Raw genomic sequence first — 144,179 nt, 5'->3', positions numbered from 1 at the left:
TAGCTTAACAGTCCACAGACTGAACCCAAAGCTAATTTCGGTCGACGGGCGTTAGCCGGCTACCCTATTCTCTCTCAGAAGAAGTACCATAGTCAACCTCGCCGAATTCTTCCTCTGGAAGTAAGGTAAGATTTTGACTTGCAAGTTAGCAACACACCAGTTGCTAGCTTGTGCTTTTTTCCCTCACTGCCGACACCACGGTAGCGAGGACGTTTTTTATTCTTTTTTCTTCCCCGGAGGATAAAAGGATTTAAAGAATATTGCCACACCAGGTAATATTCTTTGAGAGGAAAAGACCCACACTACCTTTTTTTCTCCGGATAAAGGACAGTCTGGGACACTTTTTTTCGACATACCTGTTAAGAGCGGGTCCTCTCCATGGACGCCTCTCTCCCTCACACCAGAGGAGTCAGGGACTCGAAGGCTCGGTTCTGCAACTGCGGGTTGAAGATAGCAGGCACAGACTCACACCAGGTCTGCTCGTCCTGCCTCGGGCTGGAACACGCCCAGGAGGCTATCGACGACCCCGGCTCGTGCGGGCATTGTGCCCACCTCACCATAAAGAGCCTTCGCCGACGGTTAGCACGACAAGCTAGCCTGTCGGGACAGGATCCCCTCATGTCCACTGGTTGGCCGGCTGGCAACCAAGACACGGGGGCGTCCGCCGCAGAGACTGAGTCCCTCGCCTTCACGGCCTGGGGCTCATCAACCGCGGCAGCCGCGGAACCGGTTTCCCGTGCCATATCAGGCCGGGTCCCGGTGGCGGCAAAGGACGCGGGAACGGGACCCCACGCTATACCAAGCTGGGGCTCCCGACTGGACCTCACCATGGTTTCACCCGCGGAGGATGTCCTGGAATTAAATTACATGGAGGACGAAGAGGATGCCTCTGAGTTCCTCCTGTCTGATTCGGACGAGCAGGAAGACGACGTCTTCATGTCACCAGCTCAGGCTGCTCTCTCGGGCGATAGCACACCAGCTTCGCCCTGTCTCAGTATGGACCTACAAGCCGTGTGTCAACGTGCTGCGGCCAGACTAGACATCCCATGGCCCGAAGTGGCCAAGGAGACCTCCAGGTCCCGTTACGAGGGAAAACTGTTTTTCCAAACAACGAGGACAAAGAGACAACTCCTCCCGGTCTTCCCGGAGATGTTGGATGAGGTGTCGGTCTTGTGGAGAGACCGGCCCTTTAGCAACAAGGCCCCAATCCAGGGTGCCTCCTCCCTTGACTGTGACGGTATGGAGAGGCTCGGCCTGCTCCGCATACCGCCTATGGAACCGCTGGTGGCAGCCCACCTCCTACCGAGGATGGGCCCGTCACCGAGCAGGAACTCCACACTGCCAGCAAAAACAGACCGATTCCAGTCGACCATGACGGAACGGGCCTACAAAGCTGCAGCGTTGTCCGCCAGAGCTCTGAACGTTTCCTCGATGCTAACCGCGTACCAAGCGGAGCTCTGTGAGGATCTGTCGAGCGATTCTGGACCGGCCACTCTGGACGAGATAGCCGCGGTCACAGACATTTGTCTCCGTGTCCAACGCTGCGCCGTCCAGGCCACGGGCAAAGTGATGGGGATCATGGTGGTGCAGGAAAGAGCTAGATGGCTCAACCTCACCAACCTCCCGGACGGGGATAAAGAAGATGTGCTGGATATGCCCATCGTTCCCGAGGGAATTTTCGGCTCCGCTCTCGCTTCCATGCAGAGGAGGTGCGAGTCGAAAAAGAAGGAAGACGAGGCCCTCCACCTCTGTCTCCCTCGAAGGGTCCAGCCGCTGCCTCCGCAACAGCGACCCTTCGCCCAAGCTGCTCCGAACCCTGCTGGATCTAGAGTACCAGATCAGCAGAGGTCGCAGCCCGCCCCGAGTCCCCAGCCCAGGCAGGAGACGAGGGCGAGTTGGTCTAGAAAATCTCCGGTCCCGGCTGCAGCCCAGGCGCAGCCCAGACGCAGCCAACCCAGAATTTCGGCCAGCAATCAAGGAGGAAGAAGCGAGCGGCATGACAGCCCCTCCTTCTCCCCTCTGTGACAGAGCTGGAAGTTCCTTCTCCGGCTCGAATTGTGTTCCCGCTGCCTCGAGAGATGCCTCAACGCCATCCTCAAGTCCGCACAAAACACATGTCACATCATTATTGTTTGAATAAACCATTTTTCGCTGACGCATCCAGGCTTCGGCCTAGGGCGCAGCTCAAAAAAATGAAAAGAAAAACAATAAACAGTCCGTTAACCATAAATCCCCTTCTGAGAGCAGCTACGGCCTCTCTCAAAAGGCGGATAATAAACGGGTCTGTGAAGGCACCACCGCCACGCGCATGCGCAGTGCCGGTTGGGGCTTTAAGGGCACTACCGCCACGTGCGCACGCAGTGCCGGCTAGAGCTGTAAAGAACGGCCCGTCAATCCTTTCCCTTTCGAGAGCAGCTACGGCATCTCTCAAAGGACGGATTATTGACGGGTCCGTGAAGCCACCGCCACGTGCGTGCGCAGTAACGGTGGGGACTGTTGAAATGGGGTACCACCGTGTTCAGACACTAGAGGGCCCCATGACACAACAAACAGAGTCTCAGAGGGCAGGAGATGTGACATCTCCGCTGGCTCTAAGGAGCACACAGTGGAAGATGCTCACAACATCTGCTTGGGTTTTCAAGACAGTAATACGGGGTTACAGACTCCAATTCGCTGTCACCCCCCCTCGTTCTCGGGCATTTTGTATTCACAAGCCCGAGGAGAGTCAGCCCATATTCTAGAGAGAGAGATCCTCTCACTTCTAGAAAAGAGAGCTATATCTGTTGTACCTGCCGAGCAGAGTCAGAGGGGTTTTTATTCCAAGTACTTCCTCGTCCCCAAACGAGGAGGGAACGGAATCCGGCCAATACTGGATTTGAGGGTTCTGAACAGATATCTAAAAAGATATAAATTCAGAATGCTCACTCACACATCTCTGCTGCGTCTCGTGCGACAAGATGATTGGTTTACATCAGTCGACCTGAAAGATGCATATTTCCACGTCCCAGTATATTATCCACACAGGAAATATCTGAGATTCGCATTTCAGGGGATCTGTTACAAATACAGAGTACTTCCCTTTGGTCTGTGTCTCAGTCCAAGGGTGTTTGTACGATGTACGGAAGCCGCGATAGCCCCGTTAAGACAACAGGGTATTCGCTTGGCGACCTACCTGGACGACTGGCTGCTTCTCGCACAGTCGGAGCACGAGGCTATTACGCAGACAAATGTTCTCGTAAAGCACCTGCTCAACCCAACCTGATCTCACCAGAATGCGTGACTCCACCACGACTCCTTAACACCACAATGCGTGGTGGAGTCACGAACTTTGTTACATTTGCGTGTCGGCACCACGCAAACAACCCCAATGTAAAGTGAATGAGGCTCCTTTGTCGTGGTGCACACACGCATTTCTACAACGTGCATTGTGTGTAATGCAACTGTTATTTTTATTAAATTAGTTAGTTTTTAAGGAAGGCCAGAGCTTCAGCTGTGTCAAATAGATTGTTACCTTCAGTTAACGTTATTTAAAAGATAATGATCATGTCCCCTGTATTGTATTACGAGTGTCCATTCCCATTGGATAACGGAGAATTTTACACCCGGAAGTAAGTAGCCTATTCTCCTTACTGTCGATTGGTTTTACAGTGATATCTGCACTACTCATCGACTAAAAAACACCAAATTGTCCTTGTTAATTACACAACATTGATTGGTTTGAATTGTGTACAATGCTTTTGTATTTTCCCCCTTCGATTCGGAGAAACAAATATATTTTCGGAGTTTTTGGACGGCAGAAGACACTACACTACCCAGAATCCTCAGCTATCGTTTGGGACTACACCATGTGCTTAGCTTGACAAACCCCGTGATCAGTCCTCAACCTCTGTGATTGGATGCGCGACGTTTACACAGAGCGTCCAAAAGGACTTTGAAATGGAATGAAACCCATCGATGGCACACTATTCAAAACAGGAATCGAACGTGTCCTACCCCCTCCCCCCCTTAGGTCACAGGCTCCTCCAACAGTGCTACGCAATAAAACAGATACACAGAAAAAATAGTGAAATAGTGCAATAAGAGTCTATATACAAGTGATTGGAATATGATATATTAGATAAATAATTTCTAAGTAGCTGCCAGATGAATGCTATTTCTAAATTCAGGTGTTTAATAATCGTATAGCCTGTGGGATGAAGCTGTCTCTGAGTCTGGTGGTTTTAGTCCGAATGCTGTGGTACCGCCTGCCAGACTGCAGCAGACAGAACCGTTTGTGGCTGGGGTGATGGGGGTCTTTTATAATCCTGAGGGCTTTCTTTAAGGTTAACCTGGTATTTTTAATCCACTACATTTATTTTAGTTACTTTACAGATTTGGATTAATGATGTGAAATATAAACAACCCTTAAATCAGACTTTAGTTACACCTGAATGAAATTCAGTGAAGGTGATTGTCAAGTGCCAACAATCAGGCGAGATATTTGATAGTTGGTTGCTTGAGAAGACTAAATATTTATCTGCAGATCCGTTTAAAGCATGTTCATTACTCGTTATTCTCTAATAGTTCATTAAAGACTGTATATAATTGCTATTTTGCACATCCCTTTCAAGATTTTCTAAGGTTTATTGACATATCATATACACAACAGTGTAGTTATGCAATGAATGAAAAACTTGGGTCACAGGTTCATCAACAGTGCATTACAAGACATCTATCAATGTGTGTGTATACTTCCACCATTACACTGTCGTATTCTGCACATTTCTTTAATTAAAGCCTTATTAGTTAGCACATCCTCCTATCAGGCACTAAACTGTTTTACTCTAGATATCATTTGAGTATCTTCTTGATATTTTCTATTCTATATTTATATAATTGACCTTCTACTTTCCCACTATTTTGTATGTACTCTTAATATTGGAATGTTTTCATAAAATATAACACATTCAAAAGTGCGTTACAAAAATGAAAGACATTAAGAAAAAGGCATTTTAAACAGTCATTAAAAAGCAACACAATCTTCCTGCATTGCAATTACTCTAAACGTGTAATAACGTGCTTTAACCAGTAGGTGGTTTGGGTTAAAAGGCTGTCAAGTTTACAGTGTTAACAAAATAAAATATACTGCTGTTTCCGGTTTAGTTTACGACGAATATTATTTTGTTATTGTTTTGATATTTGTAACACAAAAGCGATGGAAAAAACCCATAGCAACCAAAAAAAGATGGTCTTAACATGACCCAGTCGTCTAGTAGTTAATAAAAAACAATAATATCAAAACAAAATATTACTACTAACTTTATTGTGAAATTAAAACAGAACGGTAAAAGAATAGTTTCCGGTGTATTCTGATGCCCGATCTCTGTAGATAAAGAAAGAACTAAGACAGATGTGTAATAATTAATGCAGCCAAACCATTTATTACAATGCATTCATGTGATGACTTTCAAAGAGTAAAGCAAGCACTGCTGAATAAAGTATGATTTTCTCTTTTACGAAACCTTTTTTTTCATATGGAATGCAGTTGGAGGTCAACCAATCACAGAGCTTGAGGACTGATCACGGGGTTCATGGTGTAGTCCCAAACGATAGCTGAGGATTCTGGGTAGTGTAGTGTCTTCTGCTGTCCAAAAACTCCGAAAAAATATTTGTTTCTCCGAATTGAAGGGGGAAAATACAAAAGCATTGTACACAATTCAAACCAATCAATGTTGTGTAATTAACAAGGACAATTTGGTGTTTTTTAGTCGATGAGTAGTGCAGATATCACTGTAAAACCAATCGACAGTAAGGAGAATAGGCTACTTACTTCCGGGTGTAAAATTCTCCGTTATCCAATGGGAATGGACGCTCGTAATACAATACAGGGGACATGATCATTAGCTTTTAAATAACGTTAACTAAAGGGAACAATCTATTTGACACAGCTGAAGCTCTGGCCTTCCTTAAAAACAAACTAATTTAATAAAATTAACAGTTGCATTACACACAATGCACGTTGTAGAAATGCGTGTGTGCACCACGACAAAGGAGCCTCATTCACTTTACATTGGGGTTGTTTGCGTGGTGCCGACACGCAAATGTAACAAAGTTCGTGACTCCACCACGCATTGTGGTGTTAAGGAGTCGTGGTGGAGTCACGCATTCTGGTGAGATCAGGTTGGCTCAACCTGGGGTTCATAATAAACACAGAGAAGAGCATGTTGTGCCCCGCGCAGACTATACTCTTCCTAGGGTTACACCTGAACTCGGTGCCCTTTTCAGCTCGCCTGTCAGCGGAAAGAGTGAAAGCTTTCAGAGCTTGTCTCACTTTATTCCAGCGTCGCAAACATGTTCTCTTCAGAACATGCCTGCGGTTGATGGGGCTCATGGCGTCAGCCATCCTGGTCGTACTTACGTAACCCCAGTACTCAGAGTAACATGAAGTGAGATGTCTCACCAGACGGCCCTCCTTGCTATGGTGAAGCGAGAAGAGGTGCTTATTTTGAATGACGCATGCGTCGTGGCGCAGGCTACTTATAGGGGGTGATTTCCCCTGACGTTGACGTCAAGAATCACCGGCCAATCAGGATTGGCGTAATGAGATTGATGCTTCTGTTTGCTCCGCGATGGGGCGCATCCCATAGTGAGACATCTCACTTCATGTTACTCTGAGGCCTGGGGTTACGTAAGTAACCTATAGTTACTTTTGCCTTATCTTTATCCTTCCACCAGCCATTATTTCCTCTACTGGTGTCTGTCTTAACATAGTGTAATAATAATTGCTGACACCACTGGTTAAGGCTTTGGAAATTGTTCCTCTTCTTGTGTATTTTCCTAACCCTAACCCAACATTGATTTTGAGTGATTAGGTCACATGACCTGGAAGGTATTGAAGAAATAGGCTCATTTTTCCTCAAAATATTAATATAAAAATATTTAGAGTGTTAAAATACAATAAGAAGAGGTGTGTCCTATGCAGCCAGTGTAGTTCTTTGACCCAGCATTTATTTTGAGTCATTAGGTCACATGACCTGGAAGGTATTGAAGAAATAGGCTCATTTTTCCATCAAAATATTAATATAAAATATTTACATTTTTAAAATGCAATAAAAAGTGGTGTGTCCTATGCAGCCAGTGTAGTTCTTTGACCCAACATTGATTTTGAGTGAATCGGTCACATGACCTGGAAGGTATTGAAGAAATAAGCTAATTTGTCCATCAAATTATTAATATACAAATATTTAAAGTATTAAAATGCAATACAAAGAGGTGTGTCCTATGCAACCAGTGTAGTTCTTTGACCCAACATTGATTTTGAGGAAATCGGTCACATGACCTGGAAGGTATTGAAGAAATAAGCTCATTTTTCCATACAAATATTAATATAAAATATTTAAAGGAATAAAATGCAATAATAAGATGTGTGTCCTATGCAGCCAGTGTAGTTATTTGACCCAGCATTGATTTTGAGTCATTAGGTCACATGACCTGGAAGGTATTGAAGAAATAAGCAAATTTTTTCATCAAAATATTAATATAAAAATATTTAGAGTATTACAATGCAATAAAAAGAAGTGTTTCCTATGCAGCCAGTGTAGTTCTTTGACCCAGCACTGATGTTGAGTCATTAGGTCACATGACCTGGAACGTATTGAAGAAATAGGCTCATTTTCCCATCAAAATATTAATATAAAATATTTAGAGTGTTAAATTGCAATAAAAAGAGGTGTGTCCTATGCAGCCAGTGTAGTTCTTTGACCCAGCATTGATTTTGAGCGAATCGGTCACATGACCTGGAAGGTATTGAAGAAATAAGCTCATTTTTCCATCAAAAATATTAATATAACAATATTTAGAGTGTTAAAATGCAATAAAAAGAGGTGTGTCCCATTCAGCCAGTGTAGTTATTTGACCCAACATTGATTTTGAGTGAATCGGTAACATGACCTGGAAGGTATTGAAGAAATAAGCAAATTTTTCCATCAAAAATAATAATAAAACGTATTTAAAGTATTACAATGCAATAAAAAGAGGTTTGTTCAACAAATGCATGCTCTAGCGTGATTTATTAAAAAGAAAAATGTTCTTGTGTAATTGAAAAGTCATTTGTTGATGGTCCCTAAGTGAAAGCCTCGTTTCACGGAGAAGATCTCCCCGTCGTAATACAGCCAGCAGCAGGGGGAAATGATGCTGTTGGCGGGTCCGCGAATGTCCGTCGAATATCCAACCTAAAACTAAATTCACCGCGGTCCACACGGGCTGTGGCTGCGTCAACAGCCTTATTCAACGGTGTGAGTGTGGAGGATATACACAGCGGCGTCTTAGTCGACGCCAGGCCCCTTCATAAGGTTTTATCTCTTCGACATGTCGGGCTCTTTCTCCTCGTCTGTACTTGCAGGGGCAACACAGGACTGGTAGGGGGGAGGGGGGTTGTGGGTCAGTTGGCATCTGACCCCCTCCCCGGACGTAATGCGCCTTCGCTGTTCTCGGGCCTTCGGAGGGTCCCGGGAGGGGCGGGGGTGGCGCAGCAGGCGCACTGGGCCCTTACAGGGCTGGAGGGCTGCTCTCCTCCTGCCGAGAGCAGGAGGGGGGGAGCCCTCCACACTTCAGTCCACACACTCGGCACGGGGTCAGTGTTTGAGTGTGGGGCAGGGGCTCTGGCGCTCTCCCTGTTATCCTTAGGGATTCAGGGAGGCAGGCGTGTAGTAAGCCCTTTCGGGGCCGAGGGGGCTCTCCCCATCCAGGGTGGGGGGGTCCCCCGGCACTGTTTTTTGAGCACACTTTTTGCGAGGTAAGCGCAGCAGGGTGTGCCCTGTCAGCCACAGCCCAGATTTCTCCTTGGTTACAACCGGGTTAAAGGAGAAGGTGGGGCAGCAGCTGCTGACCATAATAGCCGGTCAGGGGCAGTAGGGTGGAATATTGTTGGACGACAGTGCGCGTATACATCGCGGCTCCACCCACTGTACCCATAGAGTCCAGTAGAGGGCGGAGCCTGTGAGAGATATAACGTCGGGTTACGTAGTGTAACCCTTGGCATATTAGCACAGGCGGAGCCCTCTACTCGGGGCACTGTCTGTCCTATTCCGCTCGCTGAAGAGAGGTGTAGGATGATAGTCAGGAGGCGAGGCCTCCTTTTATACGGTGTGATGCGCGCGCATTCAGGTAGGCCCGCCCAGGGCCGGCTACGTCTATAGAAGTCTCAGTGGGAGAATGCTTGCGGGGTAAGAGAGTACCCATTGAGTCCAGTAGAGGGCTCCGCCTGTGCTAATATAACAAGGGTTACACTACGTAACCCGACGTTTTTCAACAGCCAGGTGAACAGAGATGAGAACTGTACTTAAGTACAGTACTTGAGTAAATGTACTTAGATACTTCCTGTGTCACATGCGGAGACAGGCTGTGGGCGTGTTTGTGTTGTTTACTGACAAGACTATCATGGCGGCGGCGGAGCTCAAGTCTAGTTTCTCCACCTGGAGATATTCTCACTATTTCACTTTTGTCAAGCACAAAGAAAATAACGTTTTAGTTAAATGTAAGTTGTGTCCTGGCGGGTCAAAGAGCCTATCTACTGCCCAAACCAGTCATTCAAATCTCTTAAAACATCTGCAAAAACAACATGCTGGGACGAAGCTAGTAGCTAAGACCACAGAGACTCAGCCGACGCCACTCCACCTCCACCTAAGCAACAGCGGCTGGATTTTAACCAAGGGACTGCTAGCCAGGGAAAAGTCAATAAAGCCATTGCACGGTATGTTGTAGAACACATGCAGGTATTGCTACAGTGGAGTCACCCGCTTTCAGGGAGCTAGTTAGCATGATAGCATGTCCGGGCGGCACACGGCATATGAAACGGAAAACTTTTTCCAACTACCTGGAGAAAGAATATACAAAAATGTAAAGCCAGCTAATATCGATGCTATCCAGATTGCATATAATGCATGTCAAGTTGATCAACAGATTGTATTATTCTCCAATGCAATAACAGTACTGAAATGAAGGCTATAAGGGCATTAATATAATGGGAGCCCTTTTCACAGTAACGCATTACTTTTTGGTGTAAGTAATCAGTAAAGTAACTGAGTTACTTTTGAAATGAAGTAACTAGTAATGGTAACTAGTTACTGGTTTTCAGTAACTAGAACAACACTGATCATAACGCTCATATTTCTATGATGACGGTATTGGGTGAAAAGTCTGACTACTTCAGGATGCTCCGAGGCCTGAAATATAACATCGTCCAGTATAATCAAATGACTCAGGGTAGGAGGAAATAGGGTTTCGTCTTGAAATGACTCAGGCAGATCTTTGATGAAATTTATATTTTTATTCTTTTCCTGCAGTTCGGCATACATGGGCTGAAGAGAAGTATAAATCCATACAATATTCTGAGGCTGTACATCCATTACATGAATACAATTTTGCAATACATTCTTGACAAAAAAAGTTTTTCCACACCCACTGGGGCCCACTACTAAACAGGAAAAAGGAACTTGTAGTCTGGGCTCAAAATCAATTTGACGGGGTGAAAACATTTTGTCTCTTCTTATTATTTCCCCATACCCAAAAGGCAAAGTATTTCCTCCGTCTAGCAGATGTCTCTTATCAAACACAACTCGGAACTTTTTGGTGAATGACACATTTCTCAAAACGAAACCCTTCTTATTACGTACAATATTGTGTTGTGGAGTCACAATTACCCTCCCCCTCTCAGAGTTTTGGACCTAACCCTCCACCAGATCTGCCAGACTGTCAAAGTTCACTCGTTCACAACATTTGTGCGTTTGTGTGATGCCTTTCACACGCATTACAACCTTTTTTTGATTTTTGGTTTGATAAGCATACCTTTTAGGGCCTGCCGAAACAAACTCTTCAATCGTGTCGCCCCCCAACTCATCTGTCAGATCACCTAGATAAACCCCCATGGGGAGTGGAGTTTCACCCCGCCTAGTTACATAGATGATACTATCTGTGTCGTAGTAGAAGACTCTGTGCTGTAATTTCTCCAATTCACTGTACAGTTTCAGCCTAGCATACGCAGTGGTAAATGCTGCAATGAATATGTTATCTACTTTGTTGGGAGGAGAGTAGCATTTTTTACCGTAGCACCACTGAACAAGAGCCATTCTGGCGTTGAGGAATGAGAAATACTTAACCTTATGTTTAGCTGAAAACAAGAGGTGAAGAAATTCTTCTATTCTCTATATGCACATATAGGCTAAACTTATATGCGCATATATGTGCAACCAGTCCTTTATTAGTATATAAGTGCTTTTTTAGTAATTCTATCGCTCGAAGTGGAGTCGAAAGAGATGAGTTTTCAGTCTGGAAGATGTGTAGGCTTTCTGCTGTCCTGATTTCAATGGGGAGCTCATTCCACCATTTTGGAGCCAGGATAGCAAACCCACATGTTTTTGCTGATGGGAACTTGGGTTGGCCTACCTGCCTGTCAGCCTTCCATCTGTGCACAAACTTATCTCGTGCCCTCATTGGTCATGTGCGCGTTCGTGTGTGTTGGAGGAGGGGCTCTGTAAGGAAGTCTGAAGTTGGTGCATCATGGCATGTGGCTCATTAAAAAATAAGTACAGCTATTATCTCCCTCTTGTATAACTGGTCGGCCCCACCTGCAGCAGGTAAACCAGGGTTGCCAACTCTCACCCATCTGGCGTGTGACATTGTAGTGAAATTATAAGTACTCATATCTTGTACCAGAGTGTAGGAATACTCTGTTACAGTAAAAGTCCTGCATTCAAAATGTTCCTCAAGTGAAAGTAGAAAAGTATTCTCATCAAAATATAGTGAAAGTAGCGACAGTAAAAGTAGTCGTTGTGCAGATTGGTCCATTTCAGAATAATATATATGATATGTTTTATAATGATTGATCATGAAAGTGTTCTCAAAGCTGGTAAAGGTGCAGCTAGTTTGAATGACTTTGTATACTGCAGGGTAGCTTGTGGATTTACTCCAGGTGGAACTAAAGTCTGATTTAACACTTGAATATATTTCACATCATTCATCCAGATCTGTAAAGTAACTAAAGGTATTAAATACATGTAGTGGAGTAAAATTACACCATTTACCTCTGACTTATGTTCACTTCAAACCTAAAAGTACCTCAAAAATAGTAATCAATAATGTATTGAAAAGTTATTTGGCTGATTGTTTTATATTGGCTCAGACAGGTTATATGGGATGCCCAGTCTACGTACAGGTCACTCATTTTGAAATATTAAACTTTCTTTTCTTTTCTTTAATTTTTCATCCTCGTGTAGAATGCTATCACGAAACACACATTTGGTTGTTTATAGCATAAAAAACATCTGATTTAATGTGAGGTAGGGAAATAATCATTTGAGTATGTGTATATAAATATGTAATTTACAACAGCTGTAAGCTGCTTGAAAGCTGGAAAATGCACCTTGAAAATGCTTGAAAAGTGCTTGAATTTGACTTTGGAAAAGGTGGAAGAACCCTGATATATGCTAGCTGACAACACCGTGGACCACGGTAACTTTTTGGAGCTCATCCTTTTATTAGGAAAGTATGATGTCTGCTTAAAAGAGCATCTGGATGATTGCGTAGAGAAGAGCAAGAAATTGCACCAATCCAGTGGAACAAAGGGTAGAGGGTCTCTCATCACCCTACTCTCCAAAACTACTGTGAACTCCATAATAGAAACTGTTGGTAGTCTAATCAAAGAAAGTATCTCCAGTGATGTCCAGAAGGCCGGAATGTTTTCTGTTCAGCTGGACACAACACAAGACATAACTTCTCAGGATCAGTGTTCAGTAATCTTAAAATATGTCAATGAGACTGTGCAAGAGAGGCTTGTGGCTTTAGTGAAGTGCCATGCATCCACCGGACAATACTTTGTGAACTTGCTCTCAGAGGTCTTAGAGCATCTGAAACTGGACAAGGGCATGTGTATAGGTAATGCAACAGATGGAGCATCCAATATGCAAGGCCGGTACAAAGGATTTTCTGCACTGATGACCAGTCACCCACTCGTCATGTGTGGTGCTATGCTCATGTTCTTAATCTTGTCCTGGCTGAAACTACCCAAACTGTCATCGAATGTGGAACACTTTTCAACCTAATCAATGACATAGCAGTGTTTATCAGGGAGTCATATCAGAGGGTCAATCTGTGGGAGAAACAAGCCCAAGAAAAGATGCCATCGACTCATCCTGTAGACTCATCTGGTCCTATCTCTATTGTGTTGTCATAGAAAGGGGAGATAGGGCACTATAGGGTCCCCCCCCCCTAAATTCACTAGAAGTCATCATTTAAGGGGTTATTTTTAAAACTTTTCTTCTGGGGGGGGCATACCCCCCCAGACATAACATTACATTACATTGCATTTAGCTGAGGCTTTTATCCAAAGTGACTTACAATAAGTGCGTTCCACCAGGAAGACACAACCTTGAAGAAAACAGAATCATATAAGTACATCAGGTTTCATAGAGCCACACATTTCAAGTGCTACTCAACTGGCTTTAGATAAGCCAGTCCGTTATTAGTATATAAGTGCTTTGTTAGTAATTCTATCGCTCGAAGTGGAGTCAAAAGAGATGAGTTTTCAGTCTGAAAGATGTGTAGGCTTTCTACTGTCCTGAATTCAATGGGGAGCTCATTCCACCATTTTGGAGCCAGGATAGCAAACCCACGTGTTTTTGCTGATGGGAACTTGGGTTGGCCTACCTGCCTGTCAGCCTTCCATCTGTGCACAAACTTATCTTGTGCCCTCATTGGTCATGTGCGCGTTCGTGTGTGTTGGAGGAGGGGCTCTGTAAGGAAGTCTGAAGTTATTGCATCATGGCATGTGGCTCATTAAAAGATAAGTACAGCTATTATCTCCCTCTTGTATAACTGGTCGGCCCCACCTGCAGCAGGTAAACCAGGGTTGTCAACTCTCACCCATCTGGCGTGTGACACACGCTTTTACTCTCAATCTCACGCTCTCACGCTGCCCAAACTATTCTTACGCTAAAAACAAGATGAACCGGTGATCGGTTTTGGTTGGTTATTTACAATGTTGAGTTGACAGCTGCTCAACCTGTTGATCCGCTCCCTCCCCGCCTCCACCACCATCAGATCCTCCTATTAGTGCTCGGTCACTGTTCGCTTTGTGAGAGGGTTTGAAGGTCTAATTTCTAATGATTGATAGTTACACATACTTGTTGTATGTATTAGTTTAGTTTGCCCCTGGTACGTAAAAAGGATAATAATAGCGTTATATAAAATTATACTGAGTTATTCTTCTTGTCAGGAACCGCTACTATTCGTTTGTTTTATGGATTTGGGCCGGTCTGGTTCTAAATGCCAGGGCCAATTTGCTGTCCCAGTCCAGCCCTGTCTGGGGGAAGCTCGCGAGTGTGTGTGTGTATTTTTGCGTTTGTGTACCGGGGAAACACTCACAAGAAACACCGGCTGTTGTTATGCTTGCTGTGACGTTACATTAGTCCGTTCTCTGCTTGTAATTATGCCGTTACAAGCTTCAAAGTTGTATTTATCATCTGAATTTGCCGAAAAAGTTTAATATTCTGAAAGCCAATACTTTGTTTATTTAAAAATAGATGAAAACAAACTGTCTTTTATATAAAATTGAAGTATTATACAAGTAAAACTACATTTTGCTTTAATCCCATGTGATTGTAGAATGAACACAGTCTTCCTTTGAAGATGTATAAGTCAGGTGTCTTGAGTAGTCAAAATTACCTACAAATCATTGTACACATTTGTAAATATTATTTTCCACTTGTTATCATTGTGAGTCTATTTTTATTCAGCTCTGTGTGATTTTGTGGCTACAATTCAGACTAATACGCTACTAGAGGTGGAATAAGTACTCAGATCTTGTACTTGAGTAAAGGTACAAGTACTCAGATCTTGTAGTGAAATTATAAGTACTCATATCTTGTACCAGAGTGTAGGAATACTCTGTTACAGTAAAAGTCCTGCATTCAAAATGTTCCTCAAGTGAAAGTAGAAAAGTATTCTCATCAAAATATAGTGAAAGTAGCGACAGTAAAAGTAGTCGTTGTGCAGATTGGTCCATTTCAGAATAATATATATGATATGTTTTATAATGATTGATCATGAAAGTGTTCTCAAAGCTGGTAAAGGTGCAGCTAGTTTGAATGACTTTGTATACTGCAGGGTAGCTTGTGGATTTACTCCAGGTGGAACTAAAGTCTGATTTAACACTTGAATATATTTCACATCATTCATCCAGATCTGTAAAGTAACTAAAGGTATTAAATACATGTAGTGGAGTAAAATTACACCATTTACCTCTGACTTATGTTCACTTCAAACCTAAAAGTACCTCAAAAATAGTAATCAATAATGTATTGAAAAGTTATTTGGCTGATTGTTTTATATTGGCTCAGACAGGTTATATGGGATGCCCAGTCTACGTACAGGTCACTCATTTTGAAATATTAAACTTTCTTTTCTTTTCTTTAATTTTTCATCCTCGTGTAGAATGCTATCACGAAACACACATTTGGTTGTTTATAGCATAAAAAACATCTGATTTAATGTGAGGTAGGGAAATAATCATTTGAGTATGTGTATATAAATATGTAATTTACAGCAGCTGTAAGCTGCTTGAAAGCTGGAAAATGCACCTTGAAAATGCTTGAAAAGTGCTTGAATTTGACTTTGGAAAAGGTGGAAGAACCCTGATATATGCTAGCTGACAACACCGTGGACCACGGTAACTTTTTGGAGCTCATCCTTTTATTAGGAAAGTATGATGTCTGCTTAAAAGAGCATCTGGATGATTGCGTAGAGAAGAGCAAGAAATTGCACCAATCCAGCGGAACAAAGGGTAGAGGGTCTCTCATCACCCTACTCTCCAAAACTACTGTGAACTCCATAATAGAAACTGTTGGTAGTCTAATCAAAGAAAGTATCTCCAGTGATGTCCAGAAGGCCGGAATGTTTTCTGTTCAGCTGGACACAACACAAGACATAACTTCTCAGGATCAGTGTTCAGTAATCTTAAAATATGTCAATGAGACTGTGCAAGAGAGGCTTGTGGCTTTAGTGAAGTGCCATGCATCCACTGGACAATACTTTGTAAACTTGCTCTCAGAGGTCTTAGAGCATCTCAAACTGGACAAGGGCATGTGTATAGGTAATGCAACAGATGGAGCATCCAATATGCAAGGCCGGTACAAAGGATTTTCTGCACTGATGACCTCCCAGTCACCCACTCATGTCCATGTGTGGTGCTATGCTCATGTTCTTAATCTTGTCCTGGCTGAAACTACCCAAACTGTCATCGAATGTGGAACACTTTTCAACCTAATCAATGACATAGCAGTGTTTATCAGGGAGTCATATCAGAGGGTCAATCTGTGGGAGAAACAAGCCCAAGAAAAGATGCCATCGACTCATCCTGTAGACTCATCTGGTCCTATCTCTATTGTGTTGTCATAGAAAGGGGAGATAGGGCACTATAGGGTCCCCCCCCCCTAAATTCACTAGAAGTCATCATTTAAGGGGTTATTTTTAAAACTTTTCTTCTGGGGGGGGCATACCCCCCCAGACATAACATTACATTACATTGCATTTAGCTGAGGCTTTTATCCAAAGTGACTTACAATAAGTGCGTTCCACCAGGAAGACACAACCTTGAAGAAAACAGAATCATATAAGTACATCAGGTTTCATAGAGCCACACATTTCAAGTGCTACTCAACTGGCTTTAGATAAGCCAGTCCGTTATTAGTATATAAGTGCTTTGTTAGTAATTCTATCGCTCGAAGTGGAGTCAAAAGAGATGAGTTTTCAGTCTGAAAGATGTGTAGGCTTTCTACTGTCCTGAATTCAATGGGGAGCTCATTCCACCATTTTGGAGCCAGGATAGCAAACCCACGTGTTTTTGCTGATGGGAACTTGGGTTGGCCTACCTGCCTGTCAGCCTTCCATCTGTGCACAAACTTATCTTGTGCCCTCATTGGTCATGTGCGCGTTCGTGTGTGTTGGAGGAGGGGCTCTGTAAGGAAGTCTGAAGTTATTGCATCATGGCATGTGGCTCATTAAAAGATAAGTACAGCTATTATCTCCCTCTTGTATAACTGGTCGGCCCCACCTGCAGCAGGTAAACCAGGGTTGCCAACTCTCACCCATCTGGCGTGTGACACACGCTTTTACTCTCAATCTCACGCTCTCACGCTGCCCAAACTATTCTTACGCTAAAAACAAGATGAACCGGTGATCGGTTTTGGTTGGTTATTTACAATGTTGAGTTGACAGCTGCTCAACCTGTTCATCCGCTCCCTCCCCGCCTCCACCACCATCAGACCCTCCCATTAGTGCTCGGTCACTGTTCGCTTTGTGAGAGGGTTTGAAGGTCTAATTTCTAATGATTGATAGTTACACATACTTGTTGTATGTATTAGTTTAGTTTTCCCCTGGTACGTAAAAAGGATAATAATAGCGTTATATAAAATTATACTGAGTTATTCTTCTTGTCAGGAACCGCTACTATTCGTTTGTTTTATGGATTTGGGCCGGTCTGGTTCTAAATGCCAGGGCCGATTTGCTGTCCCAGTCCAGCCCTGTCTGGGGGAAGCTCGCGAGTGTGTGTGTGTATTTTTGCGTTTGTGTACCGGGGAAACACTCACAAGAAACACCGGCTGTTGTTATGCTTGCTGTGACGTTACATTAGTCCGTTCTCTGCTTGTAATTATGCCGTTACAAGCTTCAAAGTTGTATTTATCATCTGAATTTGCCGAAAAAAGTTTAATATTCTGAAAGCCAATACTTTGTTTATTTAAAAATAGATGAAAACAAACTGTCTTTTATATAAAATTGAAGTATTATACAAGTAAAACTACATTTTGCTTTAATCCCATGTGATTGTAGAATGAACACAGTCTTCCTTTGAAGATGTATAAGTCAGGTGTCTTGAGTAGTCAAAATTACCTACAAATCATTGTACACATTTGTGAATATTATTTTCCACTTGTTATCATTGTGAGTCTATTTTTATGCAGCTCTGTGTGATTTTGTGGCTACAATTCAGACTAATACGCTACTAGAGGTGGAATAAGTACTCAGATCTTGTACTTGAGTAAAAGTACAAGTACTCAGATCTTGTAGTGAAATTATAAGTACTCAGATAGTATCATCCCTCCAGATCTGTTCTCCCTTCACCATGCCTCAGTGGATAATGCAATAAAGATGATCAAGTTCACAGGGCACGGAGCTTGGCTCTCCAAAGCGGACATTACCGATGCCTTCAAAATCATCCCCATTCATCCGTCTCAGTGGAATTTGTTCGGTATTATGTGGGAGTCCAAACTCTATTTCGCCGTTCGCCTGACCTTCGGGTGCAGAAGCAGCCCCTGCATTTTCAATTCCTTCTCGGAAGCGCTCTGCTGGATCCTGCTGAACATCGCCAGAATCCCCTCCGTCCTTCACCTACCGGACGACTTCCTCCTCATAGACCCGCCACACGACAGCTCAGGGATCTCACTGGCCAAGCTTAAACATTGCTTTCAGGAGCAATGTCCCTCTCTCCAAAGAGAAAACGTTAGGTCCCAACACACGCTCAGAGTTCTTAGGCATCATCCTCGACTCCATAGACATGAAAGCGTCTCTCCCCTCCGACAAATTGCAGCGCATCCGGGACATCACCAAGTCATACTGCGAGCAACAAGTTATCACAAAACAACAGTTGCTCTCCCTTCTCGGACACCTCAACCTCGCCATGCACGTCATCCCCCAGGGGCGCTCGTTCATCTCCCGCCTCCTGGACGCAGCATCGGCGGTCGACAACCTCCATGACTGCGTTTTCTCAGACGAAGGCTGCCGCTCAGACCTACGTTCTGGTCCCTCCTGCTCGCCCACTGGAACGGAGTTACTTGCTTTTACGATGACCTCGCGTGTTCCTCTGACTCAATGAGGTTTTTCACGGATGCCGCCCCATCCGTGGGTTTTGGGGGGTTTCTTCCAGGGAGAGTGGTTCGCAGGGTCATGGCCCCCGCCAATTTCTACCTCAAGCAAGTTCTCATTAAATCCGGCCTATCACCTATATCATACTCGGGACATTCCTTCAGGATAGGTGCAGCCACCTCTGCTGCTAATCAAGGTCTCTCTACCTCATCCCTACAACAACTATAGGACGGTGGTCCTCCTCCGCCTTCACAACCTACATTCGCCCGGACATCAGCGCCGTACTGGCTTCCCAAAGATCTCTCAGACCATAACTATGGTATCTATGTATATAACTGGTGGTGGTTCATAACACGTTTACACGTATACATGTCTCATTATGGTATCGGATTTCAAACTGCTTTCCTGTCCTAGTCCGCGGGCCCCCGCCCACAGGGAATAATGTCTCGTCCCACACTGCATCTACATGTCACGGGCTACATTCTCCTGCACGCAGGTATCTAATCCCCGGCCCGTGCTCAAATGTGTCTGTGTAAAATGTATACCCTGCGATGTCAGGTGTGGACCGTGTGTCCCGTAGACTTCGGTCTTGTGGACTGTGGGTCCCCCGTAGACTTCGGTCTCGTGGAATGTGGGCCACCGTAGACTTCGGTCTCTGTTAAAAAACAAGATCCCTGCTTCGGCAGGACGTTCGACCTTTGTGGCGGCGTAGTCAAGCCCTGCTAGCCAGGCAGGCGACCCTCAGGTCGTTTTCAGATAAGACCGGCACTGATTTCGGCCGTCAGAGTCTCAGCATGACCCGTAAGCTCCGGCAGTGATTCCGGCCTCCTGCCGCATACATATGTTAATTTATTATTTCATCCCCAGATCACCAGTCACCCTACAAGGTAAGAAACTCAGTTCATCTCAGTATTCTATACTTCACTGGTTTTGGGGATTTCATCGGAGCGGTTCTTTCCCTCCTGAATGATTATCCTGCAAACCGGGGCCTAATCGCCAAACACCATTCCATTCTCCTGTTGTATTATCATGGCAATCATTTCATTCATATGACGTGTAACAATAAATATGTATTCCATACATCACGTCTCTCCGGGTTGAAATGAAAGCTTTAGCGCAAGTTCAATAAGGAAGACCTAACAATGAGTCACTTACATGTCACTCTATTGCTCTCTCCCCCCTCATTAAATGTGTGGGCGTCACCCCTCAGCAGCCAATTGCTGCACACGTTAAATTCCTTAAATACCTGCTCTTCCTCCCTGTTTAGAGTCGGTGAGGTCCTGATAATTTATTCCGGTAAATTACTCTGACCTACTAATTGACCTGACCGAAGTTATTGAGTCTATGTAAGTTTACTGCTTGGCTCAGATCCACCAAGGTCAGCAAGATCTCACCTCTATTAACTCCTGAAGAACCAGGTTCAATTAACTGCTGTTTCTATTCAGACAACTCTTTTTAATCTGTTTAAGGGATCCCGAAGGATTTTGATATCAGTAATGAGGTGTGTTCCTACCTAAGTGAGTGTGGCAGGGTGCAGTCTTACCTTTGAAGCAGGAGAGGAGAGCACAGATTTTCTTTTTAGTTGTCCCAGTCCAAAAGGTGTGATCAGTTTATTTGAAGGAAAAATAAGACCAAACTAATACAGGGTTTTTACCTTTTAACACATTATAATCATATACAACATATCATATTTCTCATCTTTCCCAGATTCAAATAGAGTTATTAGTTCTAAGATCCCTATACGTACTAATAACGTATTCCAGGTCGATCTAAATAATACTATTAGGTCTAAGATTCCCGTACGTACTAATAACGCCTTCCGGGTAGATCTAAATAATACTATTAGGTCTAAGATTCCCGTACGTACTAATAAGGTATTCCGGGTAGATCTAAATAATACTATTAGGTCTAAGATTCCCGTACGTACTAATAACGCCTTCCGGTTAGATCTAAATAGTACTATTAGGTATAAGATTCCCGCACGTACTAATAACGCCTTCTGGGTAGATCTAAATAATACTATTAGGTCTAAGATTCCCGTACGTACTAATAACGTATTCCGGGTAGATCTAAATAATACTATTAGGTCTAAGATTCCCGTACGTACTTATAACGCCTTCCGGGTATACCTTACCGAGAGCCATCTTACCCAGCTCTGAGGGCCAGAGCTTACCGGGAGAGAGTATACTAGGGGTTTCCCCCTCTCTCCCCCCGAAATCCAAAAAAGCCAGTCTTTTTATGCTCAAAAAACGGGATAGAAAACCCCAAAAACACCTCCTCTATACCCAACCAACATATTCTATTGGCTCTGGCATAAGACACACCTTCCCAAGTTTGTGTAAAAAAAAAAAAAAACATGACTAGACATATTCTATAGCTATGACATAACCACCCTTTTGAGGCCTCAATGTGTTTCTCCTTAAGTCCGGAGCCCCCCTCCCTGCTGTGAGAGGAGAGGAAAGAACCTGCCTACTCTCTTATCAGAGAGTAAGGCATAAATCATTATAGGTCTTACACTCAACTTAACAAACCACTTTGTTTTGTTTATGCTGTAAATATAGAAAAACCTAAAATATGAATCATTTTCATTTTGGGTTATACAAGAATATAATTGATTATAACTAACTTTCGTTTTAAGTATTCACTTCATACTATGAAGATCTCAACACTAGGGTTGGGTATCGTTTGAATTTCCACGATTCCGATTCCGATTCTACTTTTCGATTCCGGTTCTTAACGGTTCTCGATTCCGATTCTTTGAGGGGCATGGTAAAAAAATGATACATGCTTCTTCCACCAAAAAAATTACATTTATTCGAGAAACTTTTACACAGGTAAGGCAAATGTCAGCCTTATGAACGGAGGTACCGTGGGACTTGCCCTTCCCATGTACGGGAGTCCGCTCAATGGAAATGCGATGTCAAGTTCCGATGTCAAGTTCCTGTCAGCGGCTAGACATATGTTACCAGTGTTTACCAGTGTTGCCAGGGGCATGATAACATCCTCCACTGGAGGTTGGGTGTTGCTGCTGTGAATAAGGCCGACTATGGGTGCCGATGGGCGGACGGTAAAGCACCGCAAAGTAGACCCCCTTTAAGTGTAGCCAGGGGCACGAGCAAAATCCTCCATGGAGGTTGGGTGTTGCTGCTGTGAATAAGGCCGACTATGGGTGCCGATGGGCGGACGGTAAAGCACCGCAAAGTAGACCCCCTTTAAGTGTAGCCAGGGGCACGAGCAAAATCCTCCATGGAGGTTGGGTGTTGCTGCTGTGAATAAGGCCGACTATGGGTGCCGATGGGCGGACGGTAAAGCACCGCAAAGTAGACCCCCCTTTAAGTGTAGCCAGGGGCACGAGCAAAATCCTCCATGGAGGTTGGGTGTTGCTGCTGTGAATAAGGCCGACTATGGGTGCCGATGGGCGGACGGTAAAGCACCGCAAAGTAGACCCCCTTTAAGTGTAGCCAGGGGCACGAGCAAAATCCTCCATGGAGGTTGGGTGTTGCTGCTGTGAATAAGGCCGACTATGGGTGCCGATGGGCGGACGGTAAAGCACCGCAAAGTAGACCCCCTTTAAGTGTAGCCAGGGGCACGAGCAAAATCCTCCATGGAGGTTGGGTGTTGCTGCTGTGAATAAGGCCGACTATGAGTGCCGATGGGCGGACGGTAAAGCACCGCAAAGTAGACCCCCTTTACAACAACTTTACCGTGCCCTGAGCAAGCACCTACAGAGGAACCATGGTGTGCGTAACTTGGATGAAAGAAAAATTCTGCTGTTGTTGGCCAACGGACGGACCAACATTAGGCTCCATCCCTGTACCATTCTGGGATGCGAGTACCACGGCACAAGGCTGGATCGCCACTTGGCCAGAGACCATGTTGAGCTGGCCCGGGAGGAACTACATGTGGTTCAAAATCAAATGAAAATGACAGTGGCCAAGAAGGAGCTTTATGAACTCCGAATGACAAACCCCACCATAGAAATGATTACCGCTTGGGCTGTTGACACGGTGGCAGACGACGATATACTGTCACAACCTCCACCCTTGTCCCCGGTGAATGAATGTGACAACCCGGACTGCAAAGAATGGAGGCTGGAGGCTAACGCAGTGAGGGCTCAGCGGGACATATATGCTGCTGAGGTGAAATCCCTGCGCTGCAAGTTGCAGCAGAGGATAAAGGACAAGCGACAGAGGATGGATCAGCGGGCCGGGGACATGCCCGCGTTCGATGGGGAGGAACGAGAGCGGGTCATTCTGAAGAAACGACCCCGACCAGAGTCGACACCAACGAGGCTGTCCAAGTCGAAAGGTCCCTCCTGCAGCAAGTCTCCCATTCCTGCCTGCAGCACGTCTCCCATTCCCGCCTGCAGCACGTCTCCCATTCCCGCCTGCAGCAAGTCCCCCACTGGCTCTCACACCCATTCATCCAGCTCCTCAGAGCCTGCATCCATCCATACCGAGGCCTCGTCAACCTCCCCTCCCATAAATTCCCCCTGGTTCCGGGGCAGGGGCCGGGGAAATATAATGCGGGACATAACATTCCCACGGATCATGGGTAAGTGTTTTGGCTATGTGACACATGCAGTTTCTGTAACACATCATGTGTTGTCATTAAAGTACTGTTTATATTTCACAGAGGAGTATCTGCAAGGATACCGGGAGCATTATGCAGGTATCGACCCACCAGTGAGGCTCCAGGAAAACACAGTCTCCAAACTAAGCAGAGTGAAGTCGTTCCTCAGTTTCATGGCACACGGTTTCAATCGCCTGTCTGACTGGCTCTTTTTGAGGGATCTCAAGAGGATACGCGGGTGGTCCCGGAGCCTGATGAAGTCAAGCCTTCAGGTCACGACCTCCGACTTCTACATCAAGAATATATCACACTTTCTCAAGTACATGGCCGACACACCGTGCAAGGGGAGCAGGCTCAGCCAAACCGACATGATTTTAATCAAACGGGAAGTAGTTGCCATCCTGAAGTCCCTGAAGAGAAAAGTACTTATCCACCAGATGCAAGTGAAGCGTGACAAGATGGAAGGTCTGCCGAGCCACAACGACCTAATGACATGCTTGACTTCGACCACCACTCGCATCCCTCAGCTCCTGGATGTGATGGCCAGCAATCCGACTACCGCGACCCGGACACTGCTCTATGGGTATATGACTCTTCATTGGAGCTGCATTTATGGCCACCGTCCGGGGGTCTACTCCAACATGACCAACGCCGAGGTCCGAAAGGCGGATACAACTGGCACTGCCTTCGGCTACCTGGTTCATGTGAGTGCTATTAATCAATGTATTTATTCTGGCAGTTATATGCATGATTGACATTGTATTGACACTCTCTATCTCTGTCATAACAGGTAAGTAACCACAAGACGGCCAACGCGTTCGGGGAGGCGCAGCTGTACCTCACCGCAGAAGAATTTGGATGGATGAAGAGGTGGCTGGAAATTAAGGGTACGCTGACCTGCACCCAGAGCCGTTACTTTCTGTACACAGAGGGGAAGAACCCGTTCAGGAAGCTTGCCTACTCCCTGAGGTTGGCATGGGCTGATGTGGGGCTCCGCAGTCCCATTAACATTCACCGACCTCCGCACAGTCCACGCCGATAATGCGAAGAGGTTTCAAGACAAAGGCAACCGCCAAAGAGTGAGTGATTTCATGTGTCACAACACTGCAACTGCGGACAAATTTTACGCGAATAATCCTTCTTTGAAGGAGGCTGCGGACATTCGGTTGCTCTTCACAGAGTCACTGCAAGCAGCGGCGGCGGCATCGACAGCAGCAGCAGCGGGAAATGAAGACACTTTTGCGGGTATTGACATCGACAGTGACAACTCTGGAGAGGAGCACAGCCCGGCTCCCTACCAAGACTCCCTACCAAGACATGTCCCGAAGAGGGACCAGTCACTGGCCGAACACAACCCCTCAGACATGGGTGAAGAGAGGGTGCCATACTCTGCCCCAACTTCACCCACTGTTGCCAGTGATCAACTTGTAAATATGCAGTGTGTTGTTGTAATCAGTCCCCTTGTAAATACGTTATATCCTGTTTGAATGTATTTATTACTGTCAATATTACTGTAAATAAAGTTTGTTAAAATTACTAAGTCTTCTGTTTTTAAATCCCACTATGGGTTTTCTTCCTTTAAGATCCCCAGGGGCACGATATTCTGGTTCTGGTGGTAGCATGTAGGTGTTTAGTCCGAGTGAGGAGTGCTCAAGTGTGGGATGATTTGTAAGGTAGAAGAGGGTAAAAAAAGTTAAAGTGTGAACCTCCAGCAGGGCAGGTGGTGCTGTGAAGAAGGCCGACTATGGGTGCCGATGGGCGGACGGCAAAGCACCGCAAAGTAGACCCCCTTTAAGTGTAGCCAGGGGCACGAGCAAAATCCTCCATGGAGGTTGGGTGCTGCTGCTGTGAAGAAGGCCGACTATGGGTGCCGATGGGCGGACGGCAAAGCACCGCAAAGTAGACCCCCTTTAAGTGTAGCCAGGGGCACGAGCAAAATCCTCCATGGAGGTTGGGTGCTGCTGCTGTGAAGAAGGCCGACTATGGGTGCCGATGGGCGGACGGCAAAGCACCGCAAAGTAGACCCCCTTTAAGTGTAGCCAGGGGCACGAGCAAAATCCTCCATGGAGGTTGGGTGCTGCTGCTGTGAAGAAGGCCGACTATGGGTGCCGATGGGCGGACGGCAAAGCACCGCAAAGTAGACCCCCTTTAAGTGTAGCCAGGGGCACGAGCAAAATCCTCCATGGAGGTTGGGTGCTGCTGCTGTGAAGAAGGCCGACTATGGGTGCCGATGGGCGGACGGCAAAGCACCGCAAAGTAGACCCCCTTTAAGTGTAGCCAGGGGCACGAGATTCTTGAGGGTGTGATCATCTTGGTTTAGTCCGTGGGGGAGTGCTTAAGTTCGGGGGCCCGGGGACCCAAGGTGCTCGAGGTTCTGGAGGTACATGGGAGGGATCCTGGAGCTCCTCAGTCCGTGTTTTGGGGGTCTTGGAGCGGCCCCGAAGAGGTGCCTTTGTCGGTGTACCTAATGGGTAAGAAAGCCAGTCTACACAGGTCGTGAAATGTGATTGAAATGTACAGAGTGCTGTACATTTCAATCACTTTGAATGGGAGTCGTGAGGTGTGGATGAAATGGCCATATCTCCCTTAAATTCACAGCAACGTTACCCATCTTTCACACACTAATTCATGGGTAACAGAGCCATGTGCACCATGCATTTAAAGTAATGTTAGCCAGCTTTCAGACACTAATTCGTGGGTAATAAAGGCCTGTACATCTCCCTGTTTGAAAGGGCCATATCTCCCTTAAATTCACATCAAACTCACCCATCTTTCACACACTAATTCATGGGTAACAGAGCCATGTGCACCATGCATTTAAAGTAATGTTAGCCAGCTTTCAGACACTAATTCGTGGGGAAGAAAGTCACCCTGGTCGGGTCGGGAAATGTGATTGAAATGTACAGAGTGCTGTACATTTCAATCACTTTGAATGGGAGTGGTGAGGTGTGGATGAAATGGCCATATCTCCCTTAAATTCACATCAAACTCACCCATCTTTCACACACTAATTCATGGGTAACAGAGCCATGTGCACCATGCATTTAAAGTAATGTTAGCCAGCTTTCAGACACTAATTCGTGGGGAAGAAAGTCACCCTGGTCGGGTCGGGAAATGTGATTGAAATGTACAGAGTGCTGTACATTTCAATCACTTTGAATGGGAGTGGTGAGGTGTGGATGAAATGGCCATATCTCCCTTAAATTCACATCAAACTCACCCAGCTTTCACACACTATTTCATGGGTAACAGAGCCATGTGCACCATGTATTTAAAGTAATGTTAGCCAGCTTTCAGACACTAATTCGTGGGTAATAAAGGCCTGTACATCTCCCTGTTTGAAAGGGCCATATCTCCCTTAAATTCACAGCAAAGTTACCCATCTTTCACACACTATTTCATGGGTAATAAAGCCATGTGCACACTGTATTTAAAGGGCTGCAGGAACACTTTACCCGCCTTGTAAACACCTTCTCCTGGGTAAAACAATCCATGTATTTCCGCCTGCTTTCCATCAGCACCCGCCAGTCATTTCAAACGGTTTCAAATCGTTTTTTCACTTTTAAAAACAGCTTTCTGCCCTGTAAATGATTTCTAATCATTATTACCGTCATGGAGGAGCTGCAGGGACACTTTACCCGCCTTTTAAACACCTTTTCCTGGGTAAACAATCAATTTATTTCCGCCTGCTTTCCATCAGCACCCGCCAGTCATTTCAAACGGTTTCAAATCGTTTTTTCACTTTTAAAAAGAGCTTTCTGCCCTGGCAATTATATCTAATCATTATTACCGTCGTGGAGGAGCTGCAGGAACACTTTACCCGCCTTCTAAACACTTATTCCTGGCTAAAACAATCAATGTATTTCCGCCAGGGTCACAGCCTGCTGCTGCTGCGGCGGCTGCTGCTGCTGCTGCTGCTGCTGCTGCTGCTCTCCCTCCCTAAATTCACATCAAACTCACCCAGCTTTCACACACTATTTCATGGGTAATAAAGCCATGTGCACACTGTATTTAAAGTAATGTTAGCCAGCTTTCAGACACTAATTCCTGGGGAAGAAAGTCACCCTGGACGGGTCATCAAATGTGATTGAAATGGACAGATTCCTGTACATTTCAATCACTTTTAATGGGAGTCGTGAGGTGTGGATGAAATGGCCATATCTTCCTTAAATTCACATCAAACTCACCCAGCTTTCACACACTATTTCATGGGTAATAAAGCCATGTGCACACTGTATTTAAAGTAATGTTAGCCAGCTTTCAGACACTAATTCCTGGGGAAGAAAGTCACCCTGGACGGGTCATCAAATGTGATTGAAATGGACAGATTCCTGTACATTTCAATCACTTTGAATGGGAGTCGTGAGGTGTGGATGAAATGGCCATATCTCCCTTAAATTCACATCAAACTCACCCACCTTTCACACACTAATTCATGGGTAACAGAGCCATGTGCACCATGCATTTAAAGTAATGTTAGCCAGCTTTCAGACACTAATTCGTGGGGAAGTAAGTCACCCTGGCCGGGTCGGGAAATGTGATTGAAATGTACAGAGTGCTGTACATTTCAATCACTTTGAATGGGAGTCGTGAGGTGTGGATGAAATGGCCATATCTTCCTTAAATTCACATCAAACTCACCCAGCTTTCACACACTATTTCATGGGTAACAGAGCCATGTGCACCATGTATTTAAAGTAATGTTAGCCAGCTTTCAGACACTAATTCGTGGGTAATAAAGGCCTGTACATCTCCCTGTTTGAAAGGGCCATATCTCCCTTAAATTCACAGCAAAGTTACCCATCTTTCACACACTATTTCATGGGTAATAAAGCCATGTGCACACTGTATTTAAAGGGCTGCAGGAACACTTTACCCGCCTTGTAAACACCTTCTCCTGGGTAAAACAATCCATGTATTTCCGCCTGCTTTCCATCAGCACCCGCCAGTCATTTCAAACGGTTTCAAATCGTTTTTTCACTTTTAAAAACAGCTTTCTGCCCTGTAAATGATTTCTAATCATTATTACCGTCATGGAGGAGCTGCAGGGACACTTTACCCGCCTTTTAAACACCTTTTCCTGGGTAAACAATCAATTTATTTCCGCCTGCTTTCCATCAGCACCCGCCAGTCATTTCAAACGGTTTCAAATCGTTTTTTCACTTTTAAAAACAGCTTTCTGCCCTGTAAATGATTTCTAATCATTATTACCGTCGTGGAGGAGCTGCAGGAACACTTTACCCGCCTTCTAAACACTTATTCCTGGCTAAAACAATCAATGTATTTCCGCCAGGGTCACAGCCTGCTGCTGCTGCGGCGGCTGCTGCTGCTGCTGCTGCTGCTGCTGCTCTCCCTCCCTAAATTCACATCAAACTCACCCAGCTTTCACACACTATTTCATGGGTAATAAAGCCATGTGCACACTGTATTTAAAGTAATGTTAGCCAGCTTTCAGACACTAATTCCTGGGGAAGAAAGTCACCCTGGACGGGTCATCAAATGTGATTGAAATGGACAGATTCCTGTACATTTCAATCACTTTTAATGGGAGTCGTGAGGTGTGGATGAAATGGCCATATCTTCCTTAAATTCACATCAAACTCACCCAGCTTTCACACACTATTTCATGGGTAATAAAGCCATGTGCACACTGTATTTAAAGTAATGTTAGCCAGCTTTCAGACACTAATTCCTGGGGAAGAAAGTCACCCTGGACGGGTCATCAAATGTGATTGAAATGGACAGATTCCTGTACATTTCAATCACTTTTAATGGGAGTCGTGAGGTGTGGATGAAATGGCCATATCTTCCTTAAATTCACATCAAACTCACCCAGCTTTCACACACTATTTCATGGGTAATAAAGCCATGTGCACACTGTATTTAAAGTAATGTTAGCCAGCTTTCAGACACTAATTCCTGGGGAAGAAAGTCACCCTGGACGGGTCATCAAATGTGATTGAAATGGACAGATTCCTGTACATTTCAATCACTTTTAATGGGAGTCGGTGTGGATGGCCTGTTGAATCCGATTTTGAGCACTCTTTTCCCCGCATAAACTAGTTTAAATCACCGTTAAACACTTATTCTGTTGATGTCTATATAACCGACTTCCCGCTATGCATTAAGTCGGTTATATGGACCCTGTACACTAGGCATACCGCGGCCGGTAGTAAATGTCCAACCATTGTACCCTCTGGTCCCTAGGGTATGTTAGTTTAAAGTAATATTCACATTAATCAGTCTGTTTATATTCACTGCTATGTAACTTTAACCTGAGAACCACTGAAGCTGTTAGGAATGGGTGAAGCAGGTAGGACTCAAATGCAGAATAACGAAAAGCGAGCTTTATTAAATAAATTAAAGCTGTGGCAAAAACAAGGCAGAATCCAAAATATCCAACACCAACGAGCAGCGCAAGGAACACAGACCGTGGAATGACATGGAGGGGAAACAATGAACCGACATGGAACACAGGGGAAGACTAAATACACAGAAGGGTAATCACAGAACACGACACAGCTGGGCAGGGGAGGAGAAACACAAGGACAACAGGTGAACACAATCGGGTAATCAGGGAGGGAAACAGACAGAAAGCAGACAGGCAGGAAACGGGGGTGAACACTTTACACAATAAAACCCAAAGACAAGAAAAACACCAACACAGACAAAACTACAAACGTGACATAACCTGAGAATCGTGACAGAACCCCCCCCTCAAGAAAAAAGGTCCAGCAGGGTGGGTGGAGGGGGACCGGAGGGAGGACACATAACTAGGGCCAAGAAAGGGTGGGTGGAGGGGGTCTGGAGGACGGGTCTCGGGCGGACGGCCCGGGGGAAAGGCAGAGACCAAGGAGGGGGTCTCGGGCGGAAGGCCCGGGAGCAAGGCAGAGACCAAGGACGGGGTCTCGGGCGGAAGGCCCGGGGGCAAGGCAGAGACCAAGGAGGGGGTCTCAGGTGGAAGGCCTGGGGGCAAGGCAAAGTTCAAAATGGGGCGAAGGCCACAGCGGGCAAACTCAGGGGGCCGAGCATGAGGGCAAAAGCAGCGGCAGGAAGAGTCAGGGGGCCGGGCTCGAGGGCGAAGACCAGACAGCTCCGGAGGCCGGGCAGGACCCGGTGTCGGCCGAACAGGAACCGGAGCCAGTGGGACAGGCTTCGGCAGGATCCCCCACGGAAGAGGACCAGTAGTTGGCAGGACCCCCGGTGAGACAGGTGATGGTGGGGCCTCCAACGGAACAGGACAAGGGGTTGGCAGGACCCCCGGCAGAAGAGTAGTTGGCAGGACCCCCGGCAGGAGAGTAGTCGGCAGGACCTCCAACGGGACAGGACAAGGAGCTGGCAGGACCCCCGGCAGAAGAGCAGTCGGCGGGGCCTCCAACGGCACAGGACAAAGGGTTGGCAGGACCCCCGGCAGGAGAGCAGTCGGTGGGACCTCCAACGAGATGGGACAAGGAGCTGGCAGGACCCCCGGCAGGAGAGCAGACGGCGGTACCTCCAACGGGACGGGACAAAGGGTTGGCAGGACCCCCGGCAGGAGAGCAGTCGGTGGGACCTCCAACGAGATGGGACAAGGAGCTGGCAAGACCCCCGGCAGGAGAGCAGACGGCTGGACCTCCAACGGCACAGGACATAGGATTGGCAGGACCCCCGGCAGGAGAGTAGACGGCGGGACCTCCAACGAGACAGGACAAGAAGCTGGCAGGACCCCCGGCAGGAGAGTAGACGGCGGGACCTCCAACGGGACAGACATACGATTGGTAGGACCCCCGGCAGAGGAGTAGTCGACGGGGCCTCCAACGGGACAGGACATGGAGTTGGCAGGACCCCCAGCGGAACCTCCAACGGACCAGGACATTGGGTAGGGACTTGAGACGTGACTCGAGAGGGGAACTAGAGACGGAACTCCAGAGGGGACTAGAGGAGAGACTAGAGGAGGAACAAGAGGAGGGACTAGAGGAGGAACCTCGAGAGGGGACTTGAGAGGGGAACTAGAGAGGGGACTCGAGGAGGGACTAGAGGAGGGACTAGAGGAGGGACTAGAGGAGGGACCTCGAGAGGGAACTCGAGAGGGGACTGGAGACGTAACTAGAGGAGGGACTAGAGATGGGACTAGGGAATTGACTAGAGGCGGGACTTGAGTAGGGACTAGAGATGGAACTCGAGAGGTGACTCGAGAGGGGACTGGAGAGGGGACTCGAGAGGGAACTGGAGAGGGGACTAGAGAAGGGACTAGAGAAGGGACTAGGAAAGTGACCTGAGGAGGGACTAGGGAAGGGACTAGAGAAAGGAATTGAGTAGGGACTAGAGAAGGGACTATGGCAGCTGGGACCAGGACTGGGGCCGGAACCATGGCTGCTGGGGCCGGAACCATGGCTGCTGGGACCGGCACTGGAGCCGGAGCCGCTGGAGTACGGGCTGGAATCCTGGCCTTGCATCTTCCAGAGACCTTTTGGAGGCTCCGTGGACCTCCAAACGCCAGACGGGTTCCTGAGAAAAGGTCTGAGGTTGGAACTGAAGCCGCTGGAACCGGAACAGAGGCCTGGACCATGGCTGTGTGGGCCAGGTAATCGAGCAAGGAAACATAGCTCTGCGGGCCAGTACTGGTGCATGGATCCATGGCTGTGGAAACCGGAACTGAAGTCGGGATCATGGCTGTTGGAGCACGGGCTGGAATCCTGGCCCTGCGTCTCCTAGAGGCTTTTTGGAGACTCTGTGGACCTTCAACAGGACAGTAGTTGGATCCCAGGAAAGGGTTAGAAGCTTGTGCCAATTCCTCAGGGCTACTTGAAAAGGTTTGTAGCCACTCCGGCAACAAGCTCCTGAGCCAGGGCTTGCGAGCAACCTCCCGGCGTGCCTCCTTCAAAGCAGCCTCTTTACCCCGTCTAGATGAGGCGTTCTTCCAGGTGTAAAAAATGTACTCCAGAGAATACCCAAGACATTCCGCCTGTGGGGCCAAAACATTGAAATCTGCTGAGTCCAAATTTGGTCGGTTCATTCTGTTAGGAATGGGTGAAGCAGGTAGGACTCAAATGCAGAATAACGAAAAGCGAGCTTTATTAAATAAATTAAAGCTGTGGCAAAAACAAGGCAGAATCCAAAATATCCAACACCAACGAGCAGCGCAAGGAACACAGACCGTGGAATGACATGGAGGGGAAACAATGAACCGACATGGAACACAGGGGAAAACTAAATACACAGAAGGGTAATCACAGAACACGACACAGCTGGGCAGGGGAGGAGAAACACAAGGACAACAGGTGAACACAATCGGGTAATCAGGGAGGGAAACAGACAGAAAGCAGACAGGCAGGAAACGGGGGTGAACACTTTACACAATAAAACCCAAAGACAAGAAAAACACCAACACAGACAAAACTACAAACGTGACATAACCTGAGAATCGTGACAGAAGCTACAACAGTGCAACAGTCCAACTTTTAAAAACAGTTCTTGTTGAGAAAAACAAGCATATCTGCCTTCTCAGGCATACCGGGAAGAAATGTTTGAACATTTTGAAGTAAATGCTTCAATCTGGTGCACACGCAGAATTACTAGAGACTAGATCTAGGGGGTACAACTCTAAACACCCATATGAAAAAGATCGGTTTACATTTTAATAATTAAATAACAAATAGCCTACATGTAACGCATTTTATTTTTGTTGTTCATTCATATCTTATCTTACCATTTTATTTATGCATTTTTTTATCTCTCCAGTTTAAAACGATATGTCTGGTTTACTGTCCTATAGTATACATTGGAATGATTTCAAACCTGTTTTATCCCAATAATTATAAAAGAGTGCCTTGGAAATATGTGTTTACGTAAATTGTGATCAAAACGTTTGAGACCCACTGAGATGACTTGGACTAAAGTGAACTATCTAAACACTCAGAGTCCTTTACCTCACTGAGCTGAAGTTTTCAGCCTCTCAGTCTGACTGGAGAGGACTCTCCCTCCACATCATTGTAGAAACATCTTCTTCTTCCGTTAGAGCAGCTAGCACCAGATGCTAATAACAACAGCGCCGGTTCCAGTGCACCTCCCTTTCTCCCTCGCTCACGCGCACTTTGGCTGTGAGCTGCGGTTGCCAGATAAGCCAACATCCCCCATTTTCATCACTTGCAGCGCCCATCGTACAGGGCAAATGAAAAGTGTAACCGGGATGAAAAGGGTGTTACATTTACTTAATTATGAATGTTGTTACATCAAGGCAGAAAATTAGGATGAGCACCAATGGTCAAAACATTTATTTTTTCTCCCAGAGCTGTCAGCGCAGCGCCTCCACAGATCTGGCGCCCTAGGCGAACATTTATAATGCCAGTGCGACGGGCCGGCCCTGGTCTCAGGTTACACTGTAGGAAATGTAGATACAACGCTACATTTCCCGCCCGCTGCAGTCATGCAGTAGGCTACGGAGAGCGGCGAGAAACATTTCCTCAGGAATCGAAAAGCGGAACCGAAATTCACATTTCTAAATGATGCCGTTGGAATCGAAATGCTGGAACCGGTTCCGAACCGGAACCGGTTCTCGGTACCCAACCCTACTCAACACCCTCTTTTTAAAATGCAAAGTTATCAAACGGCAACAGATAAAATCGTAAAAACACATACATATTACATACGTAAAACTTCAAGCATCAATATCATGAAAAGTTCTTCCGTATGTGTAATCAGGACGACCTTTGATGAACCTGGTGTGAAAAACACCGAAAACATAGTACCTCACTGGAATGTTCTCGGTGACACATAGGTCAGGCATCAGAGTAAAAAAGAGTCTTGATGATAATAGATTTGTGTGCGCACCCCCACTCGGCCTGGCACTTGCAGGAGCGGGGCCCATCTGTGGTTCCGGTGTAGACTCCTAAATCCATGTTGCTATCTGATGTAAATCCTTGACCCTGACCATGGAGGGGTTGAGGTTCCTCCCTGGGTGACACCTCCAAACGAAAGCCAGATAACTCGGTCGACAGTTGTTGTGGATTTTTTAGACCTCGTCAATAATCGCTCATGACTTTGTGACAAGGTCAATGAGGCCCCACACAATGATAGCACAAACGAGAAACCAGAGGCCTGTAAAACAGCTTAGCTGGCACTCGCTCATGACATCCTGTGTGTGCAGTGTGAGATTAGGTGTATGTGGTGCGAGTGTGGTGTTGGTAGTGACTTGGCACATCACTTGTTGTCGTCTGTTTCTACCGTCTCTCCTGGCCTGTGATTACGACCTTGCAGTGGCTGGCGTGGACCCACGTGGCTCTCTCGGTGACCTTGACCGCTGTCTGGGTGACGAGGAGCACCTGGTAGGGCCCATTGCCAACGGTTGGATTTCCAGCTCTTTCTCCGGAAGTCCTTGACCAGCACGAAGTTGTTGGAGATGGTGAAATGGACCAGTGGCAGGGGGTAGGGCTGCTGCTACCTGGCGTCTGATATCTGACCATGCAGTTATCAGGTAGTCGTCGTCCTTTTTTGGGAAATCCACTGCGATCTGAGTGGCTCAGCGGGTAGAGATGCAGCCTGTCCCACAGAGCTGGAAGGAACATCATCCTCCACTGGCAGGGGTACAGGTGACTCATCCGCTGATCCATGCTGCACAGGTTTCCTGGGTCCAGGACTTGCGGCACTATGACTGAAGTTGTCCCGCTAGGCAGGTTCAAATCCTCTTGGTAGATTGCTGCGGTATTAATCTCAACAATATAGCTAAGATCAAGTATAAATAATTTCTCTGATTCATAAAAAGTTGTTTTCAGTTTAAAAACTTCCCCAAGGGTTTTCTCAAGCACTGGGCCATAATTTACTCTTATCAGTTTAACTACCTGACAGCCCTACACCTCCATGCTGTGTGAAAACCAGCAAAAGAGAAGGAGGAAGATGTGCTCAAAAAAAAAAAACTAATTTAACTGAATACTGTTGTAGGGTGTAGGCATATAACAATTAAAATAACTGAAAAGAAAACTAATAGTGTAAAATTAAAAAAACAATGAGAAAAATAATACAAAGGTTATTTCCCATTCCCTCTTTGATACTGAGGTATTCTCCATTCAAGCTCCAATTATCCATATGCTAATAGACAGAGTTTCGTCTTGCCATCTTTCTTTGCATAATTCACTAAAGATTCTAACAGTTCTACTGCTAAATCCTTTGCATTTGAGCTATTGCTTGTTACTCAGACTTAAATTCCCTCTTTTGCTCTATAAAATATCCCTTGGTACAGAATTTACCAAGACAAATTCTAAATTCTTGCGGGAAGATCCCACAAAAAGCCATCCTCTCCTGATACTTATATGGTAACGACCAGATAGGTGTGATTCCCTTTATCCTGCAAGGGTGACAAAACTTTCTCATTTTTAAAGTGAGTTGCATTATCCATTCTTATTCTCTCAGTTTTAGGAAAACATACTTATATGTTCCGCCATTTCAGCAGACACTGTGTTCCAGTTGCTCTGGTCAGAGGATAGACATGTTTATGACTGCCTCCATTATCAAAGGTCACAAGGAAATACTTATTCCCACTTGGAGTGCGGGTCAGAAAAGGACCTGCTATGTCAGCACTAAAACTGATTAGTGGTTCTTCCTCTATTATTTTAAGATGCTCAGGATGAACTTTCTTGAACCCATCCACCTCTACACATTGAAGACATGTTGACCGTGTGTGTTGTAAGTGCAATCGCAGTTTTGGTATGAGGATTTTATTGTTATTTCCTCATCCGAAATAGGCCCACATGGCCTAAACTGCTGTGTAATTCACGCACAACCGGAGGAGCGTTCTTCAGGGGGTATGTGAATGCTTTACTTATGTTTGAACGTATTTGCAGCAGTAAATGTGGCTGTTTGGCCACTGACGTTGCCATAACAACACTTGCATTTAAATGTGCAACCTCTTTTTGTGACAGATTTTTGCATGAAATTATAATTCTTCTGATTGATATTTCCTATTGACAGTTACTTTCTATGTGAACATTATGAGATGGACAGCCAGCTAACAAGCTTTTTATACAAATATTTCAGATCAAAGCCAATCCAGTGGGGCTCCTGAAAGGGGGCAAGGGACACTATGCTCCCAAATATTAAGCCTTGACCCCCATCTTAAAATTGATATGATCAAAAAATTATCAGCATTGTCGGAGGCCTTTTTTCCTCATTATCATGTCAAATTGTACAGCTTTCCTTAGTGTTGAATGCAGAAAGATGACTATATTAGAGTATTAAGCGAAAATGACTATATTAAAGTGTTAAGTGAATATATTAAGTGAATTACTGGAATTGCATTTGTAGGAATGATTATGTCCTATTGGCAGATAACTACTCTTAATAGTGATATCTACAAGAGGTTTCCAATGTAAATTTAACTATTTTCAATTGGTTAGTATTACATTTTGTGACAGTGTGGTGACACTCATTTTAATGAAGACACATTTGTGTATCTTGAAATTCATTTATTTGACAGAGCTGGAAACTGATTGAGTTACATACTTGTTTGTGTTTACCTACACAGTCATCACAGATGAGCCAAACAGAGTAGAGGATGAAGAAAGGAGAACAGGAGAAAGGGACACACAAGAAGGAGATACAACAGACAAGAACGACAATGGAGACAATAATGAACAGGAACACCAGAACAGACAAGAGTCAATGGGTAACATGACTGATTTAGGGACTGCAGATACAGGGCCAAGGCAAGTGAGACATCACTGCTTTCCATCCAGCATGTTTGGCCAGCAAAAGAGATCATTTCAACCGCAAACAGCAAGTGATGAGGGATTATTATTTCCTCCTTCCATCCCTTTTTTCTGTTTAATCTGATTACTAACAACTTCTAATAATTTGACATAGTTTATGATTTAATTGGAAAATGAAGTGTTTTTAAATAATAAACCCGTTTCTGATTCTTTGATTTTTTTTTGACATATGGGTATTGAGAGATGTATCCATATCTCTTGATGTTGCTCTCAAAGTGCACAAGATTGATGCTTTCAACTTCAATATTTAAAAAAAATCTTCCTGGGGGACCCCAGAGGAGGTGAGTTCCCCCCAAAATAGCACGTTATCTCTGCTTATGTAACTCCGGTGTAGTGTCCCCTCGGCAACAGATCACTCAGAGCTGGTGATTACTTTCCTGCATTTCAATGGACAGCATATAAAAAGGACACGTGAGCTGCATTGCTTAAGAGATCCTCACATGCTATCTCTTTTACAAAATAAGTGTCCAGTCAACAACAAAACATCAGTGATCGTATAGTGGTAGTATATTTTTCACAAGCAATGTGAAACATTAAACTTGTACAAAACTCACATACCTGCGTTGATCTACTGGAGTGTCTCTAGTCTTTCTTCTCCACATCTCGTGTCCACCATCAGAGATTGCAAACATTTCAGAAACAGGTAGGAAACAAACAACTTGTTCGCTGGGCATGTCAAAAACCTCCCTGCTTTGATCAAGACTTTAGGGAGCCTTTCAGCCCCTCTAGCAAAGGGACTGGAAAGCAAGCTTTGAAAATTCAGTACCATCTATTCTACATGACCAGACACTGGTCTCAACCATTCAGGGTCTGCACAAATACCTGCAGAAAGAAACACTTGACTTGGTGCAGGCAGTAGATTACAAGACAGCAGTTGAGAACACACTGAAAAGTTACCGAAGTAACGAGAAAGCACATGAGGTCTATGACAAGACCAAGGCCCTGTGCAATGATCTTGATATTCCCGAAACTGTGACACAGAGGAAGAAGCGAAGAAACATGGAAGACTTTGTAGTCGAGGCATCATGTGGAGCAATGTGAAACATTACACATAAATAAACTGGTGTACAAAACTCACTTACCTGCATTTCAATGGACAGCATAAAAGGACATGTGAGCTGGCCTGTCCTCCTACAAAAAACGACCATATAGGTCGATTGTTCAGCAGCTAAATACGACCCAGAGACACGTTTTAAAGTGTAGCGCCTCTAGTGGTCGTGTAAGAAACAACATGCTCCTGTCGATTGCAAACGCTCCGGAGGGTCGTTTATTCACAAATAACCCTCTCTGGAAAATCCTAAATTGTGGAATAGTTTGGCCATTAAAATGCTTTTTTATTAGATTTCTAGCGAGAAGTGTATATTGTACTTTTATAATCTACGTCCAGTGGATGTGTAGGATCTACAGTTTGATAGATATACGAAGATTATTTGAGGTCTCGCCAGGAGAACGTGTACTGTATATGGGGCAACTTCCATGTAAAGTTAGCGTGGGTGAAAACAGTATTTCCGGTCTCGAAGTTTTCATAATAAAACCGGAAGTATTCCCCACACTGTCAAATGATTACGCAGTAATATCTCCATTACTCATCCACTAAAAAACATCAGTTTATCCTTGTTAATTACACAATATTGATTGGTTTAAATTGTGTACAATGCTTTTGTGTTTTTAACCTTCGATTCGGAGAAACAAATTGTTTTTTCGGAGTTTAGACACGACAGAGTTTCCGAAGACACTACACTACCCAGAATCCCCAGCTATCGTTTGGGACTACAACATCCGCCTTGCTTTACAAACCCCGTGATTAGCCCTCAAGCTCTGTGATTGGATATTGGAGTGGCAGTGTGACAAGGTTACACTGAGCGTCAAAGCTCTTTGAAATGGAATGGAACCACGCCAGACTATCCAAAACTGGACTTGGACGGGTCCAGCCCGGCCCTCCCCCCCAGAACTACACATGCTGGCTATTGTGTGTTTCGCAACATGTTCTATGGCACGTCTCTACTGGGAAATGTAGTTTTAAAAGACGTTTTCGTATTTCCCACAATTAGAAGTTGCCAGTATTAAACTGTATACATCCCTGGAGGTTTAGGGGATACGAAACACATTGGTTATCAAATTTAAAACATATAATTAATACATGGGTGAAAATTGCTTGTGTCCATAATGGGCAGCATTAATACCACATGACAGCTGGACTTATGTCTGTGACCCCTCCTGTTGTTAATTGATAAGCCTGAAACATGCACTTGTCAAGGTTCAGATGCACATTTAGCAAATATGGCAGTAGCCATCGATCATCTTAAGATAAGATACTTTATTGATCCCAAGTTGGGAAATGTTTTTGTTACAGCAGCATGTACTACTTTGTTCTACTCCACTACAATTCAGAGGATAACCTGGTATTTTTACTCTACTACATTTATTTTTGTTACTTTGCAGATTCTGATTAATGATGTGAAATAGAAACAACCCTTAAATCAGACTTTAGTTACACCTGAGTAAAATTCAGCCTTTTAGGGACGGGTGGCGCAGTGGTCTGTGCATCCGATCATCAGATCAAGGGGGAGTGCTGGGGAACTCCAGTTCGAAACCCGCTCCCGCGGCCACTGCGTCAGGCCGTTGTGTCCTTGGGCAAGACACTTCACCCGGATTTGCTCCTGTGGGTATTGTCCACAGTACATGTATAATACCAATGTATACTTGTAAAAGCGCCTCGATGACCTCGAGGCGTGAAGATGGACGGTGTGGCGCAGTGCGCTGTGCAATGATCATCAGATCAAGGGGTGAAACCCGCCGCTGCTGCGTCTGTAAAGCCGGTGGGTCCTTGGGCAAGACCCTTCACCTGAACTTGCTCCTGTGGGTATTGTCCACAGTATCTGACCATTGCATGTATGATGTGCAATGTGTGTTTATGTAAAGCGCTTTGAGTCATTGATAATGCGCTATAATAAATGTAAGGAATTATTATTAATTATCAGTTTGTCTGTTTTGCACATCCTCCTGTTAATATCTTTGGACGTCCTGCACTAAACTGTTTTACTGTAGAGATCACTACAGTATCTTCTAGATATTTTCCATTCTATATTTATATCATTGACCCCTATTTTGTATGTAGGCTACTCTTAATATTTAAATGTTTTCATCAATAACTAAATAAATATAACTTATTCAACAACTACATTCAATAACGTGCTTTAACCACTAGGAGGTGCGGTTTAGACCAGTGGTCTAGTTAATAAAACATAATAATATCGTACATAATATGACTATTCACTTAATATTGTGAGTTTAAAACAGAACGGTAAAGGAAAATACAGTTTCAGTCTCTCGATGTGAAGCTTATGCATTGTACCATGAACCTGTATAGACCTGTAACAGTCAACTGCATGAGGAGTTGGAAAGGTAGTTCAGAAAATCAGTAATATCTTTAAAAACTACAAAAAAGTCCCTTTCTCTCAGCTGTGCACCGTTATGGTGTAAATACAGACTATCTACTAATTGGATCAAATATAAAAGTCAGCCGAATTAGTGTTGATACTGCAAGGAGACGTATTGTGTGAAAAGAAATGGAAGATGTTGTTTAATTGTTGATATATTTATGGTTCACGTCACGTATTCAGTTTTGGCGGCATCTCTTCCAGTTTGTCAAAAGGTCTTCTGATCAGGGCTCTATAAATACATATCTAGGGCAGATATGTAATATTTAATGCAGCCGAACCGTGTATTACTATGCCATTATGTGATGACTTTCAAAGAGAAAAGCAAGAACACTCGGAATAAAGTATTATTATTATTATTTTTAATGTTTTCCGATTTCATATCACATAAACACCATATCCCGACGTGCATTGCGGCGTGATTTTAGCCTATCAAAACCTCTGAAAAAAGAAATGTGTCTCTCAGAATCGAAAGAGAAAAACCTATGGGAAAAACACAAAAGCATTGTACACAATTTAAACCAATTAATGTCGTATAATGAACTAGGATAAACTGATGTTTTTTTAATGGATAAGTAGTGTAGATATCACTGTTAAATCATTTGATCATTGGTTTTATTATGAAAACGGCGAGACCGGAAATACTGTTTTCAACCCGTAACTTTACATGGAAGCTTGCCGCATATACACGTTCTCCTGACGAAATCTCAAATCATCTTCGTAATATCTATCAAACTATAGATCCTACATATCGACTGGACGTGGATTCTAAAAGTACAATATATACTTCTCGCTAGAAATCTAATCATAAAGCGTTTTAATGGCCAAACTATCCTACAATTTAGGATTTTACAGAGGGTTATTTGTGAATAAACAACCCTCTGTAACGTTTGCATTCAACGGGAGCACTCGAGGCCGACAATTTTAAAACGTAATTATAGGTCGTATTAAGCGCTTGAACAAACAACATATTTGGTCGTAATAAGGGCTTAAAACAATCGACCCATTTGGTCGTATGAGTTGGAGGACTTGTTGGTTCTGTTGCTCAGATTAGCTATTGATGATCACGTTGATAAATCATATAAAACAAATAGCCAATCACACAAAAAACATGTTGCTGTGAATGTGAGCATTAAACAATTAACATTAAACTAAACAAACACAACAGTACATTATTGTCCTTATAAAATAAAAACATACATTTTGTCCACCGAGATAATACAGGCACCTTACCCTCAAGAGATCCTCACGTGCTATGAGAATCTCCCACAATCCATTGCCGTAACAAAGTTAATGCAGGCACACGTTTGTGACACCAGATGGCGCCGTTGTGTATGTGCGTGTGGGGAGTCTTGCAGTAGAAAATTCGACTCTGGGCTAAGTATGGAGTCAGATTTGGGTCAATATTCTAGCGCGTAAAACAAGCTACTCACAAGCGGAAAATGTGCTTTTACACGCGCATAAAATGACTCTCGCGCGCAGATTAAACCCCCGCGAGCGGCTATGCGCTCGCTCGCGAGAGAGACAGCCCTCTTGCTCCCTCGCGGGAGTGTCAGCCTCACTCGCTCGCGGAGTCTGTCTACGCGCGCGTGAAAAGTTTCTGACACTTTGGGGCGGAGCCACTGGACTTTGATTGACAGCTGCCAGGAACCCCGGAGTTGCCAGGTTTGATAAATGCCTGAACTACCAAGAGCCGTGACAGCTGCAAGATCAGTTGGACGAGATTGAATGGTAAAGTTGTCCATAAAAAACTATTACATTCGTAAAGTGTACAGCTAATATATATATCAATTCATTTGATATAAAAAAATGACATTAATTCTAGGAGTGCAATACTTTTACAAACACTATAGTAATAATATGCATTCATTATGACAATATCATACTATTACTATAGGAGTGTTCTATAGTGTGTTCAAAAAACAACTACAGAAACACCATATATTATACTATAGTAGTACTATTTAAAACACTATAGTAATAATATGCATTCACTATGACAATATCATGCTATTAGGAGTGTTCTATAGTGTGTTTAAAAAACAACTACAGAAACACTATATATTATACTATTTAAAATAATATAGGAATACTACAAAGATCTAGATACAGAGTATATTGAAATATTATAGGGCTACTATAGCTAATAAAATGGCACTACAGAAAAAACTGTAGTAATACAATAGCTGCTGAAAGATACTACAGAACACTACACACTTACTATAGAACACTATACAACTCTTATAGTATACTATAGTAATACTAGTTCATTTATAGTTCATTTTGTAAGGGAGGTGCATACAGCATACAGTATAGTAGCAGTTTTCGACAGATACAGCCCACTCAAAAATATATTGTTTTATATAAAATTAATAAATATATATATTAGCTGTACACTTTACGAATATAATAGTTTTTTATGGACAACTTTACCATTCAATCTCATCCAACTGATCTTGCAGCTCTCACTCCTCGGCTCTTGGTAGTTCAGGCATTTATCAAACCTGGCAACTCAGGGCTTCCTTGCAGCTGTCAATCAAAGTCCAGTAGCTCCGCCCCAAAGTGCCAGAAACTGTTCACGCGCGCGTAGACCAAGCCCCCAGGAAGTGCGCCGGACTCAGATGGAAATATTCGTGCTGGCCAAACGGCGGTACTGCACATCCGTTTGGTTGCCAGGCCCGGAAACACTTTTTCCCATTGACTTACATGGGGAAAGAGTGGTCTGTAACTCGTTGGATATTTTTTTTTAAACTAAATAAACAACCCAGTATGAACACTTGTATAGCCCTTATTAAAAACATACGTTCCTCAAGTTGTAAAAATGTGCTAATAACGTTATTCTGAGAGTTATTTCCCTCGGCATTATGAACGCGCATCTAACCCACGGGACCGCGCTGCCCAGCACGTTCATGTTACGTGTTCAGCACTACATGAGTTTCTCTTTACACATGGATGCACAATAACAACGGACCCATATCGCCTTACTGCCAGCCCACGGAGCTGTAATAATAGATATATTGCACATGTTTGCTGTAATTCATCATTTGTAAAATATTATACTACATGGGCTGTATGATGTAAATCTTGTACCCTAAATGTTGTATTAAATAAAGTTAATATTACCGACGTAGATTAACGTTCCTGTAGCTTCTTATATATAAGCTGCATATATAAGCCTCGTTTTTAGTCTTACGCATCCGACCTGAAAAACTTTGCAGCCAATCTTATTTGTTACAGTGTATCGTGCACCAGGTCCTTATTCAGAATTCTTATCAGAATTCTCTGAGTTTTTATCAACTTTGGTTCTTAAAACAGACAAAGTAATTATCGTAGGTGACTTTAATATTCATGTTGACGATGATAAAAATAGCCTTACTGTTGCATTTAACTCTATATTAGATTCTGTTGGTTTCTGTCAGAGTGTAAATAAACCAACCCACTGCTATAATCACACTCTCGACCTTGTTCTGACTTATGGTATTGAAATTGAGCAACTATTAGTCGAACCGCATAATCCTGCTCTATCAGACCATTTTTTAGTAACTTTTTTAGTACTATTACGAGACTACAAAGCATTAGTCAAAAGCTCCTGCAGCAGAAACCTATCTGTTAGTGCTATAGCCACATTTAAGGAAGAGATTCCACCAATACTTAACTCGATAGCATGTCTGCATGTAGGGGAGGAAACTTATACAAAATGTACACCACCCCAAATTGATCATGTTGTTGATAGTGCTATAGATGCGCTGCGAATAAAATTAGACTCTGTTGCTCCTTTGAAAAAGAAGAAAATAAAACAACATAGATTAGCTCCATGGCATAATGCCCAAACCCGCAAAATAAAGCAAAAGTCTAGACAACTTGAAAGGATATGGCGTTCCACTAAACTTGAAGAATCTCGTTTAATTTGGCATATTACTCTCAATGAATATAAGAAAGCACTGCGTAAAGCGAGAGCAGCCTACTACTCTTCATTAATAGATGAGAATAAGAATAATGCAAGATTTCTTTTCAGCAGGCTGACAGAGAGCCACAGCTCCATTGAGCCTTCTATTCCCATAGTTCACTCAGTAGTAATGATTTTATGTGCTTTTTTAACGATAAAATTGTTACTCTTAGAAACAAAATTAATGACCTCTTGCCTTTGACCAGTATAGTGTGATCAACAGCTCCCGGAAACGTAAGTTCTAATATTACACTAGATAGTAAACTAGAATGCTTTTCAGCCATAAACCTTGAACAATTACATTCAATGATTCTCTCTTCTAAACCATCAACGTGCATGTTAGACCCAATTCCAACTAAGCTGTTGAAGGACGTTTTTCCATTAATTAGCACTTCTTTATTAAATATTATGAATATGTCTTTATTATCAGGCTATGTTCCACAATCATTCAAAGTAGCAGTGATAAAACCGCTTCTTAAAAAGCACAACCTCGATCCAGAGGTTTTAGCCAACTATAGACCTATTTCTAATCTTCCGTTCCTCTCAAAAATTCTTGAGAAAGTGGTCGCAAAACAGTTGTGTGATTACTTAAAAAACAATGATTTATTTGAAGATTTTCAGTCTGGCTTTAGAACACATCATAGCACAGAGACAGCTCTGGTTAAAGTCACAAATGACATTCTAATAGCCTCAGACAAGGGACTTGTCTCTATTCTTGTTTTGCTCGATCTCAGTGCTGCATTTGATACTATCGACCATGATATCCTATTGCAAAGACTAGAGCACTTAGTTGGCATACAGGGAACTGCTTTAGGCTGGTTTAGGTCCTATCTATCTGAACGCTCTCAGTTTGTACGTGTTAACGATGAATCTTCCACGCAAACCAAAGTTAGCCATGGAGTACCACAGGGCTCAGTGCTCGGACCTATTTTGTTCACATTATATATGCTTCCATTAGGCAATATTATAAGGAATCATTCTGTAAACTTTCATTGTTATGCGGATGATACTCAACTATATTTATCAATCAAGCCTGATGAAATTAATCATCTAAATAAAATTCAAGACTGCCTTAAGGACTTAAAAACGTGGATGACCTTAAACTTTTTGATGTTAAACACGACCAAAACTGAAGTTATTGTACTTGGCCCGAAGAATCTACGAAACTAATTATCTAAAGATATACTAACTATGGATGGCATTAATTTGGCCTCCAGTGAGACTATAAGGAATCTTGGTGTTATATTTGATCAGGATTTATCCTTTAACGCCCACATAAAATCAATTTCAAGGACCGCCTACTTCCATCTACCTAACATTGCAAAATCAGGCATATCTTGCCTCAAAACGATGCAGAGAAACTAGTCCATGCATTTGTTACTTCTAGGCTGGATTATTGTAACTCTTTATTATCAGGGAGTACCAAGAAGTCAGTCAAGTCGCTTCAGCTGATTCAAAATGCTGCAGCTCGTGTACTAACCAGAGTTAGGAAAAGGGACCACATTACTCCTGTTCTGGCTGCCGTACACTGGCTCCCTATAGAACACAGGATAGAATTTAAAATTCTTCTTCTCGCCTACAAAGCCCTTAATGGGCAGGCGCCATCTTACCTTAAATAACTCATTATACCCTACTGTCCTACTAGGGCATTGCGTTCCAAGAATGCAGGGTTGTTGGTTGTTCCTAGAATCTCTAAAAGTACAATGGGAGCCAGAGCCTTTTCTTATCAAGCTCCACATTTGTGGAATCAGCTTCCAGTTTGTGTTCGGGCGGCAGACAGCCTATCCGTTTTTAAGAGTGCGCTTAAGACCTTCCTTTTTGATAAAGCTTATAGTTAGGGCTGATTAGATTCAGCTCCTAGTTATGCTGATATAGGCTTAGTGTGTCGGGGGACATCTTACTTCTTCCTTCTCTCTGTCTATACCTGTGTACTCTCATGTTCCGATTAACCCAGCTTCCCCAAATGTCTTTCTTTTTGGTGTCTATATACGCTGGGATCCGGAGTCATGGATGATCCTGCGGTCCTGTGTCCTGGACCGCGAGCGCTGGATCTTGAGTCGTGGCTGTGGTCCTGGATGGATATCCTCGTGGATTCATCTTCCTATTATACACACATGCATTTCCAAACATTTGGACTACCTATGTTGCAAATGTATTATCTTTTCAATTTACACACGGCATCTATTGCACGTCTGTCCGTCCTGGGAGAGGGATCCCTCCTCTGTTGCTCTCCCTGAGGTTTCTCCCATTTTTCCCTTTAAACTGGGTTTTCTTTGGAAGTTTTTCCTTGTACGATGTGAGTGTCTAAGGACAGAGGGTGTCGTATTGTCATACTGATATTCTGTAAAAACTGTGAAGACCACTGAGACAAATGTAACATTTGTGATATTGGGCTATATAAATAAACATTGATTGATTGATTGATATACAGTGCAATAATTCTTTCATGCTAAATGAAGCTCTGTTGGATATCACTAGATCCTGTTACAGCATAATAGAAGTATATAACGATTGATGTGTACATTAGCATAATTACTAGCTAGTCGCTAGCTGCATAATAACAAGCCATTACCATGCTGTCATGAGCGCACGGTGCTGTTACGTGTATGCAAATTGACGTGCTTGATGTGAACGAGCATGTTGGTTAAAGTTGCGCATGCGCTATGAGCGCATATACGGGTACTTCTCAGGCATGCCGGGTAATCTGTGATGTTTCACTCTCTCAAAAGTTGGGCCATTTTATCATCATGCGCTAATGAGCAACTCTCATAGGAATGAATGAGGCCCCGCCTCCCACGCTGTATCCAGTTCTTATTATACATCCATGGCGTAGACAGACTCCGCGAGCGAGTGAGGCTGACACTCCCGCGAGGGAGCAAGAGGGCTGTCTCTCTCTCACGAGCGAGCGCATAGCCGCGCAAGGGTCATTTAATGCGCGTGTAGAAGCACATTTTCCGCTCTTGAGTAGCTTGTTTTGCACGCTACAATATTGTCTATGTCTATGTCTATGTCTATGTCTATTTCTTCTTCTTCTTCTTCTTCTTCTTCTTCTTCAATGGCGAATCGCTTCCACTTGGAGCATATATCGCCACCTACTGTTGAGTTATTAAATGTTCATATTAAATCCTTGTCCTCAGACCAGTGCTTTTGAGGAATTTGAAGATCAGCTTGTTTGCTTCATTTCTTGATTTACTTTCATATATTGACTTGAAATCCATGTCCTTGACGTTGAGTTGTTCCAGTGCAGTTTTCAGAATGAGTCTTTGCCTTGAATATTCCAGGCAGCTAAAAAATACATGATGTATTGTCTCTCGTTGTTGGCAACCATCACAATTGCCATTTGGATGTTTTCCAATCAGATGCAGTGATGAGTTTGCAGTGTCCCAATTTTATCCTGCTGTTAATGCTCTGTTCTCTTCTACTACTCCTCCAAGTGCTTCCTGTTCCTACTTCCCTTTGTATCTGGTATAAATGTCTTCCTTTGATGTTACTCTCCCATAGTTTTTGCCATTGTTGCTTGATAACCACTTTTGTAACAGATTTGACTTCTGATCGACTGATGGGTACCATAATATCAATCTGGTTTGCTTTCAAACCACATTTTGCCAGTTGATCCACTACTTCATTCCCTCTAATACCCACATGCGCTGGAACCCACACAAATTGAACAACAATTCCCAAATGAACTAACCTAAACATGATGTGTAAAATGTCATGTAAAATATCCTGACGACATTCTGAAAGGAAGTTGTTTATACTCTCCAGAGCTGCACTGGAGTCAGAGCAAATGACCACTCGCATTGGCTGTATTTCCTCTACCCACTGAAGTGCTAGTGAGATAGCCATCATCTCTACTGTATATACTGCAATGTGATCACTCGTACGAATTCCTTACATATTTCCGAAACACAAACACAAAAACTTTCTTTTTTTATTTTGTTACTTTCCCAACTTGTTTGTACAGTTTGTTTGGTAGGGTGAGTATCTTTATGGCCCTGCAGATTTGCCCAGTAATGAACAATTAACTGTTTCCTCCTCAAAGAAAGTGCTTGTGCCTGGACTCTATCTAATTTTTGAAGAGAAGAATATGCAGCTGAACCATACACTATTACTCCGTATTCTATGGCTGATCTTATTAAGGCTGTGTATACATTCCTCAAAGCAGCTTTATCAGCCCCCCACTTCGTGCCTGCAAAGCACCTCATAACATTTAAAACCCTTTTACATGTATCCACTACTAATGTGAGTACTCCATGTGACTCTCTCGTCCAACCATATTCCCAGAAATTTAAATGTCTTCACTTTCTTTAGATCTTGTCCATAAAGTTTTAACCCAACCTCCTCACCTATCCTCTTCCTCGTAAAAAATAAAGTTTCAGTTTTTTACACCGACAATCTAAACCCCCATGTCAGAGACCAGCTTTCAATTTCCGTAATGGTTTCCTGAATCTTAGCTACAATATATTTTACATTTCTGCCCCTTTTCCAAATAGCTCCATCATCTGCAAAAAGTGACTTACCAAGATCCTACTTGTGTGTATATATCATTTATCATGATAGAAAACAAAAGAGGACTAATTACACTCCCCTGCGGGGTTCCATTTTCAACTTCATGCCTTCGAGACTATGAATTGCCAACTCGGACTCTGATGGCACGGCCAAACAAAAAATCCATAATCCAATTATATACATTACCTCCCAGACCCATAATGTCTTTTTTATTAATAATCCTTCCTTCCACATCATATCGTAAGCTTTTTCCACATCAAAGAATACAGCTACAACACACTCCTTATTCGCTTGGGCTTTCCTGACTTCAGACTCCAGGCACAGCAGTGGATCTAAAGTACTCCGCCCTCTTCTAAACCCACTCTGATAAGGTCATTAGTTCATTTTTCTCAATGTAGTATGTCAGCCTTTCTGTTATCATTCTTTCCATAACTTTACACAAGTGCGATGTCAGAGCTAGGTCTATAACTGCCTGGACTGGTTGGATCTTTCCCAGGTTTTCTAATAGGAATAATGACAGACTCTTTCCATATTATTGGCAGCTTCCCTTTCTCCCAAATCTTATTGTACATCTCCAGCAGCTTTCCTAATGCAAAATCACTTAATTTGGTCAACATTATATAGCATACATTATCTTTCCCAGGAGCAGTCATTTTACACTTACTTAATGCTCTTCTTAACTCTTGAATAGAAAAAGGTATATTTACAACACTCTGCGACGGATGTCTTTCTTATACATTAGGATGTTCATCTAATACTTCCTGCCTCCTGATCTTACCTTCTTCTGTCAAATGTTCCGAAGAATGAACTTTGACAAAATTCTTAGCTAGAATTTCTGCCTTCTCCATAGCACCAGTGGCAATTTCCCTTCCATTCTCTAACACTAGCAGGTTACTCTGCTGTCTTATTCCCCTCATCTTCTTAACCATTCCCTATACTTTATCTAATGGTGTAGTTCTCTCAATACTTGAACAGAATCCTCTCCAACACTCCCTTTTTACTCTTTTAACAATGTTCCTTACCTGAGCCAGTGCCTTTTTATATTCTAATAAATTGTGTAATGAATGTGTCTTTCTTAGCTTTCCAAACAGCCTGATTTTGTTTCGAATTGCATCATTACATTCTTTGTTCCACCACGGTACCATCTTAACCAGTGGTGGCTGGTGGAAAATATTGTTGGTGGGGCTATTGATAGAGTGAGTAAACACATTTTTTTTGGGAGAAATGACCCCTTAAATTAGGACTTCTGGTGATGTAATGGCGCATTTCCAGTGCAGCGCGGAGCTCGCTATGCTGCGTTCAGACCGGACGCGATGCGAATATTCGCTTCGCTCTCAACGCTCCTATCGCATCGCTCTAGTCGCTCGAGTTTCACCGCAGCTGCCAGCTGTGTTTACTCGCATCATTCAAACAAGCTGGCTCGGGAGCTACAACTACAACAACATGAACATATTTTACCGTGATTAAATTGTAATACACGTTTCTAAATGATGCCGACGTAACAACATACTGATACCGGTTAGTAAAAACCATGAATTAATGCTTTGACAAGTCTGCAGACAGACGGCAGGCGAAAAACCTTTTAGAATGCTTGTTTCCTGAATGGAGCTTGGCTAAACTAACGCTATATATGCTCCGACCGTCCACACTCACAACAACGGCCTACAGACATAAATAAACCAGCGACTGTATTCTCCATGACACAGACAGTCTGTGGTTTGTACTTGTTTAACTGTTGTCTAGTTTCTGAACAGATCGTATCTGTCCCCGGCTGTTTGAAGAGCAAGCATGTGAAACAAAAGATAGCATTTACCTGTTTGCATCCAGCTAGCCATGTGAGAATCCTTGTTGATACGTTTTGTCTTTTTCACGAGCTTGCTGTGATATATACAAATCGGGTTGGTCCGGTCCAAGGTCTTTAAGTATCAATTTATCTCCCAAACTTCTCCTTTCAAAAGGATTGGAGAGTAGCTCTTGGGCGGACCGAGGTTCCGGCGACTCCACCTGCACACCATTCTCATCCAAATACTGCATCACCTTGGTCACTCACGAGTCTAAAAAACAACTCACGTCAACGCACGTAAGCAACATGGGCACCAACGTGAGCGCCCACGTGACCAAAATATTTGACGGCGCTGATTGGCTGAAATTATGTTTCGGCGGCACAGTTTACTATTGAGACTTTTGCAACGTGCTGGTTGCTGCTGTTTGGCTCGGGGGCTCTGCCCGGTAATGATAAACTAATGCCATGGGCAAGGCCAGGCAGGAAACAGGCGACTTATCAGTAACTTTAGACATCGTAACACAATTTTAAACGAGATTGTATTGTAGATTATACATTTTTGTGATACCAATTGTATGATATTTACCTTGTTCATTAAAAATTAAAATATATATTTTTTTTAAATATATATTTTTTAAATATATATTTTTTTATTTATAATTTTTTAAAATGTTGTATCTGGCAAGAGATGGGGCGGCGCCCCTAGCGCATGGGCCGGCCGCCACTGATCTTAACACATTTACCAAGTTTACCAGTTTTAGGCGACACCCCTGCCGCAGACAATTACATTTCAGGAAGTCACTTTGAAACTTGCATTATAAACAAACTGCAAAGAACATGTTTTTTTTACAAGGAATACAGATTCATTTCATTCATATAATACATGAGTACAAAATAGAATATGATGTATATACATAAGATGTGAGACCTGGTGTATCTGCTCATTCCGGTTTCCTCAGACTGTGGCAGGCAGACACAAACTGTCCTGCCACAATGCAGCTCTCTTTATATTCCCCCAGAAGTATTTTTAGTTTTTCATTTTCATTTTTAAATAATTGAGGATGCTTATGTTTGAGTTTTGGGAAGAATTGTTTCCGTACAGGTTCAAAAGTTGGGCATTGTGTGAGGAAGTGCTGCTCTGTCTCCACAGCAGTTCCTCCACACTGTTGGCATGATCGCTCCTCTTTTGGCAGCCATATTTTCTTGTACCTGCATGTTTCTATGGCCAGGCTGTGAGCACTCAGTCTGTACTTTGTCAACAACTTCCTGTGTTTAACATCAGTCACTGTGGTCAGGTAGGCTGCCACAGTGTAGAGAGAGTCTCTCTCGCTCGCTCTCTCTCTCTCTCTCTACCAGTCCAAATAGAGAAGCTTAGCCATTACTGACAGCCTACTACGACAGCCTCCTACCTACTACCTACTACCAGGTAAATACACACTTCTACTTGTATAAAACTGACCTTTGTATGATTAATACTTCATCAAATACTGCAGATCCTTTATCTTACCTCTTTCTAATCTACACACATACAGGTATTTACCTGAAGTTACACAACAGTGTTGTTGATACAGAGTTGGAGTTTATTCACACGTCACATACTACAGTGGGTAATGTTTTCAAGAAACATTGAACAGTGCTGCCACATATGACACAGGAAAAAAAGAAAAGACATTGAACCCTTTCTTTGCCATTATATAAAATAGTGTTGCTACAAAAGTATAAATTAGGCTTACAACTCAGATCTGAAGCTACACAGGAATCTGCTGCCAAAGTGCAATAAAAAAGACAAAACTAACCCTTTTTTTGTTGCATTTTAGTAGAGTATACAAATAAATGCCTTTAAAATAGGATGCAAGCAACACTAGTTTCTTTTTTGTTGCATTTTAGTAGAGTATACAAATAAATGCCTCTAAAATAGGATGCAAGCAACACTAGTTTCTTAACCCGAATTGATAATAGACTATAATCAATTTAAACAGAACAGATGCATTCTTATACCATTTTGTACAATAATTATAATGAATAAGTTCAAACAAACTGAAACTTACAGCTGATTAATAACGGTATCTAACTTGAGTTTTTATTATATCAAAAACCTGTTGAAATGCTACGGTTATGTTTACTGTCCCCATAAAGCGTGTGGGCAGCCTCCAGGAATGCTTCTTTCAAAACTTCGCCGTCTTTGAAAGACTTCATGTGTTTCGCAAGAACGTGACTGACACGATACGATGCTATGGTAGCAGCCTTGCTCTTGTTGTTGGGCCTGGTGAAAATTGACTGCTGTGCATTTAGCTGTCCTTTCAGGTCCCTCACCTTTTGGGAGCGCAGGGCAGAATTAGGAGGGAATTCCGACTCGTAGCGTTTGTGCACTGTTTTGAAATGCCGCTCCTAAATTACCCTTCTCCGGTAAAGCCACGCTCGCATTGCAGATGAGACAGATGTACTTTGAATTGGAATAGATAAAAAAATAATCATCCTCCCACTCGGAGTGAGAATTATATATTTTGGGCTTTTTTGCTTCTGCCATAATTGTGGTCTTGTGTGTGTGCGGACTGTCACTCCTGTTGTTATCACGGACAACGTCAGCGAACTAGTGCACACTGCCCACCAGCCACGCCCCGACACATGGGGTCACGGCAATCACAAAGCTTTGATGCGTCCAAGTGCATTATTCTGGCACAGGAAAATTATGTTATAGGACATTAACGATAAAACAGAATATTGTTTCACATCTCGCGATCGACTGGGAATCTCCCCGTGATCCCCGTGGGCAACCCTGACATATGACTCATTAAAAAAAAGTGTACAGCTATTATCTACCTCTTGTATAACTGGTCGGCCCGGTTACATTTTCCATTTGCCCTGAGAGGCTCAGTGTGTGAGGTAAAGGACTCTTGAGTGTTTAGATAGTTCACTTTAGTCTAAGTTATCTCAGTGTGTCTCAAACGGTTTTATCACAATTTATGTAAACATATATTTCCAAGGCACACCTTTATAAGTATTAGGATAAATAAAAACAAGTTTGAAATCATTCCTATGTATACTATAGGACAGTAAACCAACAATATCCTTTAAAACTGGAGAGATTAAAAAATATGGATAAATAAATGTTAACTGGTAAAATAAGATATAAATGAACCAGCAAACATCTTACCTATAGCAGCAAATTGGTCAGAACCGGCCCGGGTGTCATCCCCCTATGCAACGAAGCTTACATTATACAAATGTAGTGCAATATACAGACTGTTTAGCTTATGGTCAGTGGTGTAGTGGGCGTTGGACTTATTTGGAGCATGATCTTTTTTTTTTTTAAATAGTCTAATAAATATAAAATCATTGCCAGTGTTATCAGTTGCAAGTGTGCATTTGTTTTAATAATGACAAAAACATAATACATCTCACAGTAATTATAATACGAAATAAAAACCATTTCCTTAAAGAATTATGATTCATCATTACGCTCGTGACCCCGCGGCGAGCTGGGGGTGTGCTTATGCAATTTAGGCCTATACATTGTTTATGTAACTTATGTCCCAGTGTGTCCATGGTTTTGAGTCTGTGTGTGTTGAGCGCAGCGCCGTCTGCTTTTTGCAGTACAGTAACTAAAGTAGGACTAAGCATACCGGTAGTTTCTGTGGACCTGTCTGCCCGTTTTGTGAGTGCACTGCGCGCGTGCGCACTTGTGTGGCATTGTTTGGGATTACCTAATTAAAATAGCGTCCCCCCCAGTAAAAAAAATCCCCACTACAACCACTGCTTATGGTGATCAGCACCCCTATGAGCTCATTCTCTCAGTGTATTATCAGGAAAACAGAGACACACACACATCATTTAAATAAGAGTTTTTAAATTAAATGATTGGTTAAGAATAAACGTCTTAAAGTAAATAACAATAAACAATAGCCCTTAACCCTGTAAGGCCCCCGGTTGTAATTGTACAACATTAATTTAAGCTATCCAAAAAAGTCAGTAAATGTTGTTTTTTTAAAAGACCACATTTACATAGTCAAACGGTCCTTTTGTTCAGCCTCACAATGCTATTGGGTAGTGTGACAGGGTTCTATTTGTCCGTTCGAAACATAGGCTTAGTTGATTGTTTTAAGCTCCAAAACTTTAATTATTACAGTGTGGTGACACGTTATTGGACATAATTCACCTCTCTTATTGTGTTGCCACACGGACCCTTTAGTGGGAACACCTGTAGCGTTAGCACCCATTCCTGCTAGCTCGTCAAGCAGAGCAGTTGATGTGTTAACCTCTCTATGATTAATGGATAATAAAGATTAAGAACTCTGTTCTGAATACACCGCCTCCTCCGACTCCCTTTTCCTGGCACTACTACAGCAACAAAAATATAGCGAAACAGCACAACTTCAACAAACAAAATAAAAGTCTCCAAATCAGGCCGTCCATCACTCATGGAGAGAAAACATGCTCTGGCTGTCGCCCTCAATGCAACATTCTCCCGAGTGCCTCTTGCAGGGCCACACCGTCCCGTTTGAACCCAGAGCCCCTCCCACAGGCTTACGTCAACAGGTTACACAATCAACTCAAAACCACATTGTCAACATAAAGATCCGCAAAACATAAACAGGTTACCCCCTCTGAACACAATCATTCCCCATAATTAACAAACGCAAAATAAATAATAAATGGCATGGTTCATGACATCCTGTTTAAATCACGGAAGCGATGCGCCTCCGTCTTTTCCACATTCCCTTTGCTCGGGAGACGGCGGCCGCACGACGAACGGAAGAGAGCAGGACATGTTTGGTGTGTGTGTGTGTGTGTGTGTGTGTGTGTGTGTGTGTGTGTGTGTGTGTGTGTGGTGTGTGTGTGTGTGTTCCGGTTCGGAACCGGTTCCAACATTTCGATTCCAACGGCATCATTTAGAAATGTGAATTTCGGTTCCGCTTTTCGATGCCTGAGGAAATGTTTCTCGCCGCTCTCCGTAGCCTACTGCATGACTGCAGCGGGGCATGTAGCATTGTACCTACACTTCCTACAGTGTAACCTGAGACCAGGGCCGGCCCGTTGCACTGGCGTTATAGATGTTCACCTAGGGCGCCAGATCTGTGGAGGCGCTGCGCTGGCAGCTCTGGGAGGTTTGACCGTTGGTGCTCATCCTAATGTTTGGCCTTGATGTAACAACATTCATAATTAAGTAAATGTAACACCCTTTTCATCCCGGTTACAATTTTCATTTCCCCTGTACGATGGGTGCTGTAAGTGATGAAAATGGGGGATGTTGGCTTATCTGGCAACCGCAGCTCACAGCCAAAGTGCGAGTGAGCGAGGGAGAAAGGGAGGGCGCTGTTGTTATTAGCATCTGGTGCTAGCTGCTCTAACGGAAGAAGAAGATGTTTCTACAATGATGTGGAGGGAGAGTCCTCTCCAGTCACGGCCCGTCTACACTACAGCGTCGAAAGCTCCAATCTGCTCCAATCTGCCCATTCACTTTGAATGGGGTGACGTCACGTAGCCGCGCTTTTTTGCCGAACTGAATTGTGGGTAGCAGAGAGGTCCGTCTCAGGCGACAGAAGTTGAACAATGTTCAACTTCTGTCGCCTGAGACGCCGGAGTAGCCAGCGCCAGCCAATCAAATCCCCGTTTCCCAAAATCTGACAGCTGAAGCCGTAGCCAATCAAATTGCGTCTAAGCTGGGAGAGATATCCCGCCGTTCATTTCTATATTTCAAAAAAAGTCGGAGGAGAAACTAACTATCGCCGTAGCAAATCACCCGGTTTTGTATGACCAGACCCTCTTCACCTACCGGGATACAAACCGGAGGAACCAGGCATGTAGGGAGGTGGCAGAGACAGTGGGGGAAACTGGTAGGTTTTCGCCTGTTTGGGGAGTTTATATATATATTGCTCCCATACAATCCCCGGGGTTTTTTGCTTTGTATGTCGGGGGCGGGAGATTCATGTGATTGGTTGTTGGCCGTGTTGCTTGAATAAAATCCCCAAGCTCCAGACACGCCCAGCTCCAAGCTATTTTGGAGCTGTATGTGTGGACGCTGCGTCAGACTGAGGCTGATAACTTCAGCTCAGTGAGGGTAAAGGACTCTGAGTGTTTAGATAGTTCACTTTAGTCTAAGAAGTTATCTCAGTGGGTCTCAAACGTTTTGATCACAATTTACGTAACACATATTTCCAAGGCTCTCCTTTATAATTATTGGGATAAAACAGGTTTGAAAATCTTTCCAATGTATACTATAGGACAGTAAACCAGACATATCGTTTTAAACTGGAGAGATACAAAAAATATGCATAAATAAAATAGTAAAATAAGATATGAATGAACAACAAAAATAAAATACGTTACATGTATTTGTTATTGGCTATGGTAGGTTACTGGTTATGCTCACATACTTATTTAATTATTAAAATGTAAAACGATCTTTTTCATATGGGTGTTTGGAGTTGTACCCCCTAGATCTAGTCTCTAGTAATTCTGCTTAAAGTGCACCAGATTGAAGCATTTTACTTCAAAATGTTCAAACCTTTCTTCCCTGTATGCCTGAGAAGGCAGATGCTTGTTTTTCTCAAAAAGAACTGTTCTTTAAAAGTTGGACTGTTGCACTGTTGTAGCTTCAGTGGTTCTCAGGTTACAGTTACATAGCAGTGAATATAAACCGACTGATTAATGTGAATATTACTGTAAACTAACCTGTGTAAAAGTTTCTCGAATAAATGTAATTTTTTTGGTGGAAGAAGCATGTATCATTTTTTTTACCCTGCCCCTCAAAGAACCGGAATCGAGAACCGTTAAGAATCGGAATCGAAAAGTAGAAATTCAAACGATACCCAACCCTAGCGGTGACGGCCATCAGCGAATCGAGCCGGCCCTTGACGACCGGCTGTTCTGTGATTCTCCAGATTCTACAGATGGCCAGTCCGCGGAGGGTGGAAAATACATACCGGAAGTAAAAAAAAGAAGTGGAACGGGACGGTGTTCCCACGGCAAACAAAATTAAAAATATTAAATGAAACAATCTCATCTCTTAAAATTCACAACTTATTATGAATTAAACATTCACAAACTTATAATTATGTATTCACATGTTTAACTCTGTTACGCATGCAACAAACAGAAGAGTGTAGTGCAGAATTAGAAGGGAATTCCGTCTTGTAGCGTTTGTGCACCGTTTTGAAATGCCGCTCTAAATTACCCTTCTTCGGTAAAGCCACGCTCGCATAGAGAACCGCAGTGACGCGTCCTAAAACCCGGAAGTAAACTCGTTCCGATTCCTTCGTCAAAAAACGCAATGCAATTTCTCCATAGGATTTTGGAAAATAGCTTGAAATAAGGTCTGTGGTTGACACACATTTAAGAGACGAGATCACTTTTTGTTCAGCTGGATAATATCCACATGTCTACCCTACTTTTATAATTTTTCGAATCATAAATCTAGTCGCCAGAAGCAAAATGCTAACGTTATGCTATAAACTAACTACAGCAGAGGTCGATGCTTCAACGTCACAACCAACTTAAGATCCATATTCAAACATACAGATTCTAAATGGTTCAAGTTGAGCGTTTGTATGACAGTTTGCAGGAGGCAGGGTACTTGTAGAACAGGGCAAACAAACTTAGCGGGAAGTGTTTTATGTGTTCGGTGTAATGACGTAAAACGACCTGGACAACTTCTGTAGTCCTATTCAGCCACTGTTCAGACACGTAACTCTTGAAAAATCACCAGCTGCTGATGTATTTAATGTCGTAGAACAAAACGTGATCTGTCTCTTCAATTTGTGTCAAACACAGACCTTATTGGAGCTATTTTCCAAAACCCTATGGAGAAATTGCATTGCTTTTTGTCAAAGGACCGGACGTGGTAAAAATGCTAACTTACTTCCGGGTTTCAGGACGCGTCACTGCGGTTCTCTATTGCAGATGAGACAGATGGACTTTGAATTGGAATAAACAAAACAATAATCTCCCTCCCACTCGGAGTGAAAATTATATATTTTGGGCATTTTTGCTTCTGCCATAATTGTGGTCTTGTGTGTGTGCGGACTGTCACTCCTGTTGACACGGGTGTTTCTCAATCTCGAGTACGCTTGCTTGGTAGCACATGTCTTTCGAGCGTCTTGCTTCAGAAGCGAGGCAAGAATACTTCCTGGCATTCGGAAAACGAAGAGTGGAACAGGCGAGCAAGTGTGCGTCATATGAGAGGCCCCCGCCTTACATTTTCCGCAACAGATTTGGGAAAATTGGTCCGTGCGCAAAGCATTGTGGGGATTTTAAGACCGCGGAGTCTACACATGTGCAGCCTCGAAATTTCTCCAAACGAAGTACGCCGGGCTTGGTAGAATTCCAAGTATGCTGGACATTGGAACAGTACTTCGGCGGCACTCGATGACGTAGTATGCTTGAGATGGTGGCTCTGGAGCAGCTTTACTCACGATTGAGAAACACCCATGGACAACGTCAGCTAACTAGTGCCCGCTGCCCACCAGCCACGCCCCGATACATGGGGTCACGCCAATCACAAAGCTTTGATGCGTTCAAGTGCATTATTCTGGCATAGGAAGATTATGGTATAGGACATTAACGATAAAACTGAATATTGTTGTTCTATTTTTAGACACATCTTGTGATCGACTGGGAATCTCCGATCAACTGGTTGGGCACCCCTGTTGTAGTCCAATACTAACTGTCACTTATGGCCTCGAAGATGTCATACCTTGGAGTCCACAAACAACAAAGAAGGAAGTGTCCCAGTGCACCCACAACAACAGACCATCTGTGACCTAGTGTTGACCGGTCACAGAATGGGAACAATAATATTATGGCTGAAGCAGCCTATGTCCTTAAAGGAGATAAACAAACGAAAGGGTTGGTCCTGTACGTCATATCTAAGAGTCTAGGTCAATAATTGCCCTAACAGTTTGTTTTTTAGACTGATGTACCTTGAAGATGACTTCGGCTGAAGGGTGTCCAGTCCCACGAAGAGTCTCTGAAAGACTTCAAAGGTTTTGGCAAGTTTTGCAGGATATTGCAGATTTAGAGCATAGGGAAGTCCAAGAAGGAAGCAGCAGGCTCTGGCAACATTGTCCACATCAGCCAACACTGGCATGCCCTCAAAGATGATCCCAACTGCATCTGGCTCGTGGGCAACGTATAGTTTCATGCTGTGCATCACGAGCCTCTGTTGCACTTCAACCTCTGCTTCTCCCTGTATATACAAACGAAACACTAAATTGAGTACAAATCAGGAAACACCATGTGTTTTCCTCAACAACTAAAAAATCCGTCTTGAAGTCACAACGAGTACAGCCAGTTTACATTAGCTGGTAACAGAGGTGCAATTCACGTGCATTACAAGGGGTTTAAGACATTACAAAAAAGACTGTTTTGCAAGAATTTACCACATAGTCATGATATTGATATAGTTCATAAAATGTCAAACTACCTATTTTTAACCTCACCTCATGCTCAGAGATTAGCTCCTCTCCACGTTCTCCCATATATTCAATGAGGCATCTCAAGGTCACCTCTCTCTTTTTACAGACAGTAGCACATGGGTCCTAGAATAAATAAGAACAGACGATTATTTCAACCAATCTTTAACGATTTATTTTCAATTATCTTGTGTTTATGTGTTTAGCTTAATTCAGATAGATGTTAATTAAGAAGATCCCTGATGTTAAGTTGACGAGAATGTTTATTTAATGTGTACAACATGTAAGAAGCAACCCCACAATACAATTTTTATTTGCATCTAATGTTGTTCTTTATTATTTCTAATGTCACACATCTACATGTTATGATATTGTGTTCTTGCTAAGCAGTATTTTATTTGGAAATGCTGTTGTTAGTCTTCGCCACAAGGTTGCGTCAAGAGAGAGAAGAAGCATAAGAAGAAGAAGTCTTCTTATGTAGTTGTAAATAAGTACGGAGTTAGGCTAGTAAGTTGAATTAAGTGTACCTGCAGCAGAGCAGTGGAGGCAAGAGAATACGTGTATGTTCAAAGTTTTACTCGTAGAACAAAAAAGTTGTGACGAGGGAAGAAAGACAACTGGTGACCGCCTAATCTGTGGCTGCAACACTTACAAATAACCATGTAATTACGGTGGCCCTGAAGTGCAAGACACCACAGCATTTCAGAAAACACCACAGCATTTCACAAAACACTACAGCATTTCACAAAACACCACAGCATTTCACAAAACACTACAGCATTTCACAAAACACCACAGCATTTCACAAAGCACCACAGCATTTCACAAAACACCACAGCATTTCAGAAAACACCACAGAATTTCACAAAACACTACAGCATTTCAGAAAACACCACAGCATTTCACAAAGCACCACAGCATTTCACAAAACACTACAGCATTTCACAAAACACCACAGCATTTCAGAAAACGCCGCAGCATTTCAGAAAACACAACAGCATTTCAGAAAACACCACAGCATTTCACATTGGACGGAAAGGGTATTACTTTAGGGAGAACACTTCTTGTTTGTGATTGGACAGAGCCAGCCAGAGAAGCACTGCTGTGATTGGTTGTTTTTGCTGCCAGTCAAGAAATGACGCTTCGTGATTGGTCAACACCCGACAGCGAAATATGTCTCAACCATGGTCCCACAACGTATGGTCCCAACACATCAGCCGTTAGAACACACTCAGATCACACAGCTCCTCATATCTGTTCAGAAACTGGACAAAAGTTAAACCACAAACCACAGACTGTCTATGTCATGGCGAATACAGTCGCTGCTTTATTTATTTCTGTATGATGTTGTTGTGAGTGTGGACGGAGCAGCTACAGGTTAGTTTAGCCTGATGAATCCGATTCAGAAAACACGCATTTTAAAAGTGTTTCGCCTGTCGTCTTGTCTACAGACTTGTCAAAGCGTTAATTCATGGTTTTTACTAACTGTTATCAGTATGTAGTTACTTCGGCATCACTTTGAAACGTGTATTACAATTAAATCACGGTCAAATATGTTCATTTTGTTGTAGGATTTACATGTAGATACGCCCCGTCCCCTCTCCAGCACCTCTTGTTTGAATGACAGCATTGACAGGAGCAAACACAGCTGACAGCCGTGGTGAAACTCCAGCGATTAGAGCGATGCGAATATTGGGTGGTCTACCATAGTATTTACATGGAGATAAGCCCCTTAAAAACCATGAGTTAATAAAGCATTAATTCTGTGTTTACTCCTGTCATTCAAACAAGACGCTGGAGACATAAAAGGAAATTACACCAAATGTGATGAACATTTTAAATCTAGTTGTCGGTTTAGTTTAGTGGGTTATTGAGTGCAACCTCGGTTCTGGCTACCAGTAAATCTGACACACTGGTCCTTTTTACAAAAAAATATATTTGAAAAGATCAATTGATTTCAGGCAAGATGACTGAAGAAGAAACGAAACACTTACCCCCTAAACGCACCAGGAGCGTCTGCGCCGCGTTACGGCCGCGCCGCGGCGGTCGTAAGGATCGCGGCCACTCTAGCCACTCTATGCTTTTTACAAGGACAACATGAGAAAGGACAAGGCCTGGTTTTTAGTCGCTGCAGTTTGTGGAGTGGAAGGTAACAACTACATATTAATGTTTTAAAGTTAATTAAGAACTGCGAGGCTGCACACACGACGCTCCGCTTCCGCAACGTTTTGAAACGCACCTGGTGTGTTAGGTCGCAGGAGGAGGTCGCAGCGTGGCACAGCCGCAACGTAACGCGGCGCAGACGCTCCTGGTGCGTTTAGGGGGTTAGTATGTTCCACTGTTAACTCACCTGAATCAGTGCCTTCAACAATGCTTTAATGCGCTGACCAACTGCTCCTCCCTTTGCATTGAACAGCTCCAGAAGCTTTGGCGTGTACCTGTCCAGCTGGAACATAAATGTTGACTCAAGTGGAACCGCGGTGGAACTCCTCATTTATCTGCAACACAAATCGGGAGACTATTAGAGATATAATGAATATGTTATAAAATACACAAGCCAGTTTAGTATAAATGAATGGGGTCATGTCATGAGGGCAAGTCTTGCAGCTTCAAGAGAGTCTTCCGTCTCTCCAACTGGGTGTGGGGGGCAGTGGCGTAGCCACCATAGGGCCCAGGCCCACCCAGTTTACTCATTGGCCCACCCTGAGAAAGCTTCGGTGTTATTTAATTATTTATTTTTATTTAATTTAATTTTAATTATTTTATTATTAATAATAAAAAAGAGTATTCACCCATTGAGAATATCCAATAATTCAAAGTGAAATTCAAGTGAACAAATATCGAGTTTAATTAATGTTGTATGTGCTTTATCCTCTGAACCGAACTCATTCACGGTAAAAACTGATTATTGGTTCCGGCGCGCGCCATAATAACGTGATAGAGGCAGAGAGCTGCCTGCAAAATAAATGATGGCTCAAAGTTCACTAATGAACTTTGTTTTTTTTTAAAAAGCCAGACTCCAAGAAGAGCCCCCACTGCCCTCATCTAGCAGCGATCTATACGATCATTTTCTGATCACGATGAAATAGCCCCGCCTCCCTCTCCCCACCTCTCCTGCTGCTGCTGGGCTGTCAGAAGAAAAAAAATGTTAACGGAAACTCTACGGCACGGTTCCCTCGTCCCTGGGAAGAGGCGGAGAGGTGGGTGTTTTTCATCTGCTGGTGGACAGTCGGGAGAGATATACACAGGGTTGGGTTGTAACCATAAGCCGCTTTCGCACCGCAGGACTTGCGGTACTTTAGTGCCGGCACTATGTTTCTCTCGTTTTTTTGTTGTACTCGCCGTGGTACTTTAGTGGTACTTTAGTGCCGGCACTAAAGTACCACTAAAGTACCACTAAAGTACCACGGCACTAAATCCGCCAGGGGCCTAGTGCCAATCGCATTCACACCGCAGTACTTTCCCTGAGGCACGATTACGCTGACGTCACTTCGTCTTCTTCTTCTCTGGGTTTACTGGCAGGCCGCAAAACCACTTCACGGCGAGTACAACACAAAAACGAGAGAAGAAGAACTACACGGGGGAGGGGGTATAAAGCCCACCCGCTGTATGAGGCGTTTGTTTACTTTCAGACCTCAGACATGATGGAGTTCAATGAGCTTGTTGTCTTTGTGCTCATGTTATACAGCTTTGTAACTGGGTTATTGCAGCCAACTAGGGATTTGACCCACTCGTCGGATGCTGTAAGTGCAATGCTGGTTCGGAATCGAAGGTGTACCATAACGAGTATTTCAACCGCAAAGGCTGGCACTCGCTCGTCCTGCAGGGTGTTGTGGATGCTAGGGGCCTCTTTTGGAGTGTTTTTGTTGGCTTACCAGGTAGCATGCATGATAGCAGAGTGTTCAGCGTGTCCTCACTGGTTAGTTTTGTGGATAGGGGTGGTCTACTTCCTCATGTTATATTATTGGGGGACATGATGTGGGTTACTATATTCTTGGTGACTCAGCCTACCCCCTGCAAAGATGGCTGATGAAACCTTTCCAGGACAATGGAAGGCTCACACCCGAGCAACGTGTGTACAACTTCAAAACAAGCCGAGCACGAGTGGTGGTGGAGAATGCTTTTGGCAGACTGAAGGGAAGGTGGCGCTGCTTGATGAAAAGAAACGACTGCAACATTGACAAGATCAGAACCCAGGTGGTAGCATGTTGCATATTACATAACCTGTGTGAGAGTAATGGTGAAGAATACAGGGATGAATGGACTGCCTTACCAGCGGCGACCCAGCTTGATGTGCCAGCCAATATTGGCGAGGCTGGGGGGAAAGAAATGCACACAGCCCTTATGAGGCATCTCAACATCGATTAAATTGTATATTGTAAAGTGACAATAAAATCTTTTGATCTTTTGTACAGTGCATTTTGTTCTCTCTTTTATTTACCACATTCAAGACAGGCACAATTACAATAGTGCAGACACAACTTTGTGCAAAGAAAATATGTCAGTATCAAAACAGTGTGGCAATATAATAACAAATTGCCAGGTGTCGTATGCACATTAAATAGGCTCAGCAGTTAACACACCTTTATTATATATCCTCCTGAGAGGAACTCGGTACACTAACTCCTAAGATGTTCCCTTACTATAATTAATTAAAATATTGAACTCACAACACTGGTAATTACAAACTTAACCATTTCTCTTTCAATAAATAAATAGTGCTTGTGTTGATGGACGCCATTTTGAAATACAATGAAATTATCTATTTCAAAGCCACATTGTGGGTGGGACACAACTAAAGCTTCACCAGTTTATAACCGATGAAACATGATGGTATCAGAATAATCACTTAAATGTGATTTATAGGATGCTACACAGGTCACTGTAAAGATAGTGTCAGAGGAGAAATAAGCAAGATGTATTCTTATCTTATGTTACCTAGTTAGCATTTTTTCTTTTTATTTATGCATATTTTACTAATCACTCCCCTTTTAAACTGTTTACTGTCCTATAGTACACATTGGAATGATTTCTTACTTTATTTTGTACAACTAGGCTATATTAAATAGATAAAGGTGTGTTTTCTCTCTCTCTCTTTCTCTCTCTCTGTCTCTGTCTCTTGCTCGCTCACAGAGGCTGTGTGCTCCTCCGTGGCGATGATGGCTTACGTTAAAAGATAATAATAAACATAGGGGGGACACAAACGGGATTTCGAAAAGTGTTACGGTTAAACTCCTTATGAAGTGGTGAGGTGCCGCTCCACATTGTTTTTCTTCCCGACTGCAACGCTGTTGTGTCTGTGTGTGAGAGCGTTTCACATGTGTGTATGAGAGATTTTTACATATGTCTGCAAATGACTTTGGTTGTGTGTGTGTGAGCAGGCTCGGATTGGCGATCAGGAGATTCGGGACTTTTCCCGTTGGGCCGCTGCCGTTGGTGGGCCGCTGTCTCTGGCATAGGTGGGCCGTGGACTTTCACAGCGCCGCTGCGCCGGTACCGCATGCGCCGGTACCGCATGCGCCGCCACAAACACCCGCCATTGCGAGGCTCTGGCGGCTCCGATGCAGCGGTGCTGTGAAAGTCCACCGCCGTTGCGAGTCTCAGGCTGTAATAATCCACTACCGCCCGCGAGGACCCAGGTTCGATTCCGGCCTGAGGTCCAAAAAATAAAAAAAAATAAAAAATAAAAAAATCTCCCGTTCATCGTGTCCATTCGCGACCCACCTATCACATCTCTGTGCCCCACCAGTGGGGCGCGCCCCACACTTTGAGAAACGCTGGCTTAAATCAACGAGCTTCAAGCTGAGGATCTTGGGTAATCTGTTCAGTGGGTTTGTGTGTATCCTCAAAATGTCCCTTATAGGCCTACGTCTGTTTCCGGTGACTTTATTTACGGCTAAAAAGCCCAAGATTATAGAATTAAACGAATAAATAAAAACAAGGATAATTGTGTGTTATTGTTGAGTAAATAAGGAAAAAAAGATTTTCAAAAATACAGTTCTCATTCATAACACTCCGTTCGATGTCTCACTATGGGATGCGCCTCATCGCGGAGCAAACAGAAGCATCAATCTCATTACGCCAATCCTGATTGGCTGGTGATCTTGACGTCAACGTCAGGGGAAATCACCCCCTATAAGTAGCCTGCGCCACGACGCATGCGTCATTCAAACACCTCTTCTCGCTTCAGAGCACATCTCTAATGGTAGCCGGGTAGCCGGACTGAACCAAAGCTAATTTTCAGTCGACGGGCGTTAGCCGGCTACCCTATTCTGCTTTACAGAAGAGTATGATACTAACACACCAGTTAGTATTATAGTCAACCTCGCCGTTCTTCCTCTGGAAGTAAGGTAAGATTTTGACTTTCAAGTTAGCAACACACCAGTTGCTAGCTTGTGCTTTTTTCCCTCACTGCCGACACCACGGTAGCGAGGACGTTTTTTCTTTTCTCTTCCCACGGAGGAGAAAAGGATTTAAAGAATATTGCCACACCGGGTCATATTCTTTGAGAAAAAAGACCCACACTGCCTTTTTTTCTCCGGATTAAAGACAGATTGGGAACACTTTTTCTCGACGTACCTGTTAAGAGCGGGTCCTCTCCACGAACGAGATGGACGCCTCTCTCCCTCACACCAGAGGAGTCAGGGACTCGGAGGCTCGGCTCTGCGGCTGCGGGTTGAAGATATCAGGCACAGACTCACACCAGGTCTGCTCGTCCTGCCTCGGGCTGGAACACGCCCAGGAGGCTATTGACAACCCCGGCTCGTGCGGGCATGCCCGCCTCACCATAAAGAGCCTCCGCCGACGGTTAGCACGACAAGCTAGCCTGTCGGGACAGGATCCCCTCATGTCCACTGATTGGCCGGCTGGCAATCAAGACGCGGGGCTGACCTACTGTCCAGAGGTGCACCACTTTATGCAGACTGGACTCTACATCCAAGGATCGTGAGCCAGCTGTGGGTGCGTTATGGTAGAGCCACGGTGGACCTGTTCGCATCAAAAGAAAATGCTCAATGTCAGCTGTTCTTTTCGATGCGCGACTTAAACGCACCGTTAGGCGTGGACGCACTTGCACACGTTTGGCCTTCGGGCCTTCTGTACGCGTTCCCACCCCTGGCTCTGATTCCCCAAACTCTGGCCAGAGTGAGGGAACAACGCCACACACTTATCCTGATAGCTCCGCACTGGCCCGCTATGTACTGGCTGGCGGAGATTTATCAGCTGCTGTGCTGGCAGCCATGGCAGCTCCCACTACGCAGGGACATACTGTCCCAGGCGGGGGGGGATATTTTTCACCCACACCCAGAGCGCTTGGCCTTATGGGCCTGGCCCGTGAGTGGTACAACCTGAATACAGTGAGACTTCCTCATAGGGTGATAAACACTATTCAGAGTGTGAGAGATTCCTACACCAGGTCTCTCTAACATAGTGCTGTTACTGGCCCTGGCTTCCGCCAGGCGAGCCAGTAATGTTTTCATGCACTGTCTGTACATGTACCTAATGGACATTGAGGCATTTCCTCCGCCGCTGGGTCCCTCCGGGGAACAGCAGCGGGATTTGCTGTGTCCAGTTCGTGCTTACACACCTGTATGGACAGATCAGGGGTACTTGTCATAATGACCAACTCCTGGTGTCCTAGGCTAACCCTTATAAGGGTAAGGCAAATGTCAGCCTTATGAACGGAGGTACCGTGGGACTTGCCCTTCCCATGTACGGGAGTCCGCTCAATGGAAATGCGATGTCAAGTTCCGATGTCAAGTTCCTGTCAGCGGCTAGACATATGTTACCAGTGTTTACCAGTGTTGCCAGGGGCATGATAACATCCTCCACTGGAGGTTGGGTGGTGCTGCTGTGAATAAGGCCGACTATGGGTGCCGATGGGCGGACGGTAAAGCACCGCAAAGTAGACCCCCTTTAAGTGTAGCCAGGGGCACGAGCAAAATCCTCCATGGAGGTTGGGTGCTGCTGCTGTGAAGAAGGCCGACTATGGGTGCCGATGGGCGGACGGCAAAGCACCGCAAAGTAGACCCCCTTTAAGTGTAGCCAGGGGCACGAGCAAAATCCTCCATGGAGGTTGGGTGCTGCTGCTGTGAAGAAGGCCGACTATGGGTGCCGATGGGCGGACGGCAAAGCACCGCAAAGTAGACCCCCTTTAAGTGTAGCCAGGGGCACGAGCAAAATCCTCCATGGAGGTTGGGTGCTGCTGCTGTGAAGAAGGCCGACTATGGGTGCCGATGGGCGGACGGCAAAGCACCGCAAAGTAGACCCCCTTTAAGTGTAGCCAGGGGCACGAGCAAAATCCTCCATGGAGGTTGGGTGCTGCTGCTGTGAAGAAGGCCGACTATGGGTGCCGATGGGCGGATGGCAAAGCACCGCAAAGTAGACCCCCTTTAAGTGTAGCCAGGGGCACGAGATTCTTGAGGGTGTGATCATCTTGGTTTAGTCCGTGGGGGAGTGCTTAAGTTCGGGGGCCCGGGGACCCAAGGTGCTCGAGGTTCTAGAGGTACATGGGAGGGATCCTGGAGCTCCTCAGTCCGTGTTTTGGGGGTCTTGGAGCGGCCCCGAAGAGGTGCCTTTGTCGGTGTACCTAATGGGTAAGAAAGCCAGTCTACACAGGTCGTGAAATGTGATTGAAATGTACAGAGTGCTGTACATTTCAATCACTTTGAATGGGAGTCGTGAGGTGTGGATGAAATGGCCATATCTCCCTTAAATTCACAGCAAAGTTACCCATCTTTCACACACTAATTCATGGGTAACAGAGCCATGTGCACCATGCATTTAAAGTAATGTTAGCCAGCTTTCAGACACTAATTCGTGGGTAATAAAGGCCTGTACATCTCCCTGTTTGAAAGGGCCATATCTCCCTTAAATTCACAGCAAAGTTACCCATCTTTCACACACTAATTCATGGGTAACAGAGCCATGTGCACCATGCATTTAAAGTAATGTTAGCCAGCTTTCAGACACTAATTCGTGGGGAAGAAAGTCACCCTGGTCGGGTCGGGAAATGTGATTGAAATGTACAGAGTGCTGTACATTTCAATCACTTTGAATGGGAGTCGTGAGGTGTGGATGAAATGGCCATATCTCCCTTAAATTCACATCAAACTCACCCATCTTTCACACACTAATTCATGGGTAACAGAGCCATGTGCACCATGCATTTAAAGTAATGTTAGCCAGCTTTCAGACACTAATTCGTGGGGAAGAAAGTCACCCTGGCCGGGTCGGGAAATGTGATTGAAATGTACAGAGTGCTGTACATTTCAATCACTTTGAATGGGAGTCGTGAGGTGTGGATGAAATGGCCATATCTTCCTTAAATTCACATCAAACTCACCCAGCTTTCACACACTATTTCATGGGTAACAGAGCCATGTGCACCATGTATTTAAAGTAATGTTAGCCAGCTTTCAGACACTAATTCGTGGGTAATAAAGGCCTGTACATCTCCCTGTTTGAAAGGGCCATATCTCCCTTAAATTCACAGCAAAGTTACCCATCTTTCACACACTATTTCATGGGTAATAAAGCCATGTGCACACTGTATTTAAAGGGCTGCAGGAACACTTTACCCGCCTTGTAAACACCTTCTCCTGGGTAAAACAATCCATGTATTTCCGCCTGCTTTCCATCAGCACCCGCCAGTCATTTCAAACGGTTTCAAATCGTTTTTTCACTTTTAAAAACAGCTTTCTGCCCTGTAAATGATTTCTAATCATTATTACCGTCATGGAGGAGCTGCAGGGACACTTTACCCGCCTTTTAAACACCTTTTCCTGGGTAAACAATCAATTTATTTCCGCCTGCTTTCCATCAGCACCCGCCAGTCATTTCAAACGGTTTCAAATCGTTTTTTCACTTTTAAAAAGAGCTTTCTGCCCTGGCAATTATATCTAATCATTATTACCGTCGTGGAGGAGCTGCAGGAACACTTTACCCGCCTTCTAAACACTTATTCCTGGCTAAAACAATCAATGTATTTCCGCCAGGGTCACAGCCTGCTGCTGCTGCGGCGGCTGCTGCTGCTGCTGCTGCTGCTGCTGCTGCTGCTGCTCTCCCTCCCTAAATTCACATCAAACTCACCCAGCTTTCACACACTATTTCATGGGTAATAAAGCCATGTGCACACTGTATTTAAAGTAATGTTAGCCAGCTTTCAGACACTAATTCCTGGGGAAGAAAGTCACCCTGGACGGGTCATCAAATGTGATTGAAATGGACAGATTCCTGTACATTTCAATCACTTTTAATGGGAGTCGTGAGGTGTGGATGAAATGGCCATATCTTCCTTAAATTCACATCAAACTCACCCAGCTTTCACACACTATTTCATGGGTAATAAAGCCATGTGCACACTGTATTTAAAGTAATGTTAGCCAGCTTTCAGACACTAATTCCTGGGGAAGAAAGTCACCCTGGACGGGTCATCAAATGTGATTGAAATGGACAGATTCCTGTACATTTCAATCACTTTTAATGGGAGTTGTGAGGTGTGGATGAAATGGCCATATCTTCCTTAAATTCACATCAAACTCACCCAGCTTTCACACACTATTTCATGGGTAATAAAGCCATGTGCACACTGTATTTAAAGTAATGTTAGCCAGCTTTCAGACACTAATTCCTGGGGAAGAAAGTCACCCTGGACGGGTCATCAAATGTGATTGAAATGGACAGATTCCTGTACATTTCAATCACTTTTAATGGGAGTCGGTGTGGATGGCCTGTTGAATCCGATTTTGAGCACTCTTTTCCCCGCATAAACTAGTTTAAATCACCGTTAAACACTTATTCTGTTGATGTCTATATAACCGACTTCCCGCTATGCATTAAGTCGGTTATATGGACCCTGTACACTAGGCATACCGCGGCCGGTAGTAAATGTCCAACCATTGTACCCTCTGGTCCCTAGGGTATGCAAGCCTGTTACTAAGCAACGGCTCTCCCACTGTCTTGTGGAAGCTATTGCTTTGGGGCCCATACGAGTCAGAGTTCGCAGGCACCCTCGGGTCCGCGAGCTCTTTCGACTCAGGGTCTGGCTGCATCCTGGGCTCTGTCCAGGATGTCTCCCATCCAAGACATCGGTGCAGCGGCGAGCTGGTCCTCGCCACTCACTTTTGTCCGCCTTTTAGCAGGCTCGGCGTTCTGCTCCCGGTGTGACTCAAGCAGTGCCTGGTTGAGTCAGAACTCTACCTGTTGAGTTCTGGTTGGTTTGGTGATTTTCGAGATAAGCTCGTCTGGCAATACGGGAGCTACAATTTCCCATAGTGAGACATCGAACGGAGTGTTATGAATGAGAACTATAGGTTACTTACGTAACCCCAGTCCTCAGAGTAACATGAGATGTCTCACCAGACGGCCCTCCTTGCTATGGTGAAGCGAGAAGAGGTGCTTATTTTGAATGACGCATGCGTCGTGGCGCAGGCTACTTATAGGGGGTGATTTCCCCTGACGTTGACGTCAAGATCACCAGCCAATCAGGATTGGCGTAATGAGATTGATGCTTCTGTTTGCTTCCAGAGTACAATAATGTATTCTTTTTTTACCACCTCAAATTCCTCGTACGTGTAAACCTACCTGGTAATAAACATGTTTCTGATTCTGATATATAATAAGCGTTAGAAAAATGTTCTACACAATACAGCCTGTCCTCCTACAAAAAACGACCATATAAGGTCGATTGTTCAGCAGCTAAATACGTCCCAGAGTCACGTTTTAAAGTGTAGCACCTCTAGTGGTCGTATAAGAAACAACATGCTCCTGTCGATTGCAAACGCTCCGGAGGGTCGTTTATTCACAAATAACCCTCTCTGGAAAATCCTAAATTGTGGAATAGTTTGGCCATTAAAATGCTTTTTTATTATATTTCTAGCGAGAAGTGTATATTGTACTTTTATAATCTACGTCCAGTGGATGTGTAGGATCTACAGTTTGATAGATATACGAAGATTATTTGAGGTCTCGCCAGGAGAACGTGTACTGTATATGGGGCAGCTTCCATGTAAAGTTAGCGTGGGTGAAAACAGTATTTCCGGTCTCGAAGTTTTCATAATAAAACCGGAAGTATTCCACACATTGTCAAATGATTACACAGTGATATCTCCATTACTCATCCACTAAACATCAGTTTATCCTTGTTAATTACACAATATTGATTGGTTTAAATGGTGTACAATGCTTTTTAGTTTTTAACCTTCGATTCGAAGAAACAAATGGTTTTTTCGGAGTTTAGACACGACAGAGTTTCCGAAGACACTACACTACCCAGAATCCCCAGCTATCGTTTGGGACTACAACATCCGCCTTGCTTTATAAACCCCGTGATTAGCCCTCAAGCTCTGTGATTGGATGTTGGAGTGGCAGTGTGACAAGGTTACGCCGAGTGTCAAACAGCTCTTTGAAATGGAATGGAACCACGCCAGACTATCCAAAACTGGACTTGGATGGGTCCAGCCCAGCCCCCCCCCCCCAGAATTACACATGCTGGCTATTGTGTGTTTCGCAACATGTTCTATGGCACGTCTCTACTGGGAATTGTAGTTTTAAAAGACGTTTTCGTATTTCCCACAATTAGAAGTTGCCAGTATTATACTGTATACATCCCTGGAGGTTTAGGGGATACGAAACACATTGTTGTTATCAAATTTAAAACATATAATTAATACATGGGTGAAAATTGCTTTAATGGGCAGCATTAATATACCCACATGACAGCTACGGTCAGAAGAGCTTTATTTAACAGCTGATCTTACTCTTATGTCTGTGACCCCTCCTGTTGTTAATTGATAAGCCTGAAACATGCACTTGTCAAGGTTCAGATGCACATTAAGCAAATATGGCAGTAGCCATCGATGATCTTAAGATAAGATAAGATATACTTTATTGATCCCAAGTTGGGAAATGTTTTTGTTACAGCAGCATGTACTACTTTGTTCTACTCCACTACAATTCAGAGGTTAACCTGGTATTTTTACTCTGCTACATTTATTTTTGTTACTTTGCAGATTCTGATTAATGATGTGAAATATAAACAACCCTTAAATCAGACTTTAGTTACACCTGAGTAAAATTCAGCCTTATCAGTTTGTCTGTTTTGCACATCCTCCTGTTAATATCTTTGGATGTCCTGAACTAAACTGTTTTATTGTAGAGATCACTACAGTATCTTCTTGATATTTTCTATTCTATATTTCTATCATTGACCCCTATTTTGTATGTAGGCTACTCTTAATATTTAAATGTTTTCATCAAATATAACTTATTCAACAACTAAATTGAATAACGTGCTTTAACCTCTAGGAGGTGCGGTTTAGACCAGTGGTCTAGTTAATAACATATAATAATGTCAAACATATGACTATTCACTTTATTGTGAAATTAAAACAGAACGGTAAAGGAAAATACAGTTCTCATTCATAACACTCCTTTCGATGTCTCACTATGGGATGCGCCTCATCGCGGAGCAAACAGAAGCATCAATCTCATTACGCCAATCCTGATTGGCTGGTGATCTTGACGTCAACGTCAGGGGAAATCACCCCCTATAAGTAGCCTGCGCCACAACGCATGCGTCATTCAAACACCTCTTCTCGCTTCAGAGCACATCTCTAACGGTAGCCGGGCTAGCTTAACAGTCCACAGACTGAACCAAAAGCTAATTTCGGTCGACGGGCGTTAGCCGGCTACCCTATTCTCTCACAGAGGAGTATTATAGTCAACCTCGCCGTTCTTCCTCTGGAGTAAGGTAAGGTTTTGACTTCAAGTTAGCAACACACCAGTCGCTAACTTGTGTTTTTTCCCCTCACTACCGACACCACGGTAGCGAGGACACTTTTTTCTTCTCTCTTCCACGGAGGAGAAAAGGATTACAGGAATATTACCATACCAGGTAATATCCTTGAGATAAATCAAGACACGGGGTCTGCCGCAGAGATGGAGCCGCAGAGATGGAGCCCCTCACTGCGGTCTGGGGCTCACCGACAGCGGCACCCGCAGAACCGGAATCCCGCGCCATATCAGGCCGAGATCCGGTGGCGGCAAGAAACGCGGGAACGGGGCCCCACGCTATACCAAGCTGGGGCTCCCGACTGGACCTCACCATGGTTTCACCCGCGGAAGATGTCCTGGAGTTAGACTACATGGAGGACGAAGAGTACACCTCTGAGTTCCTCCTGTCTGACTCGGATGAGCAGGAAGACGACATCTTCATGTCATCGACTCAGGCTGCAAAGCCGGGAGCGATGGCTGCTCCCCCGGGCGACAGCACACCAGCTTCGCCCTGTCTCAGTATGGACCTACAAGCCGTGTGTCAGCGCGCTGCGGCCAAACTAGACATCCCATGGCCCGAAGTGGACAAGGAGACCTCCAGGTCCCGTTACGAGGGAAAACTTTTTTCCCAAACAACGAGGGCAAAGAGGCAACTCCTCCTGGTCTTCCCGGAGATGTTGGATGAGGTGTCGGTCTCGTGGAGAGACCGGCCCTTTAGCAACAAGGCCCCAATCCAGGGTGCCCACTCCCTTGACTGTGACGGTATGGAGAGGCTCGGCCTGCTCCACATACCACCTATGGAACCGCTGGTGGCAGCCCACCTCCTACCGAGGATGGGCCAACCGCCAAGCAGGAACCCCACGCTGCCAGCAAAGACGGACCGATTCCAGTCTACCATGACGGAACGGGCCTACAGAGCCGCAGCATTCTCCGCCAGGGCTCTGAACGTTTCCTCGATGCTAACCGCATACCAAGCGGAGCTCTGTGAGGATATGTCGAGCAATCCTGGACCGGCCACTCTGGACGAGATAGCCGCGGTCACAGACATTTGTCTCTGTGTCCAACGCTGCGCCGTCCAGGCCACGGGCAAGATAATGGGGATCATGGTGGTGCAGGAAAGAGCTAGATGGCTCAACCTCACCAACCTCCCAGACCGGGAAAAGGAAGATGTGCTTGACATGCCCATCGTTCCCGAGGGGATTTTCGGCTCCGCTCTCGCTTCCATGCAGAGGAAGTGCGAGTCGAAAAAGAAGGAAGACGAGGCCCTCCACCTCTGTCTCCCTCGAAGGGTCCAGCCGCGGCCTTTGCAACGGCGGCCCTTCGTCCAAGCTGCACCGCGCTCTGCTGGGTTCAAAGTACCAGGACAGCAGAGGTCGCAGCCCGCCCCGAGTCCCCAGCCCAGGCAGGAGACGAGGGCGAGTTGGTCTAGAAAATCTCCGGTTCCGGCTGCAGCCCAGGCACAGCCAACCCAGAATTTCGGCCAGCAGGCGAGGAAGAAGAAGCGAGCTGTTCTCTTTAATCCACGATTTAAACGCACCGTTAGGCGGGGACGCACTCGTACACGATTGACCCTCCGGGTCCTCTGTACACGTTCCCACCCCTGGTTCTGTTACCCTTAACTCCGGCCAGAGTGAAAGAGCAACGCCACACACTTACTCTGATGTTTCCACCCTAGCCCGCAATATACGGGCTGGCGGAGATATATCAGCTGTTGTGCGGGCAGCCGTGGCAGCCCCCACCACGCAGGGACAGATTGTCTCAGGCAGGGAGGGCGATCCTTCACCCACGCCCAGAGCACGGGGCACTATGGGCCTGACCCGTGAGTGGTACAATCTGAATACAGTGGGACTCCCTAAGAAGGTGATAAACACTATTCAGAGTGCGAGAGCTTCCTCCACCAGGTCTCTTTACGACTGTAAGTGGAGGGTGTTTGAGGAGTGGTGCCTTCAAGAAGGGCACATCTCTTTTCAATGTCCTGTCGGGGTGATTTTATCATTTCTACAGGACTTGATCGATAAACACAGAGCTTTCTCCACGATCAAGGTGTACCTGGCTGCTATTGCTGCATGCCATGTGGGCTTTGTGTGTAAAACGGCTAGCCAACATCCTTTGGTTTGCCGTTTTATGAAGGGAGCGCGCAGGCTCCTCCCTGTCTCCAGGTTGCTGGTGCCCTTATGGGACCTGGCAGTGGTTTTAAATGGGCTCAAAATGACCCCATTTGAACCCCTGGAAGGAGCTGACATGAAACATCTGTCACTCAAGACAGTGCTGTTACTGGCCCTGGCATCCGCTAAACGGGTCAGTGATATCCATGCACTGTCTGTACATCCCTCATGCACTCAGTTCGCCCCAGGGCAAACGAGAGTGTTGTTGAAACCCAACCCTGCCTTTACACCAAAGGTGGTTGGTTCGTGTACCCCGATTGACATTGAGGCATTTCCTCCGCAGCTGGTTTCCTCCGGGGAGCAGCAGCAGGATCTATTGTGTCCAGTCCGGGCTTTACACACATATATGGACAGATCAAAAGAGCTTCGTCTTAATGACCAACTCTTCGTGTCCTGGGCTAAACCTCACAAGGGTAAGCCTGTTACTAAGCAACGACTATCCCACTGGATCGTGGAGGCGATTGCTTTGGCCTATACGAGTCAGAATCTGCAAGCACCTTCAGGTCTGCGGGCTCACTCGACTCGGGGCCTGGCTACATCCTGGGCTTTGTTCAAGGGTGTTTCCATCCAGGATATCTGTGCAGCGGCAAGCTGGTCTTCGCCGCTCACTTTTGTCCGCTTTTACAGGCTAGACGTCTCCGCTCCAAGCGTGGCCCGAGCAGTGCTGGGCACCTTGTTGAGTCGGGACTCCACCTGTTAAATTCTGGTTGATCGGTGATCTTCGAGATAAGCTCGTCTGGCAATACGGGAGCTACAATATCCCATAGTGAGACATCGAACGGAGTGTTAAGAATGAGAACTATAGGTTACTTACGTAACCCCATCCCTCAGAGTAACATGAAGTGAGATGTCTCACCAGACGGCCCTCCTTGCTATGGTGAAGCGAGAAGAGGTGCTTATTTTGAATGACGCATGCGTCGTGGCGCAGGCTACTTATAGGGGGTGATTTCCCCTGACGTTGACGTCAAGATCACCAGCCAATCAGGATTGGCGTAATGAGATTGATGCTTCTGTTTGCTCCGCGATGAGGCGCATCCCATAGTGAGACATCTCACTTCATGTTACTCTGAGGACTGGGGTTACGTAAGTAACCTATAGTTTCAGTCTCTCGATGTGAAGCTTATGCATTGTACTATGAACCTGCATGAGGAGTTGGAAAGGTATTTCAGAAAATCAGTAATATCTTTAAAAACTACAAAAAATGTCCCTTTCTATCAGCTGTGCACCGTTATGGTGTAAATACAGACTATCTACAAATTGGATCAAATATAAAAGTCAGCCGAATTAGTGTTGATACTGCAAGGAGACGTATTGTGTGAAAAGAAATGGAAGATGTTGTTTAATTGTTGATATATTTATGACTGAATGACTGAAGGCAACAATCACTCCTCCTCCAACTACGTCTGTAACGTGTCACTGCTGTGGAGCGTTCAAAGACTGTTGGAAACCTCTCAACTCGCGCAACTCATGCAGTACAAAAACGCAAGGGAAATCAAGGCAAGACAACGAAAGTCCACAAACAATGAAGTAAAATTCAAAAGTAAACGTGTTGTCTTGAACAAAAATGGCAGGCTTGGAAAGTGACATTGACTGTGTGTACGTGGGAAGGCTCTTTTAGGGTCGATATGTGTTGACTTTACTTTAAAATAGCAGATCTCTGTGACAGGATATCGTTTTCCGCTTAGTGAACGTGTGTCTCTGCTCCGATCAGGAGCTGCAGCACTGCGGCTCCTTCGTGCAGAGGGTCTGCAGCAGTGTGTGAACATAACCAATAACATACCATAGCCAATAACAAATCAATGTAACTTATTTTATTTTTGGTGTTCATTCATATCTTATTTTACCTAGTTAACATTTATTTATGCATATTTTTGTATCTCTCAGGTTTTAAACGATATGTCTGGTTTACTGTCCTATAGTATACATTGAAATGATTTCAAACCTGTTCATCCCAATAATTATAAAGGAGTGCCTTTGTTTACATAAATTGCATTCATCTCTCTCGCTCCCACTTTGGCTGTGAGCTGCGGGCGCCTGATGAGCCAACACCCCTGCACTTTCATCACTTACAGCGCCCATCGTACAGGGCAAATGAAAAGTGTAACGGGGTGAAAAGGGTGTTACATTTACTTAATTATGAATGTTTTTACATCAAGGCCAAAAATTAGGATGAGCTCTAACAGTCAAACATTTGTTTTCCCTCCCAGAGCTGCCACCGCAGCGCCCCCCCAGATCTGCCTCCCTAGGCGACCGTTTATGCCAAAAACCGGCCCTGTATGTCTGCATAAAGCTGAGTTATGATCGGTCATAATAACACAGAATTTGGTGATGATTAAATAGTTTACAGTGAGATTTACTCCCATACTTTTGGCCATACTCATGCAGCCCTACAAATGAATTGAGATTTCCAGACAAATGTTCTTTAGCAAGTGTGCAGAGCAGTGTTGATTTAAAAAAGCAATTTGAAGGTTGGATATTTGTAAACCTTTTTGTGTATATATATATATATATATTAATAATTTAAGATGTAAATGAATTCCAGTTTATTTGTAGTACTTTCTATTTTGACTGTGACATTTGGTGGCATCAATGTGTGCATTTGATACAGATAATAGAGCAGTTGCTTTAGGGCCACAGTGTATATCCCTTAAGTCAAATAATGAGATCCTCGACCTCCGCCCCCCTCTCGCACCTCCACACAGAGCCCCCCCACATATCAAATCCCAACTTAACCCCTGGTCTTATGTCTGTGACCCCTCCTGTTGTTAATTGATAAGCCTGAAACATGCACTTGTCAAGGTTCAGATGCACATTTAGCAAATATGGCAGTAGCCATCGATCATCTTAAGATAAGATAAGATATACTTTATTGATCGCAAGTTGGGAAATGTTTTGTTACAGCAGCATGTACTACTTTGTTCTACTCCACTACAATTCAGAGGTTAAACTGGTATTTTTACTCTGCTACATTTATTTTTGTTACTTTGCAGATTCTGATTAATGATGTGAAATATAAACAACCCTTAAATCAGACTTTAGTTACACCTGAGTAAAATTCAGCCTTATCAGTTTGTCTGTTTTGCACATCCTCCTGTTAATATCTTTGGACATCCTGCACTAAACTGTTTTATTGTAGAGATCACTACAGTATCTTATTGATATTTTCTATTCTATATTTCTATCATTGACCCCTATTTTGTATGTAGGCTACTCTTAATATTTAAATGTTTTCATCAAATATAACTTATTCTACAACTAAATTCAATAACGTGCTTTAACCACTAGGAGGTGCGGTTTAGACCAGTGGTCTAGTTAATAAAATATAATAATGTCAAACATATGACTATTCACTTTATTGTGAAATTAAAAAACAGAACGGTAAAGGAAATACAGTTTCAGTCTCTCGATGTGAAGCTTATGCATTGTACTATGAACCTGCATGAGGAGTTGGAAAGGTAGTTCAGAAAATCAGTAATATCTTTAAAAACTACAAAAAAAGTCCCTTTCTATCAGCTGTGCACCGTTATGGTGTAAATACAGACTATCTACAAATTGGATCAAATATAAAAGTCAGCCGAATTAGTGTTGATACTGCAAGGAGACGTATGTGTGAAAAGAAATGGAAGATGTTGTTTAATTGTTTGATATATTTATGGTCCACGTCACGTATTCAGTTTTGGCGGCATCTCTTCCAGTTTGTCAAAAGGTCTTCTGATCAGGGCTCAATAAATAAATATCTACGGCAGATATGTAATATTTAATGCAGCCGAACCGTGTATTACAATGCCGTTATGTGATGACTTTTAAAGAGAAAAGCAAGAGCACTCGGAATAAAGTATTATTTAATTTTTTTAAATATTTTCCGATTTCATCACATAAACACCATATCCCGACGTGCATGCAGCGTGATTATAGCCTATCAAAACCTCTGAAAAAATAGATGTGTCTCAGAATCGAAAGAGAAAAACCTATGGGAAAAACACAAAAGCATGGTACACAATTTAAACCAATTAATGTCGTATAATTAACTAGGATTAAACTGATGTTTTTTAGTGGATGAGTACTGCAGATATCACTGTTAAATCATTTGATCATTGGTTTTATCATGAAAACGGCGAGACCGGAAATACTGTTTTCAACCCGTAACTTTACATGGAAGCTTGCCGCATATACACGTTCTCCTGACGAAACCTCAAATCATCTTCGTAATATCTATCAAACTATAGATCCTACATATCGACTGGACGTGGATTCTAAAAGTACAATATATACTCTCGCTAGAAATCTAATCATAAAGTGTTTTAATGGCCAAACTATCCTATAATTTAGGATTTTACAGAGAGGGTTATTTGTGAATAAACAACCCTCTGTAACGTTTGCATTCAACGGGAGCACGAGAGGCCGACAATTTTAAAACGTAATTATAGGTTGTATTAAGCGCTTGAACAAACAACATATTTGGTCATAATTAGGGCTTAAACAATCGACCCATTTGGTCGTATGAGTTGGAGGACTTGTTGTCACAATACTGACTATGTTGGACAGAGTATTTTAACAGGATATGGTAAACACATGATATGAACACTAGATCCACTAGATCAGTACTCCAGCAACAGCATTGTTACACTTTGGAAAGTCTTTAGAGACTGGCCTGGATAGCTGTTCACAACTTTCCTTCAGCACAGTGACACACCCTTGTCACTCTTGTTGGCCTCTTATGACGCTGCATGTCTTTTAATATATGTATAATATATTATTTCTCTGCCCCTAGTTCTTTCCTTGCAGATTCTTCAGTCTCATCAGCCTCATCAATCCATCAGTCCCAGTCAACATCTTCAGCCTCCAGCACACTTTCCCTGTACAAGGCTCATTCCCCAATCCTGTCTTTAACAATGTAAAGTCCTTCTACTGCACCTTTTGAAGACTCCAAAACAGGCATTTGTACTGTATGTGTTTGGAGAAATTATACAACAAATGGCCCAGATTTGTACTATAGAAATCGAAATCTTGTAATGTAGGAAACAATTCACACTGGCTGCCATGTGATATAGGCTTTGTTTTGCAATATTTATTCAACGGTCACTTCTTAGTTAAACAAATCTCAAATATATATTCTAAATATATCAAATTGAGCATATAAATGAAAACTATTTCACAGCAACCACATCCCCTGCTTTTTGGAAAAGTCTGGAGTCCCAGTCCCCAGCTGGTGCCTTTTTTTTGTTAATATAGGACATACAGCAACCGCATGTTCATGCACAAACATTATTTGTCACACAGAGAGCAAACCCAGTCCCCAACTTGTGCCTCTTCAAGAGACTTGTGGTCCATATGCAGGCACTGTGTGTGCACCACCGGAAACAGCTGTCACACTGAATCTGCAATAGAAGGAGTGGAGACAAATGAGAGTAAACCCTGCTTATAACAGCTTTGAGCAATGGTCAACTGTTTGTATTTAGTTTCTGCTTTCATTTAATGCTTTTCTACAAATCTAAATTGTGAAATATCTGAAGTCTCAATATTCATTAAACCTTACCCAGTCAGTGTGGTGTGATGTGGCACTGACCGGGTGGTTTTATGCCGGCGCACATGGCACAGTTGACTTCTTTCAAACACTGATGAAAAAAAATGCTAATGTTACATCTCAAGTACAACAATATCACAATTGAATTGATATTTTGAAAAGTAGCACGCCCTGATGCTGTCAGTATTTCCATGGACAACACTTTTCTTTGATGCGCCATCTCCTTTTTTGTGGTCCCAAAGGCCATTGTTGGTGTTTTAGGAAATACTTCCATGACCTCCTTTGCCATCTTAAAGTGATACACCATATATGTTCTTAAAATAACTATCCAACTACCCCAAATGTGTTTTTGTGAAAGGACAGTAAAACAGACTTAATCCTAAAAGCTGAATGAATGTTATATTAGCAAAAAGCATATATGAAAATAAATATTCCACTTACCATGCAGACAACTACCCCACAGCTATTGCCATCCTGGTACTGGGTGTTTCATTACTCTCCCTTCCATTGATGTCTACCCAGTCTGTCTTACTGCAGCAGGTCTCCTCATTTTGAAGTAATCACTGCGTGAGATAAGATATAATTAACGTACAATGCATACTGTATAAATACAATACTCGCATAATAACATAAATCCTTGTCACACTGTGTCTCAGCAGTCGAGTAACACAATTTGAAGTGATGTTAATGCATGTTTCCCAAATGTATATTTTAAGATGTAACATGCAGACACCTAGACTGATGTCAAATGAATTGACAATTGTTCACTCTAAGGACAGGTTGTTTATTCAGTGGATTGGGTGTTATGGTATAATCGGTATGGACCAAAGTCAAATATGCACACATTTTTCACACATATGTTCTGGTGTAGTAGTACATCAATAAAAAAACAAAAGGGCTGGTTGTGGCAATATAGCTGATCCATCTATTCCCACATAAATATAACAATAAATATAAACATTATATATGAGGGAATAGAATGAAATAAATATTTTTGAAAAATAGGTGAAATTGGATGCAGTTAGTACCTGAATTTGTTGGCAGCTTGCTGACGCCAAATACACTGCTTTCTTCAGCATTGATGTACTGTGGACACAGAAAAAAAATATATATTTTGAAATAAACACAACATCTCCAAAAATTAGCTGATCAAGAAATATACAATTATATGATATAGACACTACTAACCAGAAATGTCCAGTGTACACCGTCTACATGTACAAAGGACACAATGGCTCCATAGCTGTCAAAGTGTATCTGTAATACATAAGAACAAAACAACTTCCATTTCCCATCAGGCTGTATTTGTTTTCTTTATACAGTAGAGTCAAATAGCTTGATAGAGTATGTTTATATTTAGACAAAGACATAATGAAAACCTTTGTAGTTATCCTCAATAAAACACATGTTACCTTTGACAAAGTGTGCTTCCTGACCTCTTCTCTTTTCCCAAAGAGGATCACACCAGCTGAGTAATGGTTGAGAATATAAATCCTCGTCCCCAGTTCACATTTATGTGCATGTATATGGAAAAGACACTCGATGATCTGGAGAGAATGTCGACAAGCAGACATTAATAAGAAATACAATTATATTAAATAATAATGTAGTTGACAGGTGTTAAGTTTCGTTGATAAAAACAGAAAATTATAACAGTGAATGACCACATTTGACTACTTCTTCTAGTGTACAATAAAAGTTAAATATTCAACTGTGGATGCCTTTTAAGATTCACTTTTAAAAACAATTTAATACATTTTAGGCTTTGGGTGCTAACAAGACTTCAGTGGTGTGCCATGAAGCTAGCGTTACATGAATATTGGATTAATGTGTAGTGAAGAGACTTGGTATGAGCACTGGTTCTGTCTATGATATGGATGAAATACCTCACCTGTAAGCCACTGGTGTGGTCTAAGGGTCCGCATGTCAGAGTGACGGATGGTAAAACTGTTGAGTGGGGACTACAGACACCACCACCTCAGTGTCCTTTTTTTCCACAACGCGGTCAGCTGGGGGTCACAAACAAAATACTATATCATTTTTATGTCCCAAAGCTAGATTGTTAACAGAGCATGAGATACACATTGTAAATTGAAAGGTATTATTTTATAACGTTCCTTTAGCATTCCTTAAACATTAAAATCTGCATTTTAACTTTTTAGTTAATCAATTATTTTACTATTTTTATCTGGTCCCTCTGATGAACTGCCTGATGATGTGTCCTTACAGTTTCTTACCTCTGATGAAGCACGTTTCGTATTTCCCACAATTAGAAGTTGCCAGTATTATACTGTATACATCCCTGGAGGTTTAGGGGATACGAAACATTGTTGTTATCAAATTTAAAACATATAATTAATACATGGGTGAAAATTGCTTTAATGGGCAGCATTAATATACCCACATGACAGCTACGGTCAGAAGAGCTTTATTTAACAGCTGATCTTACTCTTATGTCTGTGACCCCTCCTGTTGTTAATTGATAAGCCTGAAACATGCACTTGTCAAGGTTCAGATGCACATTAAGCAAATATGGCAGTAGCCATCGATGATCTTAAGATAAGATAAGATATACTTTATTGATCCCAAGTTGGGAAATGTTTTTGTTACAGCAGCATGTACTACTTTGTTCTACTCCACTACAATTCAGAGGTTAACCTGGTATTTTTACTCTGCTACATTTATTTTTGTTACTTTGCAGATTCTGATTAATGATGTGAAATATAAACAACCCTTAAATCAGACTTTAGTTACACCTGAGTAAAATTCAGCCTTATCAGTTTGTCTGTTTTGCACATCCTCCTGTTAATATCTTTGGATGTCCTGAACTAAACTGTTTTATTGTAGAGATCACTACAGTATCTTCTTGATATTTTCTATTCTATATTTCTATCATTGACCCCTATTTTGTATGTAGGCTACTCTTAATATTTAAATGTTTTCATCAAATATAACTTATTCAACAACTAAATTGAATAACGTGCTTTAACCTCTAGGAGGTGCGGTTTAGACCAGTGGTCTAGTTAATAACATATAATAATGTCAAACATATGACTATTCACTTTATTGTGAAATTAAAACAGAACGGTAAAGGAAAATACAGTTCTCATTCATAACACTCCTTTCGATGTCTCACTATGGGATGCGCCTCATCGCGGAGCAAACAGAAGCATCAATCTCATTACGCCAATCCTGATTGGCTGGTGATCTTGACGTCAACGTCAGGGGAAATCACCCCCTATAAGTAGCCTGCGCCACAACGCATGCGTCATTCAAACACCTCTTCTCGCTTCAGAGCACATCTCTAACGGTAGCCGGGCTAGCTTAACAGTCCACAGACTGAACCAAAAGCTAATTTCGGTCGACGGGCGTTAGCCGGCTACCCTATTCTCTCACAGAGGAGTATTATAGTCAACCTCGCCGTTCTTCCTCTGGAGTAAGGTAAGGTTTTGACTTCAAGTTAGCAACACACCAGTCGCTAACTTGTGTTTTTTCCCCTCACTACCGACACCACGGTAGCGAGGACACTTTTTTCTTCTCTCTTCCACGGAGGAGAAAAGGATTACAGGAATATTACCATACCAGGTATATCCTTGAGATAATCAAGACACGGGGTCTGCCGCAGAGATGGAGCCGCAGAGATGGAGCCCCTCACTGCGGTCTGGGGCTCACCTGACAGCGGCACCCGCAGACCGGAATCCCGCGCCATATCAGGCCGAGATCCGGTGGCGGCAAGAAACGCGGGAACGGGGCCCCACGCTATACCAAGCTGGGGCTCCCGACTGGACCTCACCATGGTTTCACCCGCGGAAGAGATGTCCTGGAGTTAGACTACATGGAGGACGAAGAGTACACCTCTGAGTTCCTCCTGTCTGACTCGGATGAGCAGGAAGACGACATCTTCATGTCCATCGACTCAGGCTGCAAAGCCGGGAGCGATGGCTGCTCCCCCGGGCGACAGCACACCAGCTTCGCCCTGTCTCAGTATGGACCTACAAGCCGTGTGTCAGCGCGCTGCGGCCAACTAGACATCCCATGGCCCGAAGTGGACAAGGAGACCTCCAGGTCCGTTACGAGGGAAAACTTTTTTCCCAAACAACGAGGGCAAAGAGGCAACTCCTCTGGTCTTCCGGAGATGTTGGATGAGGTGTCGGTCTCGTGGAGAGACCGGCCCTTTAGCACAAGGCCCCAATCCAGGGTGCCCACTCCCTTGACTGTGACGGTATGGAGAGGCTCGGCCTGCTCCACATACCACCTATGGAACCGCTGGTGGCAGCCCACCTCCTACCGAGGATGGGCCAACCGCCAAGCAGGGAACCCACGCTGCCAGCAAAGACGGACCGATTCCAGTCTACCATGACGGAACGGGCCTACAGAGCCGCAGCATTCTCCGCCAGGGCTCTGAACGTTTCCTCGATGCTAACCGCATACCAAGCGGAGCTCTGTGAGGATATGTCGAGCAATCCTGGACCGGCCAACTCTGGACGAGATAGCCGCGGTCACAGACATTTGTCTCTGTGTCCAACGCTGCGCCGTCCAGGCCACGGGCAAGATAATGGGGATCATGGTGGTTGCAGGAAAGAGCTAGATGGCTCAACCTCACCAACCTCCCAGACCGGGAAAAGGAAGATGTGCTTGACATGGCCCATCGTTCCCGAGGGGATTTTCGGCTCCGCTCTCGCTTCCTATGCAGAGGAAGTGCGAGTCGAAAAAAGAAGGAAGACGAGGCCCTCCACCTCTGTCTCCACTCGAAGGGTCCAGCCGCGGCCCTTTGCAACGGCGGGCCCTTCGTCCAAGCTGCACCGCGCTCTGCTGGGTTCAAAGTACCAGGACAGCAGAGGTCGGCAGGCCCGCCCCGAAGTCCCCAGCCCAGGCAGGAGACGAGGGCGAGTTGGTCTAGAAAATCTCCGGTTCCGGCTGCAGCCCAGGCACAGCCAACCCAGAATTTCGGCCAGCAGGCGAGGAAGAAGAAGCGAGCTGTTCTCTTTAATCCACGATTTAAACGCACCGTTAGGCGGGGACGCACTCGTACACGATTGACCCTCCGGGTCCTCTGTACACGTTCCCACCCCTGGTTCTGTTACCCTTAACTCCGGCCAGAGTGAAAGAGCAACGCCACACACTTACTCTGATGTTTCCACCCTAGCCCGCAATATACGGGCTGGCGGAGATATATCAGCTGTTGTGCGGGCAGCCGTGGCAGCCCCACCACGCAGGGACAGATTGTCTCAGGCAGGGAGGGCGATCCTTCACCCACGCCCAGAGCACGGGGCACTATGGGCCTGACCCGTGAGTGGTACAATCTGAATACAGTGGGACTCCCTAAGAAGGTGATAAACACTATTCAGAGTGCGAGAGCTTCCTCCACCAGGTCTCTTTACGACTGTAAGTGGAGGGTGTTTGAGGAGTGGTGCCTTCAAGAAGGGCACATCTCTTTTCAATGTCCTGTCGGGGTGATTTTATCATTTCTACAGGACTTGATCGATAAACACAGAGCTTTCTCCACGATCAAGGTGTACCTGGCTGCTATTGCTGCATGCCATGTGGGCTTTGTGTGTAAAACGGCTAGCCAACATCCTTTGGTTTTGCCGTTTTATGAAGGGAGCGCGCAGGCTCCTCCCTGTCTCCAGGTTGCTGGTGCCCTTATGGGACCTGGCAGTGGTTTTAAATGGGCTCAAATGACCCCATTTGAACCCCTGGAAGGAGCTGACATGAAACATCTGTCACTCAAGACAGTGCTGTTACTGGCCCTGGCATCCGCTAAACGGGTCAGTGATATCCATGCACTGTCTGTACATCCCTCATGCACTCAGTTCGCCCCAGGGCAAACGAGAGTGTTGTTGAAACCCAACCCTGCCTTTACACCAAGGTGGTTGGTTCGTGTACCCCGATTGACATTGAGGCATTTCCTCCGCAGCTGGTTTTCCTCCGGGGAGCAGCAGCAGGATCTATTGTGTCCAGTCCGGGCTTTACACACATATATGGACAGATCAAAAGAGCTTCGTCTTAATGACCAACTCTTCGTGTCCTGGGCTAAACCTCACAAGGGTAAGCCTGTTACTAAGCAACGACTATCCCACTGGATCGTGGAGGCGATTGCTTTGGCCTATACGAGTCAGAATCTGCAAGCACCTTCAGGTCTGCGGGCTCACTCGACTCGGGCCTGGCTACATCCTGGGCTTTGTTCAAGGGTGTTTCCATCCAGGATATCTGTGCAGCGGCAAGCTGGTCTTCGCCGCTCACTTTTGTCCGCTTTTACAGGCTAGACGTCTCCGCTCCAAGCGTGGCCCGAGCAGTGCTGGGCACCTTGTTGAGTCGGGACTCCACCTGTTAAATTCTGGTTGATCGGTGATCTTCGAGATAAGCTCGTCTGGCAATACGGGAGCTACAATATCCCATAGTGAGACATCGAACGGAGTGTTAAGAATGAGAACTATAGGTTACTTACGTAACCCCATCCCTCAGAGTAACATGAAGTGAGATGTCTCACCAGACGGCCCTCCTTGCTATGGTGAAGCGAGAAGAGGTGCTTATTTTGAATGACGCATGCGTCGTGGCGCAGGCTACTTATAGGGGGTGATTTCCCTGACGTTGACGTCAAGATCACCAGCCAATCAGGATTGGCGTAATGAGATTGATGCTTCTGTTTGCTCCGCGATGAGGCGCATCCCATAGTGAGACATCTCACTTCATGTTACTCTGAGGACTGGGGTTACGTAAGTAACCTATAGTTTCAGTCTCTCGATGTGAAGCTTATGCATTGTACTATGAACCTGCATGAGGAGTTGGAAAGGTATTTCAGAAAATCAGTAATATCTTTAAAAACTACAAAAAATGTCCCTTTCTATCAGCTGTGCACCGTTATGGTGTAAATACAGACTATCTACAAATTGGATCAAATATAAAAGTCAGCCGAATTAGTGTTGATACTGCAAGGAGACGTATTGTGTGAAAAGAAATGGAAGATGTTGTTTAATTGTTGATATATTTATGACTGAATGACTGAAGGCAACAATCACTCCTCCTCCAACTACGTCTGTAACGTGTCACTGCTGTGGAGCGTTCAAAGACTGTTGGAAACCTCTCAACTCGCGCAACTCATGCAGTACAAAAACGCAAGGGAAATCAAGGCAAGACAACGAAAGTCCACAAACAATGAAGTAAAATTCAAAAGTAAACGTGTTGTCTTGAACAAAAATGGCAGGCTTGGAAAGTGACATTGACTGTGTGTACGTGGGAAGGCTCTTTTAGGGTCGATATGTGTTGACTTTACTTTAAAATAGCAGATCTCTGTGACAGGATATCGTTTTCCGCTTAGTGAACGTGTGTCTCTGCTCCGATCAGGAGCTGCAGCACTGCGGCTCCTTCGTGCAGAGGGTCTGCAGCAGTGTGTGAACATAACCAATAACATACCATAGCCAATAACAAATCAATGTAACTTATTTTATTTTTGGTGTTCATTCATATCTTATTTTACCTAGTTAACATTTATTTATGCATATCTTTGTATTTCTCAGGTTTTAAACGATATTTTTGGTTTACTGTCCTATAGTATACATTGAAATGATTTCAAACCTGTTCATCCCAATAATTATAAAGGAGTGCCTTGGAAACATGTGTTAACATAAATTGCATTTATCTCTCTCGCTCGCTCCCACGCCCACTTTAGCTGTGAGCTGCGGGCACCTGATAAGCCAACACCCCTGCACTTTCATCACTTACAGCGCCCATCGTACAGGGCAAATGAAAAGTGTAACGGGGTGAAAAGGGTGTTACATTTACTTAATTATGAATGTTTTTACATCAAGGCCAAAAATTAGGATGAGCTCTAACAGTCAAACATTTGTTTTCCCTCCCAGAGCTGCCACCGCAGCGCCCCCCCAGATCTGCCTCCCTAGGCGACCGTTTATGCCAAAAACCGGCCCTGTATGTCTGCATAAAGCTGAGTTATGATCGGTCATAATAACACAGAATTTGGTGATGATTAAATAGTTTACAGTGAGATTTACTCCCATACTTTTGGCCATACTCATGCAGCCCTACAAATGAATTGAGATTTCCAGACAAATGTTCTTTAGCAAGTGTGCAGAGCAGTGTTGATTTAAAAAAGCAATTTGAAGGTTGGATATTTGTAAACCTTTTTGTGTATATATATATATATATATATTAATAATTTAAGATGTAAATGAATTCCAGTTTATTTGTAGTACTTTCTATTTTGACTGTGACATTTGGTGGCATCAATGTGTGCATTTGATACAGATAATAGAGCAGTTGCTTTAGGGCCACAGTGTATATCCCTTAAGTCAAATAATGAGATCCTCGACCTCCGCCCCCCTCTCGCACCTCCACACAGAGCCCCCCCACATATCAAATCACAACTTAACCCCTGGTCTTATGTCTGTGACCCCTCCTGTTGTTAATTGATAAGCCTGAAACATGCACTTGTCAAGGTTCAGATGCACATTTAGCAAATATGGCAGTAGCCATCGATCATCTTAAGATAAGATAAGATATACTTTATTGATCGCAAGTTGGGAAATGTTTTTGTTACAGCAGCATGTACTACTTTGTTCTACTCCACTACAATTCAGAGGTTAAACTGGTATTTTTACTCTGCTACATTTATTTTTGTTACTTTGCAGATTCTGATTAATGATGTGAAATATAAACAACCCTTAAATCAGACTTTAGTTACACCTGAGTAAAATTCAGCCTTATCAGTTTGTCTGTTTTGCACATCCTCCTGTTAATATCTTTGGACATCCTGCACTAAACTGTTTTATTGTAGAGATCACTACAGTATCTTCTTGATATTTTCTATTCTATATTTCTATCATTGACCCCTATTTTGTATGTAGGCTACTCTTAATATTTAAATGTTTTCATCAAATATAACTTATTCTACAACTAAATTCAATAACGTGCTTTAACCACTAGGAGGTGCGGTTTAGACCAGTGGTCTAGTTAATAAAATATAATAATGTCAAACATATGACTATTCACTTTATTGTGAAATTAAAAAACAGAACGGTAAAGGAAAATACAGTTTCAGTCTCTCGATGTGAAGCTTATGCATTGTACTATGAACCTGCATGAGGAGTTGGAAAGGTAGTTCAGAAAATCAGTAATATCTTTAAAAACTACAAAAAAAGTCCCTTTCTATCAGCTGTGCACCGTTATGGTGTAAATACAGACTATCTACAAATTGGATCAAATATAAAAGTCAGCCGAATTAGTGTTGATACTGCAAGGAGACGTATTGTGTGAAAAGAAATGGAAGATGTTGTTTAATTGTTGATATATTTATGGTCCACGTCACGTATTCAGTTTTGGCGGCATCTCTTCCAGTTTGTCAAAAGGTCTTCTGATCAGGGCTCAATAAATAAATATCTACGGCAGATATGTAATATTTAATGCAGCCGAACCGTGTATTACAATGCCGTTATGTGATGACTTTTAAAGAGAAAAGCAAGAGCACTCGGAATAAAGTATTATTTTAATTTTTTTAAATATTTTCCGATTTCATCACATAAACACCATATCCCGACGTGCATTGCAGCGTGATTATAGCCTATCAAAACCTCTGAAAAAATAGATGTGTCTCAGAATCGAAAGAGAAAAACCTATGGGAAAAACACAAAAGCATTGTACACAATTTAAACCAATTAATGTCGTATAATTAACTAGGATAAACTGATGTTTTTTAGTGGATGAGTACTGCAGATATCACTGTTAAATCATTTGATCATTGGTTTTATCATGAAAACGGCGAGACCGGAAATACTGTTTTCAACCCGTAACTTTACATGGAAGCTTGCCGCATATACACGTTCTCCTGACGAAACCTCAAATCATCTTCGTAATATCTATCAAACTATAGATCCTACATATCGACTGGACGTGGATTCTAAAAGTACAATATATACTCTCGCTAGAAATCTAATCATAAAGTGTTTTAATGGCCAAACTATCCTATAATTTAGGATTTTACAGAGAGGGTTATTTGTGAATAAACAACCCTCTGTAACGTTTGCATTCAACGGGAGCACGAGAGGCCGACAATTTTAAAACGTAATTATAGGTTGTATTAAGCGCTTGAACAAACAACATATTTGGTCATAATTAGGGCTTAAACAATCGACCCATTTGGTCGTATGAGTTGGAGGACTTGTTGTCACAATACTGACTATGTTGGACAGAGTATTTTAACAGGATATGGTAAACACATGATATGAACACTAGATCCACTAGATCAGTACTCCAGCAACAGCATTGTTACACTTTGGAAAGTCTTTAGAGACTGGCCTGGATAGCTGTTCACAACTTTCCTTCAGCACAGTGACACACCCTTGTCACTCTTGTTGGCCTCTTATGACGCTGCATGTCTTTTAATATATGTATAATATATTATTTCTCTGCCCCTAGTTCTTTCCTTGCAGATTCTTCAGTCTCATCAGCCTCATCAATCCATCAGTCCCAGTCAACATCTTCAGCCTCCAGCACACTTTCCCTGTACAAGGCTCATTCCCCAATCCTGTCTTTAACAAAATGTAAAGTCCTTCTACTGCACCTTTTGAAGACTCCAAAACAGGCATTTGTACTGTATGTGTTTGGAGAAATTATACAACAAATGGCCCAGATTTGTACTATAGAAAATCGAAATCTTGTAATGTAGGAAACAATTCACACTGGCTGCCATGTGATATAGGCTTTGTTTTGCAATATTTATTCAACGGTCACTTCTTAGTTAAACAAATCTCAAATATATATTCTAAATATATCAAATTGAGCATATAAATGAAAACTATTTCACAGCAACCACATCCCCTGCTTTTTGGAAAAGTCTGGAGTCCCAGTCCCCAGCTGGTGCCTTTTTTTTGTTAATATAGGACATACAGCAACCGCATGTTCATGCACAAACATTATTTGTCACACAGAGAGCAAACCCAGTCCCCAACTTGTGCCTCTTCAAGAGACTTGTGGTCCATATGCAGGCACTGTGTGTGACACCACCGGAAACAGCTGTCACACTGAATCTGCAATAGAAGGAGTGGAGACAAATGAGAGTAAAACCCTGCTTATAACAGCTTTGAGCAATGGTCAACTGTTTGTATTTAGTTTCTGCTTTCATTTAATGCTTTTCTACAAATCTAAATTGTGAAATATCTGAAGTCTCAATATTCATTAAACCTTACCCAGTCAGTGTGGGTGTGATGTGGCACTGAACCGGGTGGTTTTATGCCGGCGCACATGGCACAGTTGACTTCTTTGTCAAACACTGATGAAAAAAAAATGCTAATGTTACATCTCAAGTACAACAATATCACAATTGAATTGATATTTTGAAAATGTAGCACGCCCCTGATGCTGTCAGTATTTCCATGGACAACACTTTTCTTTGATGCGCCATCTCCTTTTTTGTGGTCCCAAAGGCCATTGTTGGTGTTTTAGGAAATACTTCCATGACCTCCTTTGCCATCTTAAAGTGATACACCATATTATGTTCTTAAAATAACTATCCAACTACCCCAAATGTGTTTTTGTGAAAGACAGTAAAACAGACTTAATCCTAAAAGCTGAATGAATGTTATATTAGCAAAAAGCATATATGAAAATAAATATTCCACTTACCATGCAGACAACTACCCCACAGCTATTGCCATCCTGCAGTACTGGGTGTTTCATTACTCCTCCCTTCCATTTGATGTCTACCCAGTCTGTCTTACTGCAGCAGGTTCTCCTCATTTTGAAGTAATCACTGCGTGAGATAAGATATATTATTAATGTACAATGCATACTGTATAAATACAATACTCGCATAATAACATAAATCCTTGTCACACTGTGTCTCAGCAGTCGAGTAACACAATTTGAAGTGATGTTAATGCATGTTTCCCAAATGTATATTTTAAGATGTAACATGCAGACACCTAGACTGATGTCAAAATGAATTGACAATTGTTCACTCTAAGGACAGGTTGTTTATTCAGTGGATTGGGTGTTATGGTATAATCGGTATGGACCAAAGTCAAATATGCACACATTTTTCACACATATGTTCTGGTGTAGTAGTACATCAATTAAAAAAACAAAAGGGCTGGTTGTGGCAATATAGCTGATCCATCTATTCCCACATAAATATAACAATAAATATAAACATTATATATGAGGGAATAGAATGAAATAAATATTTTTGAAAAATAGGTGAAATTGGATGCAGTTAGTACCTGAATTTGTTGGCAGCATTGTCTGACGCCAAATACACTGTTCTTTCTTCAGCATTGATGTACTGTGGACACAGAAAAATAAATATATATTTTTGAAATAAACACAACATCTCCAAAAAATTAGCTGATCAAGAAATATACAATTATATGATATAGACACTACTAACCAGAAATGTCCAGTGTACACCGTCTACATGTACAAAGGACACAATGGCTCCATAGCTGTCAAAGTGTATCTGTAATACATAAGAACAAAACAACTTCCATTTCCCATCAGGCTGTATTTGTTTTCTTTATACAGTAGAGTCAAATAGCTTGATAGAGTATGTTTATATTTAGACAAAGACATAATGAAAACCTTTGTAGTTATCCTCAATAAAAACACATGTTACCTTTGACAAAGTGTGCTTCCTGACCTCTTCTCTTTTCCCAAAGAGGATCACACCAGCTGAGTAATGGTTGAGAATATAAATCCTCGTCCCCAGTTCACATTTATGTGCATGTATATGGAAAAGACACTCGATGATCTGGAGAGAATGTCGACAAGCAGACATTAATAAGAAATACAATTATATTAAATAATAATGTAGTTGACAGGTGTTAAGTTTCGTTGATAAAAACAGAAAATTATAACAGTGAATGACCACATTTGACTACTTCTTCTAGTGTACAATAAAAGTTAAATATTCAACTGTGGATGCCTTTTAAGATTCACTTTTAAAAACAGTTTAATACATTTTAGGCTTTGGGTGCTAACAAGACTTCAGTGGTGTGCCATGAAGCTAGCGTTACATGAATATTGGATTAATGTGTAGTGAAGAGACTTGGTATGAGCACTGGTTCTGTCCTATGATATGGATGAAATACCTCACCTGTAAGCCACTGGTGTGGTCTAAGGGTCCGCATGTCAGAGTGACGGATGGTAAAACTGTTTGAGTGGGGACTACAGACACCACCACCTCAGTGTCCTTTTTTTTCCACAACGCGGTCAGCTGGGGGTCACAAACAAAATACTATATCATTTTTATGTCCCAAAGCTAGATTGTTAACAGAGCATGAGATACACATTGTAAATTGAAAGGTATTATTTTATAACGTTCCTTTAGCATTCCTTAAACATTAAAATCTGCATTTTAACTTTTTAGTTAATCAATTATTTTACTATTTTTATCTGGTCCCTCTGATGAACTGCCTGATGATGTGTCCTTACAGTTTCTTACCTCTGATGAAGCATCCACTTTACCTCCCTGTGCGTCATCCTCAGCATGCTCCGTCATGTCTGATGTGGATGAAGATTGACCTTGTCTTGCCTTGTCTTTTGGATCCTGTATAGAAGCCAAAACATCAACATTGCCTTTCACATTGTCCAATATGTGTTGTTAAGTGCATGTCATAGTTAATCACTTCATCACACAATTTGAATCTTCAGTTCTTCTATCATTACCTACAGTATACTAATAGAAAATGCAACATTAAGCTTTAGATTCCAAGCTGGTTTAGATGTATGTGTTTCAAATGCTTCCTGGCTTTGTTTAACCATGCTAAATGGGATTACCTGTGATGGAATATGTGCTTCCGTTTCACCTGGCGCTTGTTTTTGTAGTGGAGCTGGAGCTTTTGCTGTTTTTGTCTTCTGCATGAGCTGATAAAAACAAAGTGTTAATAACACAAATATAACATTTGTTATTTTCAACAAACAGGATAACAATGGTTTGCTCTCAAAAAATACATACATTATTCTTGTGCTGTCTGAAAACAAAAGGCTTGTTTATGGGTGTCACAAACTCCTCGCCTGTTCTGCTTTCTTTTTTTCCATCGCTCCATGTCCACACGATGGGTCTGCAGTTAATAAGGAATATTGACAGGGTAAATGCACTCATAAATTACCTTTCATTACATATTCTGCCATTTCACGTTATTCAATGTTGTTTTCTTTTCACAACAAACATTATCTTTGCTTGAAATAAATGTATTATTTCATTAATTATTATTCATCAAAATTATGAAACCAACTACATTCAGCATAGGTGCATCACAGTTTTGATTGGTGTATCAATATTATTGTGATATTATTAGCACACCTAATATAACTGTTAATGACCAAATTACCTGCAGAATAACTGTTGAGAAAATACTGAATGTACTCTTTAAATATCAGAGTAGCACATGATGACAAAGACCCTAAGTAGCTGTGTACGTAACAGGATGTGTGATTACCTAGAAGAGAATCAGGACTGTTTGAGGCATATGATAGCTATGTGATTAACATGATGATTCAGCCTCTATGTGTTACGAATGGGTGAAGCAGGTAGGACTCAAATGCAGAATAACGAAAAGCGAGCTTTATTAAATAATAAAGCTGTGGCAAAAACAAGGCAGAATCCAAAATATCCAATAAAGCTGCACAAGGACCACAGACCGTGAAATAATATGGAGGGGAAACAATGAACCGACATGGAACACAGGGGAAGACTAGACTAAATACACAGAAGGATAATCACAGAACAAGACACAGCTGGGCAGGGGAGGAGAAACACAAGGACAACAGGTGAACACAATCGGGTAATCAGGGAGGGAAACAGACATAAAGCAGAGAGGCAGGAAACGGGGGTGAACACTTTACACAATAAAACCCAAGGACAAGAAAAACACCAACACAGACAAAACTACAAACGTGACAAAACATGAGAATCGTGACAGAACCCCCCCCCTCAAGGGACGGCTCCCAGACGTCCCAAAAAAAAAAAAGGTCCAGCAGGGTGGGTGGAGGGGGACCGGAGGGAGGACACATAACTAGGGCCAAGAAAGGGTGGGCGGAGGGGGTCTGGAGGACGGGTCTCGGGCGGACGGCCCGGAGGAAAGGCAGAGACCAAGGAGGGGGTCTCGGGCGGAAGGCCCGGGGGCAAGGCAGAGACCAAGGAGGGGGTCTCGGGTGGACGGCCTGGGGGCAAGGCAAAGTTCAAAAAGGAGCGAAGGCCACAGCGGGCAAACTCAGGGGGCCGTGCATTAGGGCAAAAGCAGCGGCAGGAAGAGTCAGGGGGCCGGGCCCTAGGACGAAGACCGCGGCACTCAGGGGGCCGGGCTCGAGGGAGAAGACCGCGGCTCTCAGGGGGCCGGGCTCTCAGGGGGCCGGGCTCGAGGGCGAAGACCAGACAGCTCCGGAGGCCGGGCAGGACCCGGTGTCGGCCGAACAGGAACCGGAGCCAGTGGGACAGGCTTCGGCAGGATCCCCCACGGAAGAGGACCAGTAGTTGGCAGGACCCCCGGTGAGACAGGTGATGGTGAGGACTCCAACGGAACAGGACAAGGGGTTGGCAGGACCCCCGGCAGAAGAGTTGTCGGCGGGACCCCCAGAGGAACAGGACATGGATTGGCAGGACCCCCAGCGGAACCTCCAACAGACCAGGACATTGGGTAGGGACTTGAGACATGACTCGAGAGGGGAACTAGAGACGGAACTCCAGAGGGGACTAGAGGAGGAACAAGAGGAGGGACTAGAGGAGGGAACTCGAGAGGGGACTTGAGAGGGGACTCGAGGAGGGACTAGAGCAGGGACTAAAGGAGGGACTAGAGGAGGGACCTCGAGAGGGAACTCGAGAGGGGACTGGAGAAGTGACTAGAAGAGGGACTAGAGATGGGACTAGGGAATTGACTAGAGGCTGGACTTGAGTAGGAACTAGAGATGGAACTCTAGAGGTGACTGGAGAGGGAACTGGAGATGGGACTAGAGAAGGGACTAGAGAAGGGACTTGGGAAGGGACTAGGGAAGTGACTAAAAGGGGGACTGGAGAAGGGACTAGGGAAGTGAGTGACTAGAGGTGGGACTGGAGAAGGGACTAGGAAAGTGACCTGAGGAGGGACTAGGGAAGGGACTAGAGAAGGGACTAGAGGAGGGACTATGGCAGCTGGGACCAGGACTGGGGCCGGAACCATGGCTGCTGGGGCCAGAACTGGGGCTGTAACCATGGTTGCTGAGGCCGGAACCAGGGCCGGAAACATGGCCGCTGGGGCCAGAACCATGGCTGCTGGGACCGGCACTGGAGCCGGAGCCGCTGGAGTACGGGCTGGAATCCTGGCCTTGCATCTTCCAGAGACCTTTTGGAGGCTCCGTGGACCTCCAAACGCCAGACGGGTTCCTGAGAAAAGGTCTGAGGTTGGAACTGGAGCCGCTGGAACCGGAACCGAGGCCTGGACCATGGCTGTGTGGGCCAGGTAATCGAGCAAGGAAACATAGCTCTGCGGGCCAGTACTGGTGCATGGATCCATAGCTGTGGAAACCGGAACTGAAGCCGGGATCATGGCTGTTGGAGCACGGGCTGGAATCCTGGCCCTGCGTCTCCTAGAGGCTCTTTGGAGACTCCGTGGACCTCCAACAGGACCGTAGTCGGATCCGAGGAAAGGGTTAGATGCGTCAGACCAGTCCTCAGGACAACTTGTGAAAAGCTGTAACCACTCCGGCAACGAACTCCTCAACCAAGGTATTTCGGCCACCTCCATTCGTGCCCTCTCGAGAATAGCCTCTTTGTCCTTTCTAGAAGAAGTTCCTTTCCACTCGGCATGATAACATTGAAGGGAAAAGTCTAGATCGAACAGATCTAACTCAAAATCTTCCATATCCGCTGGGTCCATTTTTGGTCGGTTCATTCTGTTACGAATGGGTGAAGCAGGTAGGACTCAAATGCAGAATAACGAAAAGCGAGCTTTATTAAATAATAAAGCTGTGGCAAAAACAAGGCAGAATCCAAAATATCCAATAAAGCTGCACAAGGAACACAGACCGTGAAATAACATGGAGGGGAAACAATGAACCGACATGGAACACAGGGGAAGACTAGACTAAATACACAGAAGGATAATCACAGAACAAGACACAGCTGGGCAGGGGAGGAGAAACACAAGGACAACAGGTGAACACAATCGGGTAATCAGGGAGGGAAACAGACATAAAGCAGACAGGCAGGAAACGGGGGTGAACACTTTACACAATAAAACCCAAGGACAAGAAAAACACCAACACAGACAAAACTACAAACGTGACAAAACATGAGAATCGTGACACTATGGAGATAGACATATGACAAGCATGATCATTTCTGTCGTGAGCCTTAGCTAATCTGAACTAAACATTGTATACTGCTTTGAACCGGTATTCCTCCATCTTGTGACGGTGTAAAAAGTCTGTCTACAAGTCTCTTATATATAAAGCTTGTGAAGGACACTGCTCTGTGAACTATTTGTACCAAAAGCTCTGTATGTGATGAATACTTCCATTCTTGTAAGGATAATAAATACATGTATCCTGATTATTGAAACTCAAGCCAGTGGCGAGTGATATTTTCCTAACATAATCGATAGCAATGCTTAATGACTAGGGACAAATGTGATAACATAACAGCCATATATAAATAACAAACTGTACCTTCTTCCCCCTCTTCAGAGAGTCGCCATATTCCCTTAGCAGGGCGCTCAAGGTGACTTTGTATGTACTGTATGTACGAAATCGTCCAGCCTGGTCAGACATCTCTGTTGAAAACGGATCTTTTAGAGGTCCCACTGACCTTTTTCCATTATCCCTTGAGTGTTGTTGTCCTCTGTGTAATTCTGCGGTTGAACATATTAGTTACGGTACATCAAATGATATTGTTAACAATCACTTGGATTACATACTGTTTATATTGCAGTTTATAATATTGATTATAGAATAATGCATTGAAATTCAATATTACATCAAAGCTTTAGGCTTTTGTACCTGTGTGGGTTTTTTTGCAGCATTTTTGTACTTCTGGGAAAGTTTCTGATAAATGGTCCCTGTTCCATGGCGTCCAAGGTCCCCTAACCAAACAGTAAACATGCCTTATTATTTTACATTACATTACATTAACAAGCAGCTATAGAAAGACGTGCAAAATAAAACTTACCCAAGAGTAGGCCAGACCACAGACCAGCCAGGGGCAGAAAGTACTTAAGCAAGGAAGGGATGAAAGTCGGGCAGAAGTACATGTTGTCATCACCAGATTTCTCAATAACTGTTTGGGTTATTAAGTCCTCAAAATGCTGTTTGAAGGGCGTAGGTCCGATATCATTCTAGAAAAAACAATCCACAAATAACTTTAGTTGCATTGCATTGAGCTTGGGGTAATAGACAAATATGTAAACCATGTTAATATTTGTCATTGTTTCTGGTCACACTGCCTCTGTCCTCTTTTCTGTGCTGTGTTGTACTTGAAGGTAAACAAATAATTTGTAATGATATTTTTAAGCTATGAAACAACTTCCAACATTCACATAATTATTACATACCACACAGTCTTCCACAATGGTTGAATCGTCCAAGTTTGACTGCGCTGAATTTGTCAGTAGTCCTTGGAGATTTTCAAAATGTTTTCCAACATTTCTGTCACTGTGGGAGCTGGAGAATACCACCACAGCACTGGTGACAACTTCATCCAGCTCGGACATTGTGGTGGCCTGTGTCATCAGTCCAAAAACATGCATAGCCAGGTGGTAATTTTTGGCGGCACTGTAATAAAAAGGTTGTAAAATTATTATTACAAAGACTTTACAAATGAATGACTTCAGGAATCATTGTAGCACTGGGCAGAAATCACTTACTGTTTTCGACATAGGTCCTTAGCATTTTTCATCACATGACTGAGACAGCGATGCATAATTGGTAGCCTTATGCAATCATGCTTTGCCTGTCCAGTTACGATGCTGTAGTACATGGAGAGAAGTTCCTGGAGGCTGACTCCACAGAAATTATAGGCCATGGACTGCATGAGGACTGTAGAGCCATCACAGATCAGCATGACAGGCCTTTTTTTGGCTCCCCTTCCATGGAGTCTTATTACATCAGTCAGAAATGACCCAAGGAAAAAGGATATGGAGGCTGTTGTGTGGTCGTTTGTGATGTAGGTGGCCACAGGGACAGGGGAGGATCCTTTGAACGGATTTCGGACCACCATCTCATACACATAAAAAGGTGAGGTTTTCCCTTTTGCGATTTTAACAATGCTCCCTGTCGCATCCACATATACAATGTCTTCCCTGCACCTGTCATGGAAGAGGTCAATTGTTTTGTTGGACCATAGCATGACTCCTTTGGGGTGTGCTATAATTTTTTTAATGACTGCTTCCTCAATCTCAAGCTCTTCCTCCATCATTTTTCTGAGGCAGATCATTTCATTGCTGTGTTTTCTCAGCTTCTTTCTTGCCTGCCAGGACAATGTTTTAATTACACCAGTTGATGGCTGGTCTCTGTTTCCAGAAGCCAACACAGTGTCATCCAGTTTATTGAGCTTATCAAGGTACACACTTCTGGGAAGTTTGCTGGTGAGGGCATTAGCAAGTGCGTCCCTTTCACCTGCACGCACAGGCCGATGTTTCAGTTCTTCACAGTTGTGCCATGCTTTTTCACCTCTGAAGGTCACAACTGCCTTAAGGGATGACTCATCCTCAATGTCAACTTCGACCTCCACAGGACAGTCATCAAATCGACAGTAGCCAACACATGAAAAAAGTGACCCTTTCCTTTTTGACCCAACTGTTCTCACACTGTGAGATTTGAAGACAAAGCAACAGTGTGGGTGGACACTCCGGATGCCAGTGGCCATGACTGAAGTCCAGTTTAAAGATTTGAATCAACGCTTATGTCGTCTCATCCTCAGTTTCTTCCAGTCACTTTTAGTGACAAAAAAAAATGAAGGATTTGAAGGCAATTTAAATGAGTGTAAGAGTTGCCCATCTTTTGAGTGTGATGAGGAGTCATATGTCCCTGATGAATAACACTGTAAAACACAATGAAAACATATTAGCGAAAGTGACCAAAGTTGGAATGAATCTCTACTGATGTGAATCAATATCTCTGAAATTGTTTATGTTGGGCTAACTATAATTTCACTCCACACAGTAGTGTGCATGTTTCACAACACACTAACACTAACTACGTGCTAATATGCGATATTTACCTCTGAAACGTCTTCTGGTTCACTCGTCTCTGTGAATGCCTGTGTAACCGACGATGGGGTAGCAGGCACTGTGCGGTCAATGTCAGTGGAACTGTGGTCACTGTCGATGGGGAAGGCCATGTGGTCACTGTCTGTCGATGGGCTGGCAGGTGCTGCGGTCACCATCTGTGTCTTGTGTCTCATCTGCACATGACAAGGAGCAAATGAAATCCAAAGATTTAATTATTAATCAAATAATATAAAATATTATAGCACATCCAAATTAAAGTTGTTCACACAGGCAGACAGGCAAGATAAAAGCAAAGCAGAAATAAGAATCATGGTAGTGCAATATTTATAAAAAATGTACCTTTTTATGATGATTATAGGCATGATGAAGCCATGTCCTATTGGTCTTGGAATCGGATATTCCAAGCTCCTGACACACCTCGCCCCAGAAAGTGGCTTTCTCGTCACCTTCATCATTGTCTTTTGTTTTGGTTGTGGCTCGAAGCTTGTCAGTGACAGCCAAAAGGACTTCTTTTGTTATTGTTATTTTTCTTGTCTGAAATTGAAATGTCAAAGTTCCGTCATTTCTTTGTAAAAAAATATGAAATTTGAGAAATCATTGAATTTTTTAATGCAATTACAATTGTGTGACAAATAAGAAACACTTGCCTTCCCAAACGTTGAGAAAACCAAGACTCTAAAAAGACCTAACAAGTTAAAATCTATTATTTATAGTTAGACTTTTTTAAATAATTAGCTTGATTCTCTGACTTCTGATTTGTTGCCTATGCTATGTCGATTTGCGCTGAAAGGACATAGGGATATATTCATACTAGGTGTCATTTAAGCTGGGGATGCTGGGTACATGTCCCCAGCACTTTTTAAAATGTTGTCCATAAACATTTTTAAAGTATAACTTTATAACCTGTAATAAACAAGAATACTGTTTTATTCTTCTTCTTTTTTTTAAATAATACATTTACATCTTGAGAAAACAGTTTGTCCGTTGACAATTTCTATGGGAATTCTTAAATTTGGATGTTCATACAATTTTAAAAGAAAATGTATCACCCAGTCCCCCAGCAGGGTTTTTGTTTACAAACGTGTCATCTGTTAAACAACATGTGAGTTCAGTGTGTCGGGTGCCGCGGGAAGTAGGGGTGTTGGAGGAGCTGAATGGTGTACATTTGAAAAACTGAGCGACCACCTAAATAAAAAATGATTAAACTACATATAATAGTTATGATTTGTCTTAAAATAAAGTCAAATCAGAACTATAAACAATTCATATAAACATTTGTGTTTTATTTTCGAACACAATTTTGTATAACTACTTTTCTGTTGAAATACAAATATACGTACCCTCGACGAGCTTCCATTACAGATGAGGTCCATTGAGGCACTAATTGACAGGTATAGAGAACCGCAGTGACGTGTGGTAAAACCCGGAAGTAAACTTCTTCCGGTTCCTTCGTGAAAAACCAATGCAAATTCTCCATAGGATTTTGGAAAATAGCTCGAAATAAGGTCTGTGGTTGACACACATTTAAGAGATGGATCACGTTTTGTTCAGCCGGATAATCTCCACATGTATACCCTACTTTTATAATTTTTGAATCATAAATCTAGTCGCCAAAAGCGAAATGCTAACGTTATGCTATAAACGAACTACAAGCCAGTCCAGCAGCAGGGTCGCACGACTTCAACGTCACGCCAACTTAAGATCGTTTCAACTGACTTGCACTGAAACTGCACTTTGAAAACTTTAAATATATTAACATTTTAAACTGTATACCCCGGTTATCTAGGCCCTTTTTGTTTTGTTTAATGTATACCACGTTTATCTAGGCCCTTTTTGTTTTATGTATACATCACACTGTGGGAAACGATATTTCGATATTTCTGGATGTATAACACATGTATAATCTTTGCAACCCTGTCTCCTAAAAATTAGGTTCCCACAGAACTAAACTGCATTCTGAATTACGTTTAGCTAGAAAGGTATTTACTCCCACGTTACGTTCGTTATGAACGTATTTAAAATACGTTTATTTTCTACATATCTTCTAGAAACATATTTTCTCCCACGTTACGTTCCTTATGAACGTATCTTAAATACGTTTATTCTCTACATATCTTTGCCATTTATTGTCTTGCTTATAATGATAGTCATTTATAAATATTATTTTAGAGCACACCTTTGAAATCGAGAATCGGGCTCGATATATGGTTAAATTAAAATCAGTAGGCGAGGCTGTAATTTCGGCAGCTGTTACTCTCATGAGCGAGGCAGAAAATAATAGTTTTAACATGACAAAAAGCTGCTGTGTCGTTTATTGCACCTCAAACATTAAAACAAATCCAGAGTTACGTGTTTCTGTACTTCCTCTAAGAAGAAAGGACAATAACAGAAGAGCTCTGTGGCTTCAGGCTTGATCGCCGTTCAAATGACAGCGTTGGTTTCCCCAAAAGTGGGCGGGGCTGTAAAGTGACGTAGATTTTACTCTCATCTATTATTCAAAACCATTCTATTTATTCTAACGTAAATTAGCATGCTCTTTATCCGTAAATAAAGTCACCAGAAACAGACGGGACATTTCGAGATTTAGGATGGCCGAAGACACTACACTCCCCATAATCCCCAGCTATCGTTTGGGACTACGACATGACAAACCCTGTGATGTTGGAGTGGCAGTGCGCCAAGGTTACGCCGAGCGTCAAGCTCTTTGAAATGGAACGAAACCACGGCAGACTATTCAAAACTGGACTTGAACGCCCCCCAAGAAATACACATGCTGGCTATTGTGTTTCGCAACATGTTCTCTATGGCACGTATCTACTGGGAATTGTAGTTTTAAAAGACGTTTTTCCCAAAATTAGAAGTTGCCAGTATTAAACTGTGTACAGCCCTGGAGGTTTAGGCGATAGGAAACACATTGGTGTGTACAAATTTAAAACATGTAATTACTAAATGGGTGAAAATCGCTTATATCCATAATGGGCAGCATTAATATATACCCACACGACAGCTCATTGTGTTAAGAATGTCACAAGGCTCAGGACCCAAACGCACAACACCAGAAACAGATCAGAATTAACAAGGTCTTTTAATTAAGGTCAAAACACAAAACGCTCACTTGGAGGATCAAAAACTCTAAACCAAAAAACATCTACATGGACTATCAAAAATATACTTCACACGATCAAGGGATGACTGGCAGACTTGACGAGACAAGACGAACTGGCACAGGACAAAGGGAGACGCAGACTATATATACACACTAGGTAAGGGGACATAGGTGGCAACAATTAAGGGAGGGTGACAATCACACTGGAGGGAAAAACCAACAAGTCCTCCAACTCATACGACCAAATGGGTCGATTGTTTAAGCCCTTATTACGACCAAATATGTCGTTTGTTCAAGCGCTTAATACGACCTATAATTACGTTTTAAAATTGTCGGCCTCTAGTGCTCCCGTTCAATGCAAACGTTACAGAGGGTTGTTTATTCACAAATAACCCTCTCTGTAAAATCCTAAATTGTAGGATAGTTTGGCCATTAAAACGCTTTATGATTAGATTTCTAGCGAGAAGTATATATTGTACTTTTAGAATCCACGTCGAGTCGATATGTAGGATTTATAGTTTGATAGATATTACGAAGATGATTTGAGGTTTCGTCAGGACAATGCGGCATATGCGCGTGTATATGCGGCAAGCTTCCATGTAAAGTTACGGGTTGAAAACAGTATTTCCGGTCTCGCCGTTTTCATAATAAAACCAATGATCAAATGATTTAACAGTGATATCTGCAGTACTCATCCACTAAAAAACATCAGTTTATCCTAGTTAATTATACGACATTAATTGGTTTAAATTCTGTACAATGCTTTTGTGTTTTTCCTATAGGTTTTTCTCTTTCGATTCTGAGAGACACATTTCTGTTTTCAGAAGTTTTGATAGGCTAAAATCACGCCGCAATGCATGTCGGGATATGGTGTTTATGTGAAATGAAATCGGAAAACAATAAAAAAAAAAATAATAATACTTTATTCCGAGGGTTCTTGCTTTTCTCTTTGAAAGTCATCACATAACGGCATTGCAATACACGGTTCGCCTGCATTAAATATTACATATCTGCCCTAGATATGTATTTATAGAGCCCTGATCAGAAGACCTTTTGACAAACTGGAAGAGATGCCGCCAAAACTGAATACGTGACGTGGACCATAAATATATCAACAATTAAACAACATCTTCCATTTCTTTTCACACAATACGTCTCCTTGCAGTATCAACACTAATTCGGCTGACTTTTATATTTGATCCAATTAGTAGATAGTCTGTATTTACACCATAACGGTGCACAGCTGATAGAAAGGGACTTTTTTGTAGTTTTTAAAGATATTACTGATTTTCTGAACTACCTTTCCAACTCCTCATGCAGTTGACTGTTACAGGTCTATACAAGTTCATGGTACAATGCATAAGCTTCACATTGAGAGACTGAAACTGTATTTTCCTTTAACGTTCTGTTTTAATTTCACAATAAAGTTTATAGTCATATTATGTACGATATTATTATGTTTTATTAACTAGACCACTGGTCTAAACCGCACCTCCTAGTGGTTAAAGCACGTTATTGAATTTAGTTGTAGAATAAGTTATATTTGATGAAAACATTTAAATATTAAGAGTAGCCTACATACAAAATAGGGGTCAATGATAGAAATATAGAATGGAAAATATCAAGAAGATACTGTAGTGATCTCTACAATAAAACAGTTTAGTGCAGGACGTCCAAAGATATTAACAGGAGGATGTGCAAAACAGACACACTGATAAGGCTGAATTTTACTCAGGTGTAACTAAAGTCTGATTTAAGGGTTGTTTATATTTCACATCATTAATCAGAATCTGCAAAGTAACAAAAATAAATGTAGTAGAGTACAAATACCAGGTTAACCTCTGAATTGTAGTGGAGTAGAACAAAGTAGTACATGCTGCTGTAACAAAAACATTTCCCAACTTGGGATCAATAAAGTATCTTAACTTAAGATGATCGATGGCTACTGCCATATTTGCTAAATGTGCATCTGAACCTTGACAAGTGCATGTTTCAGGCTTATCAATTAACAACAGGAGGGGTCACAGACATAAGACCAGCTGTTAAATAAAGCTCTTCTGACCTTAGCTGTCATATGGTATTAATGCTGCCCATTATGGACACAAGCAATTTTCACCCATGTATTAATTATATGTTTTAAATTTGATAACACCAATGTGTTTCGTATCCCCTAAACCTCCAGGGATGTATACAGTTTAATACTGGCAACTTCTAATTGTGGGAAATACGAAAACGTCTTTTAAAACTAGATTTTCCAGTAGAGACGTGCCATAGAACATGTTGCGAAACACACAATAGCCAGCAAGTGTAATTCTGGGGGGGAGGGCCGGGCTGGACCCGTCCAAGTCCAGTTTTGGATAGTCTGGGGTGGTTCCATTCCATTTCAAAGAGCTGTTTGACAGCGTAACCTTGTCGCACTGCCACTCCAATATCCAATCACAGAGCTTGAGGGCTAATCACGGGGTTTGTAAAGCAAGGCGGATGTTGTAGTCCCAAACGATAGCTGGGGATTCTGGGTAGTGTAGTGTCTTCGGAAACTCTGTCGTGTCTAAACTCCGAAAAAACAATTTGTTTCTCCGAATCGAAGGTTAAAAACACAAAAGCATTGTACACAATCTAAACCAATCAATATTGTGTAATTAACAAGGATAAACTGATGTTTTTTAGTGGATGAGTAATGGAGATATCACTGTGTAATCATTTGACAGTGTGGGGAATACTTCCGGTTTTATTATGAAAACTTCGAGACCGGAAATACTGTTTTCACCCACGCTAACTTTACATGGAAGTTGCCCCATATACAGTACACGTTCTCCTGGCGAGACCTCAAATCATCTTCGTATATCTATCAAACTGTAGATCCTACACATCCACTGGACGTAGATTATAAAAGTACAATATACACTTCTCGCTAGAAATCTAATAAAAAAGCATTTTAATGGCCAAACTATTCCACAATTTAGGATTTCCCAGAGAGGGTTATTTGTGAATAAACGACCCTCTGGAGCGTTTGCAATCGACAGGAGCATGTTGTTTCTTACACGACCACTAGAGGGGCTACACTTTAAAACGTGACTCTGGGTCGTATTTAGCTGCTGAACAATCGACCTATATGGTCGTTTTTTGTAGGAGGACAGGCTGGGAAAAACACACAAGGGCAGGAATGCTCTGAAACGAGAGGGAAAGGTTACTACAAAATAAAACAGGAAATCACAAGACAAGGCAAAAGACAAAAGTACTGAACTAAATAAACTAACTTAACACAAATGTCTAGACACCACACATTGTTACTTTGTAATTCTACTCCACTACAATTCAGAGGTTAACCTGGTATTTTGACTCCACTACATTTAGTTTAGTTACTTTGCAGATTCTGATTAATGATGTGAAATATAAACAACCCTTAAAGCAGACTTTAGTTACACCTGAGTCAAATTCAGGGAAGGTGATTGTCAAGTGCCAACAATCAGGAGAGATATTAGTTGGTGCTTGAGAAGACTAAACATTTATCTGCAGATCTCTATAAAGTATATTCATTACTCGTTATTCTCTACTAATAGTTCATTAAAAACTGTATAATGGCTATTTTGCACATCCCTTTCCAGATTTCAAGATTTTCTAAGGTGTATTGTTTGATCTTATACACAACTTGGGTCGCAGGTTCCTCAACAGTGCATTACAAGACATCTATCAATATGTGTGTACCTCCACCATAAAACTGTCATATTCTGCACATTTCTTATACTATCTACATACATAAGAGTATAATTAATGTGTATAATATCAGTTAAAATAAGTGCTTCAACATGGTTAACATTGCAGGAAAGCAATATATTAGACATTAAGTACTTTGTCAGGCTTAATATTCATCGGTAGATAGATACCCCCAAAGCTTTTTTCTTGTTGAAAATAAGACCTTAACCTAAAGTATTCTTTAATGTGTTAATAAAGGTTAATTCGTTTGTCTGTTTTGCACATCCTCCTATTAATATCTTTGCTGACGCTGTCATTTGAACGGCGATCAAGCCTGAAGCCACAGAGCTCTTCTTTTACTGTCCTTTCTTCTTAGAGGAAGTACAGAAACACGTAACTCTGGATTTGTTTTAATGTTTGAGGTGCAATAAACGACACAGCAGCTTTTTGGCATGTTACAACTATTATGTTCTGCCTCGCTCATGAGAGTAACTGCTGCCGAAATTACAGCCTCGCCTACTGATTTTAATTTAACCATATATCGAGCCCGATTCTCGATTTCAAACGTGTGCTCTAAAATGATATTTATAAATCACTATTATCATTATTATAAGCAAGACAATAAATGGCAAAGATATGTAGAAAATAAACGTATTTAAGATACGTTCATAAAGAACGTAACGTGGGAGAAAATATGTTTCTAGAAGATATGTAGAAAATAAACGTATTTGAGATACGTTCATAACAAACGTAACGTGGGAGAAAATACGTTTCTAGCTAAACGTAATTGAGAATGCAGTTATTGTACTCAGGGGTGGAGTTTGACAAAGGATTACTCAAAAGGTACACAGTAAAAGTACTTTATTGTACTTTTGGTAGTAGTCCAAGTAGTACTGAATCCAACAGTACCAATTTCATTAAGAACTTATTGCACAAAATCCTTTTATCTCTCATCAAAGATGGCAGAAAACATGCATTATTGTACTCAGGGGTGGAGTTTTACAAAGGATTACTCAAAAAGTACAGAGTAAAAGTACTTGATTGTACTTTGGTAGTAGTCCAAGCAGTACTGAATCCAACAGTACCAATTACATTAAGAACTTATTGCACAAAATTATTTTATCTCTCATCAAAGATGGCAGAAAACATGCATTATTGTACTCTGGAGGGGAGTTTCACAGGGGATTACTCAAAAAGTACACAGTAAAAGTACTTGATTGTACTTTTAGTAGTAGTCCAAGTAGTACTGAATCCAACAGTACCAATTACATTAAGAACTTATTTCACAAAATCATTTTATCTCTCATCAAAGATGGCAGAAAACATGCATTATTGTACTCTGGAGGGGAGTTTCACAGGGGATTACTCAAAAAGTACACAGTAAAAGTACTTGATTGTACTTTTAGTAGTAGTCCAAGTAGTACTGAATCCAACAGTACCAATTACATTAAGAACTTATTGCACAAAATCATTTTATCTCTCATCAAAGATGACAGAAAACATGCATTATTGTACTCTGGAGGGGAGTTTGACAGAGTATTACTCAAATAGTACACAGTAAAAGTACTTGATTGTATTTGTGGTAGTAATCTAACATGTACTGAGTCTAACAGTACAAATGTTATTAAGAACTTATGGCTAAAAATCATTTTATCCCTCATCAAATATCATTGATTGATTGATCAAATATAGCATAAGCACTTGTACGACCGTCAGCGCCACTTCTCGGCGATTACCGTAAATACGCTATTAGTCGCGCACTCAAAAATGAAGCGCTGCTTATTTGACCAAGCAAATGCGAGAGACGGCTGAGTCGACCGCAGTATTACATTGCATTTAGCTGACGCTTTTATCCAAAGCGACTTACAATAAGTACATTCGACCAGGAAGACACAACCTTGAAGAAAACAGAATCATATAAGTAGCCTACATCAGGTTTCATAGAGCCAAGCATTTAAAGTGCTACTCAACTGGCTATAGATACGCCAGTCCTTTATTAGTATATAAGTGCTCTGTTAGCAGTTCTTTGTTAGTAATGTTCGATGAGATTTCAGCAAATCTAATTAGGATAATTGATTGTATATCATAAAATGTTATGATAGGTCGGAAAAACAATGCTCCTGACCGAAAAACCCGGCTATTTCCTCTTTTACTTTCTTCTCAAAAAGTAGTAGGCCTAGTTGTAAGAAAGTTGTTTTTTATACTGTCCTTTCTTTATTGTTAGCTATTGTAACCGTATAGTGATACAAGTTATAATAGGCTATCTATAATGTTATAAATATGTCCTATTGTAAGTACAAATGAAATGTCACCTGATCAAATAACAACTTCCTTTTCATAAAAAAAAAATGTAAACTATGGTTTCACATGACGTTAACTATTTAGACGCTTGAACAAAAAGTAGGCTACCAAAACAACGATGTAAAACATTATTGTATAAGTACTCTAAAATCATTCACAATATCACTTAAGTAAAAGTAAGCCTCTACTCTGCTGAAAGAAAACAGCTCAGTTTAAATCAACCCTTGATTTCATCCAAGATTATTTTATCAGCAGGGGAGCAGCTAAAGATATTTAGTATTGGTAGTAAAAGTATAAGTTCTGCAGTAAAATATGAATATATTAAATGTATAAAAATACATAATTATTCAATATTACTTTATTTATACAACACAATCAACAGAAAAGCAATTGAAATCTAATAGCTCGTGTTTAACCTGATCTTAAATTCTAGTTATGCTTACTAATGCATCAATGTGTAAGCTGCATTCTAAAGTTGTATCAGATTGATGTGGAGCTTTCCAGGTTTATTCAAGACTTCATATTTGTTGTTATATTCATGTAAATGCCGATTCAACAACATTCAGAGTATAGTTCTCCAATTCTAAATTCTTCAACGTTTTGCTGATTCAGCAGCATATTAAAAGGGAACCTAGACCAAGGCTGTTTTTTCACACCTGTGTGCCTGTGTGCATGGCATATGAATAAATAAATATAATAATAAACTGTATTTATTGCTAGTGTTAGCTAGTCAGAAGAGAGCTGTGTGTGTTAATTGAACCTAGTGTAATGCATAATGTTTTGTAAGATATTTTGTTAAGTTAAATATTCAGTCCTTTAGTTCATTTACTTAGTCCGGGTGTAAAATATCCTGTTAGTTGTCTTCCCGTCAGTCTGTGTCTTTCGTCACTCTAATGACCACTTTCATTGTAGAAATTCCATGGCAACCACAGAGAGGCCAGATCATCACTGCCTGAATGGCTCATGCGTCATTAATCAACACAAAGTAAAAGCAAAGTTATGAGGAAGCTAGGGGGGAAAACACCTAGTATATTGTTAACAGCATTGGTTAATGAACATTTGGGGCTATAATCCCAGGGAATCAGTGTCTGTGGACTTTGTCCTGGCTGATTTTCTCTATGTATGCTGCTCGGGACGTATGTGCCATACAAGCGTACACAGCTCATGTACGGAGAAACCTTAAAGAAAGGCATTAGTAAAGTGGAACTTCTGTGTGAACTATTCATAGCTTATACTGCACTGTAACTTTTTATTCATGTATTTTTTATTTTAATGTTCATTTTATTATCTTTTCTTTTTAATGACTGTTTTTAAATGCCTTTGTCTGAATGTCTTTCATTTTTGTAAAGCACCTTGAATTGCCTTGTGTTGAAAGGTGCTATATAAATAAACTTGCCTTGCCTTGCCTAGCAGAAAAGAATGACTGAATTCAAGACCTCCAGTCTTAACAAAATACAAACAGTATAAGTTTGTCGACTACCATGATATATGATTTAAAAAGTTTTAAGGAAGAAAAATACTCCACAAAATGTGTAGTGTATTGTTAGGTTTCATGCAAACAGTCAGTTATGTGTCTGCATATTGGCACATACATTCTGCATATTTCCCAGTGGATTAACAGGGTAAGGCTAGTGTTTTTTTATTTGACTGTTAAGGTTAATGTTTGGTGGACCCTCCCCATTTCTTCTCATGTTTTTCTGTAGGCCTAATTGGTTTGTGCTGATGTTCTAATGTCTGACATCATGTATTTGTCACATATTCCATCCATTTTGAGGAGACATGACAGCATTAGACTAGTTTCCGCCCATGTGCTGGTTTAGTACAGCATGTATTCTGTGGAGCAGATGCCAAGCCACCTCGTGTCTGCTTTGAGGCACCGTCTGCTCTCTCCTGTTGCTCTCTGCTTGTTATATAAAGCAGTAATATGAAATGTGTGAAAGCTTCATTATAGGGACATTCAGCATGGCCTAACTGCTTGTCAGCCTTCCATCTGTGCACAAACTTATCTCGTGCCCTGGTCATGTGCGCGTTCGTGTGTGTTGGAGGAGGGGCTCTGTAAGGAAGTGGCAGATTTTTTCCGGTTGTGTATTTTCAAATTCTAGCGCACTCGAGCTGGTTTCTCCAAAATTACCTACCCCACCTTTAATTATGTGGAGAATATAAATAAACATTGTCAGAGACTCAAGGCTGGTTTTTTTAATTCACATTTTGTCTTTATCAAACATCCAAATTGCTGTGATTAAATCTGACTTGGATCATCTCCTTGGAAAATAAAACTGGGGTCAGTTTAGGCAAGGCAAGGCAAGTTTATTTATATAGCACTTTTCAACACAAGGCAATTCAAAGTGCTTTACAAAAAAGTGAAAGACATTAAGCATTAAAAAATAAAAGCTAATAAAATAAAAGTTTAGCATGATATAATATGTTTTAATCAGCTCCTGGTTTGCTTTGGCCTTCAACATTAATGCATATTGAACTGGTACAGTGTGGCAGTGGCTGCAATGCCCGAGGACGGGCTATCCATGAACTTAACTAAGGAATTAACAACCAAATAATCTTCTTACTTATGTCATACAGTTTTGATAATAACACCGTTTTGTTTTGTCACTACAGAGATTCAAGGATGAGAAATGTCCATGCAAAAGCTCTCTTGCTAGCAGGAGTTCTTGGTCTGTTTGTCTTCCATCTCTGTAAAGACTTTATTGACAACAACATGTTCAACCTCGAAGAAGATGTGAGGGAAGATCAAATAAGGCAACTGATACAAAAAAAAACCTATGTATATTCCTGGCCAGCATGTCAACAAAATATGTCTGCCGCCAACATCACAGGCTTCAAAACTCTTCCTCAGCACATCCAAGACTTTCTCTATTATCGACACTGTCGCCATTTCCCCATGCTTCTGGACCTTCCTTACAAATGTGGAGGAGCTGATAAATCTGCAGAAGTCTTCCTTCTACTGGTCATTAAAAGTTCCCCTGGCAACTACGACCGTCGAGAGGTGCTGCGTAAAACCTGGGCTAAAGAGAGGCTACACAATGGTGTGTGGATCCGGAGGGTCTTCATCTCAGGGACCACAGATACTGGTTTTGAGAAAGAGAGACTGAACAAACTACTCAAGGTAGAGCAACGTGAATACAATGACATCATCCAATGGGAATTTCATGATTCATTTTTCAACCTCACCTTGAAGCAGATCCTCTTCCTGGAATGGATGGAACAAAACTGTCCAAACGCTCACTTCCTTCTGAATGGTGACGATGACGTCTTTGCCCACACAAACAACATGGTCGAGTATCTCCAAGGCCTAAAGGACAACGATGGAAGCAAACACCTCTTTGCTGGTCATCTGATCTATAACGTAGGGCCCATAAGAGCATCTTCGAGCAAATACTATATCCCAGTACAGGTGCAGGAGTCAGAGTCATATCCCTCTTACTGTGGTGGTGGGGGCTTCCTCCTGTCTGGTTATACAGCTATGGTTATATACAAGATGTCTCGGTCTATTACCATTCTTCCCATTGACGATGTTTACATGGGGATGTGTCTGGCCAAAGCAGGACTACGTCCCACTTCTCATATGGGTGTGAAGACAGCAGGACTGTACATGCCCAGAAAACTCGATGTTTATGATCCTTGCTTTTATCAGGATGTTTTACTTGTGCACAGATTCCTTTCAGCTCAATTGTATCTTATGTGGAACATTTTAAATGATCCTAATCTGGAATGTGGTCCAAAAAAAACTTAAGCGGTACCAAACTGTAGCTTACAGGCTGTGACAGAAGCTGATTGACTCTTTGTTTCCTGCACCTGCTCTTGGGATGTTAGATCAGGTATTACTTTCCATCAGGAGAAACCGTTTTATACCATTGTCCAGCTGCAGGCTAAAGCAATATTTTGTCATCAAATCTTATTCAAATGCAGTAGTGTAGATTTGAGATTTCACTGGATTTAAAAATTGGATGGCAAAACTTGCATTGTGTCATTGTTGGCTACATCTAACTGACAGGTACAAGTCACAGGATGCAAAGTGATGACATTTTTGACAGATATGAATGTAAACTGTAACTTGACTAGAGAGGAACAGGTACAGAGGAATACAACAGGGAGAACCTTTTAGTTTCAGTATGTGCCTGTTTATTTTCTTCACAAAGAGAAGAATAAATGTTCTTTTAAACCAGAAACCTTTGTCAAAATTGCCAAAGGATGTTCTGGAGAACAGTTGATATAGTGTGAAATCTTCTCTCTTAATATTTATATTGAATATATATATATGTAAAGGGGTCTTTAATTAAAATATTCATGTGAGATTACTGTAGGAGAAAGTAGATTTCCATGTTTTTAAAATGTGTCTGTTAGATAACCATTATATTTTCCTGCTGCTAAGAAAAGGTTAAATATTGAGATGTTTTATCATCAAACTTGTATTTGATTTTATACAAAAGTAGTTTGTACTAATATAATCGTGTTGTTTAACCTTTTTCAGGGTAATCCTGATGTGCACTATGTATTTACACATCTAGGCGAGAGCCCTGTGCAGAGCTCTGTATACATTCCAACACCAATAAGTCATTTTTTGCACTTCATCTCAAATTAAAGAAAATGAATGGGTAGCTCAGATTAAGGACACAGGACCTGTTTGCATAATATTGCTAACCTGTAGGAAGTTCCTGTTTAAAAACAACAGGTTAATAATCAGCAGAGAACATGAAAACAGATTTGCTGAGTACCAAACAAACCAAACTTCTCAATAAAGCAGCCATCAACTCACAGAGGAAATTAGTGTTTCTTCCTGTCCAGTTACGATGCAAGATTTACCATGTTTTCAGACCCAATACTCTCTGCAGGGATGTTTTCCTCTTAAGATAGACGTTCTTGACCAATCAATTTTTCCACACAGTTTTACCTTACTCTGCAGAGTACAATCCAAAAAAGTAAGACGATAACTTGTGTGTGGATGTATATAATTGGGTGGTAGGGTTTACAGTATAACTTTGGTTTCTACAGTGAATATGGAACTGTGGTGTCCTCTATTGTCCAAAATATGTTACTGCAGTATACAATCCACAAATAATGAACATGTTACATACAGTACAGACCACGGTTCAACTAAACTGTACTCTTGTACCTCAATGAAGATATGTAGAATTACAATGTTTCAGGAAAACCTTTCTACTGATGACAGTAACAGTAGTCGGTTGTTTACTATTTGTATCTCATTGTACTTCAGCAGTGATGTTATTTGTCATTTTAGTTTTTAAAGAGAACAAGGAAATATAGGGAGGCTTCTTGTGGACAAAGAGAAAAAGTTTGTCACTTTTCTGATATATATATATTTGTTTTAAGACACATTCCCTTTCAGCTGAAATGTTACATGTGAGGATTGTGGCATTTTATGTATGTTTTTCTATTGGATTGCCTATTTTATTGGGGAAGTTTTCTATTCAACTAATTTAATAATTATTAACATACGTTTCATTGTATGTGCAGGGTGGAGGGGGCTTCTGAAATTGTATAAAGACAATAAAGCTGAATCTCAAACTTGAAAGACATAAAAAATAGTAAAACATATTTCTACTGATTTTAAGAAAGGAGTTGAGTATGTATTAACACACAAAAGAAATGTGCACAATATACAACATCCGTGGAATACACAATTTATGGAGCAAAAGTTAGCGGTATGGTAATGTCTATAAGGAGACCAACATACATACACATTACACAGATATTTCAAGTGGTGCCTTTTTTTACACAGTATGTAAAACATCTTAGATTAATCACTCGGGGACATTTTACGAAATTACATTAAACATGTGCAACGGCGGAATGTGGGTTAGGCATGAATGAAAATAAATTGCATTACATGTCATAAGATGATGCTTTTATCCAGAGTGAGTTACAACACGTGAATTTTAAGATTAAGGATTTCTCAAATCAATGAATATATCAACAGAAGAGCCTGGACACCTTCTTCAGAGTTGGACTGCCCAATGTGAAGAAGGTGTAGTAGTAGCCCAGTCAACAGAGTAGGGAGAAGTACTCAGATATGTACTTGAGTAAAAGTAGAAGTACCAGAGTGTAGGAATACTCTGTTACAAGTAGAACTTCTCATTCAAAGTGTTACTCAAGTAAAAGTACAAAAGTATTAGCATCAACATATACTTAAAGTACCAAAAGTAAAAGTACTTACTGTATTATGCAAATTCTTCATTTCAGAATCATTATATGTTTTGATTATAATTATTGATCATTAAAGTGTTATCAAAGCTGGTAAAGGTGCAGCTAGTTTGAATGACTTTGTATACTGCAGGATTGTGAATGTTAGTTCAGGTGTAACTAAAGTCTTATTTAAGTGTTTTCTATATTTCACAAATCGTTAATCCAACTCTGCAAAGTAACTAATGTACACAATGAATGAAGTGGAGTAGTACTCAAGTAAGTATCTCAAAATTGAGTTTAAGAACAGTTCTTGAGTACATGTAGGCCTACTTAGTTACTTCCCACCTTTGCTAGTCATTGTTATTTTAATGTAACTATTTGATAACTTATTCAAGATATAGCCTACAGATATATCACATATTTGTAGCTAAATGATACATGAATTGAAACAAAACACAGTATAAACTGAGGAGTGACTCTCGTGAGTTTCATTTATTTTCTTCACTCCGCTGGGAAACGGCTCTCATGTCAAGAAGCATCAGATCAGTGCATGCGCTGCATCGTCCAATCAGTGAGCGATACACAGTAACGGTACGAAGTCCCTCCCTTTCCGGGAGCCTCCGTGGGACCCCGGAAGCGTAAAATTATACATAGAAGTCAATGGAGAGAGAAAGGTTATCTTTTGATCCCGTTTGAATTGTGCCACGAATGACACATGAAGCTTAGCGCAAGTTCAGACAGGAAGACCTAACACTCCGTATTGCTCGTCATGGCAATACTTGCTCCCTGCATCTAAATGACAGGGAGCGCCACTCCTCAGCTAACCTATCACGCCCCTCCATTTACAAGCCTAATGATCGCACCTGTTAATCCCTCTATATATGCTCTCCCCTGTTCTATCAGCTGTCTTCCAGGTGTCAACGCGCAACCCTCCTCCACCCCTTCGCCTCCTGCTTTCAACTCCATGCATGCACACACATGCATTTCCAAACATTCGGACTACCTATGTTGCAAATGTATTATCTTTTCAATTTACACACGGCATATATTGCACGTCTGTCCGTCCCGGGAGAGGGATCCCTCCTCTGTTGCTCTCCCTGAGGTTTCTCCCATTTTTCCCTTTAAACTGGGTTTTCTTCGGAAGTTTTTCCTTGTACGATGTGAGGGTCTAAGGACAGAGGGTGTCGTATTGTCATACTGATATTCTGTACACACTGTGAAGACCACTGAGACAAATGTAACATTCGTGATATTGGGCTATATGACTAAACATTGATTGATCGATTGATTGAACTCAGGACCAAGCTTAACCTTCTCCCTTCCAACCGGACCTAACCACTTATCACCACCACCAGTGTCTAGACCCAGGGGGGTTCATCGGAAACGGTTCTTCCCTTCCCGATTGATATCCTACAAAAACCTGGGCCTAATCGCCAAAACAACATTTCATTCATTTGTGATGAACTGTCATCATTATGTTTCATTGATATAATGTGACCGATAATAAATATGTATTCCATACATCATGTCTCTCCTGATTGAAATATGATGTTTGTCAATTTTAAAGAATATTTTGCAAGTCAAAAAAATAAAAATGTGTCGTAAAACTGTGAAGTTACACATTTTTTGTGTGAAACCGCTCAGTGAACTACAGGTCTCTGGTCTCGCACAATACGCGTCACCATCACAAAGACGCCGGCACGTTAGCAAATTTCACCTGTTTCTTTGAGAATGAGAATAAAAGTATAAAACGAGGTGAACATCACTACAAGTCTGGACACGTTGAGAGCTGTACATACACGAAAGGGGAGTTAGTCGGTTCTGTAAGAGCCAGCATGCGGGACCGGCTTTACATGGTTTCGGTGAGTAATATGAGTGCAATGTGTAACGTTAATGTCAGCTAGCTAACATTAGCTAACAAGGTACACTAACGTGTTTTGTTTTAGTAACTAGTTTTCTCCTTAAGAACTTCGTGGTCTCTGTGTATGCTGTGGATTACATTAGTGTTTACAAGAACAAGGTACACTCCCGTGTTTTGTTTTAGTTGCTCTTCAGATTGAAGCGGCCAGTTTTATATCGACTATACAGTATAGTCTATACTGTATGTGTGATCTCCTTTTACATCTCGTTGTGTCATTTGAGTTTATTTGCTGTGTGTAGATTCAAGGATTTTGGTGACATGAACATGACCATCGCGGAGGCGATTCTACACCCAGCATATGCTCCCTGTGTTGGCCAGTAGAGAGGAGGACATTTAAATAAACATACTCTTAGCACCCTCAGACTCTGCGTTGTGTTTTTCGTATGTGTGATGGGGTGTTATGCAGAGGGGAGGAAAACAGGACACAGCAGATTGGGATTGTGGTGGAGATGCTGAGCAGTTATTTAATTGTTGCATGTAATTATTATTATACTGCGTGCTTCTTAGTTATTCCATCTTTTGCTGTAACATGGATCTGTATGTAACTCTATATTTACTTGTTATCTACCACACTCCCTTCTACATCATACACCATCATTATACATGATGGTGTATATAGGATATATATATTGTATACATATCTGTAAATTGTATAATTTTATTTAAACGTCTTTGATCTCTCTGTCTATAAACACAAACTGAGTAAGATTGACAATAAAGTTGACTTTGAAAAATATATATATTCTTTATGAAAATAGTTGCCTGTTGGCGAAATGAATCCAAATTAAACGTTGGACTGAACTACAACTACGCCTTTAAATCTCTACGGACTGTTATTCAGTGGGATGGCAAGTTCCTATCTTTAAACATTTATTAGTTTTTTCTCAACAGATTTGATTTTCTGAAGTTAATTTAACTTTGCCGACCATGTAAGGTCATTATTAAAAAGGTAAAATCAATTTGTTTAGGGTTGAATAAAATAATGATAAACATTTCATTTAGATAATTTACTGACAGAATAAGAAACTCAATGATGCTCTTCTCACCTGTTCCCTTTTTATAAAGTGAAACAGTTGAAACGATAGATTTTAGTAAACTTAAAAACAACCTTCTCCAAAAGCTATCAAGGAATATACCGAATACTTAGAACTTTATTACATATTTTTATATAAATAGTTTGAATGATCCATAATTGACAGAAGCTTGTGTTTACACAGACCTGTTACTCATATATTAATGTCTTTGTAACTTCTTTAAACCACTACCTCACTCATTTCTTTCATTCATCACGGTTCAGTAAACTAAGTGATACATGAACCAGTTTAATAATTATAATAACGTAGGATTGCAACTCTTTGAAACTGTAGGTGGCTCTTAAAAGAGCCGTTGTGTTTGGGTGTGCTGGTCTCAGGTCAGTTTAAGCCCTCTCTCGCGGATGCAGCGGGCCAGCTGGATGTCCTTAGGCATGATGGTGACCCTCTTTGCTTGGTTCATCTTACAGGGGGGGCAGCTACATGGATGTCGGTGCAGTCCACAGTCATTGTGCAGTTGAAGGCAGAATGAATTGATTATTGACTCCGAATGAAGCACAACTTCATGTCATACAATACATTGACTTTATTTGTAATTGTGTAAAAAAATATGAGCATTGATTAGCAAGCAGGACCTGCAGGAACAGAGCATGGTGATGGATGGAGCTGGGAAGAGAGAAGAATAAAGAAAACAGATCAACTTTATAATCGGATATTAAAAATTCAATTTCAAAACAAGTTGCCGCTCCTACAGTTTTCTAGTACGTAAAGATGATTTCACATGACCTATGCAAAATATCACACTCAATACATGTGTGTCTCTGGGGGGTGCATTGTGCCTTTGATATATATAAATAATATACCATAACCAAATACTATTAGGTACAGTGGAAATCAGGTTGCCAGAGCAGGTCAGTGTGCATGTTCCTCAGGGTCTCAGCAGTCACAGGTGAGGTAAATAAAATAAAAGAGAAAAAGGTCAGTAACAACACTTTAAAGTTACAACACTTTGAATAATTATCTCTTTTAATAATGTTCTATCAGTAATCACTCAACTACTGTCTTTCCAACAAACAGATTGACTCACTATCATCACAATGAAACACGTCCAGAAGAATGGACCACAGATGGAAATGAGCTATTAGCTATAATCTGGCATATTGCATCTCTTCTCTTTGCTGAGATTAATGTTTTTGTATGCATGGTCATTCTATAAATAAATGTCATGCAAAGCTGCCTGCCTGCCTTCCTTCGACTCTCCCTGAACTGCCTGATCTTTTAATGTTCAATGTTAACCATTTGAGCAGATGGCATTAAGTAGAAAAGATCGCAGATGCTAATGTGCCGTTAGCCTACCTCCCGCCCCCTTAGCACCTGGTGGAGGGGGCGATAGGCTCCTCTTCAAATGTTTCACAAAATATTTACCATCATGACTACTCTTTACTGTTTAACATTTGGGTTTACTTCATGTTAAGGCTAATACAAATGACAAGGCTAAGTAATGTGATGCTAACTAACGTGCTCGCTACTAGCTATGTAGCTAACTTGACTATGTTCCATGCAAAACATGTGTATTACCTGATATGTCTGATCCAGCGACTCCTGGTCCTTTCATCAGACGGGAAGCGATAGAACGAGCAAAGTGGTATGATCACTTATGTGATTACAACCTGGTACAAAGCACACAGGCATCTTGTAAAAGTGAATTTATTTTTAGCAATCTCTTATTTATTGGAGGGAATAAATCAGTTATTATGAGATCTTCTTCTTCTTCTTCGCTTTAATTACGAGTCGCAACCACTTGGAGCATTATCGCCTGTGACATCACTTACGCGAGCCAGAATGGGATTTGGGATTTGTAGTCTTTCTAGTCGCGTATTTTTCATAGTCTTATATTTCAACAGTTTTACGACAAAATGTGACTTTTTTGACATGGAACTTATTGTTTAAGATTGACAAACATAATATGTGTAGTTACATTACATTACATTGCATTTAGCTGACGCTTTTATCCAAAGCGACTTACAATAAGTACATTCGACCAGTAAGACACAACCTTGAGGAAAACAGAATCATATAAGTACATCAGGTTTCATAGAGCCAATCATTTCAAGTGCTACTCAACTGGCTTTAGATAAGCCAGTCCTTTATTAGTATATAAGTGCTCTGTTAGCAGTTCTTTGTTAGTCATTCTATCGCTCTAAGTGGAGTCAAAAGAGATGAGTTTTCAGTCTGCGCCGGAAGGTGTGTAAGCTTTCTGCCGTCCTGATGTCAATGGGGAGCTCATTCCACCATTTAGGAGCCAGGATAGCAAACCCACGTGTTTTTGCTGATGGGAACTTGGGTCCCCCTCGCAGCGAGGGTGCAGCGAGTCGTTTGGCTGATGCAGAGCGAAGGGCACGCGCTGGGGTGTACGGTTTAACCATGTCCTGGATGTAGGAAGGGCCAGATCCATTCTCAGCATGGTACGCAAGTACCTGTGTCTTGAAGTGAATTCTAGCAGTTACCGGAAGCCAGTGGAGGGAGCGGAGGAGTGGAGTGGTGTGGGAACATTTAGGAAGGTTGAAGACCAGACGAGCCGCTGCATTCTGGATGAGCTGCAGAGGTCGGATGGCACATGCAGGTAGACCAGCCAGGAGGGAGTTGCAGTAGTCTAGGCGTGAGATGACGAGAGCCTGGACCAGAACCTGCGTGGCTTTCTGGGTCAGCTGGGGACGTATCTTCCTAATGTTGAAAAGCGTGTATCTGCAGCAGCGGGTTGTAGCAGCGATATTTGCAGTGAAGGACAGGTTGTTATCTAGGATCACACCCAGATTCCTTGCAGTCAGGGTCGGGGATACAACAGAGGTGCCGATGTTGATGGTCAGGTCAAGAGTGGGACAATCTTTTCCCGGAAGGAAAAGCACTTCACTTCACTTTGTCAAGGTTGAGCTTGAGATGATGAGCGGACATCCACTGAGAGATATCAGCTAAACAAGCAGAGATGCGAGCGACCACCTGGGTCTCTGAGCGGGGAAAGGACAGAATTAGTTGGGTGTCGTCAGCGTAGCAGTGGTATGAAAAACCATGCGGGCTAATGACAGATCCGAGCGAGTTTGTGTACAGGGAGAAGAGGAGGGGGGCAGAGCCCTGAGGGACCCCTGTAGTTAATTGACAAGGGTCGGACTCGGACCCTCTCCAAGTTACCCTGTAGGTGCGGTCTTTGAGGTATGAGGTATCTTTCTTACAGTGCAGACGCTTTTCTGCTTGCTCCTGCCTCTGCTTACTTTTTATGCTGATTTTCCTATTCTTATTCTCTGAAAACTTCGAGCAGCGGCTCCTGGACATTAACCGATCACTGGGACAGTTCATCTTCGTAAATAGACGGAGGTTTTCAAGCATATTTCAACATTTTTACGACGACCCCAGTCTTACAGTAGCGTGGCCTAGCAACAGCTAAAGCCTGGTAGGCTACTGCATGCTATTTAGCTTAAGCTAGTTGGTAGAAAAATGCCTCCGTTCTCTACAGATGACTTCCACAAACTTCTACAGAAGATAGTTGTGCTGGAAATGAAAATGCAACGGTTGGAAGTTAACGTGGAAGTGAATGGACTATGTTGTGGGAATGACACCACTTTACCAGTGTTGCAAAATAGTGGAAAAGGGTATGCTAACTCACAGCTAGTTAGCAGCTACAAGGATTCCAAGGAACAGGAGGGCTGTGTACCGGGTAATAAATCTACAAGTGGTAGTCCTCCCTGGAACTCTCTGGGTGCAAAGCCTAAGAGTAAATCATTTCCATGGGATTTGGGAGGACGGATAACAGGCAGAGCCCAACACTCAGAAATATGTGATGCGACCGGCTGGCCTGCATTTTTATCACCCAGGAAGAGCGCCTCTTCAACCCCTAAACAGCAGTGGACAGCTGCTAAAGGGAGAATTACAAAAAATCCTCCTAAACCACCAAGTGTGCCAATCCAGAACAGATACGCTCCGCTGACCGAGAGCCGGAGATCTCTTTCTGATGACCTGGATAACCCGTCCTCTTCACACAGCAGGGTAAGGACCAATAGCTACTCCAAAAGTAAAAGACTAGAGGGAAAGCTAACGACTGGGCCTGAAACTCTGATTGTGGGTGACTCTGCTGTAAGAGATGTAAAAGGTCTGTGTAGTAAGAACAACATCAAAGTACTCTGTTTTCCCAAGGATACGGTCTCTGACTTGGCTGAGAAGATCCTGCATATTGGGGCTGAACATCCGACTGTGAAGAATGTGGTTCTGCACATTGGAACAAATGATGTTGTGAAACAAGAGTCAGAAGTGCTGAAAAAAGACTTTAAATGTCTGTTGGAAACTGCCAGCTCTCTAAATGCAGAGGTGTTCATCAGTGGCCCTCTACCGCCAGTCAGAAGAGGAGTGGAGAGATTCAGCAGATTGTTTGCACTGAACACCTGGCTTTCAACTGCCTGTACTGACCATTCTGTGCATTTTATTGACAATTTTAACTTTTTCTGGGATCGCAGACATCTTTTCAAGGCAAATGGAGTTTGCCTGAACAAGTCAGGAGTGAAATTGTTTATCTCTAACATATTCAACTGCCTGCATCATCAATCTGTTCCCTCTGCCAAGGACAAGCGGCAAGAGGAATCAAAACAGGAGATAGACACAACACATCGCGCAGAAAACCCTGAAGAAGTATCACTGCACCCGCCTGAGGAATGTTCTGATTATGGGAGACCTATGAAACACACGGAGGAGTCCCCACCGCCCGTCACCCCCCCCCCCTATCAATGCCTTTGAGGATACTCCGTTCACCCATTTACCCTCGCCCACCCTCCTGGAGATCATGGAACACATGAAGGAGATACAGAGGGCTGGCACCGATTCCTTCCTGGATTTCAAAGACCAAACTAAGGCGTTACGCAGGGCTGGCAGCATGTCCTTTACCCCCGCCCCTCAACGACGCCCACCAAAATCACCGAAGCAGAGATGCGCACCATCTCTCCCGGCTTCATCACCATGCCTACCACAATCATCCAAACCAAAACAATCTGCAAACTGATATCTGCTGGGTCCAGGCTCAAGGGCGTATGGCACTCTCAACTCTTTCCAGGACATGCCAGGGCCCTGCCTGCCAGTAGCTTTGCCGATATCTGTGTTGATAGGTAATAGATTAAGAGCGGTAAATCATCTTAGATACAGGAAGCGCTCAAACGTTTGTGTGAGTTTATCTAATTTAGCAGTGATTCCATGTCAGCCACAGCTTGTTACAAAAAACATGACTGATAGTGTGTTTAACAAACTTAAACTAGCTTTATTAAATGTCAGGTCTTTGGCAGGAAAAACATTTTTAATCAATGATTTTATCACTGAGCACAATCTCGATTTTATGTTTTTAACAGAAACTTGGATTGAACAAAATAACAGTGCAGCTGTTCTTATCGAATCAACCCCTCCCAACTTTAGTTGTATGAGTCAGGAAAGAATGCATAAGAAAGGGGGTGGAGTTGCTATTCTGTTCAATGATTCCCTTCAATGCAGGAAGACATCGTATGGAAACTTTGATTATTTTGAATATGTGGCCCTTCAGCTGAAATGCTCCTCTCGAGCTCTGTTCCTAAATATCTATAGGCCACCCAAATACTGTGCAAGCTTTTTTGATGACTTTACTGAACTGCTGTCTATAGTGTGTATTGACTTTGACCGTCTAGTCATTGTTGGTGATTTTAACATCCATGTTGACAACCCCCAGGACAGAGGGGCTAAAGAACTGTTTTGTGTTCTTGATAGCTATGGACTGACTCAGCATGTGACGGAGCCCACGCACAATAAGGGACTTAATTATCTCAAAGGGTCTGAATATCTCTAAGGTTGTGGTGACTGATGTTGCGCTCTCTGACCATTCCTGTGTTTTCTTTGAGAGCTCTATTTCTGTTCACACAAGTGTTCAAAAAGAGGTAACCACAAAGCGATATTTAACTGAAAATACTAGGGAAATGTTTACTCAGAATTTTTCTTCCACACTTGCCCCTGCTAACATCTCAGTAGATGAGCTAGTAGATCATTTTAATTCAAAAATTAAAAATGTTATAGATGCCTTTGCTCCAATTAAGGTAAAGGAAGTGACTGGGAAGAAAATATCTCCATGGAGAAAGGCCATGACCGTTAAAACAGAAAAAAGAGAATGTCGAAAAGCTGAACGCAGGTGGCGAAAAACAAATCTCCAGGTTCACTTTGAAATTTATAAAGAGAGACTTGGCCTTTATAATTTGGAATTGAAAAACGCACGACAATCATTCTTCTCTGACATCATTATCAAAAACAAAAACAACGCACGTGCCTTGTTTGCTACCGTCGACAGACTAACTAACCCCCCAGTGTCAGTAGCCTCTGAATTTCTAACCACCAGGGCGTGCAATGATTTTGCCTCCTTTTTCACTGACAAAATTCAGAAAATCAGACAAGCAGTCAGTGCCTCTGCATCAGGAACAGCAAATGTGCTGTCTCTGTGTCCACTTAACATCAATTCAGACATCATGACACAATTCCATCAGATTAATGATAAAAACCTAGAGGACATTATACAACTTCTGAAGTCCTCCTCCTGCTGCCTTGATATTATTCCAACAGGATTTTTCAAAGATGTTTTGCCTTGCATGGCCTCAGAACTACTTCATATAGTAAACAAATCTCTTCACTCAGGTATTTTTCCACAGGCCCTGAAAACTGCAGTCATTAAACCGCTCTTAAAAAAGAATAATCTAGATGCTTCAGTAATGAACAATTACAGGCCCATATCAAACCTGCCATTTCTAGGTAAGATCATTGAAAAAGTTGTTTTTCAACAGTTGAGTAATTTCTTGCATTTAAATAGTTGTTTCGATGTGTTCCAGTCAGGCTTTCGTCCAAACCACAGCACTGAGACTGCTCTTGTAAAGGTCTTTAACGACATCCACTTAAACACAGACAGTGGCAGAACTTCAGTGTTAGTATTATTAGATCTCAGTGCTGCGTTTGACACTGTTGACCACAGCATATTACTAGACCGACTGGAAAACTGGGTGGGACTTTCGGAAACAGTTCTAAATTGGTTTAAATCCTACTTAAAGGATAGAAACAACTTTGTTTCTATAGGTAAATACACATCTGAGTTGACAAATATGACATGTGGGGTTCCTCAAGGCTCCATCTTGGGGCCTCTTCTCTTTAACATCTACATTCTACCACTGGCTCAGATAATGAAGAACAACAAAATAAGTTACCATAGCTATGCAGATGACACACAAATGTACGTAACAATTTCACCAGGAGACTATGCTCCAATTCAAACACTGAGTAAGTGCATTGAACAAATCAATGACTGGATGTGTCAGAACTTTCTCCAATTAAACAAAGATAAAACTGAGGTAATGGTCTTTGGAGCCAAGGCAGAACGTTTAAAAGTTAGCGCTGAGCTTCAGTCTGCAATGTTCAAACCAACAGATAAAGCCAGGAATCTAGGTGTAGTCATGGACTCTGACATGAGTTTCAACAGTCACATTAAAACAGTTACTAAATCAGCCTACTATCACCTAAAGAATATATCTAGGATTAAAAGACTAATGTCACAGCAGGATTTGGAAAAACTTGTCCATGCCTTTATCTTCAGTAGACTCGACTACTGCAATGGTGTCTTCACAGGTCTCACTAAAAAATCTATTAGAAAGCTGCAGCTGATTCAGAACGCCGCTGCTCGAGTCCTCACTAACACTAAGAAAGTGGACCACATCACTCCTGTTCTGAAGTCTTTACACTGGCTTCCTGTGTGTCAAAGAATAGATTTCAAAATATTGCTGCTGGTTTATAAAGCACTGAATGGTTTAGGCCCAAAATACATTACTGACCTCCTGCTAAACTATAAACCATCCAGATCTCTCAGGTCTTCAGGGACTAGTCAGCTTTCTGTCCCCAGAGTCAGAACTAAACATGGTAAAGCAGCGTTCAGTTATTATGCTCCAAATATCTGGAACAAACTCCCAGAAACCTGCAGGTCCGCTGCAACTCTTATTACTTTTAAATCCAGGCTGAAGACTTTTCTTTTTGTCGCTGCTTTTAATTGAACTTTTCATATCTTAAACTGCACTGTAACTTTTATCCATGTATGGTGAAGAAAGTCTGTCTAAATTAAATATATGGACGGAAATGTTCGGATTTCCTAAGGGAGGTTCTTTGAGTAAAATATTCATATTTTAGACTGCACTGTAACTTTTATCCATGTATTTTTCCTTAATGTTTATTTTATTAGCACTGTAACTTTTATCCATGTACTTTTTCTTGTAATGTTTAATTGAACTATTCATATTTTAGACTGCACTGTAACTTTTATCCATGTATTTTTCCTTAATGTTTATTTTATTAGCTTTTCTTTTTTAATGCTTAATGTCTTTCATTTCTTTTTTGTAAAGCACTTTGAATTACCCTGCGTCGAAAAGTGCTATATAAATAAACTTGCCTTGCCTTGCCTTGCCTATGAGGTGAGGAGGGAAAGTGCAGAGCCTGATACTCCAAGTTCTTGGAGAGTGCGAAGGAGGATCTGATGGTTCACCGTGTCGAATGCAGCAGACAGGTCCAACAGGATGATGACAGAGGAGAGGGAGGCTGCTTTAGCAGTGTGCAGTTCCTCAGTGACAGCAATGAGGGCAGTTTCTGTGGAGTGACCTGCCTTGAAACCAGACTGGTGCGGATCGAGAAGGTTGTTCTGATGGAGATAACAGGAGAGTTGTTTAAAGACAGCGCGTTCAAGTGTTTTAGACAGGAACGGGAGGAGAGAGACAGGCCTGTAGTTTATAACATCAGACGGGTTGAGAGTGGGTTTCTTCAGGAGAGGGTTTACTCTTGCCTCCTTGAGACTGTTTGGAAAGTGACCAGAAGTTAGAGAAGTGTTGATGAAATGGGTGAGAAACGGTAGAATATCAGGAGCGATAGTCTGAAGGAGGTTAGAAGGGATAGGGTCCAGAGGACAGGTGGTAGGGCGGGCAGAGGTAACGAGGGTAAGAACCTCACTTGGCGAGAGAGGGGAAAAAGTAGTTAGTGTGCCGGTTGACCGTCGGTCAGGTGATCCAGCAGTGAGTAAAGGTGAGTCAGAAAAAGACGAGCGAATATCGTCAACCTTTTTTTCAAAGTAGTTAACAAAGTCGCTTGACAGAAGGGAGGAGGGGGGAGGGGCTTTGGGAGGGTCCAAGAGGGTGGAGAAGATGGAAAATAGTTTTTTAGGATTGGAATAGGAAGATTGGATCTTGTCTTGAAAGAAAGTGCTTTTTGCCTGAGATTGAAGAAGAGAAAGAGGAGAGGAGAGCCTGATAGGTTAGGAGGTCGTCGCGGTGTTTGGATTTCCACCGTTTACGCTCTGCTGCCCTAAGGGCGGTTCTATTAGCACGCAGTGCGTCATTTAGCCAGGGAGCAGGAGGAGACTGACGAGCCTGCCGAGATGTGAGAGGACAGAGTGAGTCCAGAGAGGAAGAGATAGTAGAGAGGAGAGTTTCTGCAGCAGAGTTTGGAGGCAGGAGTTGGAAGGAGTCAGAGGAAGGGAGGGCTGAGAGCACCGAGAAAGTAAAGGCGGTTAGCAGAGATGTTAGTTTGTCTATCTTCCCCGTCTGGAGGTTGAAGTCTCCGAGAAGTACAGCGGGAGGGCCGATTTCAGGGATGTGTGAGAGGAGATGATCTAATTCCTCCAAGAAGTCCCCCAAGGCGCCTGGTGGACGGTAGAGAACAACAATGGTTAGTTGTATAGGATGGGTCACTGTGACGGCATGGAATTCAAAGGTGGAAGGAGTGAAGTTAGGTAGCTTGAAGAGGGAAAAGCTCCATGTGGGAGAGAGCAGGAGACCAGTGCCACCTCCTCTGCCAGAGGGTCTGGGTGTATGGGAGAAGGAATATGCTGTGGAGAGAGCTGCTGGGGTGGATGTGTTGAATGGAGTAATCCAGGTCTCAGTGAGAGCAAGGAAATCCAGGGACTGCAGGGAGGCGTAGCCAGAGATGAAGTCAGCCTTAGGAACAGCTGACTGGCAGTTCCACAGGCCGCCTGAAACTAGATGTTGGATCTCAGAGGAGCACATGGGATAGACGAGAGCGGGCCGGTTATAGCGATTAGGAGATACACGAGGCCAGTGATAATTGCGAGAAGACACATGAACAGGAATGGAGAAAATACACATGATTATAGGATGAGGGGCTAGAAAGCTAAACAAATTAAAAATAAAACACCAGCGATACTTAGCTCAATCAGAGTAGGATTTGCCTCCTCTTTGCCACCCTCGTGACTCCCGCAGGACTCTAATGTCTTTGTCAGTCTGACGCTGAAGCTGACGCTCAAAGAAAGAGCTGCCTAAATGGACACCTGATTGCTGAGTTCTCACAGCTGTGGTGCCACTCCCCTCTAGTTAGTTAACTCTCTACAGCTGAAGGGCGACAGCTGAGAGGGCGTGCCTTATTTAAATGCAGCCCAGACAGAAACTGCGGGCAGTGAGAGTTTCACGTGGTCAGATCTGAGATTGAAATTCTCTCAAAAGTGCCGTTTTAGCTACAATAACTACAGAACAATTAGTTCGTGGCACAATTCAAACGGGATCAAAAGATACGTTTTCTCTCTCCATTGAATTCAATGTAAATTGTTCGCTTCCGGGGTCCCATGGGCCGGAAGTAGATGGGCGTGACTTCGCCTCTCTATTCAGAAGTCACGCCCATCTACTTCCGGCCCGTGGGACCCCTAACAAAAAAAGTCACATTTTGTCGTGACTTCGCCTCTCGATAGAGAGGCGAAGTCACGCCATCTACTTCCGGCCCATGGGACCCCGGAAGCGAAAAATTTACATTGAATTCAATGGAGAGAGAAAACGTATCTTTTGATCCCGTTTGAATTGTGCCACGAACTACACATATGATGTTTGTCAATCTTAAACAATCATTTCCATGTCAAAAAAGTCACATTTTGTCATAAAACTGTTGAAATATAAGACTATGAAAAATACGCGACTACAAAGACTACAAAGACTACAAATCCCAAATCCCATTCTGGCTCGCGTAAGTGATGTCACAGGCGATAATGCTCCAAGTGGTTGCGACTCGTAATTAAAGCGAAGAAGAAGAAGATCTCATAACTGATTTATTCCCTCCAATAAATAAGAGATTGCTAAAAATAAATTCACTTTTACAAGATGCCTGTGTGCTTTGTACCAGGTTGTAATCACAAAAGTGATCATACCACTTGCTCTTTCTATCGATTCCCGTCTGATGAAAGGACCAGGAGTTGCTGGATCAGACATATCAGGTAATATCATAGGTAATATACATGTTGTGCATGGAACATACCTAGCTAGCAACGAGTAGCGAGCACGTTAGTTAGCATTACATTACTTAGCCTTGTCATTGTTAGTAGCCTTACCATGAAGTTATTATTGTATTACATGAAGTAAAGCAACATTTTAAACAGTAAGAGTAGTCATGATGGTAAGTATTTCGTGAAACATTTGAAGAGTAGCCAACTGCGCCATCCACCGGGTGCTAAGGAAGCAGTCAGGGAGAGTCGAAGGCAGGCAGGGAGCTTTGCATGACATTCTTCTGGACGTATTTCATTGTGATGACAGTAAGGGTGAGTCAATCTGTTTGTTGGAAAGACAGTAGTTGTGTGCTTACTGAGAGAAAATTATTAGAAGAGATAATTATTCAAAGTGTTGTTACTGACCTTTTTCTCTTTTATTTCCTTTCCCTCACCTGTAACTGCTGAGACCCTGAGGAACATGCACACTGACCTGCTCTGGCAACCTGATTTCCACTGTACGTAATAGTATTTGGTTATGGTATATTATTTATATACATCAACGGCACAATGCACCCCCCAGAGACACACATGTATTGAGTGTGATATTTTGCATAGGTCAAGTGAAATCATCTTTACACACTAGAAAACTGTAGGAGCGGCAACTTGTTTTGAAATTTAATTTTTAATATCCGATAATAAAGTTGATCTGTTTTCTTTATTCTTCTCTCTTCCCAGCTCCATCCATCACCATGCTCTGTTCCTGCAGGTCCTGCTTGCTAATCAATGCTTTATTTTTTTACACAATTACAAATAAAGTCAATGTATTGTATGACATGAAGTTGTGCTTCATTCAGAGTCAATAATAAATTAATTCTGCCTTCAACTGCACAATGACTGTGGACTGCACCGACATCCATGTAGCTGCCCCCCAGTAAGATGAACCAAGCAAAGAGGGTCACCATCATGCCCAAGGACATCCAGCTGGCCCGCCGCATCCGCGGAGAGAGGGCTTAGACTGACCCGAGACCAGCACACCCAAACACAACGGCTCTTTTAAGAGCCACCTACAGTTTCAAAGAGTTGCAATCCTACGTTATTATAATGATTAGACTGGTTCATGTATCACTTAGTTTACTGAACCGTGATGAATGAAAGAAATTAGTGAGGTAGTGGTTTAAAGAAGTTACAAAGACATTAATATATGAGTAACAGGTCAGTGTAAACACAAGCTTCTGTCAATTATGGATCATTCAAACTATATACAAATAATATGTAATAAAGTTCTAAAATAAGTATTCGGTATATTCCTTGATAGCTTTTGGAGAAGGTTGTTTTTAAGTTTACTAAAATCTATCGTTTCAACTGTTTCACTTTATAAAAAGTAACAGGTGAGTAGAGCATTATTGAGTTTCTTATTCTGTCAGTAAATTATCCAAATGAAATGTTTATCATTATTTTATTCAACCCTAAACAAATTGATTGTACCTTTTTAATAATGACCTTACATGGTCGCCAAAGTTAAATTAACTTCAGAAAATCTAATCTGTTCTGAGAAAAAACTAATAAATGTTTAAAGATAGGAACTTGCCACCCCACTGAAAAACAGTCCGTAGAGATTTAAAGGCGTAGTTGTAGTTCAGTCCAACGTTTCATTTGGATTCATTTCTCCAACAGTCAACTATTTTCATAAAGAATATATATATTTTTCAAAGTCAACTTTATTGTCAATCTTACTCAGTTTGTGTTTATAGACAGAGAGATCAAAAATACTTTTAAATCAAATAAAATTATACAATTTACAGATATGTATACAAATATATATATATATATATCCTATATACACCATCATGTATAATGATGGTGGACACTTCACCTCCAGCAAGGCAGATGGCTGCACAAGTCTATCGGGGGATGCTCCCAAAACACTGACTCACTCACAAAGAGACCAGACTGGAACACTGTCACACTGTGCGCCCCTCAGTGCAGACCTGAACCAGTCTACATCCTGAGTGGCGATGTCTCTGGCCAGTGGGTTGTATGTCTCCTCTCACTGTTGGTAAAGTTGAGACACCGGCTGGACTACTTTGGAAGTGCCAGGCTTCCTCCACTGGCACTCAACATCTGTGGAGCTGATCTGCCACATTGCACATATTGCCAATGCTGCAGCGTGGCTGCATTTGTACATCCCCCGTGCACAATCACAGACAGCGCTCTGCATCACGCCATCGTCTCCCATGCAGATCTGTACAAATAAAGTAAGTACCATGTTTATTAGCATGCTATAATAGATTGAATGAGCAATAATACAAGGATGGTCCGGATCTGGGGGTGGGAGGGGTTATTTTTCCATAGTTTTGTCCTCTTGTCTGATTGTTGTTATTGTTTGTTTTTTCTGTATTTTTTGTAATCTGTGTTGTAGGGAGAGTGGGGTAAGTAGTGCCAATTTTTACTTAAAGGAGACCTATCATGCTATATTTAAATGATATAGTGTATGACCATACCTATATAAGGTATATTTATACATTTTATTTTTCAAAATACCAAACAGATCATTTTTTAGACATGCCTCGTTTCGCTCATTTTCGCTTTATTCCAAGCCCGTCTTTGAAAATTCTGAGCAGCAGCTGACCACGCCCCCCTGCAGAAGAGCAGGCATGAGCCGGCGAGAGTCACGTTACCATGCTTGCTGTGATTACGAGTGTCGAATAAACATGTCATCTCAGAGCAATGCATGTGTTCAAGCATACTATCAATTTGATCCAGAAACTGACCCTGAAGCAGTGGAGGTTTTGGTGGAGGTGCAAAAATCTCGGTTGCAGCAGGACGTTTCTGAATGGTTAGCTGACAAGCTGTTGTCCCTATTTATTTTACTCTGTTACGATGCTTGCTCCTTATTCCGTTCATATTTTGGCTAATTAGCAAGAATGCAATGTGTACAGTTTGTAACGCAAAAACAGCGATATATATATATATATATATTTATAAAGGGAGACATTCATATTTTCAGCATATATACAATGGCCTCATTGCGTTTACAGTCCTTTTCTTCCAACATCCTGCAACAACCGTTGGAAAGTTGAATAACTTAGGATGATAAAAAGTATAACTCCAACAACACCTCAGTTGTCAGCAATGTGTGTAGTTTCATGTGTTTTTAAAAGCTCAGTTATTGACTTATTTGTGCAAATTGCGCCACGACGTAATTGTACTATTATATACTACACAGCAATGGCATAACACACCCATGTGTACGACAAAAAGGTCCACACACACACAACCTTATGCTTTTGAAATCAGAATATTCTTTACCCATCCAAACATGAATAATCACGACACATTTTGATATCAACTTGGAACTTTATTGTCAAAATCAACGGTTAAAAAAACCCATACAAAAAAACTAAATGTAGCCTACTTGTATTTTGTATAAATGACACTAAATATTTTTACAGAAGCTTTGTGAGCTGGTGCTGGGGCTTCCTTGGACGCAGGATCAGAGTGGTGATTCCGGCCTGCGTTGTCCTCAGGATACGCAGGGAGTTTCCTGATCCGTGAAATGTCGATGTTGGGTTCAGACAGCAGCCAAATTGAACCGTGTAGCATACCCGGCGATGACCTCCTCCCTGTCAGGTCGCTCATAATGGTGCAGGGTCCACAAAGACTTGCTCGAAGATGAGGTCCATCAAGTTGGCCACGTAGGGCTGTGCAATGGTAAAAAAAAAGCACAACAAAAAATGTGGTTTAGATTAGTATATGCATGTAAAAAACTGAAACTTCTTAGCAAAGCTCTCTATTTAGCAAAGCTCTTTGCTTAGCCTTTTCCAATCTGAGTTAGTTTTGAACCGTAACGTGCATGCTGTGTTTCTGACTCAATACAGATGATGTGTTGGAGAGGGGCTGAGCTCAGTAGACTGACTGTAATGCGTGCTAGCCACTAATTAGCCTTTTGCTAGAGGTAAGGCCTTGTCAACAACAACAGACCGACGGGGCTTTAGCTCAGTTTTACTCGTGGTGTGTGTCCCCCCCCTCGCATACATCCTAACACACACCCATTTATATTCATGTGCGCAAACAAGTAAACACACAAAAGCTTTTACATATAACGCTGCAAAACACGGCATGTCTCATTAGCGTAGCGTAGCTTAGCTTAGCTTACAGATCGATGATATCTGATCGTTCTTACAGACTACAAAAGCGTTTACATATAACGCTGGAAAAAACGGCACTTGCCTACAGAAGATTACGTTTGTTATTATAACTTACTCAATATGATTGTAGAGGATACAAAATACTAATAAATAGTAGAATAAATACTTGTGTTATCGCCTAGGGCGTGGCTGTACAGCCTTCACACAGATCGCCATTACGGCAGTATGTCTGAACATGTTAGCAAATGCCTGATAATTCAAATGACAAAGCAAAGACTGCGGAGCGTACAAAATAAAATGTGACAAAAATATATAAACACCTAACCGATTACTATTTGGGTTTGAGGCGACATTGATGCGGCGAAGCTACATGCTACAAGCTAGAGATAGCTTTATCAGGAAAAACACCGCTAAATAAAAACTTACAGCTTCAAAATTGGATGTGTCCTCACCAGTGTTGGGTGTAACGCGTTACAAAAGTAACGGAGTTACAGTAATATATTACTTTTTGCTGTAACGAAGTAATGTAACGCATTACTAATGAAATGTGGGTAATATATTACCCGTTATAATGCTCAGTAACACATTTTAACCCGAAATTAAATGGTGTTTTGTTTTTAACAATGTACTAACATAGCGAGACATTCCGACACCAGACACATTGTGCGGGTAGTAGATTAGTAAACCTGGTGTTTACTCTTCAGGCTTCGCGCCGGGATCTTCGGGGCAGTTATGTTATGCACCCTCTATTCAAAAAAGAGAACGGAGCGAAAAATACTAACAACAAATTGTGTCAGGTGCGCGTGACCTGCTCCGCTGCGCGTGCATCATTTCCAAAGTGCTTCCACAGCAGTGACGCACATCTGTGGATAATCATTTATACGAAAATGGTTAAAGCAACCATCACTAAACGCCAGCAACACTGCATCTACTGCAGACCGTAGCAACGGGTCAGATGGGGACATCACGTTACCCTCCATGTGGACACTAGCTTACTCCCGCCTGACTCGCCGCCCTCAACCCCGGAGCAGCACTCTTCGTTGCCCGAAACTACGCCGCCCCTCTGCGGCCCGCAGGTGCCAGCCAGGATACCACGGCAAAACCGAGCCTGCCCAGGTATATCTAAACAAGTACCCGCCTGTACAGTGGGGTTAGGTGGTCATTTTGCAGCTCGTGGTATACAAATAGACAATATGTGAAAATAGTGCCATATTCTGCCATGCCTGTAGAAATGTTGGGTCAAAAATAATGCATACAATAGCACAGATGCCTTCACCACGAATGGCTACAAAGATATCTCATATCCCAAGCTTATCAACAAGCTGATGTTGCAGCTGAAATGATCTCCAGGTCACAAAGTCAACCTCACACGATGATGTGATGCCAGTTTTCAAGGACAGTACATGTTCTCTTCCCAGAGTATATGATGGGACCAAAGTGATGATTTAGTAGGCTACATGGTTTTAATAATACTTTTGCTTTTCAATGTTTGCCATTTCAAACCATGAGCTGGTTCAAATAATATTTGCCTTGATTTACAATATGTTCTCGTTTGTTTTATCAGTACAGCTTTGAAGCGGTTGTGCTTTTCTTTGCCACAGTCCACTTTGGACTGTATGAGATATTTCAGGATTGCACTTTTAACTCACTTGAAATGTTCTCACTTGGTTTCAAAACATAACAAAGGCCATAATCTGTTCATGGGGACCATCAATGCTATTTGTCATTGCTGTTTCCGGCCACTATTGCTCATGTAAACCTGCTACTGCTGCGCCCCCTGTAACCTCAGAGGCACCCTGAGTCATTTTGTTCTGGAACCGGGCCTGTACATGGCCATATACTAAACACACTACAGAGCCCATTCGGTGTCCTGTTAGTGTTTACTTCCTCTCTGCCTTCTTCTGGTGATTTATCTGACGTCCAGCGCTCCGTCTTTTAACCTCTTTTCCTTTCTCTTTCTTGATCCTCCTTAGCAACCTTCATTATAGTCCTTGACAGTGGTCTGTACTGCTGTATTAACAACGTGTCACATGTTAAGAATTTACAATCAGAATCGAGTATTCAACTAACCCGTGTAATACAAGTTGTTAGTAGCCTTAAGGGCCTACACAGTTGTTATGCTATACCACATTAGCCTTCATTGGATGTATAATGAGCTGCACTAAACTACATTTTAGCATTTAAAATACCTAGCCATTCTTTTGCGGTTATTTTGGTGAAAGTAATTAGAAAAGTAACTAAAGTAGTGTAACTCATTACATTTCAGAGACAGTAATTTTGTAATGTAACTTATTACTTTCAAAAGAGAGTAATAAGTAATATGTAATATATTACATTTTGGAAGTAACTTGCCCAACACTGGTCCTCACTGGCCTGGTCCCGGATGGTTGGTATTGATCCCGGGTTTAGCATTAGTTTGGAGGCATATCCGTGTTGGACTTGAGAGAAGTTAATAAACATGTCCGTGGTAAAATGTTTGGAACACACAAACAGAAATCTTCCGTGGTCTTCTGGCACATGTCCCTTGTAAATGAAGTCTAGCCACAGATTCATTTCTTTTTCCACTGATGGCATTGCATGCTCCCTGTCTCGAGTCTTGCAGCCAACAACAGCACAACGTTTAACTGGCTTAGACATCCTGGCAAGAGCAGGCAAAAACACAGATGTGACTGGGGTGTTGATTATTTAGCCTGCCGATGCGAATGAGAGGTTTGGCAATGCACGTGGCCGTGGCTCATTCCCCTGATAGGTGGAGAGTTGACCAATAAGCGGAGCACTTCTTTGTGACGTAGAAAAGTATTGGAATGTGGATCCGTTTTTTTCAGATCCGTTGCAGCCCCTTTTTTAGAGATTTGGCGAAGGAGGAAAATAGAGAGGGTTGTGTTTTCTGACACTTGGTGAGTTCCCTGGAACACCGGGGACACATATTCATGTATAAAAGACGTACAAAGGTGCATTTTGCATGATAGGTCCCCTTTAAAGTGCCTTTAAAGCAAGGGGATTACAGTAATGCCTCCAACTAAAATATGTACATATAGTTTAGGATGTTGTGCATCCCTGGGAACAATCACTTCGGATCTTAAATAAACTGTTTGAGAAATATAGCTTTAGAAAAAAAAGTGGTTTTGTGGCACAACTTGCCCCCGGTGCGGGGTAAGTTGTGCCATTAGAGACAATACACTGGGGTAAATTGTGCCATTGATAATTGAAGTAAAACAGATCATCAGAAACTTTGCACTGATCTCGTCACCTTCAACATTCTCCACCAATCCAACATAGTTATAGGATTTGGATTTTTTACCTGCAAACTTCACATTGACAAAGTCACCAGCAAACAGATCCTTGTCACCATCATCATCATCATCATCATCATCATCACTCTGGACATCTGAACTCTCATAATGAGTGGCATCGCTAAGTGGAATCGGAAAGTCACTCTCTTCTGAGCTACTGGAGAGCACTTTCTTTTTGGGCTTGGTTGGTTTTGACCCTTTCAGAGCCCCCTTCTTATTTCCACTCCTTTTCTTCTTTTCAGCCCGTTCCTTTTCTCTGCTGTGTGTCTTCTCCAGGCCACCTTCTGCCTCATCATTGGTGGTGGAGCTTTCTTCTGAGCTACTGTACACAGCTGTTTTCTTCTTGTTTTGGTTTGATTTGCAGCTTTCAGAGCCCTTTTCTTCTCTCTTTCATTCTTTTTCTTTTCCTGTTCAGCCTTTGTATCTTCTTTTTCTTTGTGAGCCTTCTCCAACTCCATCTTCTCAGGTGTGTCGGTCACGATTCTTGTTTTCACTTTCTTTCTTACAATTTTTTTTTCTTTCTGTGGCTTTTGGCAAGGGAAGAATGACTTCTGGAGACACATAACCCAAGTGAGCAGAAGAACCAGATTTGTCACTTGATAAGTGCTTGGGATTTGTCAGAGTGGCAGGTGGCTCTCCTGGGTCTGGATCTGCTTCAAGGAAAGGACTCAAAGAACTCAAAAGCCAGTTCACGGCATTTCATGACACCTATGCCATGAAACATTGCTGCTAGTGTCTTAATATGGTCAGCCAGCTCTTTCTCCATGTTCTCATTGAAGACTCGTTTTGCGACTGCTGTTCTTTCATAGCCTGGCTTTGTTACTTCTCCTATTTTTTTCTTATCCATATATCTTTTTATGGTCATCCTGCAGATCTTCATCTCCTTTCCAACCTGACGTATGGTCTGCCCCTGTTGCACCTCTTTCACTGCTCTTTCCAACTCCTCAAGAGGAGTTGAAACCCTGTCTGTCTTCCTTTTGTATTTGCGTGGCATGATGGATTTTGGTCTAAAATTAAGAATGTCACATAGTTTTAGTGATCAAATGTAAGAATACAATGTACAATAACAATAAAATACAATAAAGTAAGATATAGTAAATAATCATAAGTTGGGGTAAGTTGTGCCACTGGCACAACTTAACCCAGGCCCTTTGGCACAAATCACCCCATGCCCACCATTTTGAAAAAAATGCATCCCCCAGCTGTTTTGAGCTAGCATCATGCTAACTGTATAGACTCATGGTGTAGCTTACTAAAGCACTAAAACATGTGTGAACTGTTTTCAAAGTTGTCTAAATTGTTCAAACACAGCAATCAAAAAACCTTGATCATAGAAATGTTACTTTGGAGGGCAAAAAATAGTTTTTTTAACTTAAATGTGCTTACTTCTCAAGCCATGTGTCTCCCTTCTTTGCAGGATGATTGAAATGGATGCCTCTTCAAAAATATGTGGTCACATGACCAACTTCTTCTATGGTTTTCTAGATAACAGGGGTGGCACTAATTGCCCCTTGGCACAAATTACCCCACTCTCCCTACTGGTTGTGATTGTACATTGTATTTTTTTTCTAAATGTGTATGAATACATTTTTGAAAAACATTTGATCAACAATAAAAAAGGATTTGGTCAGGATCTAGACTCAGTGTGTAGTTTATTAATTAATCAATGCTCTCTACATTAGGAAAACACATACCAGTGTACCAGAGGGAGTCACACACAGCTGTGCCTAGATAACCAAACAAATTGACAAGATAACCAAAACCCTTGAATCTACACACAGCAAATAAACTCAAATGACACAACGAGATGTAAAAGGAGATCACACATACAGTATAGTCGATATAAAACTGGCCGCTTCAATCTGAAGAGCAACTAAAACAAAACACGGGAGTTTACCTTGTTCTTGTGAACACTAATGTTATCCACAGCATACACAGAGACCACGAAGTTCTTAAGGAGAAAACTAGTTACTGAAACAAAACACGTTAGTGTACCTTGTTAGCTAATGTTAGCTAGCTGACATTAACGTTACACATTGCACTCATATTACTCACCAACATCTTGTAAAGCCGGTACCGCTGCTCTCACAGAACCGACTAACTCCCCTTTCGTGTATGTACAGCTCTCAACGTGTCCAGACTTGTAGTGATGTTCACCTCGTTTTATACTTTTATTCTCATTCTGAAAGAAACAGGTGAAATTTGCTAACGTGACGGCCGTCTTTGTGATGGTGACGCGTATTGTGCGAGACCAAGAGACCTGTAGTTCACTCAGCAGTTTCACACAAAAAAATGTGTAACTTCACAGTTTTACGACACTTTTTTTTTTTTTTTACTTGCAAAATATTCTTTTAAATTGACAAAAATCATATGTGTCATTCGTGGCACAATTCAAACGGGATCAAAAGATAACCTTTCTCTCTCCATTGACTTCAATGTATAATTTTACGCTTCCGGGGTCCCATGGAGGCTCCCGGAAAGGGAGGGACTTCGCCTCTCTATAGAGAGAAGAGTTACGACAGCGGAGGACCAAAATGCTTGATCGTCACGTGGTTCAGGGAGACTCAATAGTTCCCCGGAAGTTCGTGGTGGGACATTTGAATGCATGATTACCAGAGATAGAACTACGATTTGTGGTAATAAGTAGTGAATAAAGGTTTTGATTTGCAATATTTATACAACATATCGATGTGTATTATTTGAAAAAGTTAAATTTGCTAATATTTGAGGATTAAGATAAAATAAGAAGTACTTTATTGATACCAATTTGGGAAATGTTTGCTTTGCAGCAGCAAAAGACAAGGCATTGTACATAAGACAGTTAAAAGACTAGAATTAAACAATCGAAAATGTAAACAGCTCAAATAGAAATAAAATAGCAGAAAATATACATAGTGTGAACAGCTATCTTACCTGTTAACATACATGTTCAGTGTTTCCCACAGATCTGAAATATACTTGGGTGGGTGGTGGCAGCGGGAGGGGGGGGGATGCGCGGAGAAAAAAAAAAAAAAAGTTTTAACAACATGTTTATTTATTGACTTTTCATTCCTGTATAACCATTTTGCGCAAAGATGGCACTGTTTGTCAGAGCACTTCATCCTTCTGGGATTTCATGAAGAACAGCTCCAATGCCTGTGTGTATGGGAACGCCTCTGGTGCTGGTCCATTAACTGGCAGTCTAACGTTGCCTTGGTTAAAGAGCCTGTTGCTGTTGTTTATTGCTTTGAATTGTTTAAAACAAATATTATCTTCTTAAACTTGAATGGTAGTCAGGAGCATCACTTCCTAATGTTTGATATATTTAGAGGGAAGGAAGGAAGGTTTCAAAATTCAGATTAGATTCATTTCTACAATTTCTTTAATTCATGGTGGTTTCAGTAATCCCCTGGTAATTGAGGACATAAGTAATCTAAATGAGTAATGTCTTCTTTATGACTTTCAGAAAGGACAGGAGACCGACAGGTGCCTATCAATGATTGTCAACTGACAGTAAATAAATGGAATTCAATAAGCATTGAATAGCATGCATGCCGTTTGTCTGTGCCTTTTCCTCCGTGTTGTTCTGGCATATACAGTAGTCTCCCCCATGGTTTGCTGTGCTGCCGGGGGATGCTCCAATCGCTCAGAGAAAGGAGTATGAATGTAAGGTTTCCCCACTGACACAGAGAGGAGCAAAGAATATCTGGCTCAAGTCAGCAGGAGCAATTTAACTATCACAAAAGACAACAACAGCAGGTCTCCCTTGAAAAAGAGATCATTGATCTCAATGGGATTTTACCTGGATAAATAAGTTTTTTTTAATTGAATTTAACAGCAACAACATATGTGAGGTAATCATATATTTCACAAAACGAAGGCCACACCATTGGGAAGCTTAATGTCTGTTTAATCAAAATAAGGAACAGGGAGAGGCTTGCAGAACTCTGGGAGGTGAGACTCAGGTGCAGGGTGAGGGTCTCATTGCAGGTCTTCAGGCTCCATTGAATCCCCCTGGGGTTCTTGTGCTGAAAGAGGGAGACAGGAGAAAGGGTTAGATACATCTAGCAACCTATAGGATGGGAAATTGCTGACCTATTTTAAACTTACCTTGTGTTTTTTCACTCTCACTTAAAGAGCCTGTGATAGCATCCCAACAACTGTTGTGCAATGAAATATTGGGCTACTAGTAATCTCGAACCGTCAGTTTAAAAAAGAAAAAGCGATACCGTTCCGTTAAATATCAATAATTTCGAACATCGCAGGGAAATTCCTTCGACTCATTTTGAAGTTTTGGGGGAAGCCGGAAGTGACGTCAATGCGGGAACGCTTCACTCTGCGGCGAGAGAGCCAAACACGGACAAAGTGTGTTGTCATGCGTAGAAATGGTGAATTACTGAGTTTAGGCACGTTAATAACGTTTTAATGAAGTTGACTACAGTATATTCATATTTGTCAGTGCTTTCATGTCAATTCGGCGAACATAAACATAAATGATCGTGGTGAAGATGATGATTACATTAGGATTACAAATCGGTAGTGAGAGCTGCTGAATTTCCTCACGTCGGACGTGATATAAAAACAAATCGATTATTTTTGTAGTTGTAAACTCAAGTGGATGAAACTACATTTATTAGTGCTTTCATGTCAATTCGGCGAACATATATAGATTAAATGATCTTGAGAATGATGATTAAAAATCGTTTGTTTGTGCCGGTCTGCATTTCCTGATGAGAAAACAAACCGATGCTTTTTGTAGTTGTAGTACACCAACATGGATTAAACGTGTGGTTTTTTTACCACAATGTTGGGGAAATAAATGGATAAAATGCACGGATTATTATTATTCCCACTCCGATCGGGACACTAGGTCCACCGTTTCCCCGCAGCGAGGCTCCCCCCCGTTGACAGTTTACGTGGGCAGGGTGCAGTGGCGGACTGGCCATCGGGACGAATCCCGATGAGCCGGTACCGAAGTGGGCCGGTCGGATAAGTCATAGCACATCCCCCATAGGTGGCGCGTGAGGCTCAGGTTTGGGAAGGCTAAATCACTTCTTTTACCTGACGCTGCCCGCCTCCGGCGTCTATAGAAAAGAGATCGACTCAGTGTGCGGAGTTTAAATCTCTCAAGTCATATTACAGGATAAAGGAAATACAGTTTAAACTGCCGTATGCAGAGAAGACACCGACGTGTCGCACTTATCATTCATATTACATCATCAATCAGATCATCGATCATATAATATCATTCATAACATATCATATATTTCCTTATCTGAATCAGCTGAGCCGTATCTGGCCGTGCAACACTCAC

At 42.5% G+C, this 144,179-nt stretch overlaps 1 protein-coding gene and 1 pseudogene across 1 annotated transcript; both read left to right on the top strand.

The window, feature by feature from the left end:
• The first annotated feature begins 22,645 nt into the window (after positions 1 to 22,645).
• Positions 22,646 to 24,946, top strand: LOC139433756 (uncharacterized). The gene is made up of 3 exons (XM_071202990.1): positions 22,646 to 23,445; positions 23,527 to 24,167; positions 24,254 to 24,946. Exons 1-3 carry the CDS (start codon positions 22,809 to 22,811, stop codon positions 24,503 to 24,505), a joined length of 1,530 nt encoding a protein of 509 aa, XP_071059091.1. The 5' UTR covers positions 22,646 to 22,808; the 3' UTR covers positions 24,506 to 24,946.
• A 27,290-nt stretch (positions 24,947 to 52,236) lies between these two features.
• On the top strand, positions 52,237 to 117,234 carry LOC117445064 (N-acetyllactosaminide beta-1,3-N-acetylglucosaminyltransferase 3 pseudogene; annotated as a pseudogene).
• Positions 117,235 to 144,179: the final 26,945 nt, after the last annotated feature.

The sequence above is a fragment of the Pseudochaenichthys georgianus genome, chromosome 4 (assembly GCF_902827115.2).
Source record: "Pseudochaenichthys georgianus chromosome 4, fPseGeo1.2, whole genome shotgun sequence".
Classification (NCBI taxonomy): Eukaryota; Metazoa; Chordata; class Actinopteri; order Perciformes; family Channichthyidae; genus Pseudochaenichthys; species Pseudochaenichthys georgianus.
Note: the sequence above shows the minus strand (reverse complement) of the source record. Positions and strands in the feature narration are given on the sequence as shown.

Coding starts and splice junctions, on each gene's coding strand:
- LOC139433756 (XM_071202990.1), top strand. CDS start 22,809: ATGAAAATGACAGTGGCCAAGAAGGAGCTTTATGAACTCCGAATGACA. Junction 23,446..23,526: donor AACATTCCCACGGATCATGG/GTAAGTGTTTTG, acceptor TATATTTCACAG/AGGAGTATCTGCAAGGATAC. Junction 24,168..24,253: donor CCTTCGGCTACCTGGTTCAT/GTGAGTGCTATT, acceptor CTGTCATAACAG/GTAAGTAACCACAAGACGGC.